Source organism: Grampus griseus (genome assembly GCF_964374135.1).
Source record: "Grampus griseus genome assembly, chromosome: 15".
Classification (NCBI taxonomy): Eukaryota; Metazoa; Chordata; class Mammalia; order Artiodactyla; family Delphinidae; genus Grampus; species Grampus griseus.
Genome location: NC_139009.1, coordinates 74251352 through 74392263, shown reverse-complemented (window position 1 = coordinate 74392263; position 140912 = coordinate 74251352). Strand labels below are relative to the sequence as shown.

General features: G+C 49.5%; 5 protein-coding genes across 12 annotated transcripts; 2 read left to right on the top strand and 3 right to left on the bottom strand.

Annotated features, from left to right (window-relative positions):
- Window positions 1-49954: 49954 nt before the first annotated feature.
- Window positions 49955-55346, bottom strand: SH2D6 (SH2 domain containing 6; the record flags this gene model as incomplete). Its single annotated transcript, XM_082672764.1, is given in 15 exon segments — window positions 49955-50049; window positions 50052-50070; window positions 50702-50860; window positions 51009-51092; window positions 51338-51393; window positions 51565-51611; window positions 51614-51642; window positions 51966-51996; window positions 52146-52224; window positions 52617-52677; window positions 53611-53671; window positions 54292-54309; window positions 54356-54413; window positions 55024-55156; window positions 55245-55346. Coding segments are annotated over 15 exon segments (1032 nt in total).
- A 17520-nt stretch (window positions 55347-72866) lies between these two features.
- Window positions 72867-86544, top strand: CAPG (capping actin protein, gelsolin like). Of its 4 annotated transcripts, XM_082672299.1 has the most exons (11): window positions 72867-72910; window positions 73748-73803; window positions 79500-79535; window positions 79698-79870; window positions 79978-80132; window positions 80323-80490; window positions 82497-82646; window positions 82993-83085; window positions 83538-83670; window positions 85695-85783; window positions 86369-86544. In XM_082672299.1, exons 3-11 carry the CDS (start codon window positions 79513-79515, stop codon window positions 86432-86434), a joined length of 1050 nt encoding a protein of 349 aa, XP_082528425.1. In that variant the 5' UTR covers window positions 72867-72910; window positions 73748-73803; window positions 79500-79512; the 3' UTR covers window positions 86435-86544. The 4 variants fall into 4 exon arrangements, with proteins under 4 accessions (XP_082528425.1, XP_082528424.1, XP_082528426.1 ...); XM_082672298.1 differs by lacking the exon at window positions 73748-73803 and having other exon boundaries at window positions 72875-72910; XM_082672300.1 differs by lacking the exons at window positions 72867-72910; window positions 73748-73803 and adding an exon at window positions 74301-74392.
- A 2150-nt stretch (window positions 86545-88694) lies between these two features.
- Window positions 88695-117178, bottom strand: ELMOD3 (ELMO domain containing 3). 5 transcript variants are annotated; one of them, XM_082672628.1, is made up of 13 exons: window positions 116970-117178; window positions 115795-115971; window positions 114223-114496; window positions 110305-110382; window positions 109730-109802; window positions 106037-106105; window positions 105012-105103; window positions 103522-103645; window positions 103165-103287; window positions 100387-100517; window positions 90499-90575; window positions 90103-90230; window positions 88695-89638 (listed from the first exon to the last, which is right to left on the bottom strand). In XM_082672628.1, the coding sequence occupies exons 3-13, from the start codon at window positions 114274-114276 to the stop codon at window positions 89436-89438; spliced, it is 1152 nt and encodes a 383-aa protein (XP_082528754.1). In that variant the 5' UTR covers window positions 114277-114496; window positions 115795-115971; window positions 116970-117178; the 3' UTR covers window positions 88695-89435. The 5 variants fall into 5 exon arrangements, with proteins under 5 accessions (XP_082528754.1, XP_082528756.1, XP_082528755.1 ...); XM_082672630.1 differs by having other exon boundaries at window positions 114450-114496; XM_082672629.1 differs by having other exon boundaries at window positions 115807-115971.
- A 193-nt stretch (window positions 117179-117371) lies between these two features.
- On the top strand, window positions 117372-129540 carry RETSAT (retinol saturase). Its single transcript, XM_082672841.1, has 11 exons — window positions 117372-117595; window positions 119664-119846; window positions 120173-120414; window positions 121320-121521; window positions 122100-122297; window positions 124056-124175; window positions 127755-127893; window positions 128129-128238; window positions 128314-128480; window positions 128675-128834; window positions 129104-129540. The coding sequence occupies exons 1-11, from the start codon at window positions 117424-117426 to the stop codon at window positions 129241-129243; spliced, it is 1833 nt and encodes a 610-aa protein (XP_082528967.1). The 5' UTR covers window positions 117372-117423; the 3' UTR covers window positions 129244-129540.
- A 1410-nt stretch (window positions 129541-130950) lies between these two features.
- On the bottom strand, window positions 130951-139704 carry TGOLN2 (trans-golgi network protein 2). The gene is made up of 4 exons (XM_082672007.1): window positions 139639-139704; window positions 138726-139393; window positions 136908-136991; window positions 130951-135651 (listed from the first exon to the last, which is right to left on the bottom strand). The coding sequence occupies exons 1-4, from the start codon at window positions 139682-139684 to the stop codon at window positions 135646-135648; spliced, it is 804 nt and encodes a 267-aa protein (XP_082528133.1). The 5' UTR covers window positions 139685-139704; the 3' UTR covers window positions 130951-135645.
- Between the last annotated feature and the right edge of the window lie 1208 nt (window positions 139705-140912).

Here is a 140912-nt window from a genome sequence, read left to right as displayed (position 1 = left end):
AATTTTTTATTCCAATGAAAAAAATGTAAACAAGGCTGATGAGACACAGAGTCAGGATTTAAATCCAGGCTGCCTCTGACCCCAGGCTCACCTGGTCATGGAGAAGACAGCACGCACACCTGCCAAGAAGAGCCCACAGTTGCTGAGTGAGGACGGTTGAGAACAGCATCTCAGGAGTCTGGTTGTGGGAGTGACCACCGAGCCATGGGGCAGGTGGAAAAGGAGGAGAGGACCTTCTAGGCAAGGAGAGGATGAGGGGAAAGAACAACAACGTCCTTAAGACAGAGTGGGGATGCTTGGGACAACTGCTGGGCTGGAGGGCTTGGGCAGCCAAGTCCTAGGGGTGAGTGGCGAGGTGGGAAGAAAGCAGGTGTGGGCGGGTGAGGGACTGAGACTTGATCCGGCGCTCTGAGGAGAATGATCTAGATGGAAGTTCCCAAAGTGTGGTTTGGGGACCCCTAGGAGACCTCAAGTCCCTTCCAGGGGCTCTGTGAGTTCAAAACTACTGTCACAACAATACTAAAATATTATTTACCTTCCTTACTCTCATGCTCTCATGACTGTGCAGTGGAGTTTTCCACAGGCTGCATGATGTGTGATGGCGTCATCACTCTGATGTTAACATGTGATAGGGTATTTTTTATTTATTTATTTTCTTTCTTTCTTTTTTTTTTTCTTTTTTTTTTTTGCGGTACGCAGGCCTCTCACTGTTGCGGCCTCTCCCGTTGCGGAGCACAGGCTCCGGACGCGCAGGCCCAGCAGCCATGGCTCACGGGCCCAGCTGCTCCGCGGCATGTGGGATCTTCCCGGACCGGGGCACGAACCCGTGTCCACTGCATCGGCAGGCGGACTCTTAACCACTGCGCCACCAGGGAAGCCCGATAGGGTACTTTTTAATGAATTAATAAATATTTTAAAAATATCCCAGATTTAATTTCTAATACAGTAAATATTGACAGATATAACCCACATAAACAAAACTCTTTGGGGTCCTCAGTAATTTTTAAGAGTGTAAAGGGGTCCTGACCTCCCCAGACTTTGAGTACCACTCACCCAGAGAGAGTAGTGGCGGTGGGAATGAAGAGGAAGGGACTGTGGCAGGAGCTTCTAGCTCCAGAGATTTCCAGGCAAAGTGTTTAAGTGGATACCTGTTTTCTTCTTGCTGCTTCCAGTAAAACGCAAGAGGAGGGAGATAAACTGCGGGAGGGACTGTTAAACAAAAAGGAGCTAGGACTTGATGGCTTTACAAATTCTCAGCCTCTCCAGAGGTAAAAGATGCTAAAATTAAGAAATGGCTTCTGAGGCAAGTTTAAGTCCAAGGGGATGTTCCAACAGAGGTCTAGAGATGGAGCAAAAGATGTGACTGTAAGTCTTCTGTTAAGACCGCAGAAAGAACTAGGATAGTACCTCAGAATACCATTCAGACACACAAAGAGCTTTTTGAAACATGTATGCTTCACAGATTCTCTCAAACAGCAGAGACTCTGGAAAGCTTAAGAGCATCATTGTTCCTTTGCTGTCTCAGCAGGAGGCCAAGGAGAAGGACTTATCTTGCAGAGACTTGTGGGCGCAGCTTTTGTCTAATGGAGAGAACCCCAATGAGAATCACAGGAGACTCACAAAGTTTTTGTGAGAATGATATCAGTGAAAACACTGCCAACTTAGACCGAAAGGCACAGGAGATTATACAAACTGAAAAAAGGCCATTGGACCCCAAAATTCTACTGGCAGAAAAAGGCTAAGAAACTACTTAGCTGCAAACCCATGGGCTACCCTTCATGAAAAGAAAGGCTCAGAGAACAGAACCAAGAACTCAGAGGGCATAGCCAAGAACCGCAGAGAATTATTCCTAGTCCTTGAGACCTAGTCGAGTAAGTTCCACCATTTGCCTGCTGGATTTTGGAATTGCTATGACCTTTCATGTGACTATTTTTTTTCAGTATGTGGGCCTCTCACTGTTGTGGCCTCTCCCGTTGCGGAGCACAGGCTCCAGACGCGCAGGCTCAGCGGCCATGGCTCATGGGCCCAGCCGCTCCGCGGCATGTGGGATCTTCCCGGACTGGGGCACGAACCCGTGTCCCCTGCATCGGCAGGCGGACTCTCAACCACTGCGCCACCAGGGAAGCCCCGTTTTCCGCATTTTTGAAGAGACATGTCTACAGTGTTTATCCTATGCCTGTTCCACTAGTGTGCATATTCGTGCTGAGGTAGATATCGTGTCTAGTTTCACAGGTGCACAGATTGAGAGGAAGTACATTCAAGGAACTATACCTGGAGTCTGATCCACACCTGGTCCTCATTTAAATGATGACATTTTGGATTTTGAACTGTTGCTGTAATGGGATGTGACTTTTGAGGACCTTCTGAGGGAGTGAATGTATTTTGCACATGAGAGGGGATGTGAGTCATTGAGTTCAGAGGGCAGACTGTGGTAGGCAGCTTCTAAGAAGGTTCTCAAAGACCCTGACCTTCTGGTTTTCATGCTCTGTGTAACCTTTCCCCTTGAGTGGACCTAGTGCCTTTTTTCGTTTGTTTGCTTTTTTGTTTTGTTTTGTTTTAAAAAATTTTTTCTTTTCTTATTTATTTATTTATTATCATTATTTTAAAATTTATTTTTGGCTGCATTGGGCCTTCATTGCTGCACACGGGCTTTTTCTAGTTGTGGTGAGCAGGGGCTACTCTTTGTTGCAGTGCCCAGGCTTCTCATTGCAGTGGCTTCTCTTGTTGTGGAGCACGGGCTCTAGGCGTGTGGGCTTCAGTAGTTGTGGCACGCAGGCTTCAGTAGTTGTGGCTCATGGGCTCTAGAGCGCAGGCTCAGTAGTTGTGGTGCATGGGCTTAGTTGCTCCACGGCATGTGGGATCTTCCTGGACCAGGGCTCGAACCCGTGTCCCCTGCATTGGTAGGTGGATTCTTAAACACTGCGCCACCAGGGAAGCCCTGGACCTCGTGTCTTGATTCTAGTGAACAGAATATTGGCATATCACTGTGAGATAATGAATGTTTTTGTGTGTAGAGGGGGAGGGGGATACAATATACATGACATAAAATTTACCATTTTAACCCTTTTTAAGTGTGCAGTTCATTGACATTAAGTACATTCATATTGTTGTGCAATCAACAGCATCATGCATATTCAGAACTTTTTTCATCTTCCCAAACTGAAACCCCAGACCCATCAAATACTAACTCATTCTCTCATCCAGCCCCTGGCAACCACCATTCTACTTTCTGTCTCTATGAATTTGACTACTCTAGCGCTCTCATTTATGTGGAATCATACACTCTTTGTCCTTTTGTGACTTATTTCACTTAGCATAGTGTCTTCAAGTTTCATTCATGTTGTAACATGTGTCAGAATTTCCTTCCTTTTTAAGGCTGAATAATATTCCATTGTATGTATAGACCACATCTCGTTTACCCATTCATCCACTGATGGACACTTAAGTTGCATCCACTTTTTGGCTATTGTGAATAATGCTGCTGTGAACATGGATGTACGGATATCTCTTTCAATCTGTGCTTTCAGTTCTTTCAAGTATTTACCTAGAAATGTTTGCTGTTTTAAGCCACTAAATTTTGGGGTAATTTCTTACATAGCAATAGATAACTAACAGAGGAGCAGATTTGAGAGGTATCACAAACAGAAACTTCTTTTTTCCCCAACAATGCAACCCCAATCAAGAGAGAGCCCAGACCCTCTCATAATAAATACATTAGGAAAATGTATTTATTATGAAAATTTTCCAATGTACAGAAAAGTTGAAAGAACATTTCAATAAACATGCATATATCACCACCTAGGTTAAACTGATAATTGTTTGCTGTATTTTCCTTATAAATTAGGTTAAATCCTGCAATTGCTGTTTTCATAGGTTAAAAATGATGTAATATTGGCAAATGTCATATTGTTCGATCTTATATTGTTCTATATTTTTCTGAACCATTTGAAAACATGTTGCAGACTTCATGATATTTCACCTCTCAGTACTTAAGCATCTCCTAAAAATCAGTATATTCTCCCCCATAAATAAACACCATTATTGGGACTTCCTGGTGGTGCAGTGGTTAAGAATCTGCCTGCCGATTTAGGGGACTGGGGTTTGAGCCCTGGTCTGGGAAGGTCCCACATGCCGCGGAGCAACTAAGCCCGTGCGCCACAACTACTGAGCCTGCGCTCTAGAGCCCATGAGCCACAACTACTGAAGCCCACCCGCCTAGAGCCCGTGCTCCGCAACCAGAGAAGCCACCGCAATAAGAAGCCTGCGCACTGCAACAAAGGGTAGCCCCCGCTCGCCGCAACTAGAGAAAGCCCGCGCACAGCAACGAAGACCCAATGCAGCCAAAAATAAATAAATAATAAAAATAAACACCATTATCACATCAAAGAAAATTAACCTAATATCACTTAAGAAAATTCCTTAATAAAATTTAATATATATATTCCATATTCAGATTTCTCTGGTGGTTCCTAAGATGTATTCTGTAACTGAATTTTGGAACCAGAAAATACAGTTCATATATTACATTTGGTTATTATGTCCCTTTGGTCTCACACATGTTACTTCTAAAAGGATTCTCAGCCTCTGTCCATGGTCTTCAGGGTAGCTCTGAGAGTCATGAGAGTTAATACTCAATTGTGTCTGTGTGTGTGCACACATGCTTGTGTGTGTCAGTGCATAGATTAGGTTTTCTAAGTGATGGTACACCAAAGGTTGAGAATTTGTGATGTAAAAGCAGCAGATGATTGACTTGAAGAGGGAGAAAAGCCAAACACCATGACTGAGCAGCAGTACGCCAGGAGGCTGGTTTTGGGGAGAATGACATGGCTTTAGACAAATAACAATCTCTCTGTTCATCTCTAATTTGTGAATAATAATATTGGCCCATCTACCTCAATAGGAGGTGCATGTGAAAATACTTTGCACATCAGAAATGGCTCAGAGATCATCAAAAGCTATACAATGTTAGTTACTAAAACTACAGAGAATTCGAGTTTTCTGAAATCTTTGCACCCTGACCTCTAGCCCTGTTGTGGTGAGGAGAGAATGTGTGCCCCCTTAGACTGGTGTTTTGCAGTTCCCCGCCTAGGCATGGATGACAGATCCGGGAGAGGGTCTGGACTCTCTCTTGATTGGGGTAACACCTGCCGTTCGTACATCAGTTGCTCTTGCATTGTCTGGCTGAGGGTTTGCCTGGAAGCTTGGCGAGACTCCTGCCTAGAAATAGATGGAGTGGGAATAGGACAGGACTTGTTACTTAACTCCCAATGGAGCCCTTTCTCAGAGACTTAACTTGCCTCTCTCACCACAGGTAGCTTGTACAAGTTGCTTCAATACCCTTTCTATGGGTAAAGATAATGTTATTTTTCTATGCTTCTTCCAGAGGCCTTTGACTATCGAGTATTTATAAGGGAATTTGTGCCCAGGCCAAGCTGGATGTGGGGAAGGGGCTGGAATCAGGACCCAGGCTTCCTTGGCCAACTATTTCAGGCAAATAAGGTAAAAATGAGGAATGCCAGGTGGCCCATGAAAACTGGAGCCTTAGCCCGGTAAAGGCAGCAGTTGAGGAGAAAGCTATAAAACCATAATGATCTCTATCTTAATGAAAACACTCTCTTTACTGATAATAAGCTTGGGAGGAATTTAGCTGGGAAAGTTCCTAACAATACTTCCTCCAAGTTCTATGCCAGCCTGTGTTCTCAAATGCCAGGTGTGAATTTCTCAGTGTAAGATCTTTATGAAACACGGCAAGTTTAAACACAGCCATTGTCCTACTGCTCACCTCTGAATTCTGTGTTATGTTCTCAAAATGGTTAAGATTTTTTAGAAGGTGTTAATTAATCTTTCAGTAGATTTCTGTTTAACTGCTAGAAACTTGACCGAGCTATGTGATCCTTATAAAACCTTAGACGATTTGGGAGCCAGTAAGAAGATGAAGTCTAACAGATGTGGTTTGGGATTAGCTGCTGACCTAATAGTTGGTAAGCTATTTAACATCTCTAAGCCTTGGTGTCCTCACTTGTAAAAGGGGGACTCAACATTGATTCAACAAACACATTTTGAATGATGACCACGTGTCAGGCACTGTTCTAGGCACCAGGGATCCAAGGGGAAACATGGCAGATATGCTCCGTGCTCTCCTTGACCTTATCACGGGATGTGGATACTGAACAAAAGATTATATAATTAAGTGGTTCATTCCAATGGCGATGATAGCAACTACCTCAGCAGATGTTGTGAGGATTAAAAGAGTAAGGCAGGCCTTTCTCACCTTCTGAGGTGGCCCACACTCTGTCTGTGGAGTGTGTTTCTCTCTAAATAAATCCACTTCTTACCTATAAAAATAAATAAAAGAGTAAGGCAAATTCAAGACTGGTGTCATAATACTAGTTATTAGTTTTGCTAACAATCCTAATTAGTGTAAATATGTGTTGGGTATTAGTTCCTCTCTTGTTGTGGGCAGAAATTTAAGTGGTTAGAAGTAAGAGCCTCACGTGACTTAGGTGTGTGTCCCTTAGAGCAAATGGAAAGGCAAACATTCCTCCTAGTGTTGGGGACATGGTCTTCCCCACTTAGGGAAAGAAGCCGAACTTGCTGCTAATTGCTGTCAGGAAGAAGAGTTTTAGTATTAACATTAACTAGACCCACAGCCTAACCCTGGGAGTGGAGGGTGTGGGCACAGAATTTTGCGAAAGGTCTCTGAATCCTGATTCGCACCAGGCATTGTCCATAGAATGAAAACATACTTGGGCCACATATGGACATTACTATAATTGTAGATGCTGATGCGATTCATGCAATATAGATTCCTTTAAATGAATTACTGGTCTTACCAGCATTTTTTATTACATATTTTCTCAATCAAATCTTCTCCTTCCTCTTCCTGGCTTAAACCCTTTAACAGCTCCTCATTGCTCAGGGTAAAGTCCACATTCCCTCCCCAGCACTGCAAGGTCCTGCTGACCTCTCTTGGCAACTGCTCCACCCCCACCCCTGTCTATTCACCAAGCTCCGACATGAAGGCTGTTCTGGGCCATGGCTTAGAGCCTTCGGGGCTCAACTCAACACTTCTTCTGGCATGAATAGATACAGCTCCTGAGTTGGGAAAGATATTGGCCTTTCCTACAGGCATCATGCCATTTGAGGTGGCTATGGGTCCACTCGGGCACTGGGTCAAGCAGGCCTCACATTGGGCCAGTCAGTACTCCCCTAGACCATCTCTCCTCCCGGACTCCTGTTCCACTCTCTCTGGGAGTCAACAAGGCCCAGTTGGAGGTGAGGTCCTCTTAGCTTCTTCCTCCGTACTGTTGCACCAGTCCTCCAAACAAGTACCCAAGCCATTTTCCAATTAAAGCCATTTTCCTTTCAAGGGTTTCAAAAATACACAATTTTGGAAGTCACAAAACTTCTTGATGTCAATTTTCCATGAACTTTCTCTTCAATGTTTACATGGAAACCCAAGCTCCATAATGCCCTGTGCCTTCTTCACACTCTGTGCATGTGAATTATTCAAATCCCTGGAGAGAGAGTCACTGATAAAAAATGGGGCGGGGGGAGCATATTTTACTCCTCTCTCCACTCTTAAAACCTTCCAGGGCTTCCCTGGTGGCGCAGTGGTTGAGAGTCCGCCTGCCGATGCAGGGGACACGGGTTCGTGCCCCGGTCCGGGAAGATCCCACATGCCGCGGGGCGGCTGGGCCCGTGAGCCATGGCCGCTGAGCCTGCGCGTCTGGAGCCTGTGCTCCACAGCGGAAGAGGCCACAGCCGTGAGAGGCCCGCGTACCGCTAAAAAAAAAAAAGAAAAAAAAAAAAAAACCCTCCAAAGGATGAAGAAGAGAAACAACTCCATCTTTTAAAAGATGAAACAAAGAGAAATCAATCACTCCACCTTTTATTATGAATAACTAAAGAATGTACTTAACATATATGTACAGTTTAACTAATAACAGTAAAATGAACACATGTACCTACTAATTAGTTTTAAAAATCCAATTTAACTAGTACCTTAGAAGGTCCTGTGTGGACTATCCCAGTCACACCCCTTTTTCTCCTTCCAGGCTGTATCGATTATGCTGAATTTTGACTTAATCATTCCCTTCTTTTTCTTTAGAGGTTTACTTTTTTTTTTTTTTTTTTTAGCGGTACGTGGGCCTCTCACTGTTGTGGCCTCTCCCGTTAAGGAGCACAGGCTCCGGACGCGCAGGCTCAGCGACCATGGCTCACGGGCCCAGCCGCTCCGCAGCATGTGGGATCTTCCCGGACCGGGGCACGAACCCGTGTCCCCTGCATCGGCAGGCGGACTCTCAACCACTGCGCCACCAGGGAAGCCCTACTCTTTTTTTTTTCACATTAGTTAAAATTTTATTACAATCACATTTTGAAATTACATATTACATATATGTCTATAAACATATAGATACATACATATGGATTCATACATATGCAAATATACAAATATACAGACATTGTCACTCCCAGTGATCCTCCATGTGAATGTGAAAGAGAACACAAGTGACTTATGCATTGATTTATTCAACAAACTTTTATTGCATACTTGATTATATCCTAACTCGTGGCACAGTTTAAGAGTACAAATAAATTTCACACCCATAGATTTATTCTTGTAAGTTTTATCAAACATTTGGTTATTCTGTGATAGTTGGAACTAAATGTTCTAACTAGGATACCAATGAATTTCAGCCATAATTATTTTATTGTTTTAATATCGTTCCCCAGGATGTGGGGTAGGATAAGACAGTGTGTTATATAACATTATGGAAATGGAATTATGTAATTAATTATAAGTATAGTTGGAGAATTTAGATAAAGTCATAAATCATCATAACAAAATAAGTGGGGTACCTCTGAGCCAGAGCAGAGAAAGGATGGAAGGACAAAGCAGATACAATCAGGGGAAAGAAGGCAGCAGCTTTTGAGGTCTAATAAGTGCATACTTGGAATCCGCTTCCACTGTTGCCAGCAGCTGGCATGTATGGGATGCTTCCATACTCCTGCCCTCCTGCTGTGTACCTGCATACACAGGTACGCCCACCCTCACCTGCACCCTGACACTTTCCCTCATAGGCAAATTGACCATTTCCAGATCAAAAAGAAAGCATTGTAAATACCTCGCCCTAAAGGTGGATTTAGACCACATCTTTTGCGCTTTGCAATCCAAGTAATATCTTAGAACAGTTTTTCTACAACATTTTCCATAGAAGACTTTCCTTGGGATATTTATAGTTGTTAGATGAAACTTGACCATTCCAAGGACAATTATAATTGGGAGACAAGGTTAATGAAGGTTAAACAATCTTGTTAAAAGCTATCTGATTTCTGGAAACCTTTAATATGTCACTGTATATTACTAATTGCCAAGAGGGAAGTATAATTTGCATAGTTTCTCAAACATATTTGAACAAAATATCCTTTTTTCACAGAATGTATCAAAAGACTAATATTATGAGGCACATATTTTTAATTATATTAGGGAGTCCTAAAACAAGCGTACAAATACAGTTCTTTTATTTCTATAGGTACCATATTATACGGTATGAAAGTGTAAATGTAATACCACAACCCTACTACCAGCTATGACATCTTTGGGTAACTGACCCTAGTGTGCGCTATTTCCTCCACGAATATGTGAGCTGAAAGGTAAGCCATGGTGCCAGTATCTCTGGACCTTTTTTAAAAATTCTTAACATTGAAGGACTTGATATTTGTATTTTATCTAAAATTATAGTAATAGTCATATAGCTATTTAGATATAGTTATTCCTAACAATCCTTCAGATCTCTGCGTGAGTGTAAAAGAGAACAAGAGTGATTTATGCATTCATTTATTCAACAAGCTTTGATTCATTCTTACTAATATCAAGACTTTGTGCCATAGTTTGTGGAGCCTCTGTCTTTAGAAAGTTTACAAGTTTTCAGAATAAATTATACCAGTACATAAATAACTAAAAATATAGGAAATTAGTCATAAGCCTTATTTTTTAGCATACACATAAAAATAGGATTTTAGAGGAGGATAGAGGTTTACTCTCTTTTATCTCTCTTTTTTCTTTTTTTCGGCCATGCCACGTGGCACGCGGGATCTCAGTTCCCTGACCAAGGGTGAACCGATGCCCCCTGCAGTGGAAGTGCAGAGTCTTAACCACTGGTCCACCAGGGAAGTCCCTGTCTTTTTATTTTTTTTAATTGAAGTATAGTTGTTTTACAATATTATATAAGTTACTGGTGTATGATATGGTGGTTCACAATTTTTAAACGTTATACTTCACTTATAGTTATTATAAACTATTCACTATATTCCCTATGTGGTACAATATATCCTTGTAACTTATTTTATACATAATAGTTTGTACCTCTTAGAGTTTTACTTTTCATGTGTATTTCCCATACAATGTATTTTAATTTGGGGGAGTTTTTGCATTTTATTGAAATCACAAGAGTATATATTCTTCTGTGACTTACTTTCTTTCACTCAAGTGTATGTTTCTGAGACCCATCGATGTTGCTGTGCACACCTACAGTTCACTCATTTTTATTGATAAATCGTGTTCCAGGGCTTCCCTGGTGACACAGTGGTTAAGAATCTGCCTGCCAATGCAAGGGACACGGGTTCAATCCCTGGTCAGGGAAGATCCCTCATGCCGCGGAGCAACTAAGCCCGTGCACCCCAACTACTGAGCCTGCGCTCTAGAGCCCGCAAGCCACAACTACTGAAGCCCATGTGCCACAACTACTGAAGCCCACGTGCCTAGAGCCTGTGCTCTGCAACAGGAGAGGCCACTGCAATGAGAAGCCCGTGCACTGCAACGAAGAGTAGCCCCCACTCGCTGCAACTAGAGAAAGCCCGTGCACAGCAACAAAGACCCAATACAGCCCAAAATAAAAATAAATAAATAAATTTATTTTTTAAAAGAATTATGTTCCATTGTATGAATATGTGGCACTGTATTTACCCTTCTCCTGCTAGTGGTCATTTGTATGTTTCCAGCTTTTTGTTATTACAGACAGTGCTAAACATTCTTCTACCTGTCTCCAGCTTCAATGACACAAGGAAGCCATATACTGCCAAATAAAGCCAAGGGCACTGTTCTGGAAGGCTCATCTTAAACTTTTTTTTAGTGGTTTGAGAGACGGCACTTTTTTTCTCATTAATTAATTAATTAAATTTTGGCTGCGTTGGGTCTTCGTTGCTGCACACAGGCTTTCTCTAATTGCGGCGAGTGGGGGCTACTCTTCGTTGCGGTGTGCGGACTTCTCATTGCAGTGGCTTCTCTTGTTGCAGAGCACAGGCTCTAGGCACGTGGGCTTCAGTAGTTGTGGCACGCAGGCTCAGTAGTTGTGGCGCACGGGCTAATTTGCTCTGTGGCATGTGGGATCTTCTTAGACCAGGGATCGAACCCATGTCCCCTGCATTGGCAGGCGGAGTTTTAAGCACTGTGCCACCAGGGAAGTCCTGGAAGGTTCATATCTTAATGATCCATTGTGTAGAACCATAAGGCGAGTGGCTGGAAAGACTCCAGAGAAGTAACTCCACCCTGCAGGACATAGGGAATAGGGAGGTGGAGGTAATGGAGAAGCCATGCATAGTAATCATATTAATTATATATGTCCCCACCTCCTAGCTGAGGGAACCTGCTGGGGGTGAGGGGAGATGGGGGATGGGGAATGAGGGAACAGTAAGTTTCAGAAAGTCTGTTGTACACTGAATGTTTGTGTCTCCTCAAAATTCATGTGTTGAAACGCAATCCCCAGTGTGATGGTATTTGGAGGTGGGAGCTTTAGGGGGTGATTAGGTCACAAGGGTGGAGCCCTCATGAATGAGATTAGTGCCCTTATAAAGGAGACCCCCCCCAGAGGTCCCCCACCACTTCTGCCCTGTGTGGACATAGTGAGAGGAGAGCAGTCTACGAACCAGACAGCAGGCTCTCACCAGACACCAAATCTGCTGGCGCCTTGATTTTGGACTTCTCAGCTTCCAAAACTGTGAGAAATAAGTGTTTGTTGGTTAAGCCACCCATCCTATGATTGAGATATATATATATATATATATATATATTTTTTTTAGCCCAGATGGACTAAGACAAAGCCTGTCTTAGGGAATGATACCACACTGACTCCGTTTATCTTGAAAACTGGGAAGATATGACACCAGACAGAGGAGAAAACAGATTTGGTGATAAAGTGTTCAAAGAAAAACAGTCAGTTTAAAACTGGTCTGTCCAGATCACTTGCCTCATCTTTCTCTAAACTAATTTTTAACGAATAGCTGGTCTCTTTCAAAGATGAGCAATTGGGCTTCCCTGGTGGCGCAGTGGTTGAGAGTCCGCCTGCCGATGCAGGGGACACGGGTTCGTGCCCTGGTCCGGGAAGATCCCACATGCCGCAGAGCGGCTGGGCCCGTAAGCCATGGCCGCTGAGCCTGCGTGTATGGAGCCTGTGCTCCGCAACGGGAGAGGCCACAACAGTGAGAGGCCCGCGTACCGCAAAAAAAAAAAAAAAAAAAAAAAAGATGAGCAATGACCAGAAAGACATGCATAATTAGAGCAATTTCCAGTTAAACAGGTGTGTTTATAGCCTCCCTACCCAAACCCCTACTAAAATGATAGTAAAGGAATATAAAAAGGCCTAACCCCCACAGGAGTCAGGAGACATCAGGAGAGGAGAGATTTCAACAAGTTTTTGAAAGACAGAGATGGAGTAGTGAGAGGCAACTAAATTAGCAAAGTGGAGGAAAACATTGTTTAAAGTGTATACTGACCCCATGAAGGCATCAGATACTGTGTAAAGTGGGCATGAGGCATAGGGTGAAAACAGTTGAATGTTATATCAAAGGCCCCTTCCTCCACCTCTTAAAGCAAGGTGACTACCAGACCAAGCAGGAAATTGTAGATTCAGTCTACAGAAACTAAATCTGAAAGGTGTTGCTGATGTCATGTAGAATTAGAAACAAGGGGATTAAGAATAAGTCAGCCAGGCTTCCCCGGTGGCTCAGTGGTTGGGAGTCCGCCTGCCAACGCAGGGGACACGGATTCGATCCCTGGTCTGGGAGGATCCCACATGCCGTGGAGCAACTGAGCCTGTGCACTACAACTACTGAGCCTGTGAGCCACAACTACTGAAGCCTGCACGCCTAGAGCCCGTGCTCCGCAACAAGAGAAGCCACTGCAATGAGAAGCCCACACACTTCAACGAAGAGTAGCCCGTGCTCGCTGCAACTAGAGAAAGCCCACGTGCAGCAACGAAGACCCAACACAGCCAAAAATAAAAAAAAGAATAAGTCAGCCTTATTGTATGATCCAACAATTCCAGTACTAGGTGTATACCCAAGAGAATTAAAAACATATGTCCAGGGGAGGGAAGGGATGAATTGGGAGACTGGGATTGACAAATACACACTACTATATATAAAATAGGTAACTAATAAGGACCTACGGTATAGCACAGGGAACTCTTCTCAGTACTCTGTAATGACCTATATGGGAAAAGAATCTCAAAAAGAGTGTATAAGGACTTCCCTGGTGGTCCAGTGGTTATGACTCCGTGCTTCCACTGCAGAGGGCACAGGTTCGATCCCTGGTTGGGGAACTAAGATACCACATTCTGCAAGGCGTGGCCAAAAAATGGAAATAAAATAAAATAAAAAAGAGTGGCTATATGTATAACTGATACACTTTGCTGTACAACAGAAACTAACACAACATTGTAAATCAACTGTACTCTAATAAAAATTTTAAAAAAAAGCATATGTCCACTCAAAAACTTGTACACAAATGTTCATAGCAATATTTTCATAATACCGAGAAGGTGGAAACAACCCAAATGTCCATCAGCCGATGAATGGATAAGCTAAATGTGGTATATTAATACAATGAAATATTATTTGGCCATAAAAGGATATATGCTACAATGTGGGGGAAATTTGAAGACATTATGTTAAGTGAAAGTAGCCAGTTACAAAGGACTACTTATTATATAATTCCACTTATATGAAATGTCCAGAATAGGCATATCTATAGAGACAAAGTAGATTAGAGGTTGCCAGGAGCTAGGAGGACAGAGGTATGCGGGTGACTGCTAATTGATATGGGGTTTCTTTTTGGGGTGATGAAAATAGATAGTGATGGTTGCACAACTCCGTGAATATACTAAAAACCGCTGAGTTATACAGTCTTGAAGTACAGAGTTATACTTTTAAAGGGTAGATTTAATGACAAATGAATTATATCTTAATAAAAAAGAGAGAGTGGGAACCTATAAAATCCTCCACAACTTTAGCTTTAAATCTAGAGGGTCAAAATAAAAGATTTTAACTTATGCATCAGTTTGATTACAATAGTAAATTACTCGAAACAATAGAAATGTCCACCAATAGAGGTTGGGTTAAAAAATATGATATATCCTGCCAATAGAATGCAATGTAACTACTTAAATAATGTGGGAGAAATATATTTAATTGCCATAAAAACATTTTTGTGATATATGACATGAAGAACACAGATTGCAGAATAGTATGTATATTGTCATCTCATTTTGTAAGGAAAAATTGTGCATGAATCTGTCTGGCAGTATAAATATCACAATGTTAAAAATGGGGCCAAAAAAAAAAATCAAGTGTGTCTCCTGAATGGTGGAACCTCTCCAGTCCCCTTCCCTTACTCTGCTCATAGATCTTAAGTGGCCCTCACATCCCCTCAAAGGAGAGACACGGAAGCAAAAAGCAGACGAAAAACATACATCAGAAGGGGATTACTTATAAGTCAGAAAGAGAAAGACAGATACCATATGGTATAACTTATATGTGGAATCTAAAATGACACAAATGAACCTAGCTACGATATAGAAACAGACTCACAGACATAGGAAACAGACTTGTGCTTGCCAAGGGGGAGGAGGGATGGGGAAGGGATGGACTTGGGAGTTTGGGGTTAGTACAATAGATGCAAACTATTATATATAGAATGGATAAAAAACAAGGTCTTACTGTATCACACAGGGAACTATATTCAATATCCTGGGATAAACCATAATGGGAAAGAATATCAAAAAGAATGTATATATGTGTATAACTGAGTCACTTTGCTGTACAGTGGAAATTAACACAACATTGTAAATCAGCTATACTTCAATTAAAAATAAATACATTTTAAAAAAGGAAAAAAGGGAGATTACTTCAGGAAACAGAGTCCAACGAATAAGTCTCCATGACCTCAAAGAATGGGAGATGAAATGGTTTCTGTTTGACAAGAGAGCTCAAGGAAAGATGCAAAAGTGCAAGGAAGAGATTCTAAGGAGACAGAAGGAGATGCAAAGCAGGCTGGCCTAGTTTTGAAAGAAAGGAAGAAGAAGAAAAAAAAAACCCAGCAACATCACAGGGATAACTATATATTAGGAGCAATATAAACTGGAATAAATAGAACTGAAATGGTTTTCTGAATGAATACAATTGAGAACACAAATGAAAACAAAATGAAACAGAGAAAAGCCTTGTAAAAATATTTAGAGGAAAGATTATTAAAATGGAAGACATGTACAAAGAAGTCCAATATAGATACAAAGGTTAAAATTAAAAAGACACACATTCCTAAGGTAGAAAACACAATAAATAGAATAGAATAGGTATTCACAGATGTTATAGAAGAAAAATTTCCTGAAATAAAGATTTGAATCTACAGATTAAAAGGACAGACCATATCCTAGGAAAAAACTGAGTCAGATGGATCATAACAAGGATTGCTCGTTTTTCCTCCAGTATTCATTCTCCCTTCTTCCATAATTGTAGAATGGTCATCGAGAATTAAGACTATATTTCCCAGCATTCCTTGCAGTTAGATCGGGTCATATGACCAAGTTCTGTCCAATGGGATGTGAGCAAAAGATTAATATTTGCACTTCTGGGTATATCCTTAAAGGAAAGGATATTCCCTTATCTCTTTTTCCCTTTCTGTTAGCTAGAATATTCATCTTGGTGTATATGGGCAAGGAAAGGACAACACTCTAGGAATGGTAGAGCACCAAAACAGAAAGAGCCTGAATTCCTGGCAGTTTCATTAAAGTATTGCTGCTGTATCAGTTTATATCATTCAATGAGAAACAAGTACAGTCTGTCTTAAAGCCACTGTTGTTTTGGGTTTCTGTCTGAATTTATATCCTAAATAATACACTGATTAAGGTATATATTGATGAAGTTGCTGAATTTCAGAGATAAAGTATCTTAAGAGTGTCCAAGTAGAAGAAGCAAGTCATGTACAAAGAGTAAGATCAGTATCCTTAGGCTTCCCCTAAAGCAACACTCAAAGTCAGAAGACAAAGGAGCAATGTCTCGAAAGATGTGAGGGAAAGAATGACACAAGAATTTTTACCCAATTTGCCCTTTAAGTATAAAGACACAGGCCCTTTGAAGCATGCAAGAATCCATGAGACGGATATGAAAAAAAGACTACTTGATGACGAAATGAAGGGTTGACTCCAAAAATAGAAATGGAAAAGTCATGGTAAAAGAACAATAAGAAGGACCAGATCCACTTAAATACAGAACCGATCAGACAGCTTTGGGAATTGTGGTAAAAGGATGGGATGTAAATATCATTAATCTTTCCTATGTGAAAATGATACAACCAAAAAAATTAAAAGGAGGAGGCAAGGGGAGAGGAAATGGGAGAAAATACGTGTGTTGATTTCCTCGTGTGGTCTTGGCTGGAAGTCAATCAATATTGTCTAAAATTGAAATGTTGTTTTTAAAAATGACTCAAAAATCTTAATGTTGTCCTTTTTTAAGAAAAAGGACTATTTTTAGGAAGCTGTATATCTTGGTGTCAAGAAATATTTTCTGAAGTTCAAGAATTCCTTCAAGTTTTTTCTCCTGATAAACATTCGACTTTGTTTAAAAGAAAAATGTGATCCCATTTTTTGTGATGCTATCGTGGGTATTTCCATTCTCTGTATAACTATTTCTGTTTCTCACCTACACACAAAAGAACAAACACACACTTGCTTTCATTCTCATTCTTATCCGTATGTTTGTATACAGAAACATCTGGAAAGATGGTCCCTAACTGTCAGTAGCAAATTGTCTCTGAGTGATGGAATTGGGATCAAATTTTTTTTGGTTTTACTCTTCTTCTTGCAAGTTTTGCATTCTTCGAATTTTTATAATACAGTAAAAGTTCAATAATCAAGCATAGATCAGACTTAGAAAATGTCAGTTATTAGATCTTCCGGATTATGAGGTTTTCTGGGTGTCAGTCTGTTGCTATTCCAAGGTATCATTTCACAAATATATTTGTAATGTACTTCATTAATCTGTTCTTTGCCTTAAGCATATCATGATTTAAGTAACCCATATACTAAAATAGTACATTCTAGTTCAATTATAAATATAATTGGCTATTAATGGCTGAATGGAATTCAACCGGATGAATTTGCTTGGCAAATTCTCTATGGTAAGACAAGAAGCTCATTTCTAATTTTTTGCTAATATAAACAGTTTGCTTACATCCTAAGTTATTTCTTTGAGTTAGATTTCTAGAAGAATCAGTGGGTCAAGGGAATGTATATTCCCAAGGTGTTTTTTTTTTTTTTTTTTTTTGCGGTACGCGGGCCTCTCACTGCCGTGGCCTCTCCCGTTGCGGATCACAGGCTCCGGACGCGCAGGCTCAGTGGCCATGGCTCACGGGCTCAGCCGCTCTGTGGCATGTGGGATCTTCCCGGACCGGGGCACGAACCCGCGTCCCCTGCATCGGCAGGCGGACTCTCAACCACTGTGCCACCGGGGAAGCCCTCCCAAGGTGTTTTATATTTATTGCCAAGTTGCCGTCCAGAAAGGCCTAGCTAGTTACACATTCCCACCTACAGTTCCGAAAGAAAGTTTTCCCTCCCCACACCCTCACTATCACAGAAAGTTATTCCAGGCCAGATGAACTTTGAACTTTCCTCTCAGGTGCCTGGAGGAAACGTCCGCACTAACTAAAGATGTAGATTATTATATATGTCCCTAGAGACTGGCTGCCGGGCGTGGGGGTGGGGGTGGGGTTGGGCATTGGATCTTCTAAAGAACCCTCAGTACAGCCCAGCGTCCAGGTGACTACCCTGTAATGGACAGGTCTAACCCTGATTCCCATGTTTGTTTGCCATTCATCAATGATTTTCTCTAGACTCTGCTTCTTAAAGTTGCCTCCTCATGATGCATGTTTGTTCCTAACCCCACACTGTATTTAAATTGCTCAGTTAATTTGTACCCCTCCCTGCAAGACATGAGTTCCATGAGGGCAGGAAGTCTTGCCCACCTGTGAATTCCCAGCACAGAGAAGAGTACCAGGCATGTGGTAGCACCTTGTTTTTTAAAGAAGGTAGAAGAGACTGAGAATCAGAAGCTCCTGAGGGGTTAACTAGACACCTGAGACTCCTCTGGTTGTCTCCGCTTTTTCCTCATTCTCCACATCCAACCTGCGATAAGTCAACTTTGGTCTCTCTAAACCATTCCCTCCTTCCCATCCCCATGTGCTCTCCTGACTAGTTCAGGCCCTTAATGCAGATCGCTTGAACCATTAGCTTGCCCCTTAGTCGGTCACTTTGCTTCCCATGTCCCCCCCCACACACCACTTTTGGTTCATTATTTCTCTCATTCCATTGTTCTTTTTTGAACATAGGATCTGATCCCGTGATATCCCTGCTTATAAACCTCCAGGGCTTCCTATTCCCTCCAGAATGACCAACCTTCATTCTATGGAGTTTGGGGGACCTGTTTTCACCTTACTTTGGCCTAATCTTCTATCAGGACTCTGACAACCCTATTTTAAAGACATACAAGAAGAATCCAAATTACCCCCCAGAGAATCCATCTGTTTTAATGTTTCTCTTTGTGCATGCTCCTTCCTGCACACGGAATGCTTTCTCTTTGCTCTGTATTTCTATTCTGTTTAAGGGCCAGCTCAACTGTTACCTTCTCTATAAATCTTCCCTGTCTCTCTAGACAGAGCTCATTGCTACCTCATTTCTCTTCCCACATTTCTTTGTTTACATCTTTAGAAAATGTTCTTTTCTAATGGTATAATAATCCAGTTGATTATTAGGGTCTTCCCCAAATCTGTGAGTTCCTTAAGGACAAGGACTGCATCGTCTTCATCTTTAGTTCTTTGGGCCGGAAGCACCTTCCACATAATGAGTGTTTGTAGCAGAAATTGCAAGGTGCCTACCTCAGCATTCCTTCACGATCCAGCTGAAACACTTTCCCATATTCCTTTGTTGCTGGGTGTGTTCACGTCATTAAGTTCAGCACATTAAAATGTAAGTGGAAGTATTAGATGAAGTTTCCTGGAAGTCTCCTTAAAATAGAAAGGAAATACCCTTCTTTTCATCTTTACTTCTACCTGGAATGTGGTAGCTGTAGCTTGAACAGCCTTATTGAACAATAAGGGATCTTGGGCCCTTGATGACCAGAAAGGCGCCAGACTAACCCTGGTTTCCCAACTTCAGACCTCCTTTACCCTCAAAAAAAAAAAAAAAAAAACTGTTATTCGCTTTTTTTCTGTTATATGCAGCCAAATATAATCCAGAATGATCAGTAGTGAATAAATATTTTTCGATTATGGAGTAACTCCAAAATTATGTGATTTCTATTTTGTCCCAACAAACTTGGAACAAAATTTAGCACTTCATTCCATCAATTTATCATCACAGGTCCTTTGTATTTCTGATGTATCTGTGCGGAGGAAGGTGATCTCCGCGTCTTACTCTTCTGCCATCTTGAAGCTCCTCCCATCATCACAGGTCCTTTGAAACAGTCATTTCTCTGACCTTTTTACTTGAGTTTTGGTCTGTAGTTTTTAATTGTCTTTGCCTATATTTTATTAATTTTGTAAATTTGATTCCAATTTGTCTAAGATGTAGGTGAGATAAAACTTATAAATAAATCAACTTGCAATTTGAAGTGTGGACAATTCAAGCTGAAAGTCCAAGATGGGGGAGCAGGGAAACTCCCTGGCGGTCCAGTGGTTAGGACTCCTTGCTTTCACTGCTGTGGCCTGGGTTCAATCCCTGGTCGGGGAACTAAGATCCCGCTAGGCATGTGGAGCCACCAAAACAAAACAAACAAACAAAAAACAAGATCAGGGAGCAGTAGAATCACACCTAAATACAAGAAACTCCAAGTTCCTTTCTCCCCCAGCCCCTCCCCCAGGAATTTCCTGGCAGGTTCCCTCCATTCATTGTTTCCCAGCATCTTTCACTGTGATACAATATAGACTAGGGCACTCACCTCCAAAGGAAATTTAGTTTTGGTAAATGGGTGTGACAGATACTGGTAGGAAGGCTGAGCAGGGGAGAGAGGACGTGAAGGAAGTTGACTGTTTGTTTTTAATATTTATTCATTTATTTAGGTTGCTCCGAGTCTTAGTTGTGGCACGCAGGCTCTTTGTTGTGGCACACGAGACCTTTTAGGTGCAGCATGCATGCAGGATCTAGTTCCCTGACCAGGGATCGAGCCCGGGCCCCTTGCATTGGGAGCTCAGAGTCTTACCCACTGGACCACCAGGGAAGTCCCTAAAGTTGACTGTTAAAAGGTGTACAAATCCAAGAAGAGGAGCTTGTTATAGGAATGGGGAGCTTGAGACCCAGTGATGGGAAGTGACTAGCCAGAGGTCACATGGCTAACAGTTTAGCTATGCTTTTTTCAGTTTCAAGCAATAGCAGAGAACTCTGACGACCTTAAGCAAAAGCAGAGAATTCAATAGAATCGATTGGTGTTGCTCTTGGAACCCATGAAAGAGTTCTAGGCACTGTGTATTGACTTCTCACTACAGAGGGTGAGAACTGACTGCCACCCTTCTCCCCTTCACCCTACCCTCTCAATCATCCCAACAGAATAGGTTCCCTTTACTGCACAATTCTATTATCCCCAGAGTTACTAAATGCCTTGTTTTTCATTTGCTTGGTTTTCAGTGTAGTTATTGCTAATTCAATCCCAAACTCCCGACTCCTACCAGAGTGGTATAAATCTCCCAGTGTGTCCATATGTAATGCGTGTTCCATCAGTTTCATCCTCTTGAAGAAATTTCTCCTAGTGCCTTTGACCTGATCCAGTCTGTATGGGCTGGCTGCTCTTTCAGCCTGCTGTATAGGATGGTCTTGGGGCCTCACTTGGCCATCATCCTGGGGACGTCTTGATTGCACACATATTTAAGAGTGGGGCACAGAAAAGCTAACTGGAAGCGTCATGTGCGTAATAGCGGGGGCAGGTCAACTGGCGACTTCACTGTAGAGTGATCTGGTGAGGCCGATTCATTGGGAAACCTCTCTCAGTACCCATAGGTCTTTCTTGGCTTGGTCAGATTTCCCAGAAAAGTTTCTCCCAGTCTCTTGCCCAGAGGGAATAAGTCTGACTGCCAGCTCTCGTTGCAAAATTGGGGAGAGGGGCTTCCCTGGCGGTCAAGTGGTTAAGACTCTGCGCTTCCACTGCAGGGGACGTGGGTTCTGTCTTGGTCAGGGAACTAAGATCCCACATGCTGCATGGCCAGGCCAAAAAGAAAAAAGAAAAATGGTGGAAGAGAGATGGTCTCTGTAGAATGTCCCTCCTTAAACCTCCTGTCTCCCATATGACACCTATGCCCTCAACGGTGACTGAGGTCTCCCAGTCCAGAAAACCTGTTTTACCCTTTCCTAGTGGAAGTCTTAGTATCTTCTGCTGGGGTAGGAGGAGGGACGGGAACTCACTAAGGACTGTTGGGGGAGGGTTGGTGGTCTGGTTGCTTCTTCAATAGACATTTAATCAGTCCTCCCGTTTTTAAGACCACTTTTAAGACCACCTTTAAGACCACCTTATTTTGAGTGAGTGGTACCTGGCGCCTCCAATCTCAGGCTTTTTGGGGATTGTCTCTTGGCTTGTCCCACAGCCAGTTTGGGACTCAGCTTTCTCAGGTCTTCTGATTCAGTTATCATTCGACCATCTGCTCTCCAGCTTCCAAAATTCTGTTGCTATGTCTCCTCTCCTGTTCCCTGTGTCCTTGTTCCTTTATACCATTTTACAAATTCCCCCACTGCCGTTTTAGGGGATTTCAGGAGGGAAATATTAATTGATTTCTGCCGACTTTTGGTTGTTTTAAATTTCTGTAAAGAAATACATTTGATTCTCTCAAACCTTATCTCAAAAACTCTGGGGAACTAAGCATCAGTCAGGTGCCCCTTCTAGACCAACTAATTTTGCCAAGGAGAGCAGAGCACCACGATTGGCCTGGGAGTAGACCCTTGTCCCAACCAGGACCAATAATGTGGCAGGAGGTGGAGTCATGTTTTAGTAACATGGCAACTCCCGCAGTTATGGAGATGGGCAAGGAGAGTCCCTAAGAAAGGGGCTCGAGACACATAGTTCTTTAGGCTCTACTTACAGATAGAAAATAACAGGTTGAAATCTGGGGATCTTTCTATGTCCCCCATCTTGTTGGTCAGTCATGAAGGCAGAAGTCAGAGGGAGAGGACAGGAGAGAAAAAGCCCCTCACATCTCCTGAGGTAGGAGCTGAGTGTCCACAGGAAACCTGTGATTCTCTGCTGCTGCTGGATTCGATGAGGGAGAAGCTGGGGCAGGCAGAGGGACACTGGGGAGGTCTCTGAGAGGGCACCGAAAAGGAAGGCCAAGGGAGAAACACTGACTTGAGTAAGAAGGCCAAGATGCATTATTTGTCCCCCACCCCTTGTGCCTGAACCTGGTTCTCTCTTACACACTAGCCGTGCAACACCAGTCCCTGCAAAGTGGTCATCAAGACTTTCCGGAAGTCTTTCCGGGTGGCTCACAAAGACTTGGGAATACACGGGCTCCTCTCTGGCATGAGGACTGTCCTGAGTCCCCCACCAGGTATCTTCTGGGACCACTAGGCTCTGGGAGATGCTGGTGCTTTGTGATGCTAACACAGCAGAATGTTCTATTGCAGGATGAGGAAAAACCTAGTTCATCCCTACTGTGTGATGTTCACTGGAGGGCCCTAAAGCTACTTATGGCCACACAAATTTGAAAAATAAAAAGTTTTTTCTATTTTTGTATTTCTAGTCTGAGACACACTGTGCCCCTCTCCTCCCTTGACCAGAGTTTTTTTTTAGTGGGCCAAGATGGTCATGAGTTAGTAACTTAGTGGTATTTTGGGATGAGAGTTTTCCCAGAAGTCTGCTCAATCACTCAGGCAAATGAGCTGCCAGAGACACTCATGCATATCCCAGTCCCAGTTTATGCTCCAAATTATGTTATCCCGGTCTCAACATGTTCAATGTGTTTTTGGTGTGTGTTGATTAATGTTAGGGAAAACCAACTAAGGGGGAAACCAGCGCCACATCTCTGACTCCTCTGTGTTAAAAGTGGATGAGGCTCACGACATGTGTGTTTAAGGACAGTCCTTTAAAAACTAGGACTAGGGGGCTTCCCTGGTGGTGCAGTGGTTAAGAATCCAACAGCCAATGCAGGGGACACGGGGTCAAGCCCTGGTCTGGGAAGATCCCACATGCCGAGGAGCAACTAAGCCCGTGCACCACAACTACTGAGCCTGCACTCTAGAACCCTTGAGCCACAGCTACCGAAGCCCGCACGCCTGGAGCCCATGCTCCACAATAAGAGAAGCCACCGCAATGAGAAGCCCACACACTGCAACGAAGAGTAGCCCCCGCTCGCCGCAACTAGAGAAAGCCCGTGGGCAGCAATGAAAACCCAACGCAGCCAAAAATAAATTAAAAAAAAAAACTAGGACTAGGACTGCTTTTAGTTGCAGTAACAGAATACCCAACTAGTGGGGCTTAACCCAGGGGTGAGCAAACTATGGTCTGCAGGCCAAATCTAGACTTCACCTGTTTTTGTAGAGTGCAAGAGCTAAGAATGGTTTTTAAATTTTTAAATTATTGAGCAAAAGTCAAAAGAAGAGTAAGACTTTGTGACATGTTAAGATTTTATGAAATCCAAATTTCAGTGTCCCTAATAGTCTTATTGGAACACATCCATGCTCATTCCTTTACACATTGTCTATCACTGTGTTCATGCTATAACAGTCAAGTTGAGTTGTTGTGAGAGACAATGTATGGGCTGCAAAGCTTAAAATATTTATTATCTGGCCCTCAAAGAGGATGCTTATTCCTGGCTTAACCAGAAAAAATATCTGTTATTTATACAAGAAATCTGAACATGGACATTTCCAAGATTTACTTTAGTAGTTCCACAAAGTCCAGGTGCTGAGTCGGTATCTCTAAAATTGTCACGGTCTTCTCCTCATAGTCACAACGTGGCTCCATTAGCTCCAAGCATCACATAAGATATCATATCCAAAGGCAGGAAACAAGGGAACAAAGGGGAGGCAGAGAAGGGCCTCATTAGCATGCTTCTTAAACTTATCAGAAAATTTTTCCCAAATTCCCCTAAAAAGGCTTCCTCTCAATCTCATTTGCCAGCACTAAGTCATTAGGTCACATGAACTCCCAGCTGCAATGAAAGTGGGTAAGGCCACTGTATAGCTATGAGTGACTCCCATGTACTTGAGCTATGGCTATGGCCAGGTGGTGGATTAGTGGCAGTGGTGTGACAGCCAGTTGTGCACATCTCTTTCCTACTCTGCATTTTGAAGTTGGTTGAAATTGACCATGGTGGGAGTATTTATACCACAGAAATTGGCAAACACTGTAAATCAAGCAGTTTTATCAGCACATCACTGACTAGGGATGTTTTTTATTTTGCTTATGCTTTTCTAAGTTTTCTACAATGAACATGAAGTTTATAATCAGGAAAAAAATTTTGCTTTTAAAACAAAAGAGCCTTACCTTATATGATATTAAAAAAATTAACTGAAAAAAAAAAAAAAAAAAAAAAAAAAATTAACTGAAAATGGATGAAAGACCTAAATGTAAAAGCTGAAACTATAAGACTCTTAGAAGAAAACATAGGGTAAAAGCTTCATGGTGTTGGATTTGATAATGATTGCTTAGATGTAACAGCAAATACACAGACAACAGAAGTAAAACATATATAAATTAGACTACACCAAAATTTAAAATTTCTGTTTATTAAAGACACAGTCAACAGAATGAAAAAGCAACCCATGGAATGGGAGAAAATATTTGCAAATCAGATATCTGATAAAGGGTTGATATCCAGTATATAAAGAACTACAGAGAAGCAAGAAGAATGACAATCTTGCAGTCCGTGGAACAAAAACCACATTCACAGAAAGATAGACAAGATGAAAAGGCAGAGGGCTATGTACCACATGAAGGAACAAGATAAAACCCCAGAAAAACAACTAAATGAAGTGGAGATAGGCAACCTTCCAGAAAAAGAATTCAGAATAATGATAGGGAAGATGATCCAGGACCTTGGAAAAAGAATGGAGGCAAAGATTGAGAAGATGCAAGAAATGTTTAACAAAGACCTAGAAAAATTAAAGAACAAACAAACAGAGATGAACAATACAATAACTGAAATGAAAACTACACTAGAAGGAATCAATAGCAGAATAACTGAGGCAGAATAACGGATAAATGACCTGGAAGGAATTCACTGCTGTGGAACAGAATAAAGAAAAAAGAATGAAAAGAATGAAGACAGGGCTTCCCTGGTGGCGCAGTGGTTGAGAGTCCGCCTGCCGATTCAGGGGACATGGGTTCGTGCCCCGGTCTGGGAGGATCCCACATGCTGCGGAGTGGTTGGACCCACGAGCCATGGCCGCTGGGCCTGCGCATCCGGAGCCTGTGCTCTGCAGCGGGAGAGGCCACAGCAGTGAGAGGCCTGTGTACCGCAAAAAAAAAAAAAAAAAAAAAAAAGAATGAAGACAGCCTAAGAGACCTCTGGGACAACATTAAACGCAACAACATTTGCATTATAGGGGTCCCAGAAGGAGAAGAGAGAGAGAAAGGACCTGAGAAAATATTTGAAGAGATTATAGTTGAAAACTTCCCTAACATGGGAAGGAAATAGCCATCCAAGTCCAGGAAGCACAGAGAGTCGCATACAGGATAAACCCAAGGAGAAACACGCCAAGACATGTTGTAATCAAATTGGCAAAAATTAAAGACAAAGAAAAATTATGAAAAGCAGCAAGGGAAAAACAACAAAGAGCATACAAGGGAACTCCCATAAGGTTAACAGCTGATTTCTCAGCAGAAACTCTACAAGCCAGAAGGGAGCGGCACCATATACTTAAAGTGATGAAAGGGAAGAATCTGCAACCAAGATTACTCTACCCAGCAAGGATCTCATTCAGATTCGATGGAGAAATCAAAAGCTTTACAGACAAGCAAAAGCTAAGAGAATTCAGCACCACCAAACCAGCACTACAACAAATGCTAAAGGAACTTCTCTAAGTGGGAAACACAAAAGACGAAAAGGACCTATGGAAACAAACCCCAAACAATTAAGAAAATGATCATAGGAACATACATACCGATAATTACCCTAAACGTGAATGGATTAAATGCTCCAACCAAAAGACACAGGCTTGCTGAATGGATACAAAAACAAGACCCATCTATATGCTGTCTACAAGAGACCCACTTCAGACCTAGGGACACATTCAGATTGAAAGTGAGGGAATGGCAAAAGATATTCCATGCAAATGGAAATCAAAAGAAAGCTGGAGTTGCAATACTCATAGCAGATAAAATAGACTTTAAAATAAAGAATGTTACAAGAGACAAGGAAGGACACTACATAATGATCAGGGGATCAATCCAAGAAGAAGCTAGAACAATTATAAATATATATGCACCCAACATAGGAGCACCTCAATACACAAGGCAACTGCTAACAGCTATAAAAGAGGAAATCGACAGTAACACAATAATAGTGGGGCACTTTAACACCTCACTTACACCAATGGACAGATCATCCAAAATGAAAATAAATAAGGAAACAGAAGTTTTAAATGACACAATAGACCAGATAGATTTAATTGATATATATAGGACATTCCATCCAAAAACAGCAGACTACACTTTCTTCTCAAGTGCGCACGGAACATTCTGCAGGATAAATCACATCTTGGGTCACAAATCAAGCCTCAGTAAATTTAAGAAAATTGAAATCGTATCAAGCATCTTTTCTGACCGCAAGGCTATGAGATTAGAAATGAATTACAGGGAAAAAATGTAAAAAACACAAACACACGGAGGCTAAACAATACGTTACTAAGTAACCAAGAAATCACTGAAGAAATCAAAGAGGAAATCAAAAACTACCTAGAGACAAATGACAATGAAAACACGATGATCCAAAACCTATGGGATGCAACAAAAGCAGTTCTAAGAGGGAAGTTCATAGCTATACAAGCCTACCTCAAGAAACAAGAAAAACCTCAAGTAAACAATCTAACCTTACACCTAAAGGAACTAGAGAAAGAAGAACAAACAAAACCCAAAGATAGCAGAAGGAAAGAAATCATAAAGATCAGAGCAGAAATAAATGAAATAGAAACAAAGAAAACAATGGCAAAGATCAATAAAACTAAAAGAAGTTTCTTTGAGAAGATAAACAAAATTGATAAACCATTAGCCAGACTCATCAAGAAAAAGAGGGATATACCCCAATAAAGATGTTAAAAAAAAAAAAAAAAAAAAAGAAGTGATCAGGGACAGTCTTAGGAATGACATGGTAATTTGACCAAGATATCACGATAAAGTCATATTTTCTTGGATGGCTCAGGAAATTCCTGAAGGAAATTCCAAACTAGGAGTTCTCTAAGTGTTCTCAGCAAACAGCAGCATCACTGGAATCAGACATAAAGGCCAAGGTGACTGTTTTGAAGTACACGGTACAGTTGACCCTGGAACAATATGGGTTTGAACTGCATGGGTCGATTTACACGTGGATTTTCAATTGTGCAGAGGGTGCGCATCCCTAACCCCCACATTGGTCAAGGGTCAACTCTACTTGAATGTATAAATTCCAGCATATCTGTAATAAAACCTCTTTTCTTACATCAAAAAAAAAAAAAAAAAGAAAAAGAGGGAGAGGACTCAAATCAATAAAATTAGAAATGAAAAAGAAGTTACAACAGACACTGCAGAAATACAAAGCATCCTAAGAGACTACTACAACCAACTCTATGCCAATAAAATGGACAACCTGGAAGAAATGGACAAATTCTTACAAAGGTATAACCTTCCAAGTCTGAACCAGGAAGAAATAGAAAATATGAACAGACCAATCACAGGTAATGAAATTGAAACTGTGATTAAAAATCTTCCAACAAGGGCTTCCCTGGTGGCGCAGTGGTTGAGAGTCCGCCTGCCAATGCTGGGGACACGGGTTCGTGCCCCAGTCTGGGAAGATCCCATGTGCCGCGGAGCGGCTGGGCCCGTGAGCCATGGCTACTGAGCCTGCGCATCTGGAGCCTGTGCTCCGCAACGGGAGAGGCCACAACAGTGAGAGGCCTGCGTACTGCAAAAAAAAAAACTTCCAACAAACAAAAGTCCAGGACCAGATGGCTTCACAGGTGAATTCTATCAAACATTTAGATAAGAGCTAACACCTATCCTTCTCAAACTCTTCCAAAAACTTGTGTAGGAAGGAACACTTCCAAACTCATTCTATGAGGCCACCATCACCCTGATACCAAAGCCAAAGACACTACAAAAAAAGAAAATTACAGACCAATATCACTGATGAATATAGATGCAAAAATCCTCAACAAAATACTAGCAAACAGAATCCAACAACACATTAAAAGGATCATACACCATGATCAAGTGGGATTTATCCGAGGGATGCAAGGATTCTTCAATATATGCAAATCAATCCATGTGATACACCATATTAACAAATTGAAGAAGAAAAACCATATGATCATCTCAATAGATGCAGAAAAAGCTTTTGACAAAATTCAACACCGATTTATGATAAAAACTCTCCGGAAAGTGGGCATAGAGGGAACCTACCTCAACATAATGAAGGTTTGTCATATATGACAAACCCACAGCAAACATCATTCTCAATGGTGAAAAACTGAAAGCATTTCCTCTAAGATCAGGAACAAGACAAGGATGTCCACTCTCGCCACTATTATTCAACATAGTTTTGGAAGTCCTAGCCACAGCAATCAGAGAAGAAAAAGAAAGGAAAGGAATACAAATTGGAAAAGAAGAAGTAAAACTGTCATTGTTTGCAGATGACATGATACTATACATAGAGAATCCTAAAGATGCCACCAGAAAACTACTAGAGCTAATCAATGAATTTGGTAAAGTTGCAGGATACAAAATTAATGTATCTCTTGCATTCCTATAAACTATAGGAATGCAAATTCCTATAGTGGAATTTGCATTCCTATGCAAATTAGGAATGCAAATCCTATAGTGGAATTTGCATTCCTATGCAAATTAGGAATGCAAAATAGGAATGCAAATCTCTTGCATTCCTATACACTAATGATGAGAAATCTGAAAGAGAAATTAAGGAAACACTCCCGTTTACCATTGCAACAAAAAGAATAAAATACCTAGGAATAAACCTACCTAGGGAGACAAAAAGACCTGTATGCAGAAAACTATAAGACACTGATGAAAGAAATTAAAGATAATACCAACAGATGGAGAGATATACCATGTTCTAGGATTGGAAGAATCGCTATTGTGAAAATGACTATGTTACCCAAAGCAATCTACAGATTCAGTGCAATCCCTATCAAATTCCCAATGGCATTTTTTATGGAACTAGAACAAAAAAAATCTTAAAATTTGTATGGAGACACAAAAGACCCCAAATAGCCAAAGCAGTCTTGAGGGAGAAAAACAGAGCTGGAGGAATCAGACTCCCTGTCTTCAGGCTATACTACAAAGCTACAGTAATCAAGACAATATGGTACTGGCACAAAAACAGAAACATAGATCAATGGAACAAGATAGAAAGCCCAGAAATAAGCCCACGTACGTATGGTCAACTAATCTATGACAAAGGAGGCAAGGATATACAATGGAGAAAAGACAGTCTCTTCAATAAGTGGTGCTGGAAAACTGGACAGCTACATGTAAAAGAATGAAATTAGAACACTCCCTAACACCATACACAAAAATAAACTGAAAATGGATTAGAGACCTAAATGTAAGACTGGACACTATAAAACTCTTAGAGGAAAACATAGGAAGAACCCTCTTTGACATAAATCACAGCAAGATCTTTTTTGATCCACCTCCTAGAGTAATGGAAATAAAAACAAAAATAAACAAATGGGGCCTAATGAAACTTCAAAGCTTTTGCACAGCAAAGGAAACCATAAACAAGACGAAAAGACAACCCTCAGAATGGGAGAAAATATTTGCAAATGTAGCAACTGACAAAGGATTAATCTCCAAAATATATAAACAGTTCATGCAGCTCAATATTAAAAAAACAAACAACCCAATCCAAAAATGGGAAGAAGACCCAAATAGATATTTCTCCAAAGAAGACATATAGATGGCCAAGAAGCACATGAAAAGCTGCTCAACATCACTAATTATTAGAGAAATGCAAATCAAAACTACAGTGAGATATCACCTCACACCAGTTAGAAAGGGCATCATCAGAAAATCTACACACAACAAATGCTGGAGAGGGTGTGGAGAAAAGGGAACCCTCTTTCACTGTTGGTGGGAATGTAAATTGATACAACCACTATGGAGAGCAGTATGGAGGTTCCTTAAAAAACTAAAAATAGAATTACCATATGATCCAGCAATCCCACTACTGGGCATATACCCAGAGAAAACCATAATTCAAAAAGACACATGCACCCCAATGTTCATTGCAGCACTATTTACAATAGCCGGGTCATGGAAGTAACCTAAATGCCCATCGACAGACGAGTGGATAAAGAAGTTGTGGTACATATGTACAATGGAATAGTAGTCATAAAAAGGAACAAAATTGGGTCGTTTGTAGAGACGTGGATGGATCTGGAGACTGTCATACAGAGTGAAGTAAGTCAGAAAGAGAAAAACAAATACCGTTTATTAACGCATATATGTGGAACCTAGAAAAATGGTACAGATGAACCAGTTTGCAGGGCTGAAAATGAGACACAGATGTAGAGAACAAACGTATGGACACCAAGCGGGGAAAGCGGCGGGGGGTGGGGTGGTGGTGGGATGAACTGGGTGATTGGGATTGACATGTATACTCTGATGTGTATAAAATTGATGACTAATAAGAACCTGCTATATAAAAAAATAAATAAAATTCAATTCAAAAATTTAAAAAAAAACTACAATTTGACAAAAAAATAGAACCAACAACTCCATTAAAAAATGGACCTAGGACTTGAATAAACCATTTCTTCAAAGGCGATATACAAATGACCAATAAACACATGAAAAGATGCTCAATATCACTGGGGATGTGATTAGGGAAATGCAGACCAAAACCACAGTGAGATACCAGTTCATAGCCATTAGGATGGCTACTATTAAAACAAAACAAAACAGGAATTCCCTGGTGGTCCAGTGGTTAGGGCTCCGCACTTTCACTGCCAAGATCCCACGTTTGATCTCTGGTCAGGGAACTAAGATCCCACATGCCTCGCAGTATGGCCAAAAATAAATAAATAAATAAATAAATAAATATTAAAATTAAACAAAACAAAACAAAGTAAGTGTCGTTGAGGGTGTGGAGAAATTGGAATCCCTGTACGCTGTTGATGGGAATATAAAATAGTGCATCCACTATAAAAAGCAGTATGTGGTTCCTCAAATTATTTAAAATAGAATTAGCATATGATAGAGCAATTCCACTTCTGGGTATATATCCAAAAGAATTGAAAGCAGAGTCTTGAAAAGATATCTGTGCATCCATGTTCATAGCAGCATTGTTCACAATAGTCAAAAGATGGAAGCAACCCAAGTGTCCGCTGATGGATAAACAAAATATGATGTGTTCATGCCTGCAATGGAATATTACTCAGCGTTACAATGGAAGGAAATTCTGACACATGCTACAACATGGATGAATCCTGAAGACATTATGCTAAGTGATATAAGCCCGTTACACAAATGTATGATTCCATTTATATGAGGTTCCTGGAGTAGTCAAATTCATAGAGACAGAGAAGAATGGTGGTTGCCAGGGACTGGGGGGAGGGGAGAAAGGGGAGCTGTTGTTCAATGGGTACTGAATTTCAGTTTTGCAAGATGCAAAGAGTTCTGGAAATTAGTTGCATAACAATGTGAATGCACTTAACACTACGGAAGTGTACACTTTAAAAACGGCTAAGATGGTAAATTTTATGTTACATGTATTTCACCACAATTAAAAATAAATTTTTTTTTCTGGAGACAGTGTCTAGAGGCATTTAGAAGGGTCTGGCATTTGACATATAGGCTATCCTACAAAACTATTACTCCTGGTAATAGAATTGTTTACCTTTATACCAAAAAGGTTAGGAAAGCACCAAATCTGCCAGTGACATGTGCCCAGGCTGACTTCGAGAAGTTCATGCTCTGAGACCTAAACTTCTTTTGAGGTTGCCTAAAATGAAAAAGTGTGTCAGCAGGGCTTACAGTGGTTTCAAGTCTGACGGTTTCAAGCGTGCTTTCCTTACCGAGGAGCAGAAAATTGGGGAAGTGTTGAAGGACAGAGCACAAGCACAGTTAGTAAGCTAAATTTTAAAAAGTAAAGCTCTTTTGAATAATTTTTTTTTAATTTAAGGGTAATTTAAGGTTGAGGTGGGAGGTGGAGTTAAAGGAAGAATATTCTGAGTCCAGGTGAATCCGGACTCTCAGACAGATTGACTTGAGAAGCAGCTGAAGACATCAGCTGGTAACTCAGGCTGGAGCTGGATTTCTGGCTCTTCGGGTTAGAAACAGCAGCAAAGACAGTCCTGCCTGCTTCGAATTAGGGAGATCCTTTATCACACAATAAAGCGTGCCAGGTTAGAAAGACCAAATTATGGTATATTTTAAATGTTCACCTGTAACTAGTACTTTAACATAAGAGATACAATAAAATATCATTGTGTGATTCACAGAATTTTAATGAAATATGACTCCATTGTGCAGCAAGTCCAGTCAGTAAGCCACACATTTAAATCTGATAAATGTCTTTTTTTTCATTTCTCTCAGGGCCTCTCTGTGACTGTATATATAATCCTATTTGGAAATAACATCAAGAGTCTAAATTTGAGACCCATTATGAAAGTGAGGCCCAGACTAGCTGCCCTCCTGGCCGGGCGCCCTACACCCCACCCCATGATAGCCCAGCAGGGAAGCCACTGGGGATCTGAGGATCTGGCTAGAGTGATTCCTTCTCCTGGAAATTATTATTTGGCCATGCCACGAGGCTTGTGGGATCTCAGTTCCCTGACCAGGGAGCGAATCCATGCCCGCTATACTGGGAGCATGGAATCCTAACCACTGGACCGCCAGGGAATTCCCTCCTGAGAATTATTTTTGCTTCATGGATGGACAGAGACGTTTCCAGATGTCTAATCCTCAGTCTTCTGCTCTTTTCTCTCTACACAGATTCAGCCATTACATCTATGTGGTTGCCTCCAAAGCCCCCCGCCCCGCCTGACCTTTCTGGTGACTCTAGACCCACACATCCACCTGCTTGAGGGAAAGTTCCACGTTGCTGTCAGACCAATGCTGGCCCCAAAGTTCAACGCTCCAAACTGACCTCATCGTTCTTCCAGGCTTGAAACCTAGGATCTATTTTCCACTCCTGCCTCTCCCTTGGCACAGTTAATCCCCACAGCGGAGTCACCCGCTGCTGCTAGTGGCTTTCACACTCGTCACATTGTAAATAGCTGTGAGACGCAGTGGGTATGTGGCCTGTCACACAGACCAGGCAGAATGGGTCCCCACCTGGAAGAGGCTGGCGTCGGTATAGAAGTCCATTACAAACATCAAAAGTGGTGTGTGGGGCTTCCCTGGTGGCGCAGTGGTTGAGAGTCCGCCTGCCGATGCAGGGGACACGGGTTCGTGCCCCGGTCCGGGAGGATCCCACGTGCCGCGGAGCGGCTGGGCCCGTGGGCCATGGCCGCTGGGCCTGCGCGTCTGGAGCCTGTACTCCGCGATGGGAGAGGCCGCAACAGTGAGAGGTCCGCGTACCAACAAAAAAAAAAAAAAAAAATGGTGTGTGGTGCTTTCCTGGTGGCGCAGTGGTTAAGAACCTGCCTGCCAATGCAGGGGACACGGGTTCGATCCCTGGTCCGGGAAGATCCCACATGCCGCGGAGCAACTAAGCCCATGCACCACAACTACTGAGCCTGCGCTCTAGAGCCCATGAGCCACAACTGCTGGAGCCCGTGCGCCTAGAACCCGTGCTCTGCACCAAGAGAAGCCACCGCAATGAGAAGTCCATGCACCGCAACGAAGAGTAGCCCCCGCTCGCCACAACTAGAGAAAGCCTGTGTGCAGCAACGAAGACCCAACGCAGCCAAAAAATAATAATAAATAAATAAAAGTGGTGTGTGACGGGGCGGGGGACAAGGGGGTGAGGGCAGGGGAGATGGGAGGAGGCAGAGATATGGTCAAGGTCTATGTCAGATCACCAGGGTAAGAGGGGTCAACAAGCAGGGCAAGCATAAGAATTGACGTCGTGAGCCAGGAGCAGACCTGGGAGCTGAGTTGACGGGGCTCATAGGACAGAGCATGGGAGCTCTCACTGGTTTATAGGGATGGAGTTTGCTTTGGGGGGTCAGAGGTGGGTTCCCCTTGGAGAGGCCCAGGCCTACATTTTCTCAGCTGTGTTGTGGCCCTGGGCTCATGGAACCATGTACACCTATCAGTTCCCTCCTTTCCATCCTCCTGACCACACCCCAGCCCAGAGGGATTCCTTACTTGCCTGAAAGTTGGGAACGATCTGGTCTCTCTGCCTGGCATCAGACCATTATGCATTGCAGCCTCTGGAGAAGGAGCAACCAACATCCACTGCACACCCGCTGAGGCCTTTTGTGTATTTTATCACATTCATCCCGGCAGCAAGACATGATGGTGACATCTGACATTTGTTCCCTACCTCTGGTTTGTGTTTTATTTTCACAAACACGAACTCATTTGACCCTGTGGCAACCCAGTGAAGTGGTCAGAGCCCTATTTGGTGGATGAGAAAACTGGAGCCAGAGGGATTAAACTGACCACCCAAAGGCACCCAGGTCCTTGTTACTCAAAGTATAGTCCATCAGTATCACCTGGGGGCTTGTTAGAAACACAGGATCTTGGGCCCACCCAGGCCACAAAACCAGAATCAGCATTTTAACAGGAGCCACCCCCCGCCCGACCCGCCAGGGATTCGCTGGCCTGAGCAGTTGTTGGAGGAGAAACCAGCCTTACACGGCTAAGTCCACTCCAGTCCACAATGTTTGACACAAATACCCGAAGGTTCCATGCAACTCTCTGGGTCAAGCTTGGCCACCGGCTGGGAGTGAAATTGACCAAGTCGGGGATTGGATGGTGGGAGAAGAGGGGAAGAGGGATGTCAAGCTGAGGGGCGTTTGTGGAGGTTTTGCTGGGTGCCCGTGGCTATGGTTCCAGGCACACATGGCGAGGAGGCCCCGGAGCTGAGTGCAGTTGGGGAGCGAGACACAGGAGCCCATCAGAGAAGACTGCAACCCAGCACACAGGGGTGAGCTAAGTGGTGCGGCCGCACGGTTAGTGCTGGAGAAAGTGCCGGTCCATCGGGAGTGGAGAGTCTTCCTGAGCAGAGGCAGAAGGCAGGCAGGAGGAGGCAAGTAGGCCTGGAGTGTGGTGGGCCCTTCAGACCAGGTGAGGGAGTGCAAGTTCGGTCTGGTGGGCAGTGTCTTTGGAGGGTCTTGGGCTGAGAGTGTCTTACTCACTTCTGTACCTTTTGTTACCCTCGCCAGTCTCCCCTTCTCAGGGAAACTTCCGTGTTTACCATCCCTCTTAGGACCTTGCAGCTGGTAGAACTGCTCCCTGCCAATTCTCAGCATCCGAATTTACATCCACCAGGTCCCCTTCCCTCTTTCTGAGTCTCGAGAAGACCACCACTTGTTACCCAGTCACTCAGCCACTCACCTTGGGAGTGATCCCTGACTCCTCCCTTTCTTATGACGTCCACATTCAGTTCGATTGCCTCTGCTCTGAATTATCTCTGATAAGAACCCTTTATCCAAGAAGATGTGACACATGTATACAATGGAATATTACTCAGCCATAAAAAGAAACGAAATTGAGTTATTTGTAGTGAGGTGGATGGACCTAGAGTCTGTCATACAGAGTGAAGTAAGTCAGAAAGAGAAAAACAAATACTGTATGCTAACACATATATATGGAATCTAAAAAAAAAAAAAAAAAGGTTCTGATGAACCTAGGGGCAGGACAGGAATAAAGACGCAGACATAGGGAAAGGACTTGAGGACACGGGGAGAGGGAAGGGTAAGATGGGATAAGTGAGAGAGTGGCATGGACCTATATACACTACCAAATGTAAAATAGATAGCTAGTGGGAAACAGCTGCATAGCACAGGAGATCAGCTCGGTGCTTTGTGTCCACCTCGAGGGGTGGGATAGGGAGGGTGGGAGGGAGACGCAAGAGGGAGGGGATATAGGGATATATGTATACGTATAGCTGATTCACTTTGTTATATAGCAGCAACTAACACAACATTGTAAAGCAATTATACGCCAATAAAGATGTTTAAAAAAAAAAAAAGAACCCTTTATCCGTAAAGGGTTTCCTTACCTCCAGTATCCCCACTCCACACACAGGAGTCTTGGAGGTTTCCTTTGATGAGCCCAAATTCTGCAGCCTCAGCTATTGTTCATAGCTCTCCACACCTTCCTCCCACCTGACTCTACCTCTCACTTTCCCCAGGGTTCCTGTTGAGACAGCCACCGGCCTGGGGAGACCTCCTGTCTTTGTGTCTTCTATCCAAAGCCTGCCTCTCTTTCTATGCCTGTTACATGCCTTCACTTCTTTTATGTTGGGCTTAGAACCAGGGATTTGTGATGAGTGGCCCCAGTGTTCATGATGATTTCTGTTATGCACAAATGTCCCAGAAAAGACTGGAATAAAGTGGCAACATAGCAACCACATGGTCTCTGGATTCTGGACAATTGGTACCTTTTTTTTTCTACTTTTAAAAAATATTTTCTAGGCTGGGCATGTATTATGCTATAATTATACAAAGAACATAAACTTTGTTACGTTTTCGAAAGAATGGATTGAAGCTAGGGAAAGGCTGAAGGGCAGGATACTGTTCAGGAAGGTGGTGGTTGGACGAATCCGGGTGATTGGCTTTGGTAGAAAGTTCAGTAGTTACATTTGTGGTTAATTCAGACTTGGACTCCAGACCCAGCCTTGCCCCAACCCCTACTCTGTGACCTTGGGCAAATTATTTAACCCTCTGAGTCTCTACATTTGCTAGTTGACCTTGGGCAACTAATTTACCCTCTCTAAGCCTGATTCATTCAACAACTTTAATAACTGTGGAACTCTTGTGCCAGGCACTGTTCTAGATGCTGGAGTCGCAGTACACAGTTCAAATTCTCCTCCTTCATGGAGTTTTATATTCTAGAGGAGAGAGGCGGGTAATAAACAACCAAGAAATACGTAATATTTTATTTTTATGTGTGTACACACACACACACCCACACACGATATGCCAGGTGGTGATAAGTGCTGTAAAAAAAAAAAATACAGGGGCTTCCCTGGTGGCACAGTGGTTGAGAATCTGCCTGCTAATGCAGGGGACACGGGTTCGAGCCCTGGTCTGGGAGGATCCCACATGCCGCGGAGCAGCTAGGCCCGTGAGCCACAACTACTGAGCCTGCACGTCTGGAGCCTGTGCTCCGCAACAAGAGAGGCCGCGATAGTGAGAGGCCCGCACACCACGATGAAGAGTGGCCCTCGCTTGCCACAACTAGAGAAAGCCCTCACACAGAAATGAAGACCCAAAACAGCAAAAATAAATTAATTAATTTTAAAAAATATACAAAAAGGAGGGATCTAAAATGTGGACTGTGGGAGAGTTGGCCATCTTAATTCAGGTGGTCTGGGAGGGCTCACTGAGGAGGTGACATCTGAGCGGAGACCAGAAGGAAATGAGAGAGCCAGCTCCGTGAGTGCTGCGGCGAGAGAATTCCAGGCCAAAAGGACAGCAGTGCACAGGCCTCAGGGCAGGAGCAGGCTGGGGTGTCTGAGGAGCAGCAAGAAGGCCAGCGTGGCGCGAGCAGAGAGGGGGAGGGGCAGGAGGCAAAAGCAGGGAGGTGGCAGTGAGCCAGATGACATGGAGCCTGGTAGGCCGTGGTCAAGACATCAGTGGGTAGGAATGTGGCAGCAGGGGCAAGTGGATGTATTGTGGAGGTACAGCCAGGGGGATTTACTGATATATTGACTGTGGAGTGTGAGTAAAAGAAACACATCAAGGGGGCTTCCCTGGTGGCGCAGTGGTTAAGAATCTGCCTGCCAACGCAGGGGACACTGGTTCAAGCCCTGGTCTGGGAAGATCCCACATGCCGCGGAGCAGCTAAGCCCGTGAGCCACAACTACTGAGCCTGCGCATCTGGAGCCTGTGCTCCGCAACAGGAGAGGCCGCGACAGTGAGAGGCCCGCGCACCGTAATCAAGAGGGGCCCCCACTCGCCGCAACTGGAGAAAGCCCTCGCACAGAAACGAAGACCCAACACAGCCAAAAAATAAATAAATAAATTTATTTTTTTAAAAAAAGAAACACATCAAGTCTTAAACTGGTTTTGGTCTGAGCACAAGAAGAATGAAGGTGCCATGTAGCCGTTTTCTGAGCTAGAGAAGGCTGCGGCAGGAGCAGGTTCGGTGGGGAATAGAAGTTTGTTTTTGGAGATTATATTGGCCACGTCTGTCATGGTCATGGCTATGACATCCAGGTCAAGGTCTTGAGTAGGCCGTTGGGTGTTCAAGCCTAGAGTTCAAGGGACAGGCCAGGGCTAAAGATATAAATTTAGGAGCTGTCAGCATAGAGGGATGAACCTTAAATCTCTGGATGAGGTCATCTGGGTGTGAATAAGGACAGAGATGGGTAGAAGAACTGAGTACTGGGCCCTCCAATGTTTAGATGCCAGGAAGGTGAACAGGAACCAGAAAAATATACAGAGAAGGAGGGGCCAGTGATACAGATGGGAAACCGTGAAAGAGTGAAGGCCCAGAGGCCAAGTGAGAGCATGTTCACTAGCTGTGAACCCTTGTGATGTAGTTGCTCATATATATATATATATTTTTTGCAGTGCGCAGGCCTCTCACTCTTGTGGCCTCTCCCACTGCGGACTACAGGCTCCGGATGCGCAGGCTCGGCGGCCATGGCTCACGGGCCCAGCCGCTCCGCGGCATGTGGGATCTTCCTGGACCAGGGCACGAACCCATGTCCCCTGCATCGGCAGGCGGACTCTCAACCACTGCGCCACCAGGGAAGCCCCTGTTGCTCATACTATTGACAAAGGCCTACTGTATACGTGGGTGATTCTACTAGCACCTTGTAAACAGTTTCTCGGAGGAGTGGTGTCATGGCTAGATGAAAGAAAGGCCACCATTTTTAATGGTCAGTGGTTGAACACACCAGTTCCATTCCATTTAATTCAGCAGTCATCCCTTACTCCCAGCCAGGTTCCCCCAGACCTCCCACAGCCATTGTGATGGAAATCCAGAGAGAGGGAGGCACTGGAGGGTGGTGGACTTGGCGGGAGGCCATGGTTGGAATTCCAGGAAGGCAGCTGGGACCTGAGATCCCACAATAGAGCTTTGGTCCCTGGGGAGCCTGGTGAGAATCAGGTGCGATCTGGGCCCAGACCAAGTACCCTGGCCCATCAGGATGGTGACGCCTTGAGCTAGAATGAGGAAGCAGGAAGGGGAGGAAGTTCTCGGAGCAGATGAGTCCTTTTTTTTTTTTTTTTTTTTTTGTGTGTGTGTTACGCGGGCCTCTCACTGCTGCGGCCTCTTCCGTTGCGGAGCACAGGCTCCGGACGCGCAGGCTCAGCGGCCATGGCTCACGGGCCCAGCCACTTCGCGGCATGTGGGATCTTCCCGGACCGGGGCACGAACCTGTGTCCCCTGCATCGGCAGGCGGACTCGCAACCACTGCGCCACCAGGGAAGCCCAGATGAGTCCTTTTGTGAGTACATTGATTTTTAGGTGGAGCCTCCAGATTCCTTCTCTGTGACCCCTGACCTGCCATACCTTGGATTCACCATTTCCTCGCCCATGATTAGGAATCCCCTCTCTGATTCCAGCCCCCTTACCTCCACCTGTCTATCTCCCTCCAGCAGCATGGCCTTCCAATCCTTTTAAGTCAGCAGCCCCTCTGGTCCACGGGCCTCTCTGCCACCCCGCCTCCCAGGAGTCCCTCACTCCGCTGGCGTCCTCACATCCACCCTAGAGCTGAGCCTGAGTTCACAGAATAGCCGTGGCAGATACTGTCTGTTCTCTGAAATAAATAAAGTCTCCCCTTGTTCCTGCTGCATCACTAAACAGGCACAGCTCATACCTTCTGAAGCCACTGTCCCTTCTTTCTGAGCACTGAATCCCTCTGGGCACTCTGTGACCTTCAGAGAGAGACCTGCTTTACCAAAGTGAGCCTTTACATGAAAGACAGACGGGAGGATGGACCAGGGCTCATCCCAGAGAAAGCCCAAGGATCACAGGGGTGGCGTGAGGAGGAATCGGGAGAGATGATCACAAAGGAAGTCACCTGTCTCCGGCAGGAGAAATGTACGCTGCATTTCGCGGAGGGACAGTCTCTTTTTGTCCTCCAGTTGTAATCTGTAACACTCTGTACAGTTCATGGGCAGGGAACAGAACATTTTGTCTCAGGATGATTCCACCCCTGGGGAGCCAGCCCACGGCCTTGGCCTTGTGAGCAGGGGCATTAACTGAGCCAACTGTGTAAGAGAAAAGTCAGGAGGCCTGGGGCCTGTGGGGCAGGGAGAGTGGCGGGCAGGGATGTGTGTGTGTCCAGGTACAGACGTCATGGCCTTGGGGGGCCCCTGCAGGAACACCACACCCTCTGCCTCTCCCACTTGATTCAGGTAACATTGTTGGCAGTTGCTGAGAGCACGCAGGGCCCAGCTCGGAGTCCAGCTTGGAGGGCAGAAGAAGAGTCTTCGCCCCTGCCCTTGGGACGTCCATGGTCTAGTTGTGACAATGAGATATTCAGGCACTCAGGGTTGCTTGCAAGACAAAGGGAAGATGTTAGGGAGGTGGGGTGATGGTAGAGGAAAACTGGGGTGCCCCGGATTTGCTGCATGACCTTGAGTCTCCTGAACATCTGGGCCCTTCAGCTTCCCTCTCTAAGAAACAAGGCCAAGCCCGTCTGCCCTTCTTCACCTCTGCCTTGGGCATCCACGAGGTACGGGTGGAGGGTGGAGAAGGGGAGACAGCTGGAACGTGAGTCCCTGTGGAAGTTTCTCTCTGGTCACCTCCTGTCTTGTTCTCAAGGACTGTTCAAAGCAGAGGAGTTGACATACTCTGTAATGACCTATCTGGGAACAGAAGCTAAAAAACAGTGGAGGGGAATTCCCTGGTGGTCCAGTGGTTAGGACTCGATGCTTTCACTGCCATGGCCCAGGTTCAATCCCTGGTCAGGGAACTAAGATCCCTCAAGCCAAAAATATAAATAAAATAAAAATAAAAAGGAGTAGATATATGTATAACTGATTCACTTTGCCATACAGCAGAAACTAACACAACATTGTATACAACAACTATACTCCAACAAAAATTAATTTAAAAAAAAAAAGCTGGGAAATTGATCCTTCCTCATCCTAAGTAGAAAAGTTCAGCAAGATGTGACCTTGCAGGGTGAGCTCCGATAATCAAATATCCAATGGGTAATCTAGCCTATCTCCAGAAAGATACATAAAGAACTGGTAACACTGCTTTTTCTTCTGGGGAGAACAAGGCAGCTGAGTAAAAGGGGTGGGAGGACCTTGTTTTTCTCTGGATTATACCCCTCTATGCTGTTTTCATGTAATACCAAGTGATTGTAATATCTAATAAAAGATAAATATACTTCAGACTTGAAAGTGATTGTCGCGGTTCCAGGAATTGGTTCGAGGTTGGGGCAGAACCAGGAGCTGGCTTTGCGTGTGGTTTTCTCCTTTAGCTCCCCCTTCTCTGCCCACGAGGGGTGGGTGAAGGGATGGGACAGCAGACAAATGGAGAGCCCTGCAGGCCAGGTCTCAGGTGGCCCCTGGAACCGGGTGTCTCATCGCTGAAGCCTTCCACCAAGAAGGGCATACATCCTCCCTCTTCCCCTCCGGCTTCATCACAGATCTGAGTCCGGGAGAGACAGGTGCGGTTGGCACAGGCTGTCCTCCAGCACAGGACACTCTGTGCTCACCGCCCGCCAACTGCGCAGCCTGAGTGCACCAGCCTCAGAAGTTCTGTCAGCAGCAAGAGCTACCAGGAGGGTGGGGAGGGTCATGAAGCTGTGTGTGTGTGTGGCCACCCAGGGAGGTCAGGCATGGCTGAGGGGAGAGCGCAGGCCAAGGTAGGAGGGGGCAGATGACAAAGACAGCTTCATTCAACCCTGGCATCAACAGGGAAGCTGGAGATGGCCACTGTCACTGCTCCTGGGCCAAACCTGGAGGGCCTGGTCCAGCATCCCCAGCCCAGCAGGTGCCCGAGGCCAGCGTGGCTGGTGAGCCTCGGTCTGAGTGAGCCGCTGAGGCACAGGAACTGCAACTCCCATGTTGCCCTCCCCGCAGAGGGAGGTCTCCAGGCCCTTCCCAGGCAAGCCTGGCCCCAGCGTGCCTCTACCCCAGACCCACAAGCCCTGTTCTCCCAGCCTCCCCATCTGCTCTTCCTTTACCTGAAAATAGTCCCTCTGTCTAAACTGGGTCTCCAGTGACAAGCAAGCCTGCTTCCTGATCGGGGGCACGCCCGGGTGACAGGACCAAGGCAGCACGAGGATGTGGGGAGACCCTGTGGGCGTGGCTCCTGGCTCTGCCACATAACTCTCTAGGCCTCAGCTTCTTCAGTTCAGGCCTTCCTACGTCACAGCATCGTCACCAGGATCCCTTGAGGCACTAATTCATCCTGAAAGCACTTTGTAAAACGAGGCCTGCATGTCATCCGTTATTACACGCTAGGTTATCACACATCAGGTGATTGTCACCACGCTCGCTCGTAGCAAATGGGTGCTCATCCTAAATGGACGCTGAATGAAGCCTCATCCTGAGCTGATGATGCCTCGAGGGTCCCTGAGAGGGTGGCAGGGCCCCGGCGTTCCTCCCGTGGGCCTGGGCACTGAAAGTGAGAGATGACAGCAGGAAGGGGAGAGTCCACCCTTCTAAAGGGATAAGGGACTTCCCTGGCGGTCCACTGGTTAAGACTCCACGCTTCCACTACAGGTGACAGGGGTTCGATCCCTGGTAGGGGAAGTTCCGCATGCCACGTGGTGCGGCCACAAAGAAAACCAAAAAAACCCCAAAACCCATAAAGGGATCAGGAGGTCTGGAGACAAAGTGGGCTGGCATGGACAGAACCTGAGGACCAAGGGGTGCCCAGGCCCTCTCTTCCCACTGGGCAGCTCCATGGGAGGCGGGGCTCCGGGTCCCAGCGCTGTTCACAGATCGCCCATGCAGGGGAGCAGGGCTGACTCAGAAATGCTTAGCGCTACCCTAGCCCCGGGCAGGGCCTGCTCCCAGATCCTTAGGTGGCCCTGCTCTGCTGGCAGAAGAAGGGAGCTGGAGACCTAGGAGGGCTAGAGCAGGGGGAAACGAACGGGTGTGTTTTCTAGGGAGGGGTGGGGCACAGGAAGCTCCACGTGCCAGGAACAGGCTGAGCTCACTCACCCCTGGCCTTGCATCAGCTGCAGAGCTGGCAGCCAGGCCCTGGGAATTAGGCAGGAGGCTCCCAGGAGCCTCCTGGCCTTGCCTTTTGCTCTCAGGGAGAGGGTGACAAGGAGGAACAGGCAGCCTGGGTCTCCTCAGGCCCTCCGCTTCCAGGTCACCCAGCTGCCCCAGCTCCCAGCTTCCCGGGCCAAGAACGGCCCATGTGATCAAGGGCGGGCACAGTTCAGGGCCCTAGGGGCTCTCCCTGCCTGCCCAAGGTCTCCTTGCTGGAAGGCTTCCTAGAGTTGGTGGCATCTCCCAAGTAGATCTGGGGACTTTGGGGCTGGTTCCTCTCTGGCCTCTGACATCACCACGTTAAAAATGACCCTCTACCAACAGCAGCAGGTGCTACAGACAAGGTCAGGATATGTGTATTTCAGTGTGGCCTTCCACCTCGCGCTTGATCTGTTAATGATTCATCTCAGGTTGAATGAGACAGGAATTTCACAGAGGGACTCCTGGTTCTGTTGTTCTCCCCAGGCCCAGCCACAGTGTTTGGGATTTAAAGCATCCCTGACAGCTGCTGACACCTCTTCTGTCCCTGGATTCTCTTGGGGTGCAAAAGTGTACTGGGGGATGGGGGGGCGGAGTCTGGTTTTTTTTTTATTTTTTTGGCCACACCACCTGGCTTGTGGGATCTTAGTTCTCCCGACCAGGGATTGAACCTGTACTCCCTGCAGTGAAAGCACAGAGTCCTACCCACTGGACCGCCAGGGAAGTCCCAGGAGTCTGTTCTAAATGTAAGTGCAATGACAGCTCCACTTCACCTCCCCGATTCCCAGAGCTTCTCAGTAAGGGCCTGTGGAGTTTAGGGGTCCTCCTGAGGGTCCTCATCAGCTCTCCAGCTCTCCTACTAGCCTCCTGCTCCTAGCCCATCTGGGGCTGATGTCTGGGGTGTCCAGAGAGCTGAGCTGAGGGCTGTGGACAAAGGAAAGGTGACTTGTGAAGGGGGCCAGAGCAGAGTGACAGACCAGAGCAGGAACATAAGGGCTTGTGGGGGACCTGGATCAGCCCTAACTTAGCGCTTCTGGCCTCCTGTGGACTTGGTTTCTAAGTCTCTCTCCCTCAGTGCCTTTCCATCTCCAGGCCTTATCCCCAGCTGAGGTGGTGCTAGAGAAAAAAATGTACATGCCTGCCCCTGCCACCCCCCGTCCCCCCAATCACAGACCCCTCTGCCCTCCCTGGGCCTTAATCTCATCTACAGCATGAGGACACAGGACAAGATGGCTCCCCAGCTCAGGGGTCCTAGGAGTCTATGACATCAGCCTTCAGCCAGAACTTGGTCTGCTTTCATGTTTTCCCCCTGCTCAGCCCCTGCATCGGTGCTTGTTCTTGAGTTTTTGCTCCTCAGCAATGACCTTCTGTCCTTCTAGCTTCCAGGTCTGCTTGGAGGCTGGGCTTGATCCCCTCATTATCTCGGGACAAACGTTTGGCTCTTCGAGACCCACGTTTGCCTTTTATAAATTGTATCTCCTGGGTTATCATTTAGTCGAGTGCACTGCAGCCTGGGCACTTCTCCTCAAGGGGCACAAGGAGAGCTCAGCGGGACGGCGAACCTTGTGGGGCTGAGCAGGGAGGGGCTGGCGGGGAGCTGCGCAGGGGGAGATAGAGAGGAGTGGGGAGGCAGCCCAGGTGGTGACAGAGACACGATCCCAGGCAGTGTGTACATGGCCCTGGGCCCTGGAGAGCTCGGGTGACTGGACAAGCCCTGGGAGGTTACCTAGGCCAACCACCCTGTTTCTCCCACCCCATTTTATTTATTTTATTTATTTTTGCAGTACGCGAGCCTCTCACTGTTGCGGTCTCCCCCGTTGCGGAGCACAGGCTCTGGACGCGCAGGCTCAGCGGCCATGGCTCACGGGCCTAGCCGCTCCGCGGCATGCGGGATCCTCCCAGACCGGGGCACGAACCCGCATACCTTGCATCGGCAGGCGGACTCTCAACCACTGCATCACCAGGGAAGCCCTCCCACCCCATTTTAAAGATGAGGCCCAGCAAAATCTAGTGAACTGAAAGAAAATATAATTTAATCCCCCAAAGAAGGAGGAACTTGGTTTCTCTTTAAAGGATGGCCCATTAAATGGAATCATTTTGCTTCAGGAAGAGCTCACTTCTCAGGTGGTGTTTTTCTCCTTTTGTGTCACCGACGGGTGACATCCGCATTGTGGTCCATGGCTGTCTGAAGACCAGACTCTACGTCCCTGAAATCCTTCTGCTCCCAACGCCCCTCTCTCCCCTTAACTAGATTTGCACAGTAAGGAAACATCTGGGACAACTGAGATTAAAAGCACTTCAAGGGCCTCCCTGGTGGCTCACCCTCATAACGGAGGCCTCCTGGTGTCATCCGGACCCAGCGCCCCTCCACCAACTTCTCCAGCCTTCTCTCTTACCGCTGTCCCTCACACTCAGGAAGGCAAGAGACAACAACAGTACAGCCGTGCCTGTATGTGGCTATTTGAATTTAAATTAATTGAAAATTGATGACATTATTGTTAAAAATTCAGTTCCTTGGTCACACTAGTCACATTTCAAGTGCCCTTGGGGCTAATGGCTACTGTACTGAACGATGCAGATACAGAACGTTCCTATCATCACAGAACGTTCTATTGGGAAGCACTGGGTTTGATTTTTCTCTTACAAAGGAAGCCCTGATCAAGGAACGCTATGAGTTTTAGAGGGATCCAGGGTAGACTTGACCTATTCAGTGACTCTTCCAAGAAATATTGGCACCTACTCTATTCCAGGCCCTGGATACACAATAGTGGGCAGTTGTAGCAGTTGGTCCTTTGGAGTGAAAAAGCAACTGCTCTCAGATGTGTTAAGTGCCTGAGCCCAGGCTGGGGCAGTCGGGAAGGTTTCCTGGAGAAGGGGACATGTAAGCACAGACCTGCAGTCTGAGGAGGCACTAGTGAGGCTGAGTTGCTCTCCAGACCATGTTCTTTTTGGCCCTCTGGGTCCCTTATCACAGACTGTCCCCACTGCCTGGACTACTCCTCTCTTTTCTCGCCAGGGAGGGAAGGCATGAGACTAGTCCCCTTAAAGTCAGTCCCCCAGCTGGGACTAAGCAGAGTCCCTGTTGAGCCACTAACTCCCGAGCTCTGCGCTGTGGCCTCTACTTCACCTCCCACAGGCCACGTGGCTTCAGCGCTACATAAATTCAGTACTCGGTAAAAACAGGCTCTAGGGTGGAGGGCTCCTCCAGAGAAGTCGAACCTCGACGTCTGGTGGGGGATGCAGGAGTCTGACTGTCTGCATTACCAAACTCAGGTTCTGCGGCTCACCGCTCAAAAGCCAATAATTTGAGAGGCAGGCGTCAGTAGAAAGGAAAGTTACTTTAATTAGAAAAGCCGGCAATCTGGGGAGAAGGTGGATTCATGTCCAGAGACCAACTCTAAAGATTCTGCTCAGCCATGACATTTTTTAACGGGAAAAATGAGGGGGAAGAATCTCAGTGAATCATCGAGGCAGGAGGTTGGGTTCTGCATCATTCTCCGTTGAGTGCAGACTGGCTGACTCTTCAGGTGTCATCTTGCCTGTGTGATCTGCCTGCAGGATTGCTAAGGGGGCAATTGTGGATAGACAGTCATTTTCTAACTGCTTAATTCTCTATTCTTACTTCTTTTAATTTAGAAAAAGAATCAACAAGTTAGACAAGGCATGGTGTGCATTCAGGAGAGATCAGAAGTTCGTTTCAACTGCTTAGTGATCTCATTCCTATAATTAGGTTGTTTTAAGGTTAGAGGGGAACAGAAATGGGCAAACAGGAAAGGGACGAAAGAGCTGCTTTCAATTCCCCACTGTCAAATATCATTCCATTTCTACGGGACTACGGGCGACGGTCTATCTTCTGTAACTTCTTCACGCTGACAGAGGGCACAGTATTCTCAAAATGGAAGAGGTCAGCCTGGGTCTGAAGCATCTCTTTGCTGACAGTTTTACTTGCCCGCTTACATATACGGGCAGAGCAAGCTACAATCATTTTGACGCCCACAAAGATATAGAACATTATGAGCAATAATGTTAATCCTGTTCTCTTGAGGCCAGTTCTTGGAATTGTACTAGCCATAGATTCAGTACTGCTCAAGACGGAGCAGCTTATGTCATGGCTACAGTATGGTCATCATACAGTTAGCATTCTTCCTCTGGTGGCAGTTACAGTATCTGTAAAACAACTCAGGAATGTGCATCCAACACTGAGTCTATGACACTATTGTCCTAATCATTAACTGCTTGGTTTAGTACTGGGTTGCAGGGAGAACTGCAGGGTTCTAATCAATTCCATATGTACCCTGAGGCCCTCCCCAAGGTGGCCCCCCCACATTCTCCAGCCCTGAGTTCCTACCTGCGTCAGCCTGGGGAAAGTGTAGAGTGACCACTCTCATCCACCGCCTAGAGGGAGCCAGGGCTGGCTAACCGAGCAGAGGGAGGCTGTCTTGGGGCCCCATCCCCACATACGGTGCACAGCAGTGCCCACCCTGCTCTTCCTCCTGGTGCCCTGCTGTGTGAACACTGAAAGCGGCAGTTCGTTGACTGGAATTCACATGCATGTTCATTTGGGAAAGAAGGACCAGAGTGCAGCCCATTAGGCCCTGCACTGTCCTCCCCTTCCACATGGACGGCTTCACTCAAACTTCCCAACCATAGGATAACTCATAGGGACAATTATCTTCACCTCTGTTACAGGAATTAAGGTCGGGAGAGGGTAATTTGCCAGAGCCGGCAGTGGTGAAGGCAACCATCAACGCTCTCACCCCAGCCTGGACCCCATAGCGTCCACCCAGCCTCGTGTTTGCATTGTGTCACCGCTTGTCCGCGGGGCCACCCTCCCTCACCACCTCCCCGGGGCTCCCTTGCTCCCACCCCGGCGCCCAGGGCCTCAGGGGGATCGGGAGCCTCCCCGCCCGGCCTGGGCGCGCAGGATCTGTCGGGGCAGAGCCGGGACCCCGGCCAGGGGCAGGAGTCCGAACCCTCCGTGCCAGCCCGAGCGCCGGCAGCCGCTGAGCCGCCCTTTGTTTCGCGACTTCTGCGGAGTCACGGTCACATGCGCTTCCGGCACGGGGTGTTCCGGGCGCCGCGCCAGGGCCCGGGGACGCCCCCGCCCCTCGGCCCAGCCCGCGCGGGGCCGCCCTCCTCCGCTCTCCCGCCTGCCCCGCCCGCCCCGCCCGCCCGCGGGCCAGCGGCCTATCTCCGAGCCCCCAGCCCTGGAGCCTCCCTCCCCGGCCGCGCCGGTCGCGCAGCTGTGCTCCGATGGCCTCTCGTCTTCTCTGAACTCCGCGTGGAGCCTTCCATAGCGGCCTGGCGCGTTCAATACCCAGATATTAACGGGGGTCCGCCCGTCTTCCCTACTCCAGACACCAAGGGCGCAAAATCAGGCGCCTCTCTCCCCGATGGATCGCTGTGCGGTAAATGGGTGGTGGTCAAGTACCGAACTCCATTCTTGTCGTTTCATGGGGTGGCCGTGCAACACCAAGCCTCTCTCCTCCCCCACCCCGATTCCCACAAACAGAAGGAAACAAAACTGAGCCACCCGGGGCGGCCACAACAGACCATCTAAGGGCCAAGGCCCCAGTCAGGGGCAGAAATGGGGCTGGCTCCTCTGTCCTGGCCTGGCCACCACTGCTCCGGCGCTCCCGGGCCCAGGCTGTGCCCTGGGGCACTTGCGAACCTTGGCGCCTCATGGAGGCCATCTCTGCTTCACTCAACGGAATTCAAGAATTCATTCAACAGATACTTATTGAAAGCAAACTTATGTTCAGGGCGACCAAGTTCCTTCCAGATGCCAGCCCCGTGTTAAGCCTCCTCCAGAATGTGAGAGGATTCCCTCTGTGTAGCAGCAGTGCCCTTACTATCCCCCTGAGGCTCAGCTTCCCAGAGGAGGCCTTTGTTCAGAGCAGCTCGGGAGGCCATGCCTGGGGGCCGGGAATGGAGGCCCTGCCTGTCCCGTGCTTCCCAGTCTTGGAGGTGCAGCAGGGAGTGGCAGTGCCAGGCTCTGGGTGAGCATGGGGTGGGATCTAAGGGACCCTTTCTGTCTCTGGGCGACCCTTCCCAATGCCTCTCAGGGAGGCCTGCAGGGAGGGACTGGGGCACGGGATGGGGGGGCGGGGGCTGGCGGGTGGAGACCTGGGAGGGGAGAGGGAGACAGCCCGAGGAGCAAACTGTGGAACCGGAGGCCGGGGTGCACGTGCGCTGTGGCGTCAGGGCTTGGTGGGGAAGAGCAGGCAGGTGAGCTGCCGGCTGCCGCTGTGTCTGTCCACGAGTGGTAGGGGGTGCTGCAGGTAGTGCTGGACGAGGCGGCCACGGAGGAGAAGAGCTGCACGGGGAAGCAGGGCATCCATGAGCCTCATGCAGGGAGAAACTTCCTGAGGGAGCTGGGGGGCTCTGGCGAGGGAGCTTGTTGACATTTTTCTAAATATTTTCCTTCCTGTTTGCCCCATAAAGCCCCACTGCATTTTGTTGCCCAATTCCAGGCCTTTCCTGGGATGGCGCCCGTGCGCATGTTGTTGGCCGGACTCCTATTTCCCAGGCCAGATGAAATAACTTTGAGGCCTCTGCCCGGGGCCTTCCGTGTGGGGAGCTGAGTGGTGACTGTCTCTAGTTTGCAGCCTAGCAAGTGCTGGGTGCAAAGTTGAGTCCTTGGTACAGACACGAATCTGGACTACCTGGGCCCTGCCCTCCTCCCAGCTGGGTTCATACAAATGCCCCCACCTGGGCCCCATGCAGGCCGGGCTCTTCAGGAGGGGGTGTCTCCCCCAGAGCAGACTGGGCCTCTTCTCAAAGTGCCGGCTTCTGGGAAGGAGTTCTGGGCGCTGGCCACTGAGATTTCCACCCACTCCAGAAAAAGGCAAAAAAGGGGGGTCTTCCCCAGGGCAGTGTTCCCGGCTGGGCCCAGGGGCTGCTCTGCTGTGTCTTGCCCTTCAGCCCCTACCTCTTGCAGTACCCACCTCCTCGTGGTTCCTGCCTTCCTGGCCCAGGGCGTAGTGGCGCCCGCCATCCAGCCGGCAGATGGGAATGTTGAAGACCCGGCCGTGGAGAAGTACTGCCAGGGTGAAGGGCTGAGAACCACGAGGGCCTGAGCTGGGGCGCACGGTGTAGGCCCCGTTCTGGGGAGGAGAGCCCATCATCAACCTCACCTTCCAGCTATAGCCCTGACTCCGACCCCTGCCCAGATGCTCCTGCCGGCTCAGCCAGCCTCAGTCCCTGGGCAGAAACGGTTTCCCAAGAAGGCGCAGGGGGCCTGAGGTGCCCCACCTTTTGGCGTCGCAGCAGGGCACTCTCAACAGCATGGCGGTCATAGTTCCCTGAGTACCAAGGCTGGCCCAGCAGATCGCCTTCCTGTACATACACACACAGCGGCTCAGCGATGTGCCAGGGCACTGGATCGGGGGTGGGAAGCAGAGAACCCCCGGGTTGCAGTTATTCGTGCTCACGGCCACTCAAGCAGAACAAAGATGTGTCCGCGCCTGGAGCTGCACACACGTGTTCAGTGGTGGACACCCACCCGAGAGGGCTTCTGGGTAGGGACTTGGGCTCTGCTCCCATGGGCCTCCCCCATCAGCCCTCTCCCAGCCCCTCCTCACCTCAGCAGCTGAGGCATTCTGTGTGGCAGCTACAGAGCAAAGAGAGGCTATCCTTCCTGCCGGAAGAAGCAGATTATAGCCCTGGGGCTGAGAGGGGATTAGGCCAAGGAGGCTTGGGGCCCAGCTGCGAAGGTTGGGGAGGTCACAGAGGGCGTGCAAAGGCCTGAAGCCCAAAGCGGGACACCCAGTGCTTCACTCCCCCGCCCCAGGGCTCTGGTAGGACCCACCGGCTAGGCCACGCGTGACCTCCAAGTGAGGAGTGATTTTAAGGTACAGGTTGGGAGCTTCCTGATTTGGTGCAGATCCTGCAGAATGCCCAGGGGGTCCTCTGAGACCTGCTCTCCGCTGGAGTCAGAGCTGCAGGGACCCCCTCAGTGAAGCGGGATGTGGGGGGCTGGGAGGCAGTCTGAGGCCCGCAGGGGAGGCCCTGCCAGAGGGCTTGGGTTCATGCTGACAATGGCGGTATTCACCTTTAGAGGTGGCATTCGACGCTCCCTGGCACACAGGATGCTGGGTCAGAAGAGCTTGGCCCTGCAGGCCTGCTCCTTTGGGCTGGAAGTCCTACCCTGAGCCTCCCTCTCTCCCTCCCCGCTCAGCCCACCACCAGCCCAAACCCCCAGCCTCTTACATTCCGAGCTTCCTGGGGGGCTGTGCTGGGCCTGTGGGGAGCGAATTGGGGAACAGAGCTCAGGGGCTTTACCTCCTTCAAAAGAAAAAGTCCAGTGACCCGATCCTGGAGATCCCAGGGTCAGGGCTGGGAAGCCTGGGTAGGCCCTTCAGGCCCCCAGCACACACCTGCGGCACTCACCTGGGCCCCACTGATGTCCTTGGTAGAGGGACTGAGGGCCTCAGGACTTGGGAGCTCAGAGTCTGAGGCAAGGCCGGGACTAAAACAGAGAGGGCAGGCTGAGCTGAGCACCAAGCGGGGAAATCCGGGTGACCGGGGCGGGGCAGGGGACAGCTTCTCTGCAGCCTGACTTTTGGGGAGCCCTTCCAACCAGGCAGAGCACTGTCCTGGCTGCAACAGCTGGGAAGCGCCCCCCCACCCCCCAACCAAGCCCTTGCTCTAAGGGGGTCCCCTCCTTGTCAGGCACTGTGTGGGGCAGCCCGGACCAGAGGCGTCTATGTGGGTGTCTGAAGGCAGATGTGTGATGGTAGGGGTGCTGAGAGAGGACAAGGGCAGGAGATGGAGCCAGGAGACTGCATCGTGCTGCCTCTGGGCAGCAGAGGGCCTCAGGGCAGGACGGGGCGGGGTGGACGGAGGGAGGGAGGGGTTCACCTGGACTGGGCTCACAATCTAGGTAAATGTCCTCCTCGGGCTTCTTTGCTGGGCCCGGCACCTAGGGTAGGAAGGGGCGTATGAGACCCAGGGTTTGACCAGTGAGTGGGAGGGAGGACGAAGCCATCACTTGGGGGAGCTACTGGCACCTCACCCCCCACCCCCACGGCGCCGCCCACAAAGTGGACCTGGAATGATTGAAAATGCTCCTTTGCCCGGAAGGGGGCGCCCATGAGCACCTCCCCCGTCCTGTGCTCAGAGAGAGTGAGCACCCAAGGGGAGCTCTGAGCGAGGCCCTCCCCAGAAGGACACTAGCGGACGCCCTGCCAGGGCCTGTGGCAGAGGGGGAGAGGCTCGGCTTCGGGCCTTTTCCCTGGATTTAGGGATATTTCCTGGCCCTCCCAGCTCACCCATCACCACCACCACCACCAACAACAACTTCCTAGCCAGAATCCTAGAGTGAGGGGCCACTCACTGCCCGGTCGGGTGCACCCAGCTCTGGGAGGAAAAAGAGAGACCCACCAGCCAGCAGCAGCAGGGAGAAGGAAATTCAGTGAAACTTAGGCTGGAAGAGTGGTGTATCCTTGGAACTTCTCTGAGGGGATCCTCAGAGCCAGCTGTGAAGTCCCAGGAGAAAGCCATCCTCACCCCCGATCGCCTTACTTCACACCCCCGGGGTGCCCCCCGCCTGACCCAGAGACCTCAGCAGGTGCAGAAGGGGCCCCGGAGTCAGGGACTCTGTGACTTCAGGCAAAGCATTACGTGTCTCGGGGCCTCAGTCTCCTCCCCAACTGCTTGCCTGGCGGTGGGGGGGGGGGGGGTTGGCAGGTAAAAATGAGGAACAGCTGTGGCGGATGCAGCGACCGGACAAAGCATGAGATCAATGTAAGGCCAGCTCAACTTTCCCCCAGCCCCGACCTCATGGAGGTCAGGATTCCCCTTCTCGGGGTGGGGAGTAGGTGGGCCTCGGAAGGAGAGAGGACATCCTCATTACCTCGCCTCCCAAAGGGCCAGCTCTGCTTTGTGGCCTCCGGCGGGCTCCATGCTGCCTTGGGCTGTGGGCACAATGCGGTGGCGTGAGGGAAAATCGGGTGGGGGGCTATGGAGGGGAGCTGCGGCATTGGGAGGGCAAGGCTGGCCGGGGTGGGAGGCAAAGGGACTACGTATATCTGTGCAGCTTGAAAAACACAACACAAGCGTTAATGTGCAAAGGAGGCGACTCTCCTCTTTGCCTCTATTCTGTGGCTCTTTCTTTGGTGTGAATCTCTCCCAGTTTTACTTTTTATTCCAATAAAATATACGATGAAAGTGGTAGCTCTCAAAGCCCACAAACGGGATCCTGGCGGGGGTGAGAGCTGGCAGCGGCTGGCAGCTGAGTGAGGGATTTCTCCCCTCTGTAGGCAGGGAGGGCTGCACAGGCTTTAGGGTCCGGGAGGGGCAGCGGAGCTTCAACCCCCCCTCACCCCCACCCCACCCCCGCTCCCCTCTCCCGGCTCAGGCGAGAAGGGTGAGTCTTTGGTGATGCTGATGGGGAGGGTGCAAGGACCAGGCCAGGCAGGTGGGAGGAGCGACTGTTAACAGGGCTCTGGCTTCTGACGCAGCTAATTTTTCAGGGGCCTCCTGAATGCAGACGTGGGGGAATCTTGCAAATGAGATGCCTCTTAGATTTACTCACTGGGAAATGGTAGCCTGGGGTGGGGCAGGTGGGGAGGTTGTTCATCATCTCGGGCTGGGGCTGCGGTGGCGGTGGTGGCGGTGGTGGTGGTGACATGGGAGGGCCCAGGGGGCCAGAGTGATCTGGAAAAGACCCCTGAGCATTGTGACCCGGTGGGCTCCTCCCACGTAGGTTCCAAATTTCCTCCTGCCCCCCACCCAGCCTCTGTTCCCTCCTCCCTCCCTCACTCCCCTCTGTGCTCTCTGGCTTCCCGACAGCCCCGTCTCCATGGCAACTGGAGGCGGCCAGCTTCCCTGCCCCCACCTGGCCGAGCCTGGGAGCTGTCGGGGTGGGATGCCAGCAGCAGCCGGGGCTCTCCTGGCATCCCTACCCTTGCTCCGAGTTGTGCTAGGATCTCAGAGGGGGAACGCCAGGCCCCAGGGACCCTGTCAGGCCTCCTGCTTTCCCATTGTTGCCTTGGTTACACTGCCCCTCCAGGCTCCTCTCCCCTTCCCACTCATCCTCCTTCCCTTCTCCCCTCCCTCCCTCCCTCCCTCCCTCCCTCCCTCCCTTCCTCCATCCCTCTCTCTCTGCCCAGCCAAGAGGCCTCAGTGACTGCCAGCTGAGGCCTCCCCTCGCTGCCCCAGGCCAGACAGAGGGAGATGAGGCAAGGCCTGGGCCCTCTTCCCTTGTGGGGACCCTCCCATCCTGCCTGACCACCTGACCTCCCTGCCTCAACTTCCCAGCCCTCACCCAAGTACAAAGAGTCCTCCTGAGTGCCAGGAAGGTGGGCGGGGGCTGGGTGACGGAGCACGGCCTCACAGGGGAGCAGCTCATATTTATCCTCCTCTTCTTCCTCCTCCTCCTGGGCTTCTGGGAAGGGATGCTGAGCACAGGGAGGACGGAAGAGATGCAGGAGCCGTGGTGGCCGCTGCCTCCCCCCACCCCCACCCTAGCTCCGCAGCTGAACTTACCCTGCGTCTCCTGGTCCCTAAGGCAGACAGAGGAGATGGGCAGGGGTCATCTTTTCTCCAAGCAGGGGAGTCTGGATGGGAGACTGGTGAGACTGTCCTCATATCCTCATGGCCCAGTCCCTCTCTAGCACAATGACTTACTCTCTCTCCAAAATATAATAAACCATCTGCACTCTTACAGTGGCCTCAAAGGAACCATTCACGGTGGGCCTTTCCAACACTGCAGCAAGACCAGTGAGGCGTTTTGGAGATAGGGGGGTCTCACAGCCTGTTCCACCTATGCCAGTCCCCTACCCCATGCATCCCTAATTCTGACCGAGACAGGTGGAAGAGCTAGGGCCCAGTGACTTAGCAGCACCGGACTATAATGGGCAGGAGGTGTCCAGAGTCCTCAGGGGAGACTCGACTTGCAGGGGCTCCTACGCATCTGGGGGTTGGTCACTTACCTGCACATCTTGGGGGTGGAAGGTGTGGCCCCAACCTGCAATCAGACTCCAGTCAGCTCTGCCCAAGGGGCCCTGCATTTGTGTCAGCCAGACCATGCACAACCCTGGGACGTTCACATCCATGACGGTATGAATGGCGTCCCTGGAGTTGTGACGGCAGCCTGGGACCAGGGCAGCAGGAGGAAGCGTCTGGGGGCAGAGCTAGTGCCTGTGAGAAGCTGGCAGTGGGGGGCCCTAGTGTTTCCAGGGGGTGGAGGTGCATGAATAGTCTCACTGGGCATGGAGGGCCCAGGCAGAACCAGCACCGCTCTAAGGATTCTTGTGCCCAGGAAAGGGACAGCGAGGTGGAAACAAGAGAGGAGGGCAGAGGAAAGAGAGGAGCCCAAGGACTCACCTGGCCTTGCTCCTGCTGAGCTTGTCCTGGAAAGAGTCAGGGAGGAAAATAAGGGGGTGGTCAGTTCAGGTGGGATGTCTCTCCCTGCCCGGAGTCCTGGGCCCCAGGGGTGGGCAGGTCTGTGCACCTGGGGCTGCCCCCAGAACCAAGTCTCACCATGGCCAAGGTAAAGGAGCTATGCCTCCCCAGGGTCCAGGTTCTGCCACAAATGGCCTGGGGACAGGGGCCCTATTGTTCCCATCATTTGCATCGTGCAAGCACCAGGAAGGTGGGCCTGCTGTGGCCTCCAGCCCCAGACCAACTTCGTCCATGCCACTCCCAGGGCCCAGCCCTAGCTCCCCCACCACTGCATCCCACAGCTGCAGCTCCTGCCCCCTGCCCCACGGGAGGAAGAGCTCCCTCCTCAATGCCCAGGCCCGCAAGGCTGGACCAAGGGCCCCGAAGCTGCCTGGTCAATGTCGCCTCCTCCCAGAGACTCAGACTCTACTCAGGATGAGCCAGACCAAGCCCTTTCCCAGTTCACAGAAGACAGGGTATTAATGGCAGATCCAATTAAAAACAGGAGACCATCCCTGCAGACACTTTTCTTAAATCCTTTGTGCCTGCTGTTATTTGCTGGTGAGTGATGATCAATGATCAAGGAGATGGAGGTTAGTGAAAAGCTCAGAAATACACACTTATATTGAGTCTGACAGCTTCCTTTCTTGGTGGATGTAGTTCAGTAGGTAGTTATTGAACATCCACTATACACCAGGCACTGTTCCAGGTGCTGAAGGTGCTGTAGGAAAGTTAAACAGGCAGGCATTACACATGAATTTCCTCACTGGATTCTCACAATAGCTTCATGATGCAGGTCCTAATTTTATCCCTGCTTTGCAGACGAGGAGAATGAATGTATTAGTCAGCTCAGGCTGCCATCACAGAGTACCACAGGCTGGGTGGCTTAAACAACAGAAATTTATTTTCTCCCTGCTCTGGAGGCTAGAAGTCCAAAATCAAGGTGCTGTCAGGGCTGGTTTCTGGCGAGAGCTCTCTTGCTGGCCTGCAGATGGTCAGCTCCTTGCTGTGTCCTCATATGGCCTTTCTTCTGTGCATGCAGGGAGAGAGAGAATTCTGGAGAGAGAGAGATTTCTGATCTCTTCTAATAAGGACACCAGTCCTATTGAATCAGGGCCCCACCCTCATGACTTCATTTAACCTTAATTACCTTCTTAAAGGCCCCATCTCCAAATATAGTCACACTGGGGGCTAGGGCTTCAACATATGAATTTGGAGGGAGACACAATTCAGTCCAGAGCACTGAGACTCTGAGAAATGGAGTGACTTTCCCAAGGTCATACAATTAGTAAGTGTTGGAGGTGGAATTCAATCCAAGGTTTGCACAAACCCACAGCCTGTGCACTAACCACTGAGCTTCCTGTACCTCATCTAGGATTGGGTCCTGACCCTCCTTTCCTGTGATGGAATTAGAAACATCAGTAATCACTGGTTTCCTTAGGGAGCCCATAACTTCCCGGTGCTCTGTTACCCGGGTGAATTTTGGAACTCTGACTTCTGAGAAGTGTTGAGGCAAAAAGAAAGGGCAGGGCCTGGTGTCTGACTCTGTTTAGACCAGGGAATGAGGGAACACAGAAGAGGATCATGAATATAAGATCCTTCCAGGACACTGTAACTTTCCTGTGGTTATCATTTTGGTGATGTCCTGGCTGTTGGCACAAAGGAAGAATGAAGGCCATGAACTTGCATCTTTGGAGGCCATGGGGCTGGGGGAACTGGGGACAGGGTCCAGGGTTGGAGCTGGCCACAGTCTTCAAAGGCCACATGATTCCTGAGACCTGCAGGCAAACGGACACTTAAGAAGCTATGAACTCAGCCATAAAAAAAAAAAAGAAAGAATGTCATTTACAGCAATGAGGATGGACCTAGAGATTATCATATTAAGTGAAGTAAGTCAGACAGAGAAAGACAAATATCATATAATGTCATTTATATGTGGAATCTAAAAAATAGTACAAATTGGGAGTTCCCTGGCGGCCTAGTGGTTAGGATTCCGGGCTTTCACTGCTGTGGCCTGGGTTCAATCGTGGCATGGCCAAAAACAGAAACAGAAAAAAATCTTTAAATAAATAAATAAAACTTAAAAATAGTATAAATGGGGCTTCCCTGGTGGCGCAGTGGTTGGGAATCTGCCTGCCAATGCAGGGGACGCGGGTTTGTGCCCTGGTCCGGGAAGATCCCACATGCTGTGGAGCAGCTGGGCCCGTGAGCCATGGCCACTGAGCCTGCGCGTCCGGAGCCTGTGCTCTGCAACGGGAGAGGCTACAACAGTGAGAGTACAAGTGAACTTATTTACAAAACAGAAACAGAGTCATAGACATAGAAAACAAACTTATGATTACCAAAAGGGAAAGAGGGGAGAGGGATAAATTGGGAGTATGGGATTAACATACACACACTACCATATATAAGAGAAACAACAAGAATTTACTGTATAGCACAAGGAACTATATTCGATATCTTGTAATAAACTATAATGGAAAAGAATCCCCTAAAAACTATATATACATACATGCACACACATATATATGGCCAAATCACTTTGCTGTACACCTGAAACTAACACAATATTGTAAATCAACTATATTTCAATAAAAAAGAAGCTATGGGGACTTCTCTGGTGGCAAAGTGGTTAAGAATCCACCTGCCAATGCAGGGAACACAGGTTCGAGCCCTGGTCCGGGAAGATCCCACATGCCACGGAGCAACTAAACCCGTGCGCCACAGCTACTGAGCCCATGTGTCACAACTACTGAAGCCCGCGCGCCTAGAGCCCATGCTCCGCAACAAGAGAAGCCACTGCAATGAGAAGCCTGCGCACCGCAACGAAGAGTAGCCCCCACTCACAGCAACTAGAGAAAGACCGCGCACAGCAACAAAGACCCAAAACAGCCAAAAATAAATAAATAAATTTATTAAAAAAAAAAAAAGAAGCTATGAAAAGTCATTGGGGTGGCTTAAGGGGGGCTCATTTGGTGTCATGGGAAAAACTGTGCAAAGAAAAACAAAGAATCCAGGCTTGGCGTCAGGGACAAGAATCTCCTCCCGACCTCCACTCCCCAGCTGACCTTTGTTCCACATTTGGGCCATAAGGCAGGGGGCAACTTCCCTCACCAAGGGGACCTGCTGTCAAAGTCAGCAAGATGCTCTAGACACCACCCCGCTGCAAACTCCAAACTGAGTGGGTTTCCCAGTCCAGACTGCCCTTGCCACAGCCACCTCCTCCTTCTGTTCAGGGCTTTGCATAGGTAAATGCCAGGGCCTGGGTGAGGAAAAGAGCCCCAGGCAGAGGGTGGAATCCATGCCTTCTGGGTGGGGGCACTGACCTGGGCAGATCAGGGAGAAGGGGATGGAAGGAGGCTTCCTCACAGCTTTGTGTCACCGCAGCCAGCCCTGTAGCACCGTGCTTCCTGCTGATGGCACAGGCAGATTTGGACAACCTCTTTCTCCATCTTTGGCACAGGACTGTTTTCTGTACAATCATAGCTATTCCCTCGGGATGAATTCCTAGAAATGGAATTACTGGAAACTCACATTTCAAAGGTTCCATTGCCCCATTGTCTGGCAGCACCTGAGTGCCAGTTTTATGGTCCTTCCATAGCACACAGTGATTCTCCACATTTTCCAGAGCTCAGCTGCTGATCTCCACTAAGAACAGGCCATCGTTTTCAGGCCCAACATAGTCTAAACCCACCCTAAGAAAACAAACAGCTCTCTAGAGCAGTGTTCCCCCACTTGCATGATCACAAGAATCAACTGGAGGGCTTGTTAAAAGTCTTAGACTCCCAGACCCTCCCTGAGAGCTTAAGAATGGGATGTTCCAGGAGGGAAGTGGGAATCTATATTACTTTAAACAAGCATCCTAGATCAATCTTATGATCAGTCAAGTTTGAGAAACGCTGCTCTAAGGGAAACGTTCTGAGAAGATGCGACTCCTAGGACATCTTTAGAATCACACTCAGCCTTTAGCTCATGGGGAACATGGGGGTGGCCAGCAGAGAAGAAACATGACACAGACCCTACGCTCCAGGGGACCCTCTGAGTGATGGAGAGGCCCCAGGAGACATTCAATCTCTCTGTGCTGCAGTCTCCCCCTGTGTAAGTGGGGGTGGGAACAAGGCACTCCTTGCGGTGGAGGCGCTTCTGTTGAATGAGATGAAACACGTGAAACACACAGCACATGTGCGGTAAATATCAGCTCTTCCTGAGTAGGTGGTACCACGGTCCATGGAGTTGCTGCCAGCAGACAGGGAAGGTGGCCAAGGCTGGCGGGGGTCCCCGGTGTGAGCGACGTGGGAAGCATTGTGAACAGGAGGGGGTGATTTCTGAGGACCTGATGGAGGACAGGTAAGCAGGCTGTGGCCAAAGGTCTCAGAGGTGAGAGAGTGCAGGCTGCGGAGCAGGGGATGCTGAGGTGTGGTGGCTGGACCCCTAGAGGCTGAAGGTCTGCCATTCCCACTGGCTGTGGATCACTTCCTGTGTTTGGGGCCACTTCCACCGTATGAATCCTTGCCTCCATTCACAGAAGCCAGATGAGGCCTTCCCAGCCTCTCTTACGGCTGGGGTGCAGGCATTCTGCCAGTCAGATGCCCCCATGCTGGGCTTTGTATCCAAAGCAGGCACCAAGAGGCATCCATCCGGGACTTCCCTCGTGGCGCAGTGGTTAAGAATCCGCCTACCAATGCAGGGAACATGGTTCGATCCCTGGTCCGGGAAGATCCCACATGCCGCAGAGCAAATAAGCCCGTGCGCCACAACTACTGAGCCTGCATGCCACAACTACTGAAGCCCACGTGCCTAGAGCCCGTGCTCCGCAACAAGGGAAGCCACTGCAATGAGAAGCCCATGCACCGCAACAAAGAGTGGCCCCCACTCGCCGCAACTAGAGAAAGCCCGTGCGTAGCAACGAAGAACCAAAGCAGCCAAAAATTAAATAAATAAAATAAAATAAATACATTTATTTTTTAAAAAAGATGAAGAGACTCTGTCTCTTATTAAAAAAAAAAAAAAAAAGAGGCATCCACTCTAGGGAGGAGGTGACAGCTATATCCTGTTCCAGAGGCCAGGGAGGCTGAGATCCCAAGTGGTACCACCCAGGGCCAGGATCAATAGTGTTGGCCCAGAGGTGCCTCCACTAGGCCAGCTTGGCTGTGGCCTTTGAGACATTGTTCCTGGCTGGTTCTCTGGTTCTCCTGGAGATGTGGCGAGCTACAGAATATTTTTAATAAATTATTTTCCAGCCTAAACTAGCTAAGGTTGGTTTCTCTTACTTTCAGTGAAGAAATCTAACTTAGGGACACAGCATCAGTGGGATCATCACATGGATACCAAGAAGGCCAAACTGTGAGGCCAGGTACAGGTGTCTCATGGGAAAGTGGGACCAGGTAGAAATGAGTATCATAGCTTTACATTTCTATACTCTTGGGCCTTTTATATGACGAGCATTAATTAATTTTATAATTTAAAAATATCAGTCAGTACAGATTAAAAGATAAAAAGAAGAAGGAAAGAAGAGAAAGAAGGAGGGATGACCTGGATTTCAACCACGAGGAAGCGCCAAGAGAAGGACAGCCTGGGAGAAGGTAGGGCCCTGGGAGTGGGGGTCAGGGCCAGGGGGAGTTCCGGGGTGTGGGCTGGGGCCACCACAGGACAGCCAGGTCCCCTAAGCCAGGGAAGTAGGGGGAAGAGTGGGGGGAAAAAAAAGAAGCATGCTGTTAAGACAAGGCTTCTTCTCCGGGGAGAATGGGAATCCATCGGGGCAAGTGGCAGGGGTGGGGTCGAAAGAGGGAAGGAGAACTTTCTGACCATGAGTTCAGGCCTCAGAGGATGGGGAGGGGAGAGCAGGTCCTGTGAGGGGTGAGGGAGAATGAATGAGTCCTCAGGCTATTTTGACCGGAGCAAGTAGTCAAGTTAGAGGCCCAAGAAGCTCCTCGGGAGGGGCCTGAGGCCAACCGAACTGTCTGTGACTGGCTTAAATTTAAAGTCGGGGACCATCTTGAAGGAAGGTGGTTGAGAGGAGGGAGAGAAGGGGTCCCCCAGTGCTGAGAAGCGGAGGGCAATGTTGGGGCTGCTTTAGCGCAAGCTGGCAGAGGTCCCTCCTCCTCCCCGCCGCCGCTGCCCTCGCAGGCCTGCTGACTCAGCTTACTCTGGTGGCAGCTGTGACACGCGACGGAGGGCTGAAGCATGGACGACACAGACCAGCCTCCTAAGAGGGGTCTCTGGCCCCTGTCCCCCCTGGTGCACGATCATGGATTGCTGCAGCTTCAGAGGTTTGTGACAGGCTCTCCTTCCATCTCTCTGAAAGCAGATACAAAACTTGGTGTGTGGTTTGTGTTTTTCTGGGGGGCAGTGCACGAGATTTCTACAGATTCGCCAAGGGTTAGGGTCGAGGCTGAGGTTGGTTTTCCCTGGCCTCTAGGGTACAGTGCACAAGCCGGCACTGCCCTGGTCCCCTCTGCCCCTGCTGGGGTGCTCCGTCTCTGTCCCACACAGCCTGCCCTTCCCTGTTCGGGAACTTGCTCACAACAGGTTTGTTCAAGATGTAGCTCTGCCTGGAATCCTTGCGTGGCCCTCCCCACCATGGCTCCTTGAATGGAGACAAAGGCTTCTTGTTGCCTGGTAAGATCAGCCCTACCTACCTCTCCAGCCCCAGCCCTTCCATTTTCTCCCCACAGACTCACTCACACTCACCTTCTCTCTGTGGTTCCACCATGACTAGGCCCAGTTGGCCCATTCTGCACTCTGTTGACTTAAGGAAATTTCAGGTGGAAGGAATTTAGATATTTATTGTCCTTACAGAATATGACAGAGAGAAAGCACTCTTAAGTATAGCAAAACACAGAAATTCCCTGGTGGTCCAGTGGTTAGGACTCTGCACTCTCACTGCTGAGGGCCTGGGTTCAATCCCTGGTCGGGGAACTAAAATCCTACAAGCCACGTGGTACAGCCAAAAAAAAGAGAAAAGTATAGCAAAACACAGTAAAAAAAAAAAAAAAAGAGAGAGAGAGAAGAAAAGAAAGAAAAAAGGACTCTCTCATAGGTATGTTATACTTTAAGATTTTTTTTTTTTTTTTGGCGGTACGCGGGCCTCTCACTGCTGTGGCCTCTCCCGTTGCGGAGCACAGGCTCCGGACGCGCAGGCTCAGTGGCCATGGCTCACGGGCCCAGCTGCTCCACAGCATGTGGGATCCTCCCGGACCGGGGCACAAACCCGTGTTCCCTGCATCGGCAGGCGGACTCTCAACCACTGCGCCACCAGGGAAGCCCTACTTTAAGAATTTTAACCAACCCCCACAAAGTCCACTCTCATCGACTCTGCAACTGGCAATCTTCACAGATGGTGCAAGCACCTTGTCCCCCCCCAGACCCCAGCCCTCTCCCTCCACCTCAACTCCTTATCTTGCAGATCACCAGAGCTCCTTTAGGTGTCTTTAAACGTGATGCATCAGCCCACTGCTGAGATTCTCCCCTTGGGAGAACCCAACAGATGTCCCAGTAGCAGGAAGCCTGGGTAAGATGGGGGCAGGATGGCTGCAAACACTTATGATAGTTCCTGGCTCTGTTCATCTCTTTCTAGTCTCAAACAGTCTCCTTACCTGGGGGCTGTGCACTTGCCTTTCTTCTGCAGGAACACTCCCGCCCCTTGCCTCCCTCTTCCTTCAGGCCACAGCTGAAGTCACCCTCAGCAGGGGTCCCAGACCACGGCAGTCTGTCCCCACACACTCTCTGGGCTCCCACCGTAGTTAAATCTATGGGTACATTTCAGGGCTAGACTGTGGACTCCCACTCAGCTGTAAGAGCTCTCAGTGGGTAGCAACTGTGTCTGTCCAGTTCACTGCCAAATCCCAAGTGCCCAGCCCACAGCTTGGCACAGAACAGGCTCTCGAAAAATATTTGCTGTAGCTGCACATTCAAACCTTACTCATTCTTCACCGCCTGCTCAAAGACCCCACCTCCCGCCGAACAGCCTCCGTCTCTCTCCTCTGAAAGGCCCACGGCTGGCTCCTAACCCCCGCGCCTAGGCTGAGCAGTGTCCTGAGGCCCTTTCCCTGTTTATCTGCTTCTCTAAATGCAAATGGTTACCAAGGACTCTCCTCTGGGTACCTTTGACCCTGCCCTCACTCTACTGGATCCTTTCCTCTATTTACCTTAATGAGTGGAGTGGGGGGCATCTATTCTTCCCCCCCACTCTCCCTGCACTCCACCCCACCCCACCGCGCCCCCGCCTTGGCCAGATGTAGTATGGCCCTGCTTAGGCTTCTTCCTTCTTCAGCTCATATCCGGAGAGCCAGGCATCCCCTGTTGCCATTGCTTCCTTGTTCCTTTCTCTCAGGACTGATGAGCAGAAAGAGTATGGACAACTGGCCTGCCTTCTACCCTCCCCCTAGGAGAGACCTGGCGCTGCCACTCACGGATGTGTCTTCATCTGCACATCCTTCCTTGATAGGTGTGGAGAGCCCTGAGATCACCCTCCCCACCTTTACCAACGGAAAAGCTGAGACCAGAGTGGAGGTGGATGCTGGGCCTTGGGCCAGAGCCATCTAATTATGTACACAAGACCAAAGCCCTCAGTGCGTCCCACCCCGTCGTCCCGGCGGCTCTACGGACCTGAGCGGTTGTTCCATCGCAAAGGGCGGCCCCTGGTGGTGAGAAGAAGCGTGGTGGCCTGTCCCTCACCCCCTAGACTAGCTGCCAGAGGAAAGGGTGTGGCCTGCAGGACCACCGGCAAGGGCTTCATCCAGTTGTCGGTGCAAGAAAAAATCAGCAGAAATCTGTGAAGTCCTACGCAAATGAAAGATTAGAAAAATATGTACAAACAGTATTCAAAACCTTAAAGATAACTTCAACTATAATTCCACTATAGGTGGAAGGGGTTACTAAAACAATGAATTTGTTTATGGTTTTTAAATGCCAGTTTAAACAAACTTTTATTGAAAGCATTCGTGCGCTAAGGCTATCTCTCCCCAAATGGGAATCTTGCTGTTGCCTCAGGATGTGTAACCAGTATAGGTGCAGGTACTTTCAAGTATAGAATATGTATGTTCCTGAGTTGCTCCCAAGGCCCTGAGGGGGAAAGAACCCAACTTTTGGGGCACCTTACCCTTAGACACATTTTCCGTCATGACTTCATAACACTGCCCTGTTACTTTAACTGCACCCTGCTGGCTGGATCTTCAGGAAGCAGGGATAGGCATTAAATGGCTTTGGCATATCCTTGGGCAAGTCACACAGGCTCTTACTGATTCAAGAGTCTGGTGCTAAGTCCTGGAATGCAGGAGAGAATGGGCTCTTATAAAGACTGCACTGATGGGGCAAGGGCTGTCTCCAAGTTTCTATGGTAACTATCTCTCGTCTCTAGGGGCAGAGGGGCTACTTAACAAAAAGCTGGTTGTCTAGTTACTGAACCCAGGTTTGGCTGCTCCCTATTCAGAAGCCAATAATTTGAGAGGCAAGTGTCAGTAGAAAGGAAAGGTGCTTTAACCAGAAGAGTGGGCAATCTGGGGAGAAAGTAGACTCGTGTCCAGAGACCAACTCCAAAGATTCTGCTCAGTCATGACAGTTTTTAAAGGGAAAAATGAGGGGGAAGAATCTCAGTGAATCATCGAGGCAGGAGGTTGGGTTCTGCATCATTCTCCATTGAGTGCAGACTGGCTGACTCTTCAGGTGTGATCTTGCCTGTGTGATCTGCCTGCAGGATTGCTAAGGGGGCAATTGTGGAGAGAGAGCTAGTCATTTTTTAACTGCTTAATTTTTTATTCTTCTTTTTATCTAGGAAAAGACTCAACAGCTTAGAGCATAAGTCAGGAGTTAGTTTCAATTGCCTAGTGAACTCACTCCTGTAATTAGGTTCTTTTAAGGAACAGAAATGGGCAAACAGGAAAGGGGCAAAAATGCTTTCAGTCTTTTTTTTTTAAATTTTAATTTAATATTGGAGTATAGTTGATTAACAATGTTGTATTAATTTCAGGTACAGCAAAGTGATTCAGTTATACATATACATGAATCTGTTCCTTTTCAAATTCTTTTCCTATTTAGATTATTACAGACTATAGAGCAGAGTTCCCTGTGCTCTACAGTAGGTCCTTGTTGGTTATCTATTTTATATAGACCAGTGTGTACATGTCAATCCCAATCTCCCAATCTGTCCCCCCAACCACCCTTCCCCACTGTTTTCAGTCTTAACAGAAATACTTGGAAAACCAAGCCTTTGAGAACTTCCCAGGCAGCAATGGACATGCTTAGAGACCACCTAACCAGTACATATGACCCCTACTCCAGTTACCAAAGGGAAATCTGGGCGTTCTACTTTGAATATCCTTTCTAGAGTTGTTTCTAATTTTTCCAAGATTAAATTTAGGAATATGTCTAGGAAGCAGCTGGTCTCCACCCAACTACAGAAGAAGAAACTCTCACTGACATTACAGGGTCGTGGCTATACCGTCATAAACTAAGTATTTTCCTATCTACCTTGATGATCAGGGTCACAGCAGTATATGGCCAGATCAGAAAGTGTAAACTCTGAAAATGGGGTTGGAGACGGAAAGGCCAATGTGTTGCTGGCCACTGTGGTGTCACTGCTCCTGATACAGGTGTAACCTGAATCCTCACTTGGGAGCCAGAAATCAGCTGAGAAGAGGCTTCAGGAGAGAGACTGCCCTGGCCCCGGAAGGTGGGTGAAGTGGGGCCTCAGCACTGCTCATCCCACCAGACAGGCTGGACCCTTGAGCTCCTGACTGGCACTGAAGGGCTTGGGTAAGTCCCTGCTGTAGTGTCTCAGTGGATACTTACGCGACCCGGGAAGTTAGGACAAGAGTCCTGGCGCTCGACGCTGAGGTGTGAGCACTTTGAGAGCCAGCATACTGAATGAGAGTGCCCTGGTTATTACTTCCGGTCGGCGCCTCACTGTTACCTGCCTCTGCCATATAAAGCTGATGCCTGGGCGCAGGGCGCTGAGAGCGGTCACACAGCGTGGACCGAACATCCTGACCTATACCCCAGAACTCGAAGGACCCTGGCCTTCCCTGGGCTTCTCCAGGAGACCTGCAGGCCACACAGAGACCCCAACAGTCTTAGTCCTGCCTCAAGGTCCGGGCTGCTCCTCGCTCCAGGAAAAGGGAGGTCGCTCCAGGCGATGGAGGAGAGGGTCAAGGAGGCAGACTCTGCGTCCCTCCAAGGCAGCTGGCCCAAGCGTCCACCGGCCATCCCCTTCCCCGGCAGTCCCAGCCTGGTAGGGAGGGCGGGGCTCTGGATCGCTGAGAAGTGCTCGGGCCGGCGACCCCACGGTGGAGCAGTGTGTGCGGGGGCGGGGAGCCAGGCTGCGGGGAGAGAAGGGCCCTCTTCCCCACAGCAGGGGAGCCCACATCCCGCACCGGTAAGCCCACCTCGCCAGACGCTGACTTCCGGTCGTGAGCGCCACCCTCCCCGAAGCCCCGCCCCGCACCCACTGCCTGCTGGGATCTGTAGTTCGTGGGGGAGGGACCAACGCGGCCGGTGCGCGCGTTTGTGTCTGTGTGTTTGTGTGTCTGTGAGTGTGTTTCGAGGTCCGCTGTGGCGTCTCTGTCCTCCTGATCTCTCCCCCGAGGACCCACTGGTCCCGGGCTTGGCGCAGGGATCGCAGGCCACCGCTCCCGAGGTCCCGCCCCGCGGCCCACTCTTGCTGGGATTTGTAGTTTGGGCCTGGGTGGGGCCGCAGGTCGGGGGTCCCACCTGGGCCCGGCGTGGTACCATCCTTATTCCTGCTTTTTCCCGCGTGCCCTGGATCTGGACAGTAGACATGGCGCGGTGTCGCAACTCCAGCCGAGCTCCCCCTGGCCCTTCCCCCGGTCCGCCGCCCCCGCGATGTACATGCCGGCGCCTGGAGGACAAGACGCTAGATGCTAAACTGAGGCACGAAGATGGGCGCGCTCTGGCCGGGTAGGAAGGTAGGGAAAGCCAGAGTGAGGACTTGGCCTGGGAGGCCCAGCCCAGGCCTGCTGGGCAAGACTGGACTAGGCGACAGTCCAGGGCCCTTTCAGTTCTTAAGAGTCTGTGATCAATGGTGTCTCAAAATGATGACCAGACCCGCCCAGGACCGGCTGGACACATTAGAGATGATTACCCTATAGAGCTGACAGATAACATTTTTGTCAAATTTAGCAACCCTACAGAAGGAGGCCAGGGAGGGAAAAGGACTCTTTTGACCACGAAAACCAAGAAATGGAGCGACACTGGCCCACGGGTTTGCTTTGAGAATCAAGTTGGGGGGTAGGGGCTGTGTGTGGAGGGGGTGTTTTGTAAACTGTAAAGCCCCGGGCATGGGTGAGGTGTTATCTGAACTCTGAAGCACTGGAGAAAAGGTGGGCCTTCAGGAGCCACACTTTAAAGGAGAAGTTACACTTACTGTAGTTAAGTAAGATGTCCCATTAGGAGAAGCTGGGTCGTAGGTACGTGGAACCTTTCTATACAATTTTTTTAAGTGGGGTGCAAATGGGTCGAGCCAGGACGTAACCATTTATAGGTTACAGAGCCCTTTCATTTGTTGACAGCCTTATTGAATGTGCAATTCAGTGTTTTTAAATATATTCTCAGTTGTGCAATTGTCACCACAAACTAATTTGAGAACATTTTCATCACCCCCAAAAGAAACCTGTACTGATTAGCAGTCACCCCCTAAAGTCCTCATCCCCTCGGACCCTAGGCAACCACTAATCTACATCCTGTTTCTACAGATTTGCCTATTTTGGACATTTCACATAAATGAAATCATATATGTGGTCTTTTGTGTCTGGCTTCTTTCACTTAGCATGGTATTTAAAAAATTCAGGTTGTAGCATGTATCAGTACTCTGTACTACTTTTTTTTTTTTTTTTTTGGGGTACACGGGCCTCTCACCTCTGTGGCCTCTCCCATTGTGGAGCACAGGCTCCGGACGCGCAGCCCCAGTGGCCATGGCCCATGGGCCCAGCCGCTCCGCGGCATGTGGGATCTTCCCGGACCAGGGCACGAACCCGTGTCCCCTGCATCAGCAGGCGGACTCTCAACCACTGTGCCACCAGGGAAGCCCTGTACTATTTTTATAAATAAAACTTTTTTTTAAATTTTAAATCCCAGTATCTAGAGGATGAGCAGGGGTAGCCCCTTATGTGTGAAGGACTCAGAGCTGGCACTAGCATTCAACGCCGAGAGCAGGATGGGCCTTGGGAGAGGAGGCGGGAGAGCAGTGATGTACAGTGATAGTTGGGAGGGGAGGCCGGGGGTCCTACCACCTCGCTCTGCATTTACTAAGGGAGTCCCGGAGCACGTTATTTTGACCCCACTTGGCCTCCATTTTCTCATCTGTAAAATGAGGATAATAAGAGGGCAAATGGGAGGATTAAATGAGAAAATCATATGAAGGACAGTGCCTGGCATACAGTGCCAACACTCAAGAGTGTTAGCTCTTATCATGAACTTACAATGCCGTGAGGACCCAATGTGACCCTGGCCTTGAGGGGGTAAACCTGTCCTCTCGTGTCCTCCCTGGGGACCAGTCCCTCCTGCCCCAGTCACTCGGTACCCTCCCCGCCACCACAATGCTACACCAGAGCTTCTCCTGGCCTGCTCATTCATGCTGTACTGGACAGTCCTATTTTCCCAACAGGTCACCAAGGAATTCTGGGGTGTCACCATCCAGGACGCCTCTGAGCACCCAGCAGTGATTGAAAAGAAACTTTCTAATCATGAGCTTTATTCAGAAAATATGGCCATCCAGACCCCCAACTCTTCCTCAGAGAAGCTGAAATGATTTAGAAAAATTCACTGCAGATCAAATTTAAAGCCTAGCAGTGGGCTCTCCTGGTGGAGCAGTGGTTAAGAATCGGCCTGCTAATGCAGGGGACATGGGTTCAAGCCGTGGTCTGGGAAGATCCCACATGCTGCAGAGCAACTAAGCCCGTGCGCCACAACTACCAAGCCTGCACTCTAGAGCCCGCGAGCCACGACTACTGAAGCCCGCACACCTAGAGCCCGTGCTCCACAACAAGAGAAGCCACCGCAATGAGAAGCCCTTGCGCTGCAACAAAGAGCAGCCCCTGCTCGCCACAACTAGAGAAAGCCTGCGCACAGCTACGAAGACCCAATGGAGCCAAGAATAAATGAAATAAAATAAAATAAATTCATTAAAAAAAAAAAAAAGACTCGCAGCATCCTGAGTTAGTGCCTTCAAAGGAATATTCTGGGGGAGCTGTGATATTGGAATTTTCAGGTATTGCAACAGATCCCTGCCATCCCGCCACTGCCCCGCCCCGGCCAGGCTGAGGAAATGCAACAGGTCAGCCTGATCTGCCCCTCTGGACTGGAGTCAGAGGAGCCAGAAGGGACTCCTCGTCTAGTGCTGCATTTTACAGGTGGGAAGCAGGCTCAGAGAGGGCCATATGGCAGGGTAGTTAGAGAAGCCAGGTTGGGAACTCACTTAGGGAGAATCCTTTGCAATTTCAGGAAATGCTTAGCCCCGGAAATCAGTCCATAGCCTGGGTCTATGGGCACAGAACCAGAAAGCTGGCCATCTTGGGCGGCTGCAGACCTTGGCCAGAGCCCAAGTAGCCAAAGCCTGGAAGTCAGTCTCCGATGCCTTCCTCTCCTGGTTTATTTTAGCCAGATGTTTGTTTTAGAAGTAGGAGTTTATTAATCATAATGGCAGGCTGCACGTGTCTAGGCCTTTATTCTTTTCAAAGAGGCTCCCATAGGTCATCTCATTGGATCCCCACAAGCCCTCAAGGTAGGAGGGCTGGGTTAATTGTCCTTGCTTCACACGTGAGGAACCTGTGGTTCAGAAGGTTTAAGTGACTTTCCCAAGGTGACAGAGGTTAGGGCACTGTTAGAATTTGAGGAGTTTGCTCTCTGTTAATTCAGTAAAAAAAAAAAGAAAAATTTTTTTTTGGAGTGTCTCTTACCTGCTGAATGCTTTGCTGGGTGCTGGGGTCACAAGGATGACCTGATATGGTCCCTGGGCTGGAGGAGCTAACAGTGTGATGGGGAAGGCACACATGGCAGATGAGAGAAAGGGGTGGTGAGGGGACTTTCTGGTGTGGTAGAAGTGTTTTATATCTCGGTAGGGATGTGGGTTGCATGGGTGTTTGCATATGTGAAGACTCATTCAAATGCACACTTACGAGTTGTGATTTTCACTGTAAATTTTACCTTAAAAATGCAGAAAGTGGAAGTGCTCTGCCTAGCATAGCAGAGCAGAGCATACACTATGCCTAGTAGGGTCCTGGTGGGGCTCAGCTGTCCAGAAGCGGGCCAGGGGTTGACTAGGTGGCCCATGGATATAATTCCATCTTTGCTCCCAGGGTATGGCTGAAAAGTTTTCCCACGGAGTCTGAAGACTCAGATGGCCCAGTGGCCTGATGCCCAGAGCACCCAGGGAGGACTAAGGAGGAGGTCAGGGATTACTGCACATTTCGAGGAGGGATATTTAGGCTGAGTCTGTAGGTGACCAGTTGGTCAGAGGAGGGTGGACACGTGGGGCGGTTTCTAAGCATTACTCGGAAATGGAGTGTAGTCGCTCAGGGTTGTCCAGGTGGAAAGGAGTAGAACCAGGCTTTGAATTGCTTCCCTTACCCCAGGCCCCATCAGTGGGCCTTGGAGAAAGTCATGCTGGTTGGAATTTTCCAAGCTGCTTCCCAAGAAAGGAAAAGTCCTCTTACCACTGCATCAAGGGGCCACGTCCTAATCCTGATGCCTCTTGTCAGCTGACATTTGCCGGGGTTTGCCTCCTGTGCAGGGCTCTCTCCATTCAGAAGCAAAAATGGAAGTGTGGACCACTTGCTGTCCTCACTTCCGGAAGGCCTAGCCTCTGGGCGGAGACACTGGCTGGCCTGTTTTCCTCTGAATAAAGACAAGAAGGGTGGGACTTCCTTGGTGGCGCAGTGGTTAAGAATCTGCCTGCCAATGCAGGGGACATGGGTTTGATCCCTGGTCTGGGAAGATCCCACATGCCGCGGAGCAACTGAGCCCGTGCGCCACAACTACTGAAGCCCGCACGCCTGGAGCCCGTACTCCGCAACAAGAGAAACCACTGCAGTGAGAAGCATGTGCACCGCAAGGAAGAGTAGCCCCTGCTCGCCACAGCTACTGCTCACCACAACTAGAGAAAGCCGGTGTGCAGCAACGAAGACCCAATGCAGCCAAAAAAAATTAAAAATAAAGAATAATAATAAAAAAACCGAGAAGGGTGAGGAGTTCCAGTTCTAGCACCGGCTTTGAGGCCAGACCAGCCTAGATTAGAATCCTGGTTCTGCTACTGAACTAGCAGTGTGACCCTGGACAAGTTACCTACCCTCTCTGAGCCTCCGGGAGACTTCATCTATTAAGCGGCATAATGACAAATAGTTGTGAAGACTGAACGAGGTCACGTTTACAACACTGAGTACATAGTAAGCACTCAAGGAAGAGTAGCTGTTACAGCTTAATCCAGGCCAAAAATCCTAACAGTTGAGTGGGTTGTGAACGCTGCCTTGCTCTCGCCAAGTTTTCTGCAGAGTACTGTTGTTAGTTTCCCGAATACCCGCCCCACTTCCAGGTTCGTTTCAGAGCCGAGTCTCCCCCATGGCGGGGGTGGTGGGGGGAGAGGGAGACGACTATTGCGAGGGGCGGGCTCAGCAGCGTCCCCAGCCAGCTCGGGCCCCTCCCTCTGATTCACTCTGGGCGGCTTTTAGCCGTTCACGTCGGGGGCGGGAGCGGGGAGGGGAGGCAGGGCAGGGCAGGGCGGCAGAGACAGTGGCCGGAGCAAGTCAGCAGGGCGCAGGCAGGCAAGTAGCGCTTGGGGTCTGACCACTCGGCGCCTGGGCTCCCCCTGTAGGGGTCGGAGGGGCTCAGCTGGTCGCGGGCCCCCTCGTCTGCGCGCCCGGCTCCCCCTTCTTCTCTTAGGGGCGCAGCCGCGTGTCTAGTCAGGTCTCCTCGTTTCCCGTAAGGAAGGGCGGGAGGGGGTGAGTCAGTGCTAAAGAGATGCTTTATCTTCCTCCATTTGGGACAAATTGGGCGTACCTGCTGGGGAGACCGGAGAGGGAGGAAAAATGAGCCTGTTAAAAAACAACTTTTAGAGTCTGGTTACCAGATAATGTGATTAATAACGTTAGTTATTGTTAGAGTTCCAAGGCGCTAGAGAGTCCTAGACTCTTTTAACTGACCTGCTCTTCTGTTTCGCTGTTAGTTTGCAAACGTCTCCCCCGCCCCCCCTGTACCCACCCCGTGGTGATGGGGACACCTTTTTAGCCAGGTGAGGCTCCAGTGTGGAGAGAGAGCAGTGACTCCCATTCATGCTTGTGCCCTGCGGAGTCCAGAGCCCTAGAGCCACCCGGGTTTTGCCCCAGTGCAGACCAGAGTCGACGAACCTCGCTGGGGCGGGGTGGGGCAGGGCGAGGGCGGGGCGTGGAGAGATGATCTGGGGTTTAACTTTCCATCCCTTCCCTCTGCTAAACCGTGAAGGGAGAGGGAATTCAGGCATTGCTTCGGGAGGTGCTGGGGTCCCATGGTAAATTCAGTGTTGGCAAGAGAAATCCATCTAGGTTTATTGAGCGTCTATAATTTGCTCATTAATTATACCATTTCATTTAATCTTCACTTTTGTCTTCATGCCCCTTTTACAGTTAGGGCACAGGGAGGCTCCAGGAAGTTAAGTCATTTGCAGGAGAAAGCAGAGCCAGTAAGTAGCCAAACTGTCCAACTCTTTCCATTCTGCCACGTTATCTGCCCAACCAATGGCTCTCGTGAGGACAAGACCCTCTTTTTAAGGCCATGGAGACACTCAGGTGCCAGCTAGCGTTTGTGTTCTTTGAAGAAGACATTCAACTTATCTTGTTCTGGTCCAGAAGTTCTAACACATGCATTGATTCGGTTCCACTGCTGCCCCCTGGGTGGGGCCTGACCCTGAAGGCTGAGCCTTGTCTCTAACTAGCCTGTTGATCAACCCTGGGCCAGGCCTGGCCTGTGTCCAGAACAGGTGGGACAGATTTCTGGACTCCGCTGCATCCTCTTGCACGGATTCCACAGGGCGTGGAAGCTTCCCGGGCTCTGTCTCGTGCTCCCTGTGTAATCACAGGCAAGTCACTTGTGCTCTCAGGGCCTCCATATTCTCCTCTGGAAAGCGGACAAACGAGTTGGACCAGACTAGCTCCAGGGCCTTACGACGTGATGGAGGCAAGATGGCCCCTGGGTTGAGCCAGAACCAGGCTTATTTTTATTGCTGTCCCTCAGAGCACCCTGGGCCGAGACTGTGTGACAGTCAACATCTGGTGAGTGAGAAGCTGAGCAAGGGTAGATTTGAGAGGCATCCAGCATGCGGGACACAGCAAAGAGTGTTTTCCCGGCCTCAGCCACTCCCCGGGAACAGAACTTTAACAACGGCAACAAAAAAAATCAAATGTATGCATTCAGGCGAGGAGAAAGGCAAGTCGAGAAGGAGGAAAAAGTGGTTCAGAGCCAGTGACCCTACCCAGGAAATGTGACTAACCCAGCAGAGGCTGGGGCCAGGCAGACGTGCCTGCCTCAGGCCGGCGAGCGGGGAACGTAGGCAGTCTTGGCTTTCCTGTGGTTTCCCTCGCAGGTCCCAGACTCAGAGCTGCCAGCCCTGGCTTGCAGCCGGTGGAGGCCACTGTGATGGGCCTCCAAGCTGGCGTCGCCTCCACCTCCCTATGGGGGTGTCTGAGGAGCCAGCCTGGCCGCACTCCCTGCTAGTCCCCTATGTCGATCTCCTCCGTCAGGGACTGCCTGCCCGCCCAGCACAGTCTACCCTTTCCTGCCCTCGGCACCAGCTGGGGAAGGAGCCCAGGGGTGGGGTCGATGGGTGGGAATATCAGGAGATAGCAGAGGGAAGGGAGAGGCTGTGGTGTGTGTGTGTGGGGGGGGGGGGCTGGCTGGAAGGAAGCAGAGCCTGAAAAGCAGAAGTGGGAGGAAGCAGAGCTGCGCGCAGAGGTGAAAGTGGAGGGAGGCTCGGCGGGGGATGGGCTGGCCGGGACTCTCGTAGGTGGGCAGACGAGGGCAGAAGCAGAGGCTCACGTTTCTGGAAGCCACTTTGTCCAGGACTGGTGTACCCCACCTGCCGTCCTTTCCAGTCACTGGAGCCTCAACTGCCCGGGCATACGGATAAGGAACTCCTGGGCCGCGGCTTGTCCTGGCTTGTGGTGCCCAACCTCCTGACAGAGGCCACCGCACTGAGTGACCGGACACCTGAAGGTCCTCAGCCAGCCTGGAGGTGCATTCAGATTTGAGGATACTTGTTCCTAAGACAGGATGGTGGCGTGATGGTAGATAGGTGGGCTGGAATGGCTGGGGTGGGGGTGGGCAGGCCTCACATTTGAATTTAAACTGTGTGGCACGGTCCGTTTTTTTTTTCTGACCAGGATCGAAGCCGTGCCCTGTGCAGTGGAAGCGTGGAGTCTTAACCACTGGTGGCACGGTCCATTATTTTGCAAATTCAAGAAGACCCCAGCCCACGGTCCAGCCAGCTGCCTGGGGTAGGGTAGGGGTGGGTGCGGGAGCGAAGGTGGAGCCAGGAAAGGGTAGGAGTCCTGCTTGGTGTCAAGGGAGAGAACACTGGCCGAAGAGCTTCCAGGCAAGGCCTCTGGACCCAGCAGCTCCTGCAGATGTCCGGGTTCCAGGCTGGGAGGAGCTGGTGTCATTTCAAGTGCTGACACTCACCCCTATCTCTTTCTAGGGGAGAAGGGTAGGGGTTGTTGCATTTCACACCTAAGGGCAAACCGGGACTGTGCGGTGAAGGGACCTGTTGGGAATCAGTGGACTCGGGATCTGAGGAAGGCACAGATAGCGGGGAGGACCTGTCATTCTGACAGCTGGCAAGCACTGCCGCAAAGGTCTGCATAACTGACCCCCCCACTTCACAGTGTGTCCTCAAAGCCCGGCTCCTTCCTGAGTCAGGACCTTGGGACAGCCAGCAGGGCAAACATCCTGCCCCTACCCCTAGCCTCTGCTTTCTGCCTCCAGGGCTGCTCCTGCCTGTTGATTTTCCTGTGCTATCTTTTTTTTTTAAATTTATTTATTTATATTTATTATTTTCTTGGCTGCATTGGGTCTTCGTTGCAGCACACAGGCTTTCTCTAGTTGCGGTGAGCAGGGCTACTCTTCGTTGCGGTGCGCAGGCTTCTCATTGCGGTGGCTTCTCTTGTTGCGGAGCACGGGCTCTAGGCGCGCAGGCTTCAGAAGTTGTGGCATGTGGGCTCAGTAGTTGTGGCTCGCAGGCTCTAGAGCTCAGGCTCAGTAGTTGTGGTGCACTGGCTTAGCGGCTCCACGGCATGTGGGATCTTCCCGGACCAGGACTCGAACCCGTGTCCCCTGCGCTGGCAGGCGGATTCTTAACCACTGCGCCACCAGGGAAGCCCCGAGAGTCTGGTTTTAACTGGCCTTGGCGTTGGGATTTTTTTAAAGCCCCCAGATGACTCTGATATGCAGGCAGGTGTGAGATGCTGGTCTGGACAGTTAACTGGCAGCATAAGAACCACCTAGAACATAGTTCAAAATGCAGATGCCCATCCTCACTCCAGACCCGTGGAATCAAAATCTTCAGGCTTGGGCCTCGATGTTTTTATAAGATCCCAAGGTAATTCTAACCAGCGGCCGGGCTGGAAAGCCAAAGTGATGAGGGCCAGGCCGCCAACCCCTCTCACCTAAACACTGCACTGGTTCTTGGAGGCCTGTAGCCCCGCAAGTGGGCTGCCTGCTTTTGAGTTATGGCCTGAGCTCTCAGGTCGGGACACAGAACAAAAAAATATGGGAATCCTCTGGCAGTCCAGTGGTTAGGACGCCACGCTTCCACTGCAGGGGCGCGGTTCGATCGGTGGATGGGGAACTAAGATCCTGCATGCCGTGTGACACGGCAAAAAAAAAAAAAAACGGTAGACAGCTGACAGTTGGCCCACTTGTTCACGCCATCTCTGTCCACGAGCTCTCCTCACTGGCTTGGTCTTGGGGGTGGCCACGTCACCACTTCAGGCCTGAGTCGCAGGCTGAGCTGTCCGTTACAGGGGATGTGGGCACAGCATGTGACCCTATGTGGGATGGAGAACCATTAAAGTTTCCCTCCTCCAAGCCTCCGCCTCGCTGCCTCCCCTCTACCTTGGGGAAGTGTGGTTCCAAAAAATGCCTTCAGCTATGTTTTAAGTTAGGAAGGAAAAGGAAAGTCAGTTTCACCTGGTATTTTACACCCATGGCCACTGCTCCTGTTTCCCCCTCTGTTTCCTACTCAGACTCAACATCCTCTGCTCTCCCGTCCATCCCCCAAAGATCGCCCTTTGCCCTTCCTGCTTCCCCAACCCCCAAGAGTCTCCTAATCGTGCCTTTTAACCCTGAAGTTCCCCAGGTCCTTCCCTTGCACCACTGGGGCTCCCTGTTAGCGGCACAGCATGAACTGGGTGGCGGTGCTTGCTGGTGTGGGCTCTGCATTTGCAGCCAAAGAAAGAAACCCTCTAGTCATGGGAACGTAGGAAAGAGAGTGAGTGAAGCTATGGCTACTACACCTGTGAAATTTTTTAAAAGATAGTATTTTTTTAAAATGCTTGCCTTTAGCACTTTGTTTTTTCCCTGAATAACTTCTGTCTAAAAAAGGTTGCTCTTACTGACCTACAGAATAAAGATGATATTCATCATCCTGGCATTTGAGGGGAGCTGGGCATACAGAAGTGATACCTGAGACACAGACGTAGAGAACAAACGTAGGGACACCAAGGGGGAAGGGGGGGTGAGATGAATTGGGAGATGGACGTATATACACTATTGATACTATGTATAAAATAACTAATGAGAACCTACTGTAGAGCACAGGGAACCCTGCTCAATGCTCTGTGGTAACGTAAACGGGAAGGAAATCCAAGAAAGAGGGGGTATGTGTATACGAATAGCTGATTTCACTTTGCTGTACGGTAGTTACTAACACAACATTGTAAAGCAACTATATGCCAGTACGAATTAATCAAAAAAAAAAAAAAAGAAGTGATAGCTGATGCCTGGGAACGGGGGGCGGGGGTGGAAATTCTCTAGGGAGGGAGTTTAGTATTAGAGAAGGCACTAAGTCTAATGATAGCTGTAGCTTTTTTGGTTTTTCTGAGATTTTTTTGTTTGCTTTTGGTAGATGCCTTTTATCAGGTTAAGGAAGTTCCCTTCTATTCCTAGTTTGCTAAAAGCTTTTTTTTTTTTTTAATCAAAAATGGATATAGAATTTTTCTAAATAAATTTTCTGTATCTACTGAGATGATTTTATGTTTGTTCATATGGCTTGATAATAGGGTGGATTACATTGATTTTCAGATGTTAAACCAACTTTGCATTCCTGGAGTAAACCCTGTTTAGTCATGATGTTTTATCTTTTTATATATTTCTGAACTCCATATGCTAAAATTTTGTTAATATTTTTTTCCTGTGTTCATGAGGGATCTTGGTCTAATTTTCTTTTCTATAATATATTTATCTGGTTTTGTTATATCAGGAAAATGGTGGCAGCATGGGATGAGTTGGGAAGTGCTCTCTTGTTTTCTAGAAGAGTTTGTGTAGAATTGGTATTATGCCTTCCTTAAGTTTTTGGTAGAATTTATCTGGACTTGGAATTGTTTGGAGGCGGGGGAGTTTTTAAGTACAATTTCAATTTCTTTAATAGATATTAGATGGTCATCTCTTTTGTTTCTGTATTGGAAATTTGCATCTTTTCTTAATCAGTTTGTCTAAAGGGTCATCAATTTTATTGATTTGTCCAAAAACCAGCTTCACTGATTTTCTCTGTTGTTTTGGTTTTTGGTTTATTGATTTTAAGTCATTGACTTTAGACTTTTCAAATATAAGCAGTTATTGCTTAGAGAGATGTATCCCAGCCTCATGCAATGCCCAGAGTTAGGAGTCTGGAAGCAGGAGAGGTCACAGCAAGGGGAAGACACTGGCCCAGGGCCAGAGACTCCTAGTGCTTTTTACTAGTCACTGCATGATTTGGGACTTAGACTCTCTGAGCCTGAGTTTCTTTGCCCGCATAATGGAGCCAGGGATAATCTCCTCTTGAGCTCTTGGAGATGAATTAGTTGAGTATGAAAGTTGGCCACCCGGAAGGACCTCCCCAGACCAGTGTGAAGGCTGGTTGTCATGGGGCTTCCCTGGTGGCGCAGTGGTTGAGAGTCCGCCTGCCGATGCGGGGGACACGGGTTCGTGCCCCGGTCCGGGAAGATCCCACATGCCGCGGAGCGGCTGGGCCCGTGAGCCATGGCCGCTGAGACTGTGCGTCCGGAGCCTGTGCTCCGCCAATGGGAGAGGCCACAACAGTGAGAGGCCCGTGTACCGCAAAAAAAAAAAAAGAAAGGCTGGTTGTCATGACATTTGTAATAATAATGGCTTCTTCTGTCTTTCCAGATCCGGAGACAGCATGTACTCACCCATCCCCCAGAGGTAGGCTATGCACCCCGTTCCCTTCACCCCTCCCCTCTTCTCTTCCGAGGGCTGCCCCTCCTCACCCCCACACCGCAGTCCCCAGGCCTGCCCAGGTCTCTCTGCTCGTCTCCTCCACCACTTGTGGGCCTCGGCCACCACCAACCCTCCCCCCTCCCGCAGTGGCTCTCCGTTCCCAGCCTCGGTGCAGGATCCCGGCCTGCACGTATGGCGGGTGGAGAAGCTGAAGCTGGTGCCCGTGGCCCCTGAGAACCAGGGCATCTTCTTCTCGGGAGACTCCTACCTAGTGCTGCACAATGGCCCGGAAGAGCTCTCCCACCTGCACCTGTGGATAGGTAAGTAAGAGAGGGCTGGGAGGACTGGTGGGGGGACTGGCCCGGGCAGGGGTCGGGGCTGGCAAGGGTCTCACGGGCTGTGCCCTGCCACCTCCCACTCGCCCCAGGCCAGCAGTCGTCCCGGGATGAGCAGGGGGCCTGCGCCGTGCTGGCCGTGCACCTCAACACCCTGCTTGGGGAGCGGCCTGTGCAGCACCGAGAGGTACAGGGTAATGAGTCCGACCTCTTCATGAGCTACTTCCCACGTGGCCTCAAGTACCAGGTTAGAGCCCACCTCCCGTACCCCAACCTGCGGCTGCTCTCAGAGTCGGGACCCCTTCCAGCTGGTCCTTACCTTGCAAAAGTCCCAGACCCACACGGGGCTGGGTCCTCCCCACCTTTCTGCCTGCCTCCCAGTGGGATGGGGTGTGGAGTGCTCGGGCCTCCATTCAGGCTGGCCATCTGGGCTGCAGGAAGGCGGCGTGGAGTCAGCATTTCACAAGACGTCGCCAGGGGCCACCCCAGCTGCCATCAGGAAACTCTACCAGGTGAAGGGCAAGAAGAATATCCGTGCCACCGAGCGGGCACTGAGCTGGGACAGCTTCAACACAGGGGACTGCTTCATCCTGGACCTGGGCCAGGTGGGTAGGCAGGGTTGACTAAGCACCCACCTGTGTTGGCACTGTGTGTGTGTGTGTGCGCGCGCGTGTGTGTGTGTGCGCGTGTGTGTTTTGGCCGTGTCTTGAGGCTTCTGGGATCTTAGTTCCCCAACCAGGATTGAACCTGGGGCCACAGCAGTGAAAGCGCTGAGTCCTAACCACTGGACCCCCAGGGAACTCCCTGGCATTGTGGGGTTTTTTTTTTTTAGGCAGAGGTCTTCTTAGAAGCCCATATGATTTAAATTTATTTATTTATTTATTTATGGCTGTGTTGGGTCTTCGTTTCTGTGCGAGGGCTTTCTCTAGTTGCGGCGAGCGGGGGCCACTCTTCATCGCCGTGCACGGGCCTCTCACTGTCATGGCCTCTCTTGTTGTGGAGCACAGGCTCCAGACGTGCAGGCTCAGTAGTTGTGGCTCACGGGCCTAGCTGCTGCACTGCATGTGGGATCCTCCCAGACCAGGGCTTGAACCCGTGTTCCCTGTATTGGCAGGCAGATTCTCAACCACTGTGCCACCAGGGAAGCCCCAGCATTGTGTTTTAAAAGGTCAGGGACCAGGAGGCCAGGGCAAAGGGAGAGGGGCTGAGAAGCTATAAGCCCATTCCAAGTGGGGTCACTGCAGCCATTACAAGACATCCCTGTATTTCTTAGGACAGAAACCTCCCTCTGCTGTCTGGCCATCGCCTCTAACACTGGAGCCTACTCTCTCCTACTCCTGGAGCCTTGTAGCTCCGAGTTAAGCCGCCTCCCAGCCCATGCGTTAATCACTTCGCTCATCCCTTCCCTCCGTGAATCTATGTGTCTGCTCTGAGCCAGCACGGGGACCACAAATTGCTCACCCAGGGCAGGCAGCCAAGACGGGCCTGTCACTGGCTGTAACCCATGGCAGGAGATGATGAGGGCCCTCTTAGGGGCAGTGGCCTGTGCTGGGGGATCTGGGGGCAGGGAGAGGCCTTCTAGCCCAAGCCCAAGCCGTTGTCCCAGGGAGGCGCCATTTGACTGGACCCTCACGGAGGGGAAATGCCCTTCCAGGCGAAGATGATGGGTAAGCCGAGGCACTGAGACAGATAAGGGTGCAGACATGCATGTGGACAGCAGGGAAGGATGTAGCCTGACCGGGACCCAGGGTGGGAACAGGAGCGGCGGGAGTGGAAATTGCTAAGGAGCTGAGATCCAGGGCGGGAGGAGATTGATTCTCTGAGGGTCTGGACCGCATCTGTCGTGCTAAAGATTTGGGACAGGAAGAGCAACCCAGATGCTCTTTGGAAGGAGGACTGGAAGCAGTGAGATATAGAGGCAGGGGACCCGCTCAGGAGGGGTGATGAGGGCCGTGCCTGGCGGGGGTGCAGAGGTGTGTGAGATACTGGGCCCAGGGATGTCATTCACCCATTCATTCATTCAATAAGTGTTTATTGTAGGCCTAAAGATGTGCCCATTTCTGTTTTGGCACTGGGCATACAGCAGTGGGCCAAGCCAAACAAAACAAAACACTCATGCCCTAAGGAGGCTTACTTTCTAGTCAGGGAAGATAGATTATAAACAAGATAAAGATGTTTCAATATATGACCCAAGTAATGTGGAGAAAGATGCGGGGCAGAGAATCGCTCTTGCCAAAGACTGTCATTCCCGTGCCCGGAGAGGCCTTGGTTCCCCTCTGCCTTCCTTTTTTTTTTTTTTTTGTGGTACGCGGACCTCTCACCGTTGTGGCCTCTCCCGTTGCGGAGCACAGGCTCCGGACGCGCAGGCCCAGCGGCCATGGCTCACGGGCCCAGCCGCTCCGCGGCATGTGGGATCTTCCCGGACCGGGGCACGAACCCGTGTCCCCTGCATTGGCAGGCGGACTCTCAACCACTGCGCCACCAGGGAAGCCCCCCCTCTGCCTTCTTGATTGTCTTCGATCGTCTTGCCTCAGAGGGCAGTTCTGCGGACCCTGTGAAGGGCAGGATGCAGGCAGTTGGCTCTAACCCGTGCCTCCCCACTTCCCTCCAGAACATCTTCACCTGGTGTGGTGCAAAGTCCAACATCCTGGAGCGTAACAAGGCACGGGACCTGGCGCTGGCCATTCGGGACAGCGAGCGGCAGGGCAAGGCCCAGGTGGAGATCGTCACCGATGGAGAGGAGCCTGTCGACATGATCCAGGTTGAGAGATGTGGGGAGGGTAGCTCTGCTTGGAAGCCACCGAGAGGGGCAGTGATCAGCTGGGGGCACGAGGGTGATGGGTGGAGGGCTGTGAGGGCATCTGCGGTGCTGCTCAGGGCTTGGCTAACTCATCGGGTGCCTTGGTGGGATTCAGAGTCAAGTACCCCTCGGGACGGAGGGACTGGTGGCCAGGCAGGAGGACCTAGCCCTCCCGACCTCTGCCCGGCGCTCTTGTGCAGACAGAGTTTGTCCCACTGGGGCGGTGGCCCTGGCTGTGATGGGTTGGGAAGGTCCAGGCTGAGTGCCCAGGAATCCTTGGAAACGTGGCCTGCCCTGACCCCTGCAGGTCCTGGGCCCCAAGCCCGCTCTGAAGGAGGGCAACCCTGAGGAAGACCTCACAGCTGACCAGACAAACGCCCAGGCTGCGGCTCTGTATAAGGTGGGCGCCCCGGGCCTGCCCTAGGACCAGGCAGGGTACGAGCCTGGGTGCTTGTGGGGCTGAAAGGAGGGGAGAAAGCAGTGGGAGGCTGGGCCAGGCACCAGGGTGGTTTATCCAGGGCTTGGAGCGAGGGTAGGATGGGAAGTGAACGGATGCTGGAGGAGATGAATGCCACTTCGCTTCCGGCCCGCTCTTGGAGAAGGAGGTTTGAAACAAGCCCACGCTGAGCTTTACTTTGTGGGATTCTTTACCTTCGCTCGTAATTGGGAGTCTACTTAACTTCCATGAATTCTGGGGCACTGTGAGGCGGTGGTTGCGCCTGAAGTAGGGCTGGGGGTCGCCCAGGATTTGCCTGTTGTGTTTCCTCCACCTCCGGTCTGCTGCGTGGCCTGGGGCAGTGGGTGGAGCCGCAGCGGGGAGGAGGTGACACGGCACTGCCCATCCTCCCCCAGGTCTCTGATGCCACTGGACAGATGAGCCTGACCAAGGTGGCCGACTCCAGCCCCTTTGCCCTCGAGATGCTGATACCCGACGACTGCTTTGTGCTGGACAACGGGCTCTGCAGCAAGATCTACATCTGGAAGGGTACGTGTGGCTTCTGCAGCCCAGCCTGAGACCCCTGCAGCCGCTGACCGGGCAAGGCTTCCCGCGGGAGGGCTCAGCCGACCCAGAGACGGCTGACTCAGGGAGCCTCCGCGGCTGTGGGTTTTCTCAGGGTTTCCTGCGCCCAGCCCAGGCAAGGGTTCTGCACTTTTAGCCTGCCTCCGAATCACCTGAGGGCCTGTTAACACCCATAGCTGGAAGCCACCCCTGAGATTTTGATGCACGAGGTCTGTACCAGAGCCTGAGAATTCGCACGTCTAACCAGCTCCCAGGCCTTGCTGCTGGTCCAGGACTGCGCGTTGAGGGCCACTGTCACAGAGCTCTCCTAGGCCTTTGGCTGCTGGGACCCCAGATCCTGCCATTCTGCCTTGGGGTGTGAGAGATCGATTTTAGATATGAAATCCCACCTTATGCAGTGGGTAGAGAACTGGTAGAACTTGTTTTTCCAAGAGATTGGGTTGGCTGGGAATGAAATACTGTTGTGTGGAAGCCTGTTTGCTAGATCCAACTCTGAAAATGTAACAAACCTCTGAGTCTCTGAGCGGTACCGGGAGCCTCCTCACTTCTCTGTGCTTGTCTTTTTTCTTGAACGTGTCTCACCTCCCTGCCCACATTATAAAGCTCTTGAAAGCAGGAACCATATGGTCTCGAGTGTCCTGACAAGATAGCATGTGCTCAAGAAATATTTGTGGGGTCAACCAAGGCCAAGAGAAGTTCCCAGCCAGGAGGATGGAGAAACGTTAGGTGTTCTAACTTCGCAGCTACAAGGCAGGAACACTCTTGCCTCAGGGAAGGGCCAGGAGTGGCAGGCAGTAGGGCAGCTTTCTAAGAAGTAAGGCGGTCGGGTGGGGGAGCATTGTGCTTCTGGGGCTGACTTTTCCTTCCTGCCTCTGGGTACCTTCCCACAGACCCAATGGGGTGGGCGTGGTGCTCCCAGATGCCCACGGAAGTGTATTTAACCCCAAGCAAAGAACCAAGACACCGGGACTTCCCTGGTGGTCCGGTGGCTAAGGCTCCGCGCTCCCAATGCAGGGGACCCAGGTTCGCTCCTTGGGCAGGGAACTAGATCCCGCACGCGCAACTACAGAGCCCGCACGCAGCAACGAAGATATCCAGCCAAACAAATGCATATTTAAAAAAAAAAAAAAGAACCAAGAAACCAGTGGAGAAACAGGAAACTTGGGAGCAAGGAAGAGAAGTATTTCGTAATCACAAAGGAAGGATACAGCACATTAATTTCAGACACGTTGTCGCTAACTAGATTTTCATAGCCTGGCTGGAGAGCCAGCCACAGTTCACAACATTGTCTCTTTGGAAAAGCACCTCCAGCTGGAGCGCAGTTTGGTTAAAGGGACTGCCTGCAGGCAGGAAGGGAGGACGCTGCTCTCCCTTTTTATCGGCTCTTAGTTGGCATAACTATTAGGCCGATGTTGGCATCTGGCTTTGTGGGAGTAAGATTACAGTCAATCACATCCTTTTTTTTGTCCAGTTGCATTTTGCAAAACAACAGTTGATAACAGTGCAGTTGACAGACTCAAAAGGCGAGGGGCCCTGGAGTGGGAGAGAGGGGCCTGAGAGTCTGATGCCCGGGAAACATTAGTTCTCCCTGAATATCCCTAGGGCCCTGGCCCTAGCAGAAGGCTTTGATGATTGGAGCGGGCAGAGGGCAGTTTTCATCTGGAGCTGCCAGGTTGGGAGGGGCTAACCTCCCCCCTCCAAAGAGCCCCCTGAATGTTCTTAGTGCCTCCTGGTCCATTTATTTTAAAAGGAGCCAGCTATTCTCTGAACCCCCTTAAGTCTCCTTGAGAGAAGTGGGGTGTGGGCTAGAGAGGGTACCTTCTCTTTTACAAAATCTCCTCCTGGGAATTCACTGGTGGTCCCGTGGTTAGGATTCTGGGCTTTCACTGCTGGGGGCCCTAGTTCGATCCCTGGCCGGGGAACTTAAGATCCTGCAAGCCTTGCGGAGCGGCCAAGAAATAAAAAAAGGTCTCCTCCCTACGATCCAGGGCGCAAAGCTAACGAGAAGGAACGGCAGGCGGCCCTGCAAGTGGCTGAGGACTTCATCGCCCGCATGCGGTATGCCCCAAACACTCAGGTGAGGAGCCTCCCTTCCCCCCAACGCCCTCCTCCTGGGGCTCTTCCCTGGCCTCCTGCCTCTCAGACTGGACAAGAAGGGCGGGAAAGCCTGGGGCACAGTCAGAAGCAGTCAGGCCTCCCTCCCAGACCCACCCAGTGGGAAAGCCCTTCTCAATCCTTCCAAGCTTTACATACATGATATTTTCTAAGAGGGTGTTTGGGCAATGCTCCCCTGGGAGCCCAGCAAGTCAGGTGCACCTCTGGGGCTTGTGCATCTCCTCTGGGCCGAGGTCCCTAGCTGGTTCTGCCCCTGCTCATCCCAGCACGGCGACACCACAGGTCAACCTGATGGGACCTGATAAGGCTCATGTATAATTGGTGCCTCTGTGAAACCGCACCTGAGTCCTCGAAGCAATCTGTTTTCTCAGCCCGCGTCCCTGTAATCTTTCTCGTCTCCTGGCTTATCTGGGGAAGCTTCCCTGGCCTGGATGGCATATGGACTTGGGCCTGGTGCCCATCACCCTCCTCCCTGGCTCCGGCCCTCCCCGGCAGAGGCAGAGGTGGCAACCTTGTGAGCCCGACTCCTCCCCTGCTGATCCCACAGGTGGAGATCCTGCCTCAGGGCCGCGAGAGTCCCATCTTCAAGCAATTCTTCAAGGACTGGAAATGAGGGCGGGCGTCTCCCTGCCCCCACCTGCTGCCCGCTTGCTTCTCCTCCAGCTTCCTGGTCAGTGCCGAGGTGCCCCCGCGGATGATCAATAAAGGAGACCAGTGCCCTCTGCCTGCACTGCCTGCCTTGGGCTAATTCTTCCCGCTCCACCTAGTCATGCTGGGCGGAGTAGGGCCCAGGGGACAATTCCACCACCCGTGAGAGGCCAGAGCTGGCTTTGCGTGACGAGGCAGAGGGGCCAGGAGTCCCAGTGGGCCTGGCAGGCACTGCTGTGAACCCAATAGGGAGGTGGCACAGGGCCAGGGCTCAGGATCACTTTCCGCCCGAGGTTCGGTTCAGTCTCACATTCCCGACGGGGAGAAGGTTGTGGCGGCGGCTATGGGATTCATCTCCATTCAAGCCAGTATTTCCTCAGGGGCCCCAATAATCCGCTGCAAGGCAGCTTCCAAAGGATGTGTGCTCACCAAGCAAGAGCCCAGCTCTGCACCTCTGTGCGGGAGGCTGGCTTGTCACGTCGTTGCGTCGGGCATTCGGCTGATGAGCTCAGGGCCACGTGGGGCCGTGGGAAAAGCACCCGACTAGTGTCCGAGGGTCATGGGGTCTGGTTCTCACCTGCCTCTGTTTGAGCCTGGGCAAGTTGCTTTTCCTCCTCTGGGCCCTAGTTCATTCTCCTGTGTAACGGGGTAGTGGCTGGAAAAGCAGAGAGGCTAGGTAGCTAAATAGGCAGAGAATGGAGTAGCCCCAAAGCAGTCCCACCCTGGGGGACATGACCTGGCCGGGGTGGGGGGCGTGGTATGAGCAAGGCGGGAGTTGCGTAAGCCCAGACCAGAAGGACCGGAGTCCACGAGGCCTGGCAGGGTTGCAGCCGTCCTGACCCACTCTCACCCCGGGCCCTCCAGGCTAAGTGGCTTCTGAGCTCTGACATGCTGGATCTTCCGTCCCAAACAGAAATTCTGATCAAGTTCATCTCAGTGATTTTTGTGCTGAGAAGCATAGAGAAATCAGCTCCCCGTGCATCCCCCTGCTGTTTTCTCCACACAGAGATATCCCGGGAGTCCACTGGACAGCCTCTGCAAAGAGCGTGTTCCAGGGATGACTTTTAAAAGGGGAAAGAGTAAGGGTTGTACCAAATCCATGGTTCTGGCCTTTTTAGGGTTGTGAAGCGTTTTAAGTCTCTCATGAAAGGCCTTGGAAGGCCTTTCCCAAGAAAAATGCATAGATTAAGATTTTTGCATCTACTTTCGGAGCATTTAGACGTCCCCCCCAGCCAATCTATCAACAGAACTGCAACTTAATCCCTGGACTGTTATTGCGAATGTTCCCAGGTCCGAAGTTGTCCGGAGAGCATCCCACCAAGAGTGACGTGGGACAGGCTTCTGCAGAGGCCATTGGCCTCCCCTCCAGCTAGAGGCCCACGAATGCTGGTCCCGACTGTGCTGTGGGCTGAGCACTCACGGTCGAGGTCTGCTGAGCTGGCCTCAAGGTCTGAGCGAGGGAAAGGAATCTGCAGGAAAGGAACCGTTGAACTTGACATTCTGAAGTGGAGTCTGGGCTGCGTTCTAACCCCACCAGGCCCAGTAATCTTGCTGCCATCTCTGCTGGTCAGCTAAGCGCCTCGTCAGGACGAAGGAGGTAGTGGATTAGTTTAGGTCAAAGACGGCACAAGGCAAGCAGCAGGGTCCACTACCAGCCCCGCCCCTGAGGCCTCCTGCTGACAGGAGCCCCTTGCATACTTGGGTGGCCATCTGTCGTCTCCATCTCTGCGATGGGCCTCCCCCTGCGTGGGGCGGACTTGGAGAGGCCTGCGGGGCTGGACAGTTGTCTTCCGTGACTCCACTTGAGGGAGGTCAGAGGACGGGAGAGCAGCCCAGTGGGGCTCTCACCTGCCCCCTGTTCCCCAGCGCCAAAGCCCTGGAGGCCCTTTTGTGAGTGAAGCGACAACAGCTAGCTTCCCCAGAAGCAAATATAGGACAAACACCAGCCAACTTTAACAAGAGCCAGGGCCGCCTTGCCCACTGGTTAGAGCATGCAGAGACTCCGGGTCTGTAAGTGCAGCAGGGTGAGGCTGGACAGTGTATGAACTTGGCGGGAGTGTGGCCAGGGCACAGCAGCCTCTCCTGGGCCCGTGACCAGCACCAGAGACAACCAGGACGTCACCCGGCCGAGTGCCTGGCTCTAAAGGGGACCCTGGGATAACAGGGCCACAGGAAGGCACAAAGCTTGTCTGGAAGGAAAACACTTGAGACTCTTAACCCAGAAGAATTCTTTTATTTAAAAACTGCTGGTACGTGAATTTCCTCCTTCCTTCGCCCAGGCCAGAGAACCATCCCTGATGGGACCTGCACAGCCTCCACGGGGGTAGCCCAGCTGGTGGGCGGTTAGGATGGGCGGCAGCAGACACCTAGCCCAGTGCCTGGCTCTGTGTCACAAGCAGTGGGGAGGAGGGATGGGGAGAGGTGAGGGTGGGATAAGTGCAAGGCCAGAGACCTCAGGGGATGGAGAGGAAGGCAGGCCCGTGTGCACTCTCTGGTTCATGCTGCCCCCTGTCAGCTGCTGCCACCGCTACCATCTCCCTTCACATTCTAACTACTCAGCCCACGTCTGGTCCCTGTCCCGTGGACCCGAGGCCTGAAAGCCCCGCTGCCAGGAGTCAGAACTCCGGCACCTCTCCTCGGGAATACCTTTGATGTAGGGCTGTGTGGAACACCCAGACGGGGTCTCCCACCTCATGATCTGTCACTGAAATGACCTGGAACCCAACTCTGGAAGCTGTAGCCCAACTAAGATTATGGCAAAGTGTTCCTTGCTCTGGAGGCAGGTCTGCGGGGAGTGGGTCAAATTTAACAGCCCCTAATGTCTCATGCAGGTGAGGGTCCTTGGCTCCCCAAACAGGCTTCCTACATCCCTTCTGCTAGGACCGCAAGGGGCAGAACGGCGCCAGGGTACACCCTCCGAAAGCCCCTTCAAGGCTTTTGATCCGGTGGCCGCTCACTGGGGTTGGTCAGATCAGCCATGTGCCTTCAGAGGAGTGTGGTGGCAGGTCACACACTCCTGTGAAAGTGAGATCCTTGGAGGGAGGGGCTTGTGGCCCAGCACACTTCCGCGCCCCCAACAGGGAGGCCTGTCCCTTTGACACTCCAGCCAAGTAGATCTCCAGGGTCTTGAGCAGCCGTCTGGGGCTCTTCTTGGCCAACACCTCCAAGTCTGGAACAGAGAGGATTGGGGAGCAGAAGGCTTGTGGGGGCTGTGGAATGCACAACCCAGAGGCTCTGGAGAGGAGGGTGAAGGAGTCGTCTAAGATGGAGAGCTCACCAGAGAGGGAGACCCAGGAACCAGATTCGGCCACAGGGACCACACGCTCTACCCTGTCCAGGACAGTCTCAACTTTGAATAGCCAGTCCAACTGCTGGGCCCAGCTATTGATTCAGAAAATATAGTCACCGGATGTACAGGGCCAGGAAGGGAGAAGAGTGGCGGCAGAGGAAGGAGAGTGGCAGGCTCTTGAGGGTGGGATTGGAGGCCCGGGGAAGATGGAACTTGAGAAGCCGTGAATGGGGGGTGGGGGGAAAGGAAGGCACCCCAAACCAGTCCAGCAGCCACCCTGGGGTCCCTGAACCCGGGGACGCCAGGAGTGCAGGAGCTAGGCCTCCCCAGAAGAGCGAGCACACCTCTGAGGACAAAGCCCGAGTCAGAGATGGTCTTGTGCTGCGTCCTCCAGACGTGCGCGAGGCGGAGGAAAGTGGCGGCGTAGAAGCTGTTCACCACCGGGACCACCTTCTGCTGCCGGTTACACTCCCTGCAGGACGAGGGAGGTCACCCGCTCAGCAGTGGACAGAGGCTGACACCTGGGGCCCTCCCGCCCTGTCCCCAAGGAGCCTTCACATCTGAGGTCAGGGTTGGGGAGGAGAGATGGGCTGCGAGGCTGGTGCACGGGGATCTCTCCAGGTACCCCAGAACCAGCAGGTGAGGGAGAGCTGGGAGGATGAGGCACGGGGGGGTGGGGGGTGGGAGGGAACCAGGCTCTGCTGGCCGGGGAGGGCAGGGTGACCAGCGTGGGGACTCACCTGGAGAGACATCCCTCCCTTAAGGCCTGGATGGTGATGCGGGTGATGTTCACGGACATCAAACAGAAGGGGAATTGCTGGAATGGAGTGGGTACTGGGTCAGTGGCAATCTAGGCTCTCACCTTCTGTGCTTCCCGTCACCCACAACCCGACCTGGCCCGCAGGAGATAACAATCACAGCCAGAGGCAAGCAGCTGGTAATACTGATGCTTACATTTAATTTTCACAATAATCTTCCCATTTTACAGAGGAGGAAACTGAGGGTCAGTGACCTTAAGTAACTTTCCTAAGGTGTTGGAACCAAGACTCCTACTGAGGTCGATTCACTCCGAAGCTGGTGCACAAACCCCTGTGCTAGTTCTCCAGCCTCTTCAACATCCGACGCATCAGCTCTCCGTGGCCTTCACCAGGCCCGCCCCGTGTGCTGCCTGTGGACCACATCACCCCCTGGGGTTGGATGGACACAAGAGGAGTGAGGCTCAGTTATCTAACCAATTCTATAGGTTCTTAAAATCTCTTCTCCCCTTCTCTGGGCTTCTGGTTATTTGCTCATAAGCTCTTCACCCAAAAGCAGACAGAGAAGGTACAAGTAGGTAGAAAGTCAGCATTGACTTAGGGCGCACCCCATCTCTTAGTAACACAGAAGCCTGAGAATGGGCTGTGCAGGTCCCACTCCCGAGCGGGGCAGACTGGGTCCAGCAGGGCTGCTTTACCAGGAAGGGCCTCCAAATTCCCTATAGCATCCACCTGAATGCTTTCTTTTTGGAGGGGCCAGTTCCTTCCTATTCTTTAACAACAAAAACCCAAGCAAATGAAAAGAGGCTTTCCCCAGGGGATCTGCAAATACTGCATGTTAGTTTCCGCTCTTGAACCCACACAAGGACATCGGCTGAGAGGGACACATAGACCAGTGCGTTCCTTAGCTTAGAACAAGAGCCAAAGTCTATTTATCCCATCTGCTTCCTTGAGAAGAAAAATCCCTTACATTGTGATGGAGAACTGTGCTGTCCAGTACTCTAGCAACTAGCCAGGTGTAGCTATTTAAATTTTAATTAATTGAAAATTAAGTAAAATTAGAAATTCAACTCCTTAGTCATACCAGCCGTATTTCCTGTGCTCTATAGCCACTCTTGCTTAAGAGCTGCTACACTGGACAGTGCAGATAGAGAACATTTCCTTCACTGCAAAAAGTTCCAGTGGCCAGCACTGAACTGTAGAAGGTCTTCTGGCTCCACAAGGATTTTTCTCAGGGCCTTCCATGACACCTGGATTCCAGGTCTTGGCCTGGCCACCTGCCAGCTGTGTATACTTAGGAAGGCCACCCGAACTCTGTGAGACTCGGCTCTCCCGTCTCTCAAGACCAAAAAGGAAATAAATTTTAAGTGCTGTGCAGAAAAGAGTGAACACATCTGAAGAACCTAGGGGCAGGGCAGGAATAAAGACGCTGACATAGAGAATGGACTTGAGGACACGGGGAGGCGGAAGGGTAAGGTGGGACGAAGTGAGAGAGTGGCATGGACGTATGTACACTACCACATGTAAAATAGCTAGTGGGAAGCAGCCGCATAGCACAGGGAGATCACCTCGGTGCTTTGTGACCAGAGGGGTGGGATAGGGAGAGTGGGAGGGAGACGTAAGAGGGAGGAGATATGGGGATATATGTATATGTATAGCTGATTCACCTTGTTATACAGCAGAAACTAACACACCATTGTAAAGCAATTATACTCCAATAAAGATGTTAAAAAACAAAATGAACACAGCAGGCCTGAGATTGCCGTCCTTAGAAAGGCCTGCTTATAAGGCTGGCATCTGGGAACTTGGATTTTGAGAGGGTTCCCACCATCCCCTCAGGCTGACTATTGTACCCAAACTGTGCAAACCATACGGTTTATGCTGAACACCTGCCTTCGCTCTGATTCTGGAATTTTGGTACGTGCTAGACAGATGGTGCTGCGTGACCAGCCCCCAGTAAAAACCTCGGATACTGAATCTCTGATGAGCCCCCTGGTTGGCAACATTCCACGTGTTACGCAATTCGATGCTGGAGGAATTAAGTGCGTCCCGTGTGACTCTACTGGGAGAGGACTCCTGGAAGCCCGCACCTGGTTTCCTATGGATGTTGTCCATGCACTTCTTCCCTTTGCTGATTTTGCTTTTGCTGCAGTAAATCACAGCTGAGAGTACAACTATACACCAAATCCTGGGAGTCCTCCCAGTGGTCCTGGGGACCCCCACACAAGGGCCATGCTCAGTGGAGTCAATTCGCTAATCCTTACAAAAACTCTCCAGGGTAGCTTTTATTTTATTTTATTTATTTATTCTTTTTTTTGCGGTATGCGGGCCTCTCACTGTTGTGGCCTCTCCCGTTGCGGAGCACAGGCTCCGGACGTGCAGGCTCAGCGGCCATGGCTCACGGGCTCAGCCGCTCTGCGGCATGTGGGATCTTCCCGGACCGGGGCACAAACCCACGTCCCCTGCATCGGCAGGCGGACTCTCAACCACTGCGCCACCAGGGTAGCTTTTACTATCCACAGTCTACATTTTCTATTATCCCACAACCTACCTCACAGAGCTGCTCTAAGGCGTAATTTAGATCACATGTGCAAAATGCTAAGTGCAGCACTGGCCTGAGGAGGTGCTAACAAACGTTCATAATTATTATCTGCGCCTCAGTGGGTAGCTGAGGTCAGCAGCAATGCATCTCTACCTTCGGGTATTGCCTATTTAATTATAATATTTGTATAATATCATCCCTTCCCTTGCTTCCTTTCAGTCTAAAAATAAATATGGGAACAAGAACATGGTAGCAACATAATTAACAGAGGATCCGAACTTAGTGTTCATTCATTCTCAGGAATATTTTTATAAAAGCCTACTTACTAAAAAGCAGTGAAAACTGGAATTCAGATAGAAATATCTCCTTTCCTTCATCCCCCCAGGTGACTCTGAGGCGGGCTGCTGGCTGTAAGGAGCCCACGGCTGGGCGAGCTGTCAGGTGATGGGGGTCCTCGCCCCAGCTTCACCACTTAGTAGCTGCCCAGTTTTGTATATGCCCAGGAGTGGGATTGCTGGGTCATACGGTAACTCTATTTTTAAGGAACCTCCATACTGTTCTCCACAGTGGCTGTATCAATTTACATTCCCACCAACAGGGCAAGAGGGTTCCTTTTTCTCCACACCCTCTCCAGCATTCGTTGCTTGTAGATTTTCTCATGATGCCCATTCTAACTGGTGTGAGGTGATACCTCAGTGTAGTTTTGATTTGCATTTCTCTAATAACTGGTGATGCTGAGCAGCTCTTCGTGTGCCTCTTGGCCATCTGTATGTCTTCTTTGGAGAAATGGCTATTTAGGTCTTCTGCCCATTTTTTGATTGGGTTGTTTTTTTAATATTGAGCTGCATGAGCTGTTTATATATTTTGGAGATTAATCCTTTGTCCATTGATTCGTTTGCAAATATTTTCTCCCATTCTGAAGGTTGTCTTTTCATTTTGTTTGTAGTTTCCTTTGCTTGGCAAAAGCTGTTAAGTTTCATTAGGTCCCATTTGTTTACTTTTGTTTTTATTTCCATTACTCTAGGAGGTGGATCGATAAAGATCTTGCTGTGATTTATGTCAGAGAGTGTTCTTCCTATGTTTTCCTCTAAGAGTTTTATAGTGTCCAGTCTTACATTTAGGTCTCTAATCCATTTTGAGTTTCTTTTTGTGTATGGTGTTAGGGAGTGTTCTAATTTCATTCTTTTACATGTAGCTGTCCAGTTTTCCCAGCACCACTTATTGAAGAGACTGTCTATTCTCTATTGTACATCCTTGCCTCCTTTGTCATAGATTACTTGACCATAGGTGCGTGCGTTCATCTCTGGGCTTTCTATCCTGTTCCACTGATCTATATTTCTGTTTTTGTGCCCATTCCATATTGTCTTGATTATTGTAGCTTTGTAGTATAGTCTGAAGTCAGGGAGTCTGATTCCTCCAGCTCTGTTTATTTCTCTCAAGACTGCTTTGGCTATTCGGGGTCTTTTGTGTCTCCATACAAATTTTAAGATTTTTTTGTTCTAGTTCTGTAAAAAATGCCATTGGTAATTTGATAGGGATTGCATTGAATCTGTACATTGCTTTGGGTAGCATAGTCATTTTCACAATAGTGATTCTTCCAATCCAAGAACATGGTATATCTCTCCATCTGTTTCTATCATATTTAATTTCTTTCATCAGTGTCTTACAGTTTTCTGCATACAGGTCTTTTTGTCTCCCTAGGTAGGTTTATTCCTAGGTATTTTATTCTTTTTGTTACAATGGTAAATGGGAGTGTCTCCTTAATTTCTCTTTCAGATTTCTCATCATTAGTGTATAGGAATGCAAGAGATTTCTGTGCATTAATTTTGCATCCTGCAACTTTACCAAATTCATTGATTAGCTCTAGTAGTTTTCTGGGGCATCTTTAGGATTCTCTATGTATAGTATCATGTCATCTGCAAACAGTGACACTTTTACTTCTTCTTTTCCAATTTGTATTCCTTTTATTTCTTTTTCTTCTCTGATTGCCGTGGCTAGGACTTCCAAAACTATGTTGAATAATAGTGGCGAGAGTGGACATCCTTGTCTTGTTCCTGATCTTAGAGGAAATGCTTTCAGGTTTTCACCATTGAGAATGATGTTTGCTGTGGGTTTGTTGTATATGCCCTTTATTATGTTGAGGTAGGTTCCCTGTATGCCCACTTTCTGGAGAGCTTTTATCATAGAGGGGTGTTGAATTTTGTCAAAAGCTTTTTCTGCATCTACTGAGATGATCACATGGTTTTTCTCCTTCAATTTGTTAATACGGTGTATCACACTGATTGATTTACATATATTGAAGAATCCTTGCATCCCTGGGATAAATCCCACTTGATCATGGTGTAGGATCCTTCTAATGTGTTGTTGGATTCTGTTTGCTAGTGTTTTGTTGAGGATCTTTTCATCTATATTCATCAGCGATATTGGTCTGTAGTATCTTCATGTTCCTTCGCCAGGAAATGAAGATTTACAAGGATCATCTCTGCCCTACCTTTATGCAGGCTTGTCATGTTGATGGGATGAAATAACAGACGGAAATTGCAAGGAAAGCTATACAAATTGTTGTCTGTTTGTAACTACTGTTGCGAGGGGCTTCCCTTCCTGCCAGCAATCAGCCAGATGCGGCCTGCGTCTCGGCATCTGAACTGTTAGCACTCCTCCTCCTCAGGACAGCGTGGGCCATGCACTTTCATGGAGTCCTGGGTTCCCCCAGCATCTGTACTTTCTGGCCAATTCCCCTTTAGTAGGATGTACCACAGGTACCTGAGACCTCAGCTCTCTCCTTAGAAAAGAGACAGGACTGGCTTCTGGCAGGTCTGAGTCCCCCAGCTGTTACTCTGGTCTCCTACGTGCCTCCTGGAAAACTGTATTTTCAAGATCCATAAGGGCTTGAGGTGAAGTTTTCCTTTAAACTTTGGAGTTACTTAAGAGTTCAAGGAATCATAAAGCCGGAAGGGACCTTAGAATCTTTTAGGCCAAATCTCTTATTTCATAAAACAGCAAAGGGAGGCCCAGAGAGGCTAGGTGACTTGCCTCAAATCATAGCTAAGTAATGATACTGCAGATGGAACTAGGATCTAGCTTCCTGACACCTACACCAGCCCTCTTATTTTATTATTTTAAGCTGCTATTCCTTCTTATTGTCTGACATGCATGTTGTGGAGTAAGTATAAATCCACAATAAATTCCACAGAGGCCAGCAGGTGAAGGGATGAGAAACAGATTGGTCAAAGTGGCCAGGCTGGTCTGGACCCAGATCAAGTACCCAGGGCTTCCTCTCTCGTCTTGCTCTTCCCTCTGCCTGGGACATTCCTCCCTCAGATATCCAATGACCTACCCCCTCACCTCAGTCAAGCCTGTCCTTGAAAACGAATGAGGGATGCTGAATTGGCACTAACCCTCTACCCTGGCTTCCATATTTCTGCAGGAAGATCTTACAAGAGAGCCTTCAAAACCCACAAGAAAGGGAGGCACTGAGGTCAGAGATGATTTCTAGGAAATACTCATTAGCTGGGGGACCTTGGGCAAGCCATTTCCCCTCTCTGGGTCTTCACTGTCTCTACAACAAGGGGCTGGCCCAGTGACTGCTAAGATATGCCTCAACCTCTGGGCCTCCTATAACAAAGCAGCGTCGCTACAAGAGACTGCACTGTTTCACAGGCTAACTGGTCCGGTTCTCAAACCTGACCCAGACATTACCTCCCCGCATCGTGAAGAGCACAGAATACGCCCACAGTCTCAACTCATGGGTCCTGATATACCTCAAGACCAGATCCTCACGAGGTCCCCTCTTGCCTCCTCCAGTGTCTCCTGGAAGAGATGGGCGTATGTGAAACCGTCAGGTTTAATGGGTACTTTTCCTCAAAAGGTAACAGAGATATGCAGTGAACGAAATGAAAAACTGCCCAGGTGGCAGGAACTGTGTGACTATTTGTTTTGTAGTCAAGAAGTTTTAGATTCAAAATGGATCTATCTTACCTTACAATGGCTGTGTGTATATGTGTGGATGTATGTGTTGTGTCTGTGTGTGCAGGCGCGAGCGCAGATATGATTTTGAAAACACCACATATATTTACGTATGCGTGTATTATCTATAAGATGTATATAAAATGTATTTTTGCTCACAGAAATCAAAAGTTACTTTGATAACTAACACTCCTTGAATGACTAATGTGCTTAGCACTTTACACGGTTTTTCTCCAACTCAGAATAAGTCTACGGAGTTGGGATTATTTTCTCATGTTACAAAGGAAGAAGCTGAGGTTCTGAGAATTAACTAATATGACCAACAACACAGTTACTGGAACAGTCTGTTTTTGCAGTGCAGGCCGGCCTGACTCCAGCTTGAAGACAAAATGATCTGAAGAAAATGCTGCAAGTCTGACCTTCAGCCACTCATTCTCAGCTCCTCTCCCTCAAGCAGCATCACACCCCCCTTCCTGTTCTCTGTGAAGTGCTGCTGGCCCCTGGGCAGGTCTGCTCACCACTGGAGGCCACTCCTTTCAGAGTCAGGAGGGAATCAGTGACACATACATATTTTCCAAGCTCTGGACACTGAGAGGGCCTAGAAGCAGTGAGATCCTAATACCAGTGAGAACACCCAGCACTCAGATCTTGGTTTCCAAATATCATTCTCCAACTAAAGAACAAGAGCTCTTTGGAGAAGTGGTTGATCTCAGGGCTGGGAATCATGCAGGGAAAATACAAGAGCCTAGAGCATCTTTAGGGTCCAGAAAGTAGAAAAGTGCTCAAAAAAGGACAGGGCATGGTGAAAGGGCACAGGTACCACCTGAAAGAGCTTTTTTTGTTTTTGAAAGAGCTCTTAAAATGGTCGACATGGGACCTAGAGGGGTGGGATAGGGAGGGTGAGAGGGAGGGAGACGCAAGAGGGAAGAGATATGGGAACATATGTATATGTATAACTGATTCACTCTGTTATAAAGCAGAAACTAAAACACCATTGTAAAGCAATTATACTCCAATAAAGATGTAAAACAAAAAAAAATGGTCGACATGGGAACAATTTTAGCAACAAAATAAATAATAAAAGTGTTGGGTTATATCCCATAGAATAAAATAAAAATCTGAGTCCATGTGGATATAAAAAGTACCTGAATCAATAAATAGCAAAGACAATTCTTTCTTACAGAAGAATTCCAATTAATAAATTTAAAAATTAATAAATGTAGGAGGAATGAGGGAAACAAAATCACTATTAGAACCAAGTTTGAGGAAAACCAGGATATTTGCATAGCTTCAAAGTATCTTCCTCCAAGACAGTGATTAATTACAAAGGGAAAAATAGTAACTTTACAGCGTAGAAACCTGGCTGATATCCCCTTAACCATGTGCCCAAGGTTAACTTCACCAGTAATAAGACACGTTGACATGGGTGCGCTCCTGACATGAGGTACATCACTTCCGTAGTTGTCAAAAACGCATAACCTGGGGCTTCCCTGGTGGCACGGTGGTTAAGAATCCGCCTGCCAATGCAGGGGACACAGGTTCAAGCCCTGGTCCAGGAAGATCCCACATGCTGCGGAGCAACTAAGCCCATGCACCACAGCTACTGAGCCTGTGCTCTAGAGCCCGTGCGCCACAACTGCTGAGCCTACGTGTCACAACTACTGAAGCCTGTGCGCCTAGAGCCCGTGTTCCGCAACAAGTGAAGCCACTGCAGTGAGAAGCCCGCGCACCACAAGGAAGAGTAGCCCTCACTCGCTGCTACTAGCGAAAGCCTGCGTGCAGCAACGAAGACCTAACGCAGCCAAAAATAAATAAATAAATAAGTAAATTTATGAAACAAACAAACGCATAACCTCAGTCTAAAATTTATATGGCAGATGGAACCACCCCCACCCTTGCTCTTTCTTTTCCATTTCAGTTGGTGGCCACTCTGTCTTTCCAGCTGCTCAGGCTAAAAATCACCATTGATGCCTCTTTTTCTTACACCTGTACCCAATCCATTCGAAAAATATGCTGGCTCTATTCTCTACAGCCCATACGCTCAAGATTCTATGTCCAGAATCGGATCACTTCACAACGCCTCCTCTGAAAATACCCTGGTCCAGATCACCATCATCTCTAACTTGATTACAAAAGCCCTCACCAGAGACTACTCTCAACCCAACGGCTGGCAGGATCCATTTAAGAATGTAAGTTGGATCGTGTCACTCCAGGCTGCTCAAAACCCTCATTTGACTCAGAGTAAAAGCAAACATCCTCATCATAGCCTACCGGGCCCGACACCGTCTGGTCCCCGTTACCCCATCACCTCCTTCCTACTGCCCTCCCTGCCCCTTCTGCTCCAGCTGGCCTCCCTGCCATTCCTGCACATGCCAGACATACACCTCCTGTGGGACGTTTGCTCTAGCTGCCCGCTCTGTGCGGAATGCTCTTCCTCCAAATACAAGCTTGGCTAACATCCTCACCTCCTTCAAGGCTTGGTTTAAGTCTCACCCTCTCGTGAGAGCTACCCTAATACCCCATAAAACTGTAATCCTCCCACATTCTCCTAACCTTGCCTACGTAGCACTTACCACCTTTAACATACTCTATAATTTATTTATGTATTAGGCTTACTGTCTTGTCCTCTCTGCTAGAAGGATCTTTGTCTGTTTTGCTCACTGATGTTGCCCAAACACCAAGAACAATAACTAGCACAGGGAATCCTAAATAAATACCTGTTTAGTACATGAGTGAATTCCAGGCCCCATGAATCTGGGATAGATGAGTGGCAGGAAACAGGTCAAGTATGTTTTCTAAATGGGGGGACCACCACCTTTTACTACAGGGGAAAACCATCAAACCAACCCTGGAGAGCAGGCCTGGACAGAACCTGAGGGCTACGGGAGCCACTTCTGGCCTTCCAGCAAGTCCATGTGTTACCTGACACTTCGAGGCAAACCTTCTTCTCTGGGCAAATAAAGGCTGACCCCCCTCCTCCAGGGTCAGGAGAACCTGCCAATACTGGGAGGGCAGTGAGCTGAGACGCTGGTACCACAGTTGTGTCTAGCGCTTTTGTACATTACCTCATTTAATTTTCCCAACTATCCAGCTGACGTTTCCAAGATTTCCTCTTTATGGATGAGGAAACCAAGGCCCTGAAGAGTTGAGGCACTTGCTTGAGACACACACTAATGAGTGCTGGAGCTCAGATTCCAGCCAGGTCAGGGTGACAGGGATGCCCATGCCCAGTTTGCCTCAGCTGTCCCGAGGGCCCTCAGCAATTGGAGATCTACCTGCGAAGCTGTCACGGTTACTCAGGAGAGCCCCGTGCCCAGGTCCTAGCCCCTACAGCCCTCTCTGCTGGCTTCCCACCAAAGCCCCACCTGGATATGGTGACGAGACAGGCGGAAGATCTCCTGGGCCATCAGCAAGGTCTTTGAGTCCATCACCAGGTACAGGAGATGCAGGAGGGCAAGGAAGCCTGCTCCTCTCAAGTCTGTGGCTGGATTTGTTCCTAAAACAAAAACCAAGAGGAAATTCAGGGTGCTTAATGAAATCCCTGCTCTGTGAGATTCAATGACTTGGTTACCTTGATCACTGCCCAAGTGGACAGCCTAGACTTCCCCTGCCTGACTGTAACAAGGCAGTCAAAGAAGCAGGGAGCTGGGACTTTTATCCTTCTCTAGTGCTAAGGAGCCCACCACACCCTTCGTGACATCAGTGGAGGCTACATGGGAACAGCAATGAGGCACCCCTGCCCCACCCAGCCAGTGGTATTAGTGGAGGTCAGGTGGGATACCTGGATTTCTATCCCCACCTGGCAGTAATGAGGTGACATCACCCTTCCCCCACTGCCCAGTGTCAGAGGAGGCCTGCTAAAATAGAAGATTTAAAGATGATCAACACTGTCATTACATAATACCCACAATATCTAGGACACAATAAAAAATCACTCATTACACCAAGAACTAGGAAAACCTCAATTTGAATGAGAAAAGACAATCAACAGATAGCAACACTGAGATCACACATATGTTGGAATTACCTGATAAGGAAGGAATTTATAGCAGCTGTCCTAGGCAGAATAACTGGCACCTCCAGAGATAGCCACGTCCTAATCCCCAGAACCTACAAGTACGTTCTGTTGCACAGCAAGGGGGAATCAAGGTTGCAGTTAGAACGGAGGTTGCTAATCAGGACAGGGAGATTATCCTGGATTATCTGGCTGGGCCCAATGTAGTCAGAAGAATCCTTAAAAGTGAGAGAGGGAGGTAGAAGCACAGAGTCAGAAAGAGAGATGTGAGGACAGAATCAGCTCAGAGAGATGCTGCGTTCCTGGCTCTGAAGGATGAGGCACGTGGGTGGACTCTAGAAGGTGGAAAAGGCACAGAAATAGATTTCCTCCCAGAGCCTCCAAAAAGGAATGCAGCCCTGCTGCCACCTTGATCTTGCCCCAGTGAGACTGTGTCAGACTTCTGAACTACAGAACTAGAAGATAATAAATCTGTGTTGATTGAAGCCACTAAATTTGTGGTAATTTTCTGCAGCAACAATGGGAAACTACTATAGCAGCTATCATAAAAATGCCTTTGATAAGCAATTACAAACATGTGAAAAAAATGAAAAAACAGAAAGTCTCAGTAAAGAAATATCAGATGTAAAGAACCAAACAGAAACTTCAGAAAAATATAATACCTAAAATTAAAAACTCACTGGATGGGCTCAACAGCAGAATAGAGACCAAAGAGGAAAGAACCAGTGAACTTGAAGATGGAACAATATAAACTGCCCAATCTGATCAATAGAGAAAAAACAAAACAAAATAAACAGAGCCTTGAAGACCTCTGAGCTATACAGAGATCCCCCTAAAATGAACAGAGCCTCTGGGACCTGTGGAACAGTAACAGAAGATCTAGCATCTGTGTCATCAGAGTTGTACAAGGGAGGAGAAAGAGCAGGGCTGAAAAAAGTACTCAAAGTAATAACGGCTGAAATTTTACCAAATTTGCCAAAGACATAAACCTACAGATTCAAGAAGCTGAGCAAACCCTTAATAAGATAAGCCCAAAGAAATCCACACTAAGACATATCAGAGTCAAACTCCTGCAAACAAAAGAAAAAAAACAAACAAAAGAGATCTTGAAAGCAGAGAGAGAAACAACTTCTTATCTAACAAGGAGGAATAATTCAAGTGACAGCAGATTTCTCATCAGAAACCATGGAGGCCAAAAGGAAGTAGCACATTTATTTTCAAGCGCTGAAAGAAAAGACCTGTCAACCTGGAATTCTACATTCAGAGAAATTATCCTTCAGGAGTGAAGGGGAAATCAAGACATTCTCAGATGAAGGAAAGCTAAAGAATCTATTGCCAGCAGACCTACTTTAGAAAATGGCTAAAGGAAGTTCCTGAAACAGAAAGGAAGTGATAAAAGAAGGAATCTTAGAATATCAGAAGAAAGAACAATGGAGAGAGTAAATATATGGGTACATACAACAGACCTTGCTTCTCCTCTTGAGTTATTTTAATTAATGGTTGAAACAAAAATCATAACACTGATGTCATTCTCAATGTACACAGAGGGAATATTTAGGACAATTATATTATAGATGAAGGAAGGTAAAGGGACTTAAACACATTGTCAGTACCAACAGAGCACCAATTAATTATGAGTATATAAAGTTTCCTTTTTAAATTAAGATATTTTCCTATTCTATACAAATGTAATTTGATAGGATTTTGAAAAAATAGTACAGTCCCAAAACAGGTGAAATCATTTTGTTTCACTCAAAAAAATGAAATAATATAAAAAAAAATTGTCATCGACAGTAAAAGAAAAGAATAAAAAGAAAACACTGGATTCTAAATCCTATCACTCCCATGCTTGCTATCTCACTTAGAGTAAATATTTCACACTGGCCTGCAAGGCCCCGAGCGAACTATTCTCCTTGTTCACTTCAGCCACACTCCTTGCTATTTCTCAGAAAGAGGTACACACATTTCACCTCAGGGCCTTTGCATTTGCTGTACCCTCTTCCTGAAATGCTCTGCCCCAGATATCCTGTCTCATGGTGCTGACATGACAGGAAGAGGACTGCCTGGGTTCTCACGCTAGTCCTGGAATAAGGAGTCAGGGAGAAGACGAACCATTCCTCTCTCTTACCCTGAAAGCCCAGATCTTCCCAGTGGTCTCCGTGGAGGGCACAGTCAAACTTGGAGCCGGTCAGCTTCTTATAGATGGTCTGGAGGACTCGGCCATGCATTGGGTCTTGGCTATCCAGGCCACCTGCCCCAAAACACACCCATGCTCTGTTGGATTGGCCCTCACAGGAGGACTGAGTGCTTCCCAGAGAACGGTACAGCCCAGACAGAGCTGGCCGGTGCTCCAGACACTCTGCTCTCCCCCCAGCATGGTAAATGCAGGAGCCCTGGCTTAGTCTCAGCAACCGGGTAGGCAAACTGTGCTCTCTGCCTGACCACTCACGCGGCGCCTGCCTTGGGGCAGCCCCCGTGCACTCACACTGAGCGATGGTCAGGACCAAGTCCCTTTCTTCACGGAGGCCCTGGTGGAGCTTGGGAGGCCCGAAGAGGCAGTGCCGGAGGGCAGCAAGCCCGGTCCTTCGGATCGTTGGCTGGATTCTTTTCTGGGGAGGAAGGTGCAGGCAATAGGCAGAGTGCTGTGATCATTTGCTTTAATGAACTTACCATCAGGCTCAGTACAGGACCGGTCTTGCAGAAAGGAGTGGCTCCCCCACTAACTGGCTGGCCTCTGGGCCAGGGAAATGGGGCAGAAGCTGTGAAGCATCTGCGAATCTCTGGAGACAGGCTCTTCCAGCTCGTAGGCTCTTTGTAAGTAGAGAGAGATGTCCCCGAGCACAGGCATTATCATCCGGTTGTCTACATTTGGTCCTCTGGGCTTTTCCAGAAATAGCTATGTCACTGACTACCAAGGAAGCTAGAGGTGGCTGGCTATGGGGGCTGGCATCTCACAGATGCCAGGCCAAGTTTCCCAGCAGGGCTGCTTCTACCCTTTGTATGTCTGTCTCTGTCTCTCTCTGTAAAGGACATAAATATAAAGTCTAACAGCTCTCTCAGCTTCCAAGATAAGACAGTCAGTGGGGGGGGGACTTCTCTGGCAGTCCAGTGGTTAAGATTGCACGCTTGCAATGCAAGGGGCGCTCGTTCAATCCCTGGTCGGGGAACTAAGATCCCGCATGCCATGTGGCACGGCCAAACCAACAAACAAAAAGACAGTCAGTGGGCACTTTTTTGGAGCAGGATACCCCTGCGGGGAGCTGGCGCCTTCTGTCCACACCACAGCAGCAGTGCCTAAACCAGCTCCTGCCGACCTCTCCTTGTTCACAGCCATTGCCGCAGGGCTTAGGATACTCTGATTTCGGCAGCCTCTGGATCTCTGGGTCCTACAAGCCAATCTGATTCCTATCTTTTTAGCCTCGCTCCTTGAGCCAGGCTTTAGGTTGAAGATCTGAGATCACAGTTCTCTAAACTTACTACTGGTCACCAAGATTCCCCAGAAAGCTTGTCAGCTTTTACTCTCCTTCATATTCTTTCTTTTTCCAACCCCACATATTTTTTAAATTCCCAAATAACTTCTTGTTCCTCTAGGGGATGGAAGATTTTCCTGCGGTGGCAGTGAATTACTCAGCTCTCTGGACAGGCTGCCCTGCTTCCCCATGGAACTCCCTAGCATCTGATTGCAGACCTCCCCATCCCTAGGAGGAGAAAGCAGGGAGCAGCTCCACGGGCCCCTATAAGACAGGGCCACTAGAGTTCTGGGGGCACAGTCCCTGAAAGGCCGCCGGGGCCCACATGACATGTGGGTCCTTGGCCACTTGTGATCCTGCGCCCCGAGATTTCTTAGTCGAGACAGAGCCCTCGCCTGGAAAGTTCCATCTTGCTTGCCCAGTGCCCTATCCTGGTGGGGAAGAAACCTGGCTCCTGGGAAGAAAGTGCTTTGCTTGAGACCCCCAAACCTCCCTACTGTCATACCTTGAAGGAAGAGAGGTCCACGGTCTGGAAATGCTGGAGGGCCTCAATGAAAGAGATTAGCTGCCCAGGCTGGTCTGAGCTGGCCCGGCTCCCTGTGGCAAAAGGGAAGACACTCTGGCACTTGTAACAGTAGTCATTCTATCAGCAGACATTTACTGAGGGCCGCTGGTTGCCACCTCTAAGCCCAGCGCTGACTTTCAGCTGTAAACGTCAGACACCTACAGTTACAACCAAGCCTCCTCTGTCAAGGGGGTGGCGTTATCTGCTGGGCTGACTCCCTTTCGGACCCGGCTGTGCAGAGGCTGAAGTGAGTGGAGATAGATCTGCAGGGGCCCCTAATGTCCACTCATCTGTGAGCGGGGGCAAGTCACTGCCTGGAGGAGGTACCCACGCAGGAGCATGCTACAGGTTTGTTTAGGGGCCTTTCCTATCTTCTACTTTGCCCCTTCTCACGCCCTGGATACGAATGATCCCCTATCCAGCCTTTGCCACAGGGTACTGACTCATCAGTCCGCAATACAGGTGATGGCTGATACAGTCCACTCTAACATCTCTTCAGGAGCTCAAGTGGGGTTCAGGCTAGATTTGGGTCCCAGTTCTCCCCTCCCGCAGCTCCATCCAAACCTCCTGAAAGGCACGAGAGACAGAGGCTTCCAGCAGATGGCTTCAGCCCCCAGTTCCAGGGACTTGCTTGTATAGTGAACAGCCTGCTCGACCTGACACAGGGGTCCTGGCTGCCTGCCTCCATCCTCTGCCTGACCTCATCACCCTGCAGACGTTGACCCTGATGAAGGTCCTCCCTGTCTTCTCTCACGGCTGGCAGCCCTCTCCCCAAGGCATTCATCCCCATTCCCTCCAGAGGTCGATGGCATCACCTCTGAATTGGGAAAAGAGATTTTATCCTATGTCACGTATTGGAAATGAGAAGACCCAGGAATTCTGTATCCTAATCCCAGAGGCACAGAACATTAGCCACACGGGTGGCTCGTGTGCTTAGCAGCAGCGGGCTGTGAGGAGGCAGTTACCTGTCTCTGGCTGGATACTGTCCACAGCTTCCCATTCTTCTTGGGCTCGGAGCACCTCTGTATTCATAACTGCAATAGTGAGAAAAGGAGACCGTCTGAGATCGAGGTGTGTCCGGATTGCTGTCGTAGCCCCTGGCCTTCCCTGCCTGCCTTGGGCCTTGTTGCTACCCTCTGACATGCCAGAGTGAGCTTTCAAAAAGGCAGATCTGACGGCAGCCTGCTGCTCAGAACCCTCCAGGGCGTCTCCATAATTCTCAAGATGAAACCCCAACTCTTCACAATCGGGAGACTCCTTACCTCTCTGGCTCTGTCCTGGGGCATCCAGAAGTACCTGAAGTCTCTCAATAGCCCCCTTGGGTGCCTCTGCACACCCCGCTCTCCCACCTTCAGTTCCAGCCCCTTCTAGCGCAGTTCCATCTCATCCTTCAGCCAATTCCGGCATCACCCTCACCTGGCGCCTTCTTTAGCCTCTGTAATCTGCGTTAGGAGCTGCTCCATGAGAGACCCCGACACCCCATGCTTACCACCATGTTGCAAACTGTCTTGCCCACTGCACTGGGCGCCACAGGAAGGTAGGGTTCTGAGCGCCTGACACATGACAGGTGCACAATGAATGTTTTTGTTGTTTGTTTGTTTGTTTGTTTTGTTTCTGGCTGTACCTCGCAGCATGCAGGATCTTAGCTCCCCAACCAGGGATCAAACCCGTGCCCCCTGCAGTGGAAGTGCAGAGTCCTAATCACTAGACTGCCAGGGAAGTCCCCACAATGAATGTGTGATGAATGAATGAAAGCACAACAAAAGCGAGGGAAACAGAAGAAAAAAGCAGCAGGACAGGCGCTCTATAACCACCACACAGCCCTCTTCTCCACACCACAGCTGCCACTCTCTGGGCCAAACTGCTGGCAGCATGGCCCATCACTGGCTTTTCCCATTTGCTACGGAGGACACTGGCCGACAGTGGGCAGGATGGAGAGACCTCTGTTTGACACCCAAACTCGTGAGCCTTCTAGCCTGGGTGGTGAAAGCAGGTTAGGACAGCTCCCCTCTGCCTCGCAATCCGGGCTGAGGACGTTCACGTGACAGTGAACTGTTTTGTAAGTATACTTGCAAATTAAAGAAAAAGGTACCTCAAAATCAAAACACTAAAGGATAACGAGGACAAGGAGGCTGCTGGGGAGCCGGAGGGCTCAGCTGGCAAAGCACAGCGCAGAGCCAAACTGCTTGTCAACTTTCCATCTCTGTCCCTCACGAGCTGCGCTTCTTCGGGCAGGTCACTTAACCATTGGTAATCACTCTTCCAACTATTGTGAGGAGGACGTAACTCTTCAGATTCTAGGGGAGTGCGTAGCCCAAAGGCCACTCGCTCAATAAACATCAGCTAGTATCACTGACGCAGTTGTGGGCTCGGGTCTAGCAGGGATGTGGACGGTGGGAGCAGAGGAGATGGGTCCGGGGTCCTGAATCCTGGACTTCTAGGACATTCAATCTTGCCAGCCCCAGCCCGGGGTAGCAGACTGCACCAGGGCTTCCGAACTAGGTAACTTCAACAGAATACAGAACACTCAACCTGGGACAGTGAAGAAAACAAAACTTACTTCCAGCATGCTGAACCCTTGGGAGATGAAAAAGAGGGACAAAGTGGCTAAACAAGAAGAGCGGAGCAGCAGCCATGGATCTCATCACGACGCTGAGAAGCTCCCCACCCTTCACCCCTCATCCACATCCAGCTTCACTGACTTCATGACTTCAGATCATTATGAGCAACTCGATCCATCTTTCACCCCCCACACCTTCACCTGCAAACGGGTTGATCAAAGGTTGTGAGCCAGGAGCACAAACCTCACAGGCAAGGGTGTGGGAGCTTACTGTGACAGCAAGGTAGTCAAGAGAAAGTCCGAGGTCTCAAGCAGCAACGCAATCTGGTGCCCAAACTGGAGACAAACATCCAACCCGTGTAAGAGCATCTCTCTCCTTTCCTGGTTCCTTTAGGACTCCCACCTCTGAAGATGATCCTGACATAAATACTATTTTTCCCCTAAACTGACAGAAGAACGAGGAGCCACAGCACGAATCTCCAGGACAACAAACCCAGGTCCCGTCAGTACGGCTCTTTATCGTTTTTCCTTTTGTCAACTGCCTCCTTTATTTAGGCCCTCTTCTACTTATTCGCATATAAACGGCACAGCTGATCTAGTCGGCCTATTAGTTTAAATTTGCTGAGAGCAATCTGGGGAAAAAATTGTAGTTCTTTAGTATGATTAAGAATATCTGGGGCTTCCCTGGTGGTGCAGTGGTTGAGAGTCCGCCTGCCGATGCAGGGGACACGGGTTCGTGCCCCGGTCCGGGAAGATCCCACATGCCGCAGAGCGGCTGGGCCCGTGAGCCGTGACTGCTGAGCCTGCGCTCCGCAATGGGAGAGGCCACAACAGTGAGAGGCCCGTGCACCACAAAAAAAAAAAGGAATATCTGGCACATAAATGCCAGTTGCACTGAAATAGAAAATACTTTAGCATTTAAGGCAACATCTCTAATAAATGTTAGGTTTGTCACCACATGGTAAAGACAAAATTCAATTAAAAGATACTTTACAGACCTCCATATAGTTTTTCTACATTGGAATATTTTTAACAGACCCCATATTCTTAGAGATTACATTTTCAGTTTACAGAATTTAAAGACAACAACGCACACCAATGAGCGTTCACTATGATTTACATTCTGTGTGCTAAGCACTTTACACTACCTCATTTAATCCTTACACAACTCCTATCATACAGGTTCTGATATAATCCCTGTTTTATAGATGAGGAAAGTGAGAGTCAGAAAGATTAAGTTACTTGCTCAAGGTCATAGGGCTGATGGGTGAAAGAGGCAGGACTTAAGCCAGAGATATCTGGCTCCAGAACTGGTTCTTCTGAATTGGTGAGTGTGCTTTTCTGTGTAATAAATTAGCAAGTGGAATGAGCTTTAAATATAGTATGGGAAGAGCCATGTCAAGCAGATAAAACAGGATAACTTTTCAAAGGCTTTTCACCCACTCTGTCTCATTTCATTATCACAACATCCCTTTGAGGACAAAGGAGGTACTAATATTTCCACTGTAGACACAGAGATTATATGATTTGCCCAAAGGCGCACAGTAAGCTACCAGCAGGGCTTGTGGGGCCAAATTAGAACTCAGGTCTCTAACTTCCCTTGAAGGATGATAACTCTATGAAGTGCTACAGGAGGGGCGTCCCTGGTGGCACAGTGGTTAAGAATCTGCCCGCCAATGCAGGGGACACGAGTTCGAGTCCTGGTCCGGAAAGATCCCACATGCCGCGGAGCAGCTGAGCCTGTGTGCCACAACTACTGAGGCTGCACTCTAGAGCCCGCGAGCCACAACTACTGAGCCCGCATGCCACTACTGAAGCCCGCGCGCCTAGAGCCCGTGCTCTGCAACAAGAGAAGCCACCGCAATGAGAAGCCCGCGTACCGCAACGAAGAGTGGACCCCGCTCACTGCTACTAGAGAAAGCCCACGCGCAGCAATGATGACCCAACGCAGCCAAAAATAAATAAATAAATGTACATATATATATATATATATATATAAAATTCTACAGGAAAAGTAGTGAGAGAAATTCAAATGAGGAAAAGCAGACCCACAGGGAGCTCCGCCTTGAGTCCCACCCAGGCTCCGAGGGGGACTTACCAGCCGGCTCCCAGCCATTATTCGCTTCTGCCGTCAGGGCCCGGAGGATGCCGTGGTTCTTCAACTCTGAGATCTGTAGGGGCAGCTGACCCTTAGTGCGAGGGCAGAGTCCACGTCCCCCCACCCACACAAACAAGTCCCACCCGCTGTACTGAGTGTCCTCGAAACTGGAGGCCAGAAGAATCTAGTCTTCCCACATGGGTTGGTTAAAACCAATCTTAAAGAGAAGCACCCGGAAAATGCCAACTATGACGGAGCAGTTGAGTGACGTGAGGACAGGTATGAATATATGCTCTCCTTGGAGAGCAAACAGACAAAAATCCACTCAACTCAACTGAGACAGAGGTGTGCTTGCGGTATTCCCGCTGCATTCTATGTTCTGCCTCATTATAACAAGTATCTTATCAGATAGAGGTTGTCTTGCATGCCTGTGCCTTCCCCACACCCCCATCCAAAGTGTGAGCTACTGGAGGGCAGGGTCTGTGCCCTCCTGTGTCCCGGTGCCTGGCACCATATAGCAGCAAGTAACACAAGCTTCTGCTGACAGGAAGCACTGAGGTGTGGGTGATACGTACAGGAATTCCCCTGAAAGCCAGAAGAGCACTGTTGTCCTTGTCACATGGTGGAGGGTACCCAGCAGACACACCTTCAACCTGCAAGACAAACCAAAGTCAGTCTCCTGGGCACGTAGTAGTCCCTCAAAGATGACAGCTTAAACGTCACACCTTTTTCCAATAACACACACACACAAAATGGATGAACTCCTGAGAAGTCAACTACAAGGAATACTGTAAGGGAAAACTCCTGTTTAATCAGTCTTAAGAAAAACCACGAAAAGCTTAATGTTAATATAATCTTTAAAAAAAAAATTTTTAAATATATTTAATTTATTTATTTTTGGCTGTGTTGGGTCTTCACTGCTGTGTGCGGGCTTTCTCTACTCGTGGCGAGCGGGGTCTACTCTTCGTTGTGGTGTGCGGGCTTCTCGTTGCGGTGGCTTCTCTTGTTGCGGAGCACGGGCTGTAGGTGTGCAGGTTTCAGCAGTTGTGGCACGTGGGCTCAGTAGTTGTGGCTCGCGGCTCTACAGTGCAGGCTCAGTAGTTGTGGCGCATGGGCTTAGTTGCTCCGCGGCCTGTGGGGTCTTCCAGGACCAGGGATCGAACCCGTGTCCCCTGCATTGGCAGGCGGATTCTTAACCACTGCACCACCAGGGAAGCCCAATGTTAATATAACATTATACAGATTTCCTTGCTCCGTTCAAGGTCTCGAGGCTCTGAGTAAGTAAAGTTGAGTGTAGCACTTTCCTCACTTTTGGCCTTTCTGCTCAGCCAAACCTTCCCCCTACTGGAGCTTAAAAAACCATCTGACCAACTTTTTGCAACTCATATCACCAATACAGGGCTAATTTTCCTAATATGTTAAAAAAAAAAAAAAAGATCCTACAAATCAGTAAGGAAAAGAAACAACCCAGTAGAAAAACTGGCATGGATATGATTTACATAAAAGGAAGCACAAATAGTTCTTAAACGTGAAGAAATGCTCAACCTTACTCATAACAAGAGAAATGTCAAATAAAACTACTCTGAGATAATGTTTTTCACTTATCCTATTATCCAAGATCAAGAAGTGTGTTAACACTGTGCTGGCTAGACGACCAAGAGTTATAAGACACTGGAGAGTGAATTGGTATCACCTCTCTGGCTTGACAATATCTGACGAAATCACATATGCTGTGCACATTTGGGGCCTGCAATTTCATTCTAGGAATTTATCTAACACATATAGTCATCCATGTACAAATGACATGCTGACAGTGTCATTCATGGTAGTACTGTTTATAAAAACAAAAAGCTAGAAAAACCCTGACTGTCCACTAATGGACTTTTAATTTTATTTTATTATACTTTATATTTTCCCCCCAGTTTTACTGAGATATAACTGACATACAGCACTGTATGAGTTTAAGGTGTACAGCATAACGATCTGACTTATATACATCATGAAATGATGACTACAATAGGTTTAGTGAACATCCATCATCTCCTATAAAACATCCATCATCTCCTAAAAAAACACTTTTTTTCCTTGCGATGAGAACTCTTAGGATTTACTCTTAATAACTTTCATTTATAATATACAGCAGTGTTATCTTTATCATGTTGTACATTACATTCCTAGTACTTATTTTCTTATAACTGGAAGTTTGTACCTTCTGACCACCTTCATCCAATTCCACCCCCACCTCTAGTAGCCACAAATCTGATTTCTTTTTCTATGAGTTCCTTTGTTTGTTTTTGATTTTTTTATTTTTGGCTGCGTTGGTCTTTGTTGCTGCGCATGGTGTTTCTCTAGTTGTGGCGAGCGAGGGCTGCTCTTCGTTGCAGTGTGCGGGCTTCTCACTGTGGTGGCTCCTCGTTGCAGAGCACGGTCTCTAGGCACGCAGGCTTCAGTAGTTGTGGCTCGCTGGCTCTAGAGCACAGGCTCAGTAGTTGTGGTGCACGGGCTTAGTTGCTCCGCGGCATGTGGGATCTTCCCGGGCCAGGGATTGAACCCGTGTCCCCTGCATTGGCAGGCGGATTCTTAACCACTGTGCCACCAGAGAAGTCCCTATTTGTTTGTTTTTGAAGTATAATTGACCTACAACACATTGTTAGTTCCTGGTGCACAACACAGTGATTTGATATTTCTATACATTTCAAAATGATCGCCATGATAAATCTAGTTGTCACTAATGGACTAATTTTAAACAAATTAAAGCATATCCACTCAATGAGATCCTATACAGCCATAAAAAAGAGTAAGAAAGTACTTTATGGACAATTTGCAACAATCTTCATGATATATTAAGTGAAACACAAAGGGCAGGGTATATACACTATTTTGCCATTTGAATTTCTAAAAAACACATAAATATATTTGCGTGTCTTTACAGAGACTATTTCCAGAATTATATCCAAGGAAGTAGTAACTTTGCCTCCATCAGGAAAATTGGGTAGCTGGGGGACAAGGGTGGAAGGTAGTTTTTTCACTATATGTACATCCTCTGTACTTTTGGATTTTGAACCATCTGCAGAATTATTTTCTCTAAAATAAATAAAAGAAAAAATAATAATTAAAGGAATCATTGCTTACGTCAAGGACCGAGAATCTCAGATTGTCCTGTTACTCTAATCCCTTCCACATATTTTTGCCAACTAACACTCCTTAAACACAGCTTTGACTTTTTTGATTTCTTTTTGCCTGGGACACAAGAATGGACACTAAACACACCACAGCTGAGCTAACTCCTCCATAACTGGCCTCACGATGCCTAAGCACTGTTGTCTCCCAATTTGATCCAATGAACATATGTGCTGCAGTTCCTCTCACCTCCAACCCCTGGGTCATGTGATTTTCCTCCAGAATCCGCCCTCACCTCCACCTTCTCAGTGTTTTCTGGTCCCTTCAAGATCAGTTCCACCTCCTCGGGGAGGCCGACCTTACCAACTGGGGCTACAATGGTCCCTCACGTCTCTAAGTCCTATAGCCCCTCTGTATGCGGCACAAGGACCTCTGCAAAAGACCCATCTCCCCAGTCAGACTGCCGCTTTGAGTGCAGGGACCTTCTCGTATACTTGTTTTATATTTCTTAGACCATTTGCACAGCACTAGGCTCGAGATACATTCTCAAAAATATCTGGTAATTCATCGTGCTGAACAGCTCCCTGGAGAAGTCTGTGTGCTCAGGACTCATCGCATCCTTCCTTTCCCTCTCCGATTCAGTCCTCTCTAGTGTCCAAAGATGGATGTTCTCTGGAAGAACAGTTCATCTATCTTAGAACAGTGACAAAAACCTCCCTGGACTCCCAAAGCACAGGCTTTGTCCCCATTCTGGCCACTGAATCCCACAGGCTCCATTTAAGACTATTTCTGGGCAAGGTGGTGAAAAAAGGTAAGGAATGCAGGGTAAGCCACCAGGCTAACACGAAGACATAGCACATTGGGGGACTTCCCTGGTGGTCTGGTGGGTAAGACTCTGTGCTCCCAATGCAGGGGGCCTGGCTTCGATCCCTGGTCAGGGAACTAGATCCTGCAGGCTGCAACTAAGACCCAGTGCAGCCGAAAAGAAAAAAGAAAAGACACAGCACATTGATTCAGGGGTCCTGACAATAATTAGGCCAAAACACGCACTGGAGACAGAAAGGGCCAGTAAGGTAAGCAACCCAAATTGATGAAATACACATTTCTTGGGGGATTCTGCCTGAAATTCTCTTCCCACCCAAGCAAATCCAGACCCAAATCCCATAGCCCACTTAGAAAATAAGCTGTCAGGAAAGGCAATGGACCCAGAAGTGACTAGAAGCTTCTTCTAGTAGAACAAAGAGAACTAGAGTGAGGATTCTTCCTACACATTTCTGAAGGTCCACGTCCTCTTGAGGTACGCTCTGTCTTATTACCATTAACAACGTAACCCAAACCAACGCCTTCTTTCCCAAACAGAAGTGCTTGCTTACCTGTCCCCCTCTTAATTCTTTCTCATTATGGAAAGAGCAAGGGTTTTCATTCATGACTCAAAATCATTTGTTCAAGTGAACTCTGTCCTTGGGCTCAGAAAGGAGTTTAATAAGGTCTGAGATTAGAAGCTCTGGGGAGAGCCCTAGATCCGACTGTTCTACCTCTGCCTTCCTTCTTGGCAACCACTTAGACTAAGAACAAGAAAACAGTCCCTGTGTGCCATCACCGGGGTGCAGGTTTCTGTGAGTCCCTGAGGTTTCCGGAGCATCAGCCCTGAAAAAAAAAAAAAAATTAAAGAATAAAACTGGTTTCATCATTCAATTATGCCTCTGTTAAGAACTGACTTGAGGGCTTCCCTGGTGGCGCAGTGGTTGAGAGTCCGCCTGCCGATGCGGGGGACGCGGGTTCGTGCCCCGGTCCGGGAAGATCCCACATGCCGCGGAGCGGCTGGGCCCGTGAGCCATGGCCGCTGAGCCTGCGCGTCAGGAGCCTGTGCTCCGCAGCGGGAGAGGCCACAACAGTGAGAGGCCCGCGTACCGCAAAAAAAAAAAAAAAGAACTGACTTTAAAAATCTTCAAGCAGCTGTAAACATATTCTGAATAAACAGTCTTCTTTAGCCAAATGCCTGCCTCTTACTATCCATGTCACCGGATGGAAAGAAGGGGTCCCTGCAGGAGTCCGAGAGCTGGACCATCAGTACCCAGGAGGCAGCACCAGTGTAAGTGGTGGGGATCTGTTTCTGACGATGAAGTTACTGAGATCTGGGGCAGCATCTCAAAGGGGTGAGGCTGATTTAGAGTGACACGTCGGTGCACGGTCTTAGCTTAAGTGCTCAGGCTTTGCTTAGGTCTCAGACGCAGGTTGGGCCTAATACCAGATTCGGTTCCTACGACGGTAGAAACTCAAAATGCAACACTGTGCCTACCCTTCCTCAGTTAGCACCAACATTGTACATGTGGCAGCTGCCTAGCCAGGGTGGCTAGCTCGAAGCCCTTCCTCCCATGAGTCCACCCTAGGAAGAGGGCTGGACAGGCCCACACCTCATCATGGGGGAAGTGGACACCACGGATGTCTGTCACAACAAGAATGTGGATAAGTATGCAGATGACTGGCAGTCGTACCTCACAAACTTGGTTGACTTTTTTTTTTTGGCACGCTGCACAGCTTGCAGGATCTTAGTTCCCTGACCAGGGGTTGAAGCCAGGCCCTTGGCAGTGAAAGCGTGAAGTCCTAACCACTGGACCACCAGGGAAGTACCCAGACTTGGCTGACTAAGGACGGAGGGTGGCACTGCCCTGAGGTCAGCCCTCCAGAGAATATGATCTGGGTTCCCTACAAACTGGCTGCCAGTAACAAGATGGACTCTTTGTCAGGGGGCAGGACGCACTGACTGATTCCTAACACCAAGAGCAGGAACACCTCCCGACTCTAGGGCTAGACATTTGGCTCACTGTAACTGAGGGGGAGGGCAGTGCTCCTCAGGAACTAGCTCTCTCTGGGGTCTCAGCATCTGCCTCCCTTTCCTTTCCCTCCCCCTTGACCTCCATGACAGCATATGACCAAACACTCACACACTGGCCAACCTTGCGAAGGTGACAGGCAAGTATGGTGACGGCAATCTCAGGAAGGCTCTTCTGTTACTGGGCTCGAAATGTATCAAGCAGCAGAGATGCATGACCAACTTTACATGCCTGCTGGCGCCTCAGTTCTGGCTGCCGCCCTGCTGGGGACTTCAATAGGGACAGTTACTATCTGTAAGAGAGAAAGAAAAGAGCAGAAACTGTCAAACAAGCAAGTACTGGAAATCACAAAGTCACTCCTACCAATATTAGGCAAGTTCCTCATGGCTGGGCCTGAAGAAATGGCCATCCTATAAAGATGGATCCTTTCCAAATTCAGTATTTATGGTGCACCCACTTTACTTTTTTTTTTTTTTTTTTTGCGGTACGCGCCCCTCTCACTGTTGTGGCCTCTTCCGTTGCGGAGCACAGGCTCCGGACGGGCAGGCTCAGCGGCCATGGCTCACGGGCCCAGCCGCTCTGCGGCATGTGGGATCTTCCCGGACCAGGGCACGAACCCGTGTCCCCTGCATCGACAGGCGGACTCTCAACCATTGCGCCATCAGGGAAGCCCACCCACTTTACTTTTTTAATTAAAAAAAATTTTTTTTAATTGAAGTAGAGTTGATTTTCAATGTCATGTTAGTTTCAGATGTACAGCACAGTGATTCAATTATATATATAATATATATCTGAATACAGATATTCTTTTTCGAATAGCTTTCCATTATAGGTTATTACAAGATATTGAATATAGTTCCCTGTGCTATACAGTAGGTCCTTGTTTATTTTTATGGTGCACCCACTTTAGGCAATGAGCTACATTAAGGGCAATGATTTTAAGTTTAAGCTTGCTGGAGCTTAAACTCTCTGAATAGGTATTTAACCTAGAAATTGGGTCCACACCTTAAATAAAAACGCGCACACAGGTGTGCCACTTCCTTCATCGGCCTTGTCGCTGGGGCCTCCCCGGCCCTTCCAGCCCCGACCAGGCCTCCGCCGCAGGCATCACCATCCCAGGGGGGCGCCGCAGCCAAAACTACTGGCCAATTTGGGGTCACAAATCCCGGTGCTCGCCGGCTGGGATACGCGTATGTTAACAGAGATCTCAGTCCATCGAGACACCCAGCCAGAGAGGGTGGGACTCCGGACAGCAACTTTCTCGGTGGGGAAAACAGGAAAGCAACTTGCCTCAGGTCATCCAGCGAGACCAAAACCGATGTCTCCGGTCTGCCAGTAAGGAGTCTCTCTCTGTTCTGCAACTCTCAGCCTTGTCTCGCCCCAGAGCGACCATTTCCGCCCCACATTCCTTCTCCTTGGACCCCCGGGTCTCGCCCGCTGAGCCCCCGAGTTCCCAGAGCTTTCGCGATTGGGGTGCCTCAGCCCCTCCGGGCCTCCTCCGCGCATGCGCACGGGCCTCCTCCGCGCATGCGCACGGCCCTCCGCGCCTCCAGAGACGTGAGTATGAAGAGCCGCAATAGTCAATCTCTGCCGGAGACTTGGCTTCTGGCCAAAAAGGGCCTGGCTGAGCAGTGGCCAAAGTTGGCAGTGCCTTCCGGGTGCGAGGGTAAGCTAACTGGGCAGAGCCGCGGCCGCAGAGCCCGGGCGCAGTCGGAGCGGACAGGTTCCGACGCCAGCGCGATGTGGCTGTTGGTGCTGCCGCTGGCTGCGCTGCTGCTGCTGGCCGTCCTCGGCAAAGTTTGCAAGGGGTTGTTCTCCAGCAGCTCCCCGAACCCCTTCTCCGAGGATGTCAAGCGGCCACCCGCGCCCCTGGTGACCGACAACGAGGCCAGGAAGAAGGTTCTCAAGCAAGGTGAGCGGGAGGGACCCCGGGGTCTGAGGCTGCGCCTGGACATCCTCGCGGGTTAGCGTTCCCCAGATGCAGAGTGATGGGAGGGCTTCTTTGCACGTGGAGGCACCCGCTTTAGAGTCCGCCACTGGCGAGAGCCTTGGTCCCCGCAGGCCCGGGGAATCGTGGCCACACGGGCGCGGGCATCGTCCTCGGCGAGCCAAGTTTTTGGCATAGCCACGCTCAGGCCCTGCCACTTAGTATAGCGGTGGCTAACCGGGTAAACAAGAGGTGGCTAACCGGATAAACAAGAGACCCTTCCCCTACTTTGCTTTAAGACCTTAACGTTTTCACTTATCTTCCCCATGGGTTCAGGGACTTGGGAGAGCTGCACAGAAACCTTTATAGGAAATTGCATTTGGCCCATCAAGTGATTTGACTGGTTATGCCTGCTCCCATCTCTTGTTGAAACGAGACTCAACAGGGTGACTCAGGCTCAGAGCTGCTCTTCCATTGACCTGCACTGTCATCTTTAAAAAGTATTTGCGAATTTCCTCTAAGGTTTTAAAGAAAGAGTTCTACTGCTTAAAAAAGAAAAAAGAAAAAAAGAATAACCTGTAAAGAGAATAATCTGTTGATATCCGAGATCTCTCTCACCTGTTCACTTGTAAATTTTAGTATTCTGTGCAACAAGTCTTGCTACACAGTTGGAGACAGTATTGTTCTAAGTGGAAGGGCTATTAGTTTGAACTTCTGAGATCAGAGTTTTAATTGGACTCTGTCACTAATTTGCTGCGAAAACATTAGCAAGTCACTCCATTTATCTGGATTGGTCTAAAAATGAGATGACTAGTTTAACTGTTGCAACTAACAGTTTAAATGACAGTAGAATGGAAAATATCAGAGTGCATAATACATGGTTCTGGTAAGTATTGTGAAACTTCTGTTTCAGGTATTTATATTATATACTAACATATGTTCTGGGATGTGAATATGAAATATATTTTTCACTATAGGTCTTTTAAAAAACATTTGAAAAGTTGAAAGTTTACTGAGTTCCCTAGCAGCTTGAAAAATTCCAAATCTCAGTTCTTCAGGAGTGATCTTTTTTTTAAAAAATATATTTATTTATTTATTTATGGCTATGTTAGGTCTTCGTTAGGTGCATGGGCTTCTCATTGTGGTGGCTTCTCTTGTGGAGCACAGCCTCTAGATGTGTGGGCTTCAGTAGTTGTGGCACGTGGGCTCAGTAGTTGTGGCACATGGGCTCAGTAGTTGTGGCACGTGGGCTCAGTAGTTGTGGCTTGTGGGCTCTAGAGCACAGGCTCAGTACTTGTGGTGCACAGGCTTGGTTGCTCCGCAGCGTGTGGGACCTTCCCGGACCAGGGCTTGAACCCGTGTCCCCTGAATTGGCAGGTGGATTCTTAACCCCTGCGCCACCAGTTAGGAGTGATCTTGAGAGAACAGATCTTGTGTAGGAAGTGCCCATACAGCACCACGGGCTGTCCAGTTTTGTCTTGTTTAGGTGCTTCCTCTTCAACCCCACCTCCACGATTTCTCAGAGCAGCTCTGTCCTGCCTCTGCATCAGGATGTTGAAGAACCATCATCCGACTGGGCTGCTCCACTGCTAACTGCAGACCCTGCATTTTCCAAAGATAACCTGCTTGTGAATGGACCAGTCTATGAGCCAGCAGCCTGCACTGGCCCCGTCCCCCTCCTTGTTTCCTTTCTTCCCTAGCTCGCTCTCTGTCTGCACTTAGGTTTCTCAGCCTGTATTGCAGCATTGTTTTGTTCCTATGATAGTTTGTGGATTTTTTACTTTCTTTGCAAGTAGGAAACATCCCCAGCTACATAGTGGCTTTTCTTAAATCAGTTCAGATCAAACCAAATCACTTTGTTTACCCCGCCTGGCTGGTCCTGAATATTTCCCAGGTAAAATGTTTGAGACATTTTAGTCAGGAGCTCCTTGCCAAACTGCTCTAGAGTTTTCTGGCGTTGTACAGGCTAGAGAATTCTGCCTTGGTTTCCACATCACTGCTCTTTCACTGCCCCCCAAGAAGCCCCCACCTCCATCTCCTCCATCTGCTGCAGCTTTCTCAGCCAGCCGAGTGCCAGAGAAGCTGGATGTGGTGGTCATAGGCAGTGGCTTTGGGGGCCTGGCGGCAGCGGCGATCCTGACCAAAGCTGGCAAGCGAGTTCTGGTGCTGGAACAACATACCAAGGCGGGAGGCTGTTGTCATACGTTTGGACAGAATGGCCTTGAATTTGACACGGGTAAGGCTTCTGTGGAAAAGGGCTGCGAGCTGGTGGTTTGGAGCAGCCATGGTGGGACGATCCTGGGCATTTCTGTGATTTTGGAGGCCCCGTCTTCTCCCTGGGCACCGCTTTCCTTGTCTGACAGCTGTACCCGCCGGCAGCCGAACTGGGCAGGGATTTGGTGGTTTCTGCTGCAACCCCCCTCTACAGAAAGGGTGGGTACCCCCTCTGGGCACAGACTCAGCCCTGCAGGACAACCTCTTTCACCTTGCTTCCTTGTTGGAGCTTTTCCAGGGCTCGATCCCCATATCCCTATGACACTTTGTTTTTCTGTCTCCCAACAGGAATCCATTATATCGGGCGCATGCAGGAGGGCAGCTTTGGCCGTTTTATCTTGGACCAGATCACTGAGGGGCAGTTGGACTGGGCTCCCACGGCCTCTCCCTTTGACATCATGGTACTAGAAGGGCCCAATGGCCGAAAGGAGTTTCCCATGTACAGTGGGGAGAAAGCCTACGTACAGGGCCTCAAGGAGAAGTTTCCCCAGGAGGAAGCTGCCATCGACAAGTATATAAGGCTGGTTAAGGTAACACGGACATGCTGAGGACCCCCTGCTTATTCCCAGCAAGGCTGACCTTCCTCATTAGCGGAGTGATGGGTAAGGGAGGCAGGAAGGAGGAACAGGCCTGTCTGTCTGGAGCTCAGCCTCCACTGGAGTTGGCCTCTGTGCCCCGGGGGCCCTCTGTCTCTGGAGCCTGGGCTCCGCAGCTGCCACTCTCACTCTGGCCTCTGGGGGGCGCTCAGCTCTCCTCCCTGACCACGCTGGCCTCCCTGACCACACTGGCCTCCCTGTGGTCGTATCACCACTTTTTCACTTCATCTGATTGGGCTTATTCACAAGGAATTTGGGCTGGAAACTGAGAAGCAAAAAAGGACTCACCTGAGGGTAGAATGGGAAAAATTCACAGAGTATGGAGTTTTTTGTTTTTTTGTTTATAAATTTATTTACTTTTTTATATTTGGCTGCTTTGGGTCTTCATTGCTGCGCGCGGGCTTTCTCTAGTTGCAGCGAGTTGGGGCTACTCATTGCGGTGCGCGGGCTTCTCATTGCAGTGGCTTCTCTCATTGCGGAGCACGGGCTCTACGCAAGTGGGCTTCAGTAGTTGTGGCATGCGGGCTCAGTAGCTGTGGCTCCCGGGCTTAGTTGCTCCGTGGCATGTGGGATCTTCCCGGACCAGGGATCGAACCCATGTTCCCTAAACTGGCAGGTGGATTCTTAACCACTTTGCCACCAGGGAAGTCCCAAGTACAGAGTTTTTGTTTGTTTGTTTGTTTGTTTGTTTGTTTGTTTTCCCAAGTACAGAGTTTTAAAATGCAAATTCAGCCAAGTTCAGCCGGGGCTAAGTGTTGCTGGCCCTCGGGCTATGCAGGCTGTTGGAAAGGTGAGTCAGGAGATGAGATCTGTTCCTCCCTGCTCATTCCCTTCCCCAGGTGGTATCCAGAGGAGTCAGTCATGCCATCTTGTTGAAGATCCTCCCGCTGCTCATGGTTCAGGTCCTCAACAAGTATGGGCTGCTCACCCATTTCTCTTCGTTCCTCCATGCATCCACCCAGAGCCTGGCCGAGGTCCTGCGGGAGCTGCCAGCCTCCCCGGAGCTCCAGGCCGTGCTCAGCTACATCTTTCCCACTTATGGTGGGTACTGGCCTTGGGCCCCAGGCAGCTCCTGGCTCTCAGTCTTCCTTACTGAGCCTGCTTGGCTGACTGAAATGGAAGAGCACACACCCTCTGGAGCTTATGGAGGAGATGTCTGTCCGCCTCCCTACTGGACACACTGATAAAAATTCCCTTCACCCACGCCCTGGATGACTTTCCTTTCCAACCAAAACTGTCCTCCCTGGCAGCATGACAGTTTGCAGGGAGGACATTCCCAGTGGCCCCAGGACCTGTAAGGTTCCCCGTTCCCCACATTTGGATGGAAACAGGCCCTCTGGCTGCCCTGAGCCCCGGGGATCACTTGGATCCTGGGATGCATAGCCTCAGACCGCGTGTTTTCCTTTTTTTTTTTGGCCATGCCTCACGGCTTGCGGGATCTTAGTTCCCCAACCAAGGATTGAACCCGGGCCCCTGGCAGTGAAAGCACCGAGTCCTAACCCACTGGACCGCCAGGGAATTCCCAAAGGCTGCGTGTTTTCTGATGGGAACCCGTATTCCTTTCTGAACGAAGGTACCGCTGCCCCTCCTGCCTCATCACCCCTTCCTTCCTTCTGTAGGCGTGACCGCCAGCCACACCACCTTTGCCATGCATGCTCTGCTGGTTGACCGCTACATAAAAGGGGCCTTTTATCCCCGAGGGGGTTCCAGTGAAATCGCTTTCCACACCATCCCTGTGATTCAGCGGGCCGGGGGTGCTGTCTTGACGAGGGCCCCTGTGCAGAGCATCTTGCTGGACTCAGCTGGGAAAGCCTGCGGTAAGAGCCCTGCATTGTCTTCACAGTCCCTGGCCGGGGTGGGAGAGACCTGGGGTCTCTGGGTGCAGAGCAAAGAAAGCACTGAGGGCAGAAGGTGAAGAACTGACCTCCAAGTCGGGGGTTAAAGCCTGGAATCTGTCCCAGTCTGGGGCTGCCCGGGGATAGCGATTGGCCTGGAAGCAAAAAGGACACGGGAAGGTTAAAGGGTGGCATGGTTCCCAGAGAACAGTATTTCATCATTTATTCAATGGATAAAAATAGTTATCTGGTAATCTAGGACCTCCTGAGTGTAGGGGCTGTGTCTTTTTAATCTTTATGTCTATAGACTTTAGCACATAATAGAGTCCAGTAACTGTTTGTTCAGTGACTGATGGAGTGAGTACGTAACCTGGGTGCTCGTAGGGTGGTGTGGAGGCCGGCAGGATGCCCTGCCTTCAATCTGTAAATGGCAGAGTGGGACCCAGACTCTACCCTGGCTCAGGTGTTTGCTGTCACCTGCACAGAGCGTCAAAATCCCACCGTGGATGAACTCTGTGAGGAGAGGCTCTATGCAAGGAAGGACTCTGGTAGACAGAACAGGCCATCCCGGCTGCGGGTGCTTCAGGAGCATCAGCTAAGGGGGCAGAGAGAGGCCTGGGGAAAACAGAGCTGGTGTGACAGTAAATTCACCAGAGGAATCTTTCAAGGAGGAGGTGGTGAGTGGGTAGCCCAGGGCACGCAAAAATCAAGGGAGAAAAGACCGTCAGCGGTCTCCAAGGGCATGTGTGTAGAGGAGACTGGGAAGTTCCCGGTGGTGAGAGGGGGGTGGCTGTCTGATGTGTGAGACTTTCTCTCATGTTCATGAGCAAGTTCTTCCAGCCGTCAGGGGGTCTGTGGACCAAGGTGGGTTTATCAGTTCAATTAAATTCAGTGGCGGATATATTTATTTGTGTTTTTCACGTGCTAGGTGATAAAAGATAAGTAAATCCTAATCTGTAACTCAAGAAGTTTCCAGTCTCACAGGGAAGATGACTGCGCTATAATTAAAGTGCCACATAGAGGCGGGCACCAAGGATGGAGGTGACACAGAGGGTGGTGGAACAGGGAAGGCCTCAGAGGGAGGTCATGAAGGGTGAGAGGAAGCTAGGCAGAGGGGAGGGGTGGTTATTCCAGGCAGGGGGAACAGAATGTGCAGAGGCACAGAGGTATGAAAGAGCTGAGTATTTTTAGGCATCTGAAAATGTTAGGTTGAATCATAAGAGACTGCCACATTTATAGGTTAAAAAAACGGTTGACTATCAGCTATTTCATACAGTCCTACCTAATAGTTTAGTGAGAATGGCCAGAGATGAGGCTGGACGCACGAAAGGGACCACATCAGGGAAGGCTGAGACAAGACCTTGGAGTTTAAGTAGAGGTTGAGGTGTCTTTGGAGGATTTTGAAAAGAGCAAGTTGGGACGGGAAGTCTGGCAGCTGTGAAGAAGGGTCTAGGATTCCAGTGAAGGCCTTCAGCCCATGGGCTCTTTCGGGGTTCATGTGAAGGTTGGTGGGTTGCTCAAGAGAAGCGTGCCCACGCAGGGTGGGGAGAGAGGTAGGAAGCCAGGGCGGGGACCGTGAGCCAAGAGGGCAGCGCTTCAGGATGGTTCCCTCACTTTGCAGTTTGGCCTGGGGCCTGCCCGCTCGGGGTCAATGTGGGAGAGATCTGGGGGGTGGGGAATAGGGACCTTTCTCATCCTCCTGGAGCTTACAGAACCTCAGCCAAGCTCTTGTGCCTGCAGGTGTCACTGTGAAGAAGGGTCAGGAGCTGGTGAGCATCTATTGCCCTGTCGTGATCTCCAACGCAGGATTATTCAACACCTATGAGTACCTGTTGCCAGAGAAGGCCCGCTGTCTGCCAGGTAAACGACTGGGCTGCATCACTGTCCTCCAGGTGCCCCAGGCCTGCCCTCTGCAACCAGCTGGCTCAGCCTGGCTGATGCTTCCCCCAGCATTAGCACTGCCCTTTGACCCTCCATAGGCAGAAAAGGTGAGCACACCGGTTTCTAACATCCGTTCCCAGAAGGCCTCTGTTTAGGGGGTGGCATCAACTTCCTTTGTATCACATCCTCCCCAAAGACCCTTTGGTCCTTATCTCTCATTTCATTCTTGGCATATTTACTCCCTTTCCCCTTATCACCTCAACCATGTTTCCCTTTCCTCTTTCAAGTCTCCAGTCCTAGTTGCCCATTTCCAGTTTCCCTAGATCTTAGATCATCTCTCTGCTAGTCCATGATGGTGGGTTGAGTCCTAAAGGAACGTTTCTTGGACTTTCACTGAGTTTGCCCTATGAATCCTGCTTCCTTCCTTAGTTTCTCACTTATTTTGAGTGGGGAAGCCTGATCTGACATTGTTGGTAAGGGGAGCCAAGGCTGGCGTGGAGAAGAAGGCCTTGATAATATTGTTGTGGGCCTGCCTCTTCAGGAAGCAGCTCTGTATTGGTGCCGAGGCTGCAGGAGTATCCTCCGCTCCGTGAGCCCTGAACTCAAAATAAGCCTCAGTCTAGTCATCTCCACTGATACGCCGCGTCCAAAACTAAAAGCCTGTTTTTGTTCTTGCTTTGATCCTCGGCCACTGGGTAGAGGGCTCGTCACCCTAATGGTGATGGCTGGGGAAACAGAGGCACACAGGTGAATAACTGCCCAAGGCCACCCAGCTGGAGGTGGCCAAGCTGAGAGGAGAAGGCTGGTGTGTCTGACTCCTAAGCCTGGGCTGCTGGCCTGCTCTGGGCTGGGAAGCATGGGGCTTCCAGAGCGAAGGCCTCACTTGAAGGGGCAGGAGAGCAGGTCGGCCCACAAGGAACAGAGTGGCTGAGCCAAGGTTAGCTGAGACGTCACCATTTGGAAATGTAGCTGGCAGCTCCCCATGTGATTGAGGGGAGGAGGCCGCTGGCTGGGAGGGGACCGGCGATCCTGGAGGGTGAGGCAGAGGCATCTGCGTAAAGGCCTCTGGCTGGGGTGGGGAGTAGGGAGCCACTCACGATGAGTTTGGGGTGGAAACCCCGGACTTCACTGGTGCCCGGGGAGGAGCGCTGTGGAAAGAGCGCTCCGCCCCAGAGGGCGGGCCCAGGGATGTGGCTTCAGTAGAAAAGTGAGGCCTTGGATTTCCTGGTGGGGGAGAGGGTGGGTGGCCGTCATGATTGTCTCTGAGGTACAGGCCATGTGCTCCTGGGAACTGGCCTCCTCAGCCCTCTGCCTCACTTAGCTGGGCCTCGGCCGGCACCTGCTGCCAGCAGGGGCCTCCCCTCTCTCAGGCCGGGTGAGCTGAGTGGGGTGGGGCAGAGACCGCCCGGTGGCCTTTGGTACTTCGTGCCTCCCTCTCTCCCAGGACCTCTGAACCCTGACACTGTCCCCTGACGGGCCCAGTGTTCCCCCAGGCCCGCCTTCTCTCCAGGCAGCCATGCCACAGACTTAGCTGCCGAGCTTGCCTCCCTTCACTGGCGGAAGCAGCTTCCACTGCTCTTACGTATCCCAGCCCTGAAGACAGTCTCATGTGCCAGCCCCTACCTGCCTGAAGGACCAGCTGCCTCTCTCGAGCGGGAGCTGCATGAATCCCAGTTTGAGAGCATTTCAGACAGTGGCAGCAGTGATGCTTAACTCAGAGACCCCAGGTGCTGGGATTCCTACGTTTCCAGCTGTTTGGGGGTAGAGATTCTCACAGTTCTGTCTCCCTCTCAGAGATGGGAACGGGATATCTGGTGGCCTTGGGGACAGGCAGTGCTAGTTGGGGTCGAGGGTGGAGGTGGGGTGGTCAGGCAGGGGGAGCCTTTGTGAACAGGAGTGCCTTTCTTAAATTCCACGGCTGAGCTTTGAGGAGGGTAGTTTGGAGAGGAGGTGTTTTGAGTAGGGAAGACTAGTTTGACAAAATCAGTAGGGGAGCTAAGGCTGGTGTGGAGAAGCAGGGCTTGGTCTCATCGTCGTGTGCCTGATTTGAGACCCAAGGTTCTGTTTTTCTGCCAGGTGGGTGGCTCCTGGACCCCTTCCTTCTAGCTGGGGAAAGGGACAGGAGGGGCTGGGTGGAGGTGATGGCTGTGCTAAGGGGCTTCTGAAGACCTGGGGGTATCATTCCTGGGCCCCTGGTTCTCTCTGTGCCCACCCTGCCCCACCTGGAAAGGGGGTGCCCACAGCTGTGGTTCCCCAACGATGCTGGGACCCAGGGGAGAAGGTGCTCCTGACTTTCCAGGGCAATTACTACTACTCACCACATCCCCTGCCCCGCCTCGGCACTCCCACAGCTGGGCGGCTCGGCGCTCCCACAGCTGGGTGTCATATGCCCGTTGTCCTACTGTAATTGTTACAACGCCCCCTTGACTCTCAGAAGTGGCCTGTTCTGGATGATAAGTTTTATGGTCACCCTCCCCGTAGCACTCAGGTCTTCGCAGCCTCTAATAGGAGAGCCAGCTTCTTCAGGAAAGTGGACAGTGGACAGGCATCACGTCCGATTCCTTGCAGTGTTCCCAAGGCCTCGCAGAGGATCCAGCGCATTTCAGGTCCTCAACAAATATTTGTTACATGAATTAAGCAGAGCAGCCAGTGGCGACTTATCCCTCAGGCAGAGGCTGGAAATGGTCCTGGGAATGGGAACAAAGGATAAGACTCCGGGGCTTCCCTGGTGGCGCAGTGGTTGAGAGTCCGCCTGCCGATGCAGGGGACACGGGTTCCTGCCCCAGTCCGGGAAGATCCCACATGCCGTGGAGCGGCTGGGCCCGTGAGCCATGGCCGCTGAGCCTGTGCGTCCGGAGCCTGTGCTCCGTAACGGGAGAGGCCACAGCAGTGAGAGGCCCGCGTACCGCCAAAAAAAAAAAAAAAAAAAAAAAAGGATAAGACTCTGTGGGAGCAACTTCCAGAAAACTGGTCTGGGCTCAGCTGTTGAGAGGTGGGAATGCCCAGTGGCTTCGGTCCAGGGGACCAGAGGCTCCCACGGTGCCTGGTGCCTTCCTCCTCAGTGCTGTTCTTCCCTCCTCCCCAGATGAACCCTGAAATGCCAATGCCAGTGATGCCATTTGCATCTGTTCATCTGCATCACTTACCATTTTAAGGCCTTGTGCTGACTGTTCAGCACAGGAGGAATTATGCATATTCAGTCATTAGATGGTTTGTATTCAACTTAATACCGAAGCCAAGGCTTACAACCAAATACTGTTCCTAGCCGTGGTCTTTGTAGTGCAGAGCCCGTCATCCGCTCATAGCTGAGACATTAAGGGGACGATGGGAGGCAGTGAGCAGCTCAGAGAGCCAGGCGTCACTCACTGCTCCTCAAGGCGCTCAGAGCAGAAGTCTGAGGCCGTGGCCTCCACAGGCAGAAGACCAAAGAGCAGGCCCCTGCCAGGTCGAGTTGTCCAAACGTCTGAGGCTGCAGATGAGGTGAGTGGGCGTCCGCAGGCTCCCGGGGCAGGGGCAGCAGTTGGTGGCCTTGTTCACGCGGCCCTGCCGCCTCTGCAGGTGTGAAGCGGCAGCTGGGGATGGTGCGGCCCGGCTTGAGCATGTTCTCTGTCTTCATCTGCCTCCGAGGCACCAAGAAGGACCTGGGGCTGCCGTCTACCAACTACTACGTTTATTTTGATACAGACATGGACATGGCGTAAGGCGTGGGTGTGCGTGTGTGGGGAGGGTGCCCTCCCCTGATGCTGGGCGAGAAGCAGCAGGATGCAGGATGGGAGGAAATGGGCAAGAATCTACTCCCAAAGGGCTTTTCCCTACCTAGGCTGTGCCTTGGCCTCATCCCTTCGGGGATCCCTGGGGGTGACCTACCCTCGGGGTGGTGCTGTTGGCTGCGGGGAACAAGGCCGGGACCGACAGCCCCTCTCCTCCCCCAGGATGGAGCACTACCTCTCTCTGCCTGCGGACAAGGCTGTAGAGCACATGCCCGTTCTCTTCATTACTTTCCCGTCGGCCAAGGACCCGTCGTGGGAGGACCGGTTTTCAGGTGGGGCTTGAGGTTCTGGGGCGGGGGCTTGGGCGGGGCAGGGGCAGCAGTAGTGACCCCGCCCTGCATCCCCAGGCCGCTCCACAGGGGTCGTGCTGGTGCCCACCTCCTATGAGTGGTTCGAGGAGTGGCGGGACGAGCCCCAGGGAAAGCGGAGCAGCGGCTACGAGACCCTCAAGAGCTCCTTTGTTGAAGCCGCTCTGTCGGTCGTCCTGAAGCTCTTCCCACAGCTGGAGGGGAAGGTAGGAGGACAGACTTCTGTGGCTGGTGCATCTCCACCCTTTCTTTGGGGCAGGGGAACCAGGCCTGGGCTGACTGAGCTCCAGGAAAGGATAGGGAGCCCGTGCCGGCAGGCAGCTCGTGCAGGGGCAGGAAAGGAGGTGAGGGTCTCACGAGGTCCGACTCCCACTCTTGGCTGCCTCTTTTGCCTCCTCAGGTGGACAGTGTGACTGGAGGGTCCCCGTTGACAAATCAGTTCTACCTGGCAGCTCCCCGGGGGGCCTGCTACGGGGCTGACCACGACCTGGGCCGCCTGCATCCTGGTGCGATGGCCTCCATGAGGGCCCAGAGCCCCATCCCCAACCTCTACCTGACAGGTACACTCACTGCTGCATTTTGCCAGGACCTGAGACCCTGGGCTTCCCTGTCACCCAGAGTCCTCCATTCTTGCCCTCAGATCCTGCTGCCCCCTGCAGCCTCCCACACCCTGAGCTGGGCTGCCTCGGCAGCTGTGGACCCTGGACCTGGTCCTGGTCCTGGTCTGAAGCCATCTCTGGGCGGCCCTGGCCCAGGGGCTCTTGTCCATCCCTGTCCCCCACTTGGGGGGGGGCAGCAGTGCACACGGGCCTCTGCTTTTGTCTCCTAGGCCAGGATGTCTTCACCTGTGGGTTGATGGGAGCCCTGCAAGGGGCCCTGCTGTGCAGCAGCGTCATCCTGAAGCGGAACCTGTACTCAGATCTTCAGAAGCTTGGCTCAAGGGTCCAGGCACAGAAGAAGAAGAACTAGTTTGGTCAGGGATGAGTCAGAGGAAATTTGGCCAGTGCTCCGGCACAGCCCCTGACTTACCCATGTCTTTCTGATCACGTAAGGTACTCGTTTTTAATTTCTGAATAAGAGTCCGACGCAGAAGTGTAGCATAGATGGCGCTTTTTTTTTTTTTTGGCTGTGCTGCACAGCATGTGGGATCTTACCCCGACCAGGGATTGAAGTCCGTGCCCTCTGCAGTGGGAGTGCAGACTCTTAACCACTGGACTGTCAGGGAAGTCCCTAGATGGTGGTTCTTAAACTGAAGCTCTTCCAGCCAGGCAGGTGGTGATCCTTCATACCTTTTTTTTTTTTTTTTTGCGGTACGCGGGCCTCTCACTGTTGTGGCCTCTCCCGTTGCGGAGCACAGGCTCCGGACGCGCAGGCTCAGCGGCCATGGCCCACGGGCCCAGCCGCTCTGCGGCATGTGGGATCTTCCTGGACCGGGGCAGGAACCCGTGTCCCCTGCATCGGCAGGCGGACTCTCAACCACTGAGCCACCAGGGAAGCCCCTTTCATACCTTTTATAACATGCTGTCTCTACAAAAGGCCCAGCGTGGGTTACTGACTTGGGTGACTTTAATGGTTCATCAGGCAGCGCTCTGCATCCCGCACCCACACCTCCTAACTCAGAGCCATCAAACCAAATATTCTTTGGTCAGGTGGCCAGAACCCTTGAGAGTGTGGGGCGGCTGAAGCAGGGTGGTCCCACTGGCCCGAGGCTTCTCTTCCCATTCCCCCTTAGTGCCTCTCCGCGGGCGTCCTACACAGCGGAGGGAGGGTGCCTGATGAGCACGGTTTGGGTTGTAGTTCCATAGGTTGAGGCTTCAGATCCCATTTTTCTGGCTCCACTGGCTTTCAGCGGGTGGGGAACCGCCTGTGATTGATAGGGTCCATGTGGACATGGGGGCAGGGGGCTGACAGGACGCATTAGTTAGCAAGGTGTATGTTACAGAAGAACATCCAATGCGCATGCAGCCAGGGCCTGGGCTCGTCTTCCTTATGATCGGGGTTAAATTGGGTTCTCACCATGCCAGCATCAAGGTACCCTCCCAGACCTCAGGGCCTGAGCCTCGAGACTTAGCTTCCTAAAATACACAGCGAGACGGGGGCGTTCGCCGTCAGGGCAGAGGCCTGGAAAGACAACTTCACTGGGGTTGATGCAGGTGGAGAGAGCTTTCAAGCCAAGGGTACAGCAAAGGACGAGCCCTAAGAGGTAACGAGTGTATTATGACAAGAAGCCCAGCTACTCCCAACCTAGGACAAGGGCTGCCTGGTGAGGAGGAGGAGGTTGGCAGGCAGTCAATCAGAACATGGAAAATTACAGACCACGTGCAAAGCTTGGGAATGCGTTTCCGGTGTATTGGTTCTTACGTGGGGATTGGGTGGGAAGGTGAGTGAAGGCTAAAGGTTTAAAAAAAAAATGACCTTCCACTTACGTTAGGCCTTATTTTAATCAATTTCAATACAGTACTAATAAATTTATTAAGGGGGATTAAGAGGTACAATATAATCAATAATACTGAAATAACTTTGTATGGTGACAGATGGTTACTAGACTTACTGTGTTCAATTTGCAATGTATACAGATATCGAATCACTATGTTGTACACCTGAAACTAATATAATGTCGTATATCGACTGCTTTTTAAAAAATAAGGAGAAAAATTAAATTTAATGATTTTAGAGCTTTAACATTTGAAATTTATTTTGGTTTCTGTGCAGAGATACATAACTACGTGGTGACGGCATTCATAAAAGCTAGGTAAAACATTATATGTGGAAAAATACTTGTCATTAGACCAAATAGGCTTTTTTTAAAAAAAAATATTTATTTATTTATTTGGCTGTGCCAGGTCTTAGTTGCAACACGCAGGACCTTCACTGCCTCGTATGGGATCTTTGTTGCGGCATGCTGGATCTTTTTAGTTGTGGCACGTGGGAACTTCAGTTGCGGCATGCGAACTCTTAGTTGCGGCATGTGGGATCTAGTTCCCTAACCAGGGATCGAACCCAGGCCCCCTGCATTGGGAGCGTGGAGCCTTAGCCACTGGACCACCAGGGAAGTCCCCAAATAAGCTTTAAAGAAATAAAATTAAGTGATTATCATTAAGTTACAAGGTGGAAATACAAAACATTGCAAAACAGTAGTATCCTGCTAATTGGGTAAACAAAAAAAGAAGGGAAACAATTTCAACAATCAACCATTTATTGAACATGTTAGACTTCTGAATTAAAAGGATATCGACAAGTGTGACTTGTTGGCAGCTTGAAACACTATACAGCTCAGACCCAATGCCTTTACAGAGGAGTTTCTAGATCGGGATATTTAGGAAATTCACACGTGACTTAAGAAACTGAGGTGAGATTCAGCCTTGGTTCTGGATGTATGGTTCAATTAAACTTGAGAATCTCTTCTCAGGATTCTTTCTTAAGCAAGACAATGCCAAACGCAACTGTCCCAGCGAGAGTTTTTACAAAACAGCTGGCAGAAGTACAGGGTCTGGTGTACGGCATACTCGTCTTCCCTGTTCAAATGATTCAGAACATGTGCAAAGCGTGCTAGCTTTCATCACACATGCAGCATTACATAACAAGTTACCCTGCAAAAATGAGGGGCAGGCTTTTGAATTAAATGACATGAAATGGGAGAAGAAAATGAGAATCATTATCGGGAATTTTAGAGGTTTAGAGTTCGTCACCAAAAGTTTCATTGAAAGCCATTATGTGAAAAGAAATGTCAGTGTGTACATAGCTAGTTGTCAGGTCTTTCTGAGTTATCTTAGCCTTTCTAGGTAGACTAGCCTTCCACTCCCACAGAGTCCAGAGGTAGACTCTTCAAATAATTCTGAAGCACAGATTCCTCCAAATAGAAACCACCCTGCCACCAAAAACTGGGGCCAGGAAAGGAAGCACAGAGCCATCTGGATAGGGCACCTCTCATGCCCGCCTCCCCGCGCCCCCCCCCCAACAGCTGGAGAGATCCTCCCCTCCCCCACCAGGCCACCCTCATCTGCACAATCTCTAGGAAAACATGCTTCAAAGAGTCTATCTTCAAAAAGACAACTACCCAGAAAACAACTTTTCCTTTGTTGTGGGAGATTTCTTTCAGTGCAATTTCTAAAGTGAAACTTAAATTCTTTTGTACTCTTTCACACAAGAAACCTACTTCTCAGAGGCTCAAGAAGTGAAGCTTTGCAGACGCTACAACAATACTTAGGCGTCCACTTGGTGCCAACCGACTTGGGGCCTGAAACCAACCTTGCTTTCTGCTCTCCTCCTTACTATCAATGTCCATCAGTGAGGGACAGCAACCAGTAGCCAGAAAGAGCCGTGTGAGACCTAAGTCACAGCCAGATGTCCTGAACAAAGAACATGTCTCCTTTGCAAGAAGAAACTGAACTCAAGTCCCCGGGGACTGTCCCGTGTTTGGCAGATACGCAGGTGGCGCCCTGGGTGCTCCTGAAGGAGCTTCATTTTCTTGGGGAGACCAGACAGAGATGGCAGATACCGGCTGCCCTGTTTTGCTCAAGTTCCAAAATGTGTGAGTGGCATTACCAGGAGCTATTACAGTAAAATGGAAAGAGCCAATCACGCGGGGCAGGGGAGTCAGGAAGGTGCATGGGCAAACGTGAGCTGGGCCCTGAGGAAACAGGTTTCGGGGAGGCAAGGGAAAGAAGAGAAGGTGGGGGGACGCGCCCTAACTGGAAAACAGCCACCGGAAGCCAGGGACTGGAGGACGCAGCAAGGACGAAAAGGCACAGAGGCCTGGACGGGCCCGACAAGAGGGACCTTTGGCCCAGCGAGGATGCAGGGAAAGACAGGCAGGACAGTGCCGGCCTGCGGAGCCCTGAACACCAGAGTCCACGAACTTGATTCTCGAAGCCACGAGACACGCTTCAGATCACGGCAAGTACTCTGGAAAGATCACTCTGCTCTCTTCGCATACACAAAAAATGGACAGAAGACCAATTAAGGTGGCTCTTGGGAAAAAAAAAAATCTAGGAGAGAAGTGGAATGGGTGGCAGTGTGGGTGGGGCAGGGAAACAAGGAAAATGGAGACTGTAGCTGGAGATGGTTCTCTAAAAATGGATAGGACTTTCGTGACAAGACATAAAAACGGCACAAGTCTGCAGTTTGGAGTTGAGGTGATTAAAGAGATTGGGCAGTTGAGAGGGGCAGCTTAAGGGGCAGAAGAGAGAAATTCCGTTTCAGTGACAATAGGATGACCAAGCTGAAATATTCAGCACACGGCAGGACTGGGTTCTTTGGGAACTAGGCCAAGGATAAAAACTTGGGAGTCACTCACTCAGAGGATAAAGAATGGATGAGTTTCTAGGGAAACAAAGGAAAAGACAAAGACCTGTCTTGGAGGGCCTTCTCCTCCACCAGCACAGGGTAAGACAAAGGAGTTCTCAGAAGCCAGGACAGAGAGACCAGAAGAGGGGAAGTTTGATTTGATGGTCTAAGTGTCCAATTCTATCAGGGACAAGACTGAGCTTTGAGAACAAGCCACTGGATCTGGGGATCTGAACCTCTGGGAAACCATTATTAGCAGGAAGACAAGGACCAAAGTGACTCTGTAAAGGTTATGAGGAAGATACACGGCAAGGGAATGGAAGCTGGACCACAAATAGGATGAATGGGATCGGGGAATCTGGGCATGCACGAAGACGGAAGGAAAGGGGTGAGTGGAGACAGGAAGAAAGAGAAAACATTAGAGGGGAGGAAGAAAGGCAGGGAAAGGGGAGACAGAAAAGGGAATAAATAACCATGGTCTTAGGGGATGATGCCAAGAAGAGTCCTCATTCCTTACCTCTACAGATGTTACCTGCAGAGAATGAAAGTCTCAACTCAAAGTCACGGGCTGTTTTAAGCGAGGTGGAAGATACCATGACAAACAGGATGGCCCCTTCTTCCTCCAGACTTCTTCGATGGCCTACAATTCATCCTGTTCCTCTCACTTCCCACATTCTTTGCATTTCCCTGAGATCAGCTATTCTCTTTCAGTTTTTTTTTTTTTCCCCCCAGAAACAACTCTCTTTAGGCTCTTGATAATAGGGTAGCACAACTAGAACAGATTTAAATAAAACAATAAGCTGATCCAAAACACTACCCTCCGTTATGTCAGGGGAACTCTCTGAGTTTCTTTTTTTTTTTTTTTTTTTAATATTTATTCATTTATTTGGCTGCACTGGGTCTTAGTTGCAGAATGCGGGATCTAGTTCCCCAACCAGGGATCGAACCCAGGCCCCCTGCATTGGGAGCAAGGAGTCTTAACCACTGGACCACCAGGGAAGTCCCCTGAGTTTCTTAAATTTTAATAATCCCTGACATGGGACAGAAGGAGAATTTTTACTAATTAGCCTTGGCGTTTTTTATCAGATAAGAGGACCATTAACTAGATTCAGGTAAAGGAGGGAGTATAGTCAGTTTGTAAATGTAAGTCTATTTTAGGCAACAAAGGCAAAATAGAGTTTGTGGGAAACGTGTTTCATAAAAGCCCTTCGAAATTTTTAGACCCAAACCAAACAGTCCTTGCTTTCTTCCCCAAGGCATGAACTCACCCTCCTTCAAAAAGTTTCTGTAATGATGGTGAGTAGGGATGAACACAATGTTTCAATAATCGTAACTGTGATTTTTAAAACATCTGTGATGGGCGTAGTGGCTTTACAGCTTTCCTCCCAGAACCCCCAAGTTCAGTTTTCTGCTCAGTACAACTAAATGGAAGTGGCTTCACTTCGTCTTAAATAATATGAAAATGTCAGAAGAACGTGAAGAGCTTGCACTAGGCAGGCTGGACTCGCAGGCAGTAAAGCATGTTTTTTAGCTGCAGTTTTGGTTTGCTGCTGAAGCCTTTGAAGAGAATCGTGTTCAAAGGAGCCCTCTGCCCATCAGCATTCACTACATTCTACATCTTTTGTAGGGCACATCCCCGCAAAGGGAGAGGCCTTGGTAGAAACAGACTACAGCCTGTAGTTTTCTCCTAGGTCCGCGAAGGTAAGTAGTGGCGAGTGCAATGCTGTTTTCAAGGGCTAACTTTACGACAGGGCCAAGACCCGAGGGAGGGCAGTCAGCAGCAGTCACCTGCCCAGGGCTGAGGTCTCCCTTTGGTCACAGCTGGGCACGCCCACATGCTTCCCTACTCACACTCAGGGGGACAGGCTGGAAGACACCAGCATAAATAACGGGAACACAGGAGGACAAGTTCGCCAAAGTGCAGGTGCAAAACCCAAAGCAATCCCCCCTGCCTCTGCCAGCCCCGACTTGCCACCAAACCCTAGAGGAGGGGGTGTGTCTCTTAGGTCACAGTAGTTTTCTCTTCATTTTTCTTGATTTAGAAACAAATCAGCAGGGAGGACAAGGTTCTCAAGAACAGAAAAATCAAATCTGAAACAAGAGCAATACAATCTATTGGTAACATTCATCTTTTTCCAAAGGAATATACCTCACTGCTATGATCTTGGGGTGGGAGGTGGCGGGGGGAAGATCTTATAGGAGTTGAAGTTCAGGAGAAAAATTCAAAATTAAGACAAACTGACCCTCCACCATACAAACAGCAACTGATAAAATAATAGCACATAAAATTATTTTAAAAGTCAGTTTGAAATAAAACAAACATTAGAAAGATACATACTTGGTGGAGGGCATATGGGAATCTTGGGCGTCTACTGTGCACCATCCTATATTGTTTTGAATTGTTTACATGCACTTTTTTTTTTAATCAGAAAAAAATTATAACAAAGGGGAAAAGAAATCCTTGAAGTCAATTATCTGAGAAGGTTCTAGGCCAGAGTTATATTGTGCAGCTGACCTACTGGGCTAGCAAACAAAGAGATTCTGAGCTGCGCGGCTTATTTTGTAACTGGTATGCGGACTGTGTTCCCTGTGGGAAGTCGGGCACCAACCACTCTTTACCAGTGTCCTGGCTGTGGCTGCACAGAGGGAGGGAGGGCGCATGCCGGCAGCAAGGCAGTGTGTCCCCACGCAGGCAGGCTGCCTCTGGGGTGGAAGGAGGGCTTTGCTTTCTGGCAGAGGCCTGGGCTGGCCGCACTCAGGAAGTCTATTTGCAGGGCTGATCTAGGGAGCTGGAAGCTCCCAGATCCTACATTTTTGGATTTGTTTGCTTCCAGGGCGTGTGGCCTAGTGCTTTACGACCCGGAGTGTGGATCCAGCAGCCTGTGGTGTCACCTGGAAACTCCCTAGAAATGAAGAAACATAGGCTCACCCCATACAGAGTTTGCTTTTTTTTTTAATCACAATTCCTAGGGTGAGTCACATGCCTATGAAAATTTGCGAAGTGCTGATGGAGTGTGAAAAGTACAGGCTGGGAGCCAAGGGAGTTGCCCTCAGGTCTTCCCTCATTTCTCACAGGAACTTGTAGTGGGAACTTAGGGGAAAAAATCATAATGTTTCTGGGCCTGAGCTTCCTCATCTGTTGAAGGAAGAAGCTGTTGCAGAGGCCTTGAGAATCTCTTCTAGCTCGAACATCACAGACATGTTCACATGAATATCTATATGTTGTGGTCTGAAAAGGGCGGGGCAGTGGCAACAGCACCCCAGAATCAGCTGCTGCCGCCGCCATGCCAAACACAAGCCCACTGCTGGGCCCATGTGAGACTGCATATCCCTCCTTCCTTCCTTACCTTTTGGTCCAAACGCTGGTAGTCACTGGCCTTTGGCCGCCGTGTAACTTTGGACCTTTTTCCTTCCAGGACGAAAGCAATAATCTGGGGAAAGGAACAAGTCAGAGATTAGCAAGTGACTCTCTAATGACATATTTCAGTCTCTGAAATCAGAGGTAATCACGTGGTGGCCCTAATGACCCTGACAGTAAAAAGAGCAGGACATCCACAGAAAGGCCCTATTAACAATTATAAGGAGGACAGGGCCTAGTTACATCAGAATCCTTTATACTGCTAAACAGGAAATGAGAGATGCAGGAGTGCTCTTCTGGGCTCTAGCTTGTGGTGGTCTGTATGATTTACTCAAGAGCACTTGGTGAAAAGAACCGCCAGCTCCTCCCCAACTTAGCCTCCTCCAGGCTGACCCATCCACCCTCCTTTTATTTTAATATTAAGCAATAATTAATGTGCAGATAAGATAATTAACTTATCTGCAAATGTACTCTTTCACCCCACACTTTGCTTCATCTTAACCTTACCACTCTCATTTCATACCTAAGGTTACTCTCCATGAGGAGCACTTGGATGTAGAATAAGGAACGTACCACTTTTTTGTGTATGTGTGGCCGTGTTGTGAGGCATGCAGGATCTTAGTTCCCTGACCAGGGATCAAACCCATGCCCCCTGCAGTGAAAGTGCAGCGCCTTAAGCACTGGACTTCCAGGGAATTCCCAGGAATTACCACTTTTACTAAATGTCTTCCCTCATTTCTCACAGCCCTAGGCCTTATGGCTATCATGAATTGGATCCTTCAATTTTAACCAGCTTACAGAAACTACTAAATTCTTAGGGCTGAATAAGAAATGAAATCATTTTGGGAAAAGAATCTGAAAATGAATATATATACATATAACTGAATCACTGTGCTGTACACCTGAAACTAGCATGACATTGTAAATCAACTACACTTCAATTAAAAAAAAAAAAGGAATGCAATCATTTTGTCCTTAGAGTGGTTACTAAGCAACACAACAAACCCTGCTGAAGTAAATGATGAGTGTATCCATGCAATTTCTGGCCTTTCGTCTAATCAGAAACTCAACTGACTGCAGAAAATATAGTCCCTGGGCTCTCTGCTGTTGGTGTTGAAGACTATGTAACCATTCTTTCTGCCACTGCACATGGAAAACAAAAGCTTGGGAAAGGAAGCTAGAAATAATAAGACAGGAAGCACTGTCTTTTTGAGAGGGGAAACAGGAAGATAAGGGCTCTAACTACTTACAGACTGTCAGGTACTCGGGTCCTCTCAGGCTGTGACAGATTGTAAGTTCCAAGATAACGGGAGGAGACCCTAATTTGGGTCAGAGCATAATAACGTCCTAAACTTGGCACCTGACGCAACAACAGAAGGCACTCAGAGGAAACAGACATGAAAATATATGATTTCTGAAAGAAGAATAAAGAACCCTAGCAGGGTCTCAGAAAAAACTGAAGTTTGTTTTTAAATTCCTAGTGCTTACAGGCAGATGAGTGATGGATACCCACACTCCAAGCTTTCAGGATGGAGGAAATCCCATCCCTCCTCTTTTTTTTCTTTTTTTTTTTTTTTTTTTTGCAGTACGCGGGCCTCTCACTGTTGTGGCCTCTCCCGCTGCGGAGCACAGGCTCCGGACGCGCAGGCTCAGCGGCCATGGCTCACGGGCCCAGCCGCTCCGCGGCACGTGGGATCTTCCCGGACCGGGGCACGAACCCGTGTCCCCTGCATCGGCAGGCGGACTCTCAGCCACTGCGCCACCAGGGAAGCCCCCATTCCTCCTCTTAAAGCAACTCTTGACTTACCTTCCGCTTATTGTGGTAGGCAATATAGAGGACAGCAACGAGAATGGCTGCTGTCACCAGATATGCAAAGAAGTGGCTGCTCTCTGCACTGGAACTTCCAAGATTATCCTTATAACGGTCACCCTTCTCCCTACTCCGGGAATTCAAAACTGTGCTTCCACGGTTCTCACTGGAGGCAGGGCCAGGCATTTCTTTCTCGTCTTTGGGCGGTGCACCCTCTTCAGGCTCTGTATCCCCTTCCTCAGTCTCCTTGGGCTCCTCATCTTCAGGTGGTTCTAAAGACTTACCTCCTTCCTCCTGCTGGGTAGAAGAGCGGTCAGAGTCTAGCAATACTTTTCCCCCAGATTCAGTTCTGGAAGGCTGCAGAGCTTTGTCAGTTACTGTGTTTAAATCGGACTTGGTGGGCTCCTTGTTATCAGAAGAGGGGCTGGAGACCGACTTGGTGGACTGGTCTCTGGAGGAATTGCCAAGGCGGTCATTCTTGTGCTGCAGCTCGGGTTCCGAACTGCCAGGGACGGCTTTCGTGGCACTCCGATTCTGAGGGGGTCTGTCATTGTGTCCTTGCTCAGGCTGCAGGCTCAACGTGAGCTTGGAGTCTCTTGTAGAAGCCGGACTTGTCCTCGGAGCGACTGCTGAGGAGACTGGCAAAGAAGTGGGCTGCGTGGAGCCTGAAACAGAGAAACCGTCTGGCTGAAGAGAGGCAGGCGGAGAGGAAGGAATCCTCAGAACGTTGCAACGGGCAAACAGAGGAAGGGGCTGATGGCGAGCGGAGGGGTGGCGAGGGTCGGGCAGGGAAGAAGTGAGGTCAGGTGGCGACCGGCCACGGTGAGTATTGGTGGGCCTGGCGGCGTGACTGGGATTAGTGGAGGTGGGTCGAGGAGTTGTTGTGGGAGGCGGGGGGGGGGGGCCTTACCCGCCGCTGCGAAGCTCAGCAAGACGAACACAACCCGTAAACTCATCCTGCACAGACTGCGCTTCCGCCCTCTACTGCTCTCGCGAGATCAGCGCGCGGGCTCAGCGCTCATGCCCCACCCCTTCCTGCGTGCGTCTCCCGCAGCCATACCCGGTCGAGGGGCGGGGCTTGGGAAAAGGCCTGGGTGTGTGTGGTTAAGCTGTTTTCTCCGGGATGTTACTTCTTTTTTTGGTGTCGGCGCCGTGTTGTCCCCTGTGGAAGGCGTATCCACCTTTTTCTGGTTTCTTTGCTACATAGCAGCCGCTACAGACCGTTACTCCCCCTTTTCTTCTTTGCCCTTATACTTATGAGACAATATAGGCAGAGCAGGAGCTCCCTGGCCCGCGGACGATCCCACGGGAGTGAAATCGCTGTGGCCCAGCGCCTCTTCGCCCCATCTTCTGCCTACATTTCTACCTTCTCCCTCTCTCGTGGTTCTTTCCCTGCCGTACACAAATGCGTGGAAATCTGGAAACGGAAACCCACCCCATCACCTTTGTAGCGGGAGCTTTTGCAACCCTGCTCCCCTCTGTCCTGACCCCGCGGAAACTGCCCTCCGAGGTAGCCAAAGATCTTTTCTAAAAAGTCCATTCTTTATACGTATTTGTATGGCAGATTCACTTTGCTGTACACCTGAAACTGGCACAATATTGTAAATCAATTTCAATTACACCCAATAAAAATTTAAAGAAATGAATCTTCCTTGGTGGTACAGTGGTTAAGAATCCACCTGCCAATGCAGGGGACGCGGGTTCGGGCCCTGGGCAAGGATGATCTCACATGCCGCGGAGCAACTAAGCCCGTGCGCCACAACTACTGAGTCTGCGCTCTAGAGCCCGTGAGCCACAACTACTGAGCCCACGTTCCGCAACTACTAAAGCCTGCTCACCTAGAGGCCATGCTCCACAATAAGAGAAGCCACCGCAGTGAGAAGCCAGTGCCCCGCAACGAAGAGTAGCCCCCACCCGCCGCAACTCGAGAAAGACCGTGCGCAGCAACGAAGACCCAACACAGCCAAAAATAAATAAATAGTAAATTAATTTATAAAAAGTAAAAAGAAAATGGCGGGGGATGAGACTGGAGCAGAGCCTCCAGCCAGATTAAGTATTAAATGATCTAGGTTGCCATTAACACAGGTTGAAATGTAATCCTGCCAAAAAGGATTACAGCTGCCAGGAGATATAACACTCTTCTGCAGTCTGAGTACAATATTTGGGTTATGTGGCATGCAGTTC

Coding starts and splice junctions, on each gene's coding strand:
- CAPG (XM_082672299.1), top strand. CDS start 79,513: ATGTACTCACCCATCCCCCAGAG. Junction 80,133..80,322: donor CACGTGGCCTCAAGTACCAG/GTTAGAGCCCAC, acceptor TCTGGGCTGCAG/GAAGGCGGCGTGGAGTCAGC. Junction 80,491..82,496: donor TCATCCTGGACCTGGGCCAG/GTGGGTAGGCAG, acceptor ACTTCCCTCCAG/AACATCTTCACCTGGTGTGG.
- ELMOD3 (XM_082672628.1), bottom strand. CDS start 114,276: ATGAATGAAAACCCTTGCTCTTTCCATAATGAGAAAGAATTAAGAGGG. Junction 103,646..105,011: donor TGGACCTCTCTTCCTTCAAG/GTATGACAGTAG, acceptor CTTCCTCCCCAG/AAAAGAATCCAGCCAACGAT. Junction 90,576..100,386: donor TGTCTCGTCACCATATCCAG/GTGGGGCTTTGG, acceptor ACTCCATTCCAG/CAATTCCCCTTCTGTTTGAT.
- RETSAT (XM_082672841.1), top strand. CDS start 117,424: ATGTGGCTGTTGGTGCTGCCGCTGGCTGCGCTGCTGCTGCTGGCCGTC. Junction 122,298..124,055: donor CTCAGCTGGGAAAGCCTGCG/GTAAGAGCCCTG, acceptor TTGTGCCTGCAG/GTGTCACTGTGAAGAAGGGT. Junction 124,176..127,754: donor GAAGGCCCGCTGTCTGCCAG/GTAAACGACTGG, acceptor CCGCCTCTGCAG/GTGTGAAGCGGCAGCTGGGG.
- TGOLN2 (XM_082672007.1), bottom strand. CDS start 139,684: ATGAGTTTACGGGTTGTGTTCGTCTTGCTGAGCTTCGCAGCGGCGG. Junction 139,394..139,638: donor GCTGAGCTTCGCAGCGGCGG/GTAAGGCCCCCC, acceptor TCTCTGTTTCAG/GCTCCACGCAGCCCACTTCT. Junction 136,992..138,725: donor CCTACCACAATAAGCGGAAG/GTAAGTCAAGAG, acceptor TCCTTTCCCCAG/ATTATTGCTTTCGTCCTGGA.